Source organism: Oryzias latipes, chromosome 24 (genome assembly GCF_002234675.1).
Source record: "Oryzias latipes chromosome 24, ASM223467v1".
In the NCBI taxonomy this organism is placed as follows: Eukaryota; Metazoa; Chordata; class Actinopteri; order Beloniformes; family Adrianichthyidae; genus Oryzias; species Oryzias latipes.
In genome coordinates, this window is record NC_019882.2 from 19649244 (window position 1) to 19788822 (window position 139579).

Here is a 139579-nt window from a genome sequence, read left to right on the forward strand (position 1 = left end):
AGCACTCTAAATTGTGAACTTTAATTTAGTTTAGTCCAGGTCTGTTTAAATATTGTGCAAATGTAGGTCAGTTCAAGTATGTTTCGTTCCGTTTCGCTTCGTTCCGTTTCGTTCCGTTCCGTTTCATTTCGCTTCGCTTCGTTCCGTTTCGCTTCGTTCCGTTTCGTTTCGTTTTTCTTTCAAAGTCCAAAATCCACTTTCACAGAATTGTGTGCAGCTTCTCTGTGAGATGTTGTGGGATGACTGTGATGAATGCAGAGCTCAAATCAATGACATACATGTTCTATTGTTCTATACACGTGAGGCTATTCTGTCATACAGTGGAGTCAGCCTCTTCAGTAGATCTGTCTGCAGCTCGATAATTCCATTTTTTACTGTATGATTATCTCCAAATGTTGTGAGTGATCTCCAGACGAGCCTCAAGAAGGTTTATGCTGACATCCTGAATGTAGGCTGCTCACACCTGGCAGACCTGCTGCTGCTCTGGACCAGTTCCAGCTCAGACGACCTGGCATTCACAGTTCCCATCCTCTGCTGTTTTTGTCCACAGGGTAAACTTCTGTTAGTGTGAAAGCTTCAGGCAGGATAATCAGGTCAGATCTCCAGTGCACTATTAGTGCAAAAAAAGACTCAATAGAAAACTCTGTTTCTCCCACTCAAGTCTACTGGATAAACATCCAGATTCATTCACAAATTGCTGGTTCAAGTGCAGTTCTTTTTCTTGCAAAAACTATTTTCAAAGAGAAACAGAAAATATTACAATTAACCTGAAAAACTGGAAACCTAAAACAGTAAAATTCTGACTCTCCAGTTTCAACGTGAATCTAGTTTAAAATCTTTTTATTTGATTTCAACAACTCAAATAACCATCAAATTAATCTTTATGGGAAGAAAAAAACATTTAATATTTTTTAGCTGCATCAACTGAAGATTGACATCAACAAGAGTTACTGAAAAGATCAACATTTCTTTCAATCTGAGACAAATCAGTTTGACTGTCGGGGTTTTTGGAAAGCACAAAGCTCCCTGAACACTATCATAAATTAAATTTACAACTATTAAGGTTAACATGCAGCTGTCTTTAGTAATGTTTCAGACACTTGTCAATCCTGAAACTTTGCTTCCAGCATTCCTAACATTGTTTTCTATCGTAGACTCTACTTTTAAATTATAGGTCTGTCCTGCATCAGTCCTGGACTGAAGAACCAGGTTGTCCTCGCAATTCTTCTTTCATTAGGCGCCTTTGAATGCAAAATTCAACTCTGCCACATGATCCAAAACTCACCAAAATTTGGGCACACCTAGTACCATGTAAAAATGAATTTTGGCCATGGTGAACAACCCACCTAACCAACCCCCCCACCCAACATGATGACATCACAGGGGCAGAAAATGATTTTCCTACAGGGCTAAAAAAAAAAAAAAAGTCGTTCTAAATCCACTGATGAAACCAAAACACTTTTATCAGGATATCCAAAGGAACTTTTGAAATTATTATGGGATGGCCACACAACCTACTTGGCAGCCATTTTGTGGCAAAGTGGGAAATTAGGTCATTTTCAAATTTTCCCACAATATAGCAAAAGAGAACTTTGGGCATTTTTCGTGAACATACACCACCAGGTTAAGTCTACTGTCATAGAAAACAGGCAGGCTGCATCCAAGTGCAGCAGGTTTATTAGCTCAGCTAAAAGTCCACAAAGCTAAATCAGGGTCAGGCAGGCAGGAGTCGATAATAGGCATGAGATCATCAGAGGAGAGACAGGATGGTCAAAATCAAGGCGAGGGTCGGAGCAGGCGGCAGGCAAACAGAGACAGGGTACAAGACAGAAGATCAGGTCCAGATATAACGCTCAGTAATGAAGGCAGAATGGCACAAACAATACTTCACATTGAGTTCAGCTTGGTGCAGAGGTCGCCCTCTTGGATCCTTACTGACCATGTTCAAATGCCTCACACATGGGGTCTGTAGGTGATATGTAAGTACCTGTAGGATGTCCACACAAACTACACTCTGATTGTCTAATTTCTCTAATTCAAACAGTCAGGCTGCACCCAAGAAACATGGAAGGAGTTCAACTTGCTCTAATGGACCCCTTGTACTGTGCGGAGGATCTGCATGTCCTGCACAGGTTTGCCCGCAGACAGCCAGTATCAACTCATGAGGACAATTGTGACTAATGATGGAGTCAGAATTTGGTTTTCACTCCAACTGCTGATCACCTCATTAGCATGTCATGGGCCAAAGCTGAGACCCTGATTGGTTGAAGTGCCATGAAGTCTTGGCCAAACTTCAGATATTTGAACTTGTCCGGCATGGCGAAATATTCACAGCGTGTCTGAATTTTCACCACACCACCCAAAACGTGTTGATGATGTGATCAGCGGGTGGAGTCCAGCAGTCAAATAGCACTGGAAGACCTCTAATCGCATCTGTACACTGACCAAGCATTGAAACTGTACACCCCTGATGCGCAAATCTCAGCTGTGTGAACACAGTTTTAGCCTTTAGTTAGTCTTTATGTGGTTCAATCACTTAATGGAAATAAAGTTTGGCTTCTTAAAAACAAAATAAAATAGAAGACTAAGATTTATACCTGTGTAAAACCACCCCAAAGTTCACAGATTTGCCTAATAATAAATAAGTAAACTGCATAAAGAAACCCACCAGTTTCCTGTAAAGTTGAGCAGCACAGAGGATGCAGCTAAAAACAGCACCTTACAAACTTGTCTCTGATTAACCTGATGAGCTTAAAGTCTTAGATATAAATGCCCCTGTGTGCTTGTGACTGTGTGTTAATGCACTTACTGTGACCATCTGCCACTCTGCCTCCCACTCACTTAACCGTCTTATCCACTGCTCTCCTTCACCAACGCTGTCAGTTGTTTTGCTCCTCGGGTCTGTTGGTTTTCTGCTGAACTGCTGGGCATAATCTGGATGAAAACGAACTAGATCTGAGCTGGGAGCTGTGCATGGAGACTGGACTGCAGACGAAACATTGGAGGATTATAGAGGGAGTTTTTAGCACGCCAACTTTCACTATTTTTTTAGAACATATTTTTGAAGAACTTTTAAAGTAGAAACATGGGCTGCTCTCCTTCAAAGGGCAAGTTGTTTTCAAAAACAGACAAGCAGGGACCCCAGGAAGATCTGCCAATTGATGCGCCACAGGATCTGTTGGAATCTAGGCCTGCAGAGGAACAGGAACCTTGTTTGATAAAGACTGAAGAGACAGAAAAGGAACTTCCCGTTCTTGATGAAGATGCTCACTCCCGAGAGATGACCACTAACACAGCTGTGGAAAACACAGGGGATGTTAGTGACGCACAGGTGGATCTAAAGCCTCAGGAAACCCCAGCTGAGGTCATACAGGCCGATAACATCAGGAACATCGAGAAACAAAAGAAGAAAAAAAGCAAACGATTTTCTGAGAAGCAAAGGAAGTCTTCTGCTCTCCACAGAAAGGTGGATTTCCCATCCCATATGGTGAGGGCTCACCAGGCTGCTTACTCTTTTCTGAACCCTAACATCTCCAAATATGAAACCCTTCTTGGCCTGTTGGACCAAGCTGCCCAGACACAACTGTCCCTGCAGCCCATGATGTCTGCCTTGGTGTTACGCTTTGAGGAGATAAACCAGGCCCTGGAGGAGATGGCTGAGGAAGGGGAGCTGATGATAAAAGAGCATGGAGACTGCATGGCTTTGCCCTCTGGGATGAAGGGCCAAGCTGTAAGTTTAGCTGGCTCTGACTCAACAATACCCCTTGATCTACATCCAGATCTTTTACAACAGATGCTCCACCAGTCGGCAGAAAAGATGAGGCTGGTTGGCGGCTCCGTCCAGGCACTGGGTGATACAACACTGGAGGAGGCTGTGGAGTATTTTTCTTCCCTCTCCAAACTCCTTCTTCAAAAGCTGTTGGCCAAGCAAACGGCAGAGCGTAGGTTGGCTCAAGTACTTGCACGAGTGGAAGGGGCTGCCTTGAGAAAGTCCAACCCAGAAGATTGTGCCCTGCAAAGCGAGGACAGTGGGATTGGGGGAGAAAACGAGAGCTTGACTGGGTCAGAAAGACACCGCCGCCACCGTGGAAGCTGTGGATCTGGAAGCTGTGGATCTGGAAGCAACATTCGGAGTGTCCTTGACAATATCTCATGTAGTTTATCCAACCAAGGGGGCAACATTGATGATGAAGATGAGGATGATGAGGATGAGTTTGAAGATGATGAAAATGATAGGCCTGAGAGGAAAAGATCCAACTCCTCCCCACCAGATCCCTGTCAAGCTCTTCGCTATGTGTATGCCAACTCCATGAGAGATCTTCAGCCAGCAGGTACAAGTTCTCTGACTGCAGCCAAGTCTGAACAGTCTTCATCCACCAGCTCTGAAAATGCTACACCAGAGCTACAAACAAGCCTGGGAGACTCGGATGAGAAAATAAAAGAGACATCTGGAACACAAGTGAGGAAAATCTCAGCAGGGCCTTCCTGTAACTTGACTAGATCCAGATTTAGGCGACATTCCATAAATGGACCAGGTGGAAAAAGCCCAGTGAAAAGCTCACACTGCTCCTTGGCAGTACTGGGAACCCAACCTCCAAGACGCCCATGTGTCCGAAGACTAATAAACACTTTTAGTCAAGGGGTTGATGGGAGACCAGGACAGAGTTTGGCTAACATTCCTCCTCACATACGAAGGCCCAATAAAAGTCGCTTTCTTCAATTGTCTGATGCACTCAACAGTAACGAGGGTGGGGTAAACACCAACAGCAGCAGCTGGCCTGACAGCAGGGATGATCTAGACGTGGACAATCTTCCTCCTCCTCCTCCAGAGGTTCTTATGGACAACTCCTTCCAGAGCACCACAGGCCGACCGAGAAATGAGCAGGCACAAGAAAGTTCAGTCCGGATTCTACCGGTGATAAACCAGAAGTCTGGAACATCCCAACGCCTGAAGATACATATGCAGAATGTGGAGGTGTTGCCAAACAAAGTAAATGTCAGGTCAGAATCAGAACCAGGAAATTCAAAGATTGTGTGTGATTCCCCAGAGACTCCTGAAAAGATGGCTGAACCAAACTGCATGGAGCCTTCAACTCTTCAGGCTCGATTGGACCTGAAACGTGAAAGCAACGAGTCCACAGAATCTGATCTGTCTTCTTCCAATTTGCCTGTGAGAGCACCCCCAGTCTCCAGGGTCCGCCTACCCCCATCATGTCCTTCAGTGCCGCACAGGTTTCCAAGTCCACCTGTGTACAGATCACAGTCCAGCTCCAGGGCTTCATCTCGGCCTGCTTCCCCCCGAACAGTGATCCGGGCAGTCGATAAAACCACTGAGGATATCATACCTTCAGTATCTTTTCGAGATGCTCGCTTGGTTTTCTGCCGAAATGAGCAGCTGAACTCACAGCCATGCGTCCCCTTTGGGAGTTCTGTTCTTCCCAGACAATGGGGGGAGTCCTCTCGAGGCAGAATACCAACCAGAGGGGCACCAGACACTCCAACCCGTCGCACTCAGTCCGAACAGCGGCCAAGATGGTAATTTGATCTCAAGAGGAATGAACCTCTTATCACAAAAGGGTAGGTACGTACACTATAAACATTTTGTGAAGGTTTATAAAAGAATTGTGCTTATTTAGTTCTGTCTTTGAGGACAAAATTCTAATAAGAAAAGCTTATGCTTGTGTTTTCCACACAGGGTGAGAAGAACCACCTGAAAAAGTAGGTTAAAAAACTGGTAAATAAGTGGAAAAAAACTAAAAGTCTGCAGATCCATCATATAGATCATTTTGATTTGTTTAGACAGGGTTTGTATTTTTGCTTTGATTTGGTGGCTACTTCGCAAAGTTTCTCTGAAGTTCACCCGAGATCACCAGTTCACTAGAGTGTTTCAAGAGGTGGCACACACCTCAAACCAGCAATCACACAAAGCCACAGTCAGTGACTCCGCCCCTCAATTTCCGGCTGTGTTAACTGTACAAACTGTCCGTACAGCAACCAGAAAATGTGGGTTCACTTAAAATCATGAAAGTTCATCATCCTAGTAAAGTGAAAGGACATCTATGAGGAAATCATTATCTTTGGGACCCACTCTGGTCATCTTTTAAACTATTTTCAATGCGTACCCTGTGGTTTTTAATTTTAACACTGTTTTTAGCCAAGATCAAAAGACCTGTGTCATTTTCCAGGACATAGTTTCTGCAGAACGGCAGGAGTTCACTAGAAAATTTGCATCTGAGTTGTGGGCGAGACAGTTTTAACCGAGCAACCCTCCTCCCCTTCCTGTTGCTGAGCCTTTGGAGCAGGTAGCTTGTGGCCTGCCAATTATCTCTTCTGTCACAAATACAATCTTTTTCAAACTGCATGATTTTTGCCTACACGGAAAAGGCTGAACAGCTCAATTGATTCCATAAGCATGGTTGAGAAAATAAAGTGATGTTTATATCCAACATTGCTAAATGTAGGCGAACTGATACAAACAGATCAGGTCCCTGAACTATGCTTGAACAGGTGTTTACAAAAAAAACAGCAAAAAAGACTTTCCAATTCTTTCTAGAAGCATTTAAGTGTGATAATGCAGCATGCCGGGGTGAAGGACAGCGCTTGATTGTGGCTTAGAGGCTATATTTCATTCTTTCTGACTGTTTCTGGCTGCATCTCCTTTTCCACACACGCCGAAGTAAACACATAATTCACCGCTCATCGCCACAACAGTCCTATTTCGTTGTACGTTCACTCTTATCCATCAGGTCAGTGAATTGGAATATTTTGCCGTGAAGTACAGCAGAACATTGGCCGCTTCATCTTCAGCATTTTGGCTGAAGCTCCACGCAGTGTGCACATCTTCACAGCCTCACTTATTCTTGTCCCAGAGCACCAAAATCTGTGTTTTTCTGCGCTACCAGTGGTTCTGTTTGCAGCTGTATCTACCTGTACAGAGTTTAGGTACTCATCCAAAGTTAAAACTGCGTTGTATATGTGTCAATAAGCTCTGTAACCACACCTGCAGTACTGACAAGTGAACATCTACAAGATGGTTCTCAAAAGATCTTGTTGTTTTGGTGCAGAGTTGCTCGAAGCGGCTCAGTGTGGTGTGCTGCCACCTAGGGGTCTGGGGTTAAAATGGAAAATAAAAGTAGTAAAAGATGCTAAAGTAAATGTTTGCTTATAAATAATTAAATAAATAAATAATAATTTTAATTATAATTGATTAAAAAAGTTTTAAATTGAAATGAGTTTCGCCATGAATCACAAAATTTCACAAAATGCATTTTTCCTACACCCCTCATAGTAAGTTTCCAAAAACAAATAAAAAAAAACAACAAAAAATTTATAAGAAAGAATAAAAACATTACATTTTACAACTCAAAGTAAAATTCCAGACACCACAACACAATTCCAAAAAAATTAAAATCACATAAAAGGAAACGTTTTGGAAAACAAAAGTGATTTCCAGAAATCCAAATAAAAAGTAAAAAAATGGAACAAAATAAGAAACCAGAAGAGGTAGGTCCTATGGGACATTCCTGATTGGATGATGATGTGTATTTACCAGGTAAAGCCACAGCCAATGCAAGAGTTTTGCGTCTAAATCAAACCACAGTTCAGGCTAAACATCCTTCTGCTTTCCCTCTTCTCCAAAACTCAAACGTCATCAACCAATCAGTGATGTCCCATAATACCTACCTTGCCTGGTTTCTTATTTTGTTTCGTTTTTTTAATTTTTATTTTGATCTCTGGAAATTACATTTGTTTTCCAAACCCTTTTTTCTGGGAATTTGTTTTGATTTCTAAAATGTAATGTAGCTTTTTTTATTCTTTGTTTTTAAAGCTTTTGTGTTGACTGATTTTTCCTCTCAGATGCAGAAATGTTCTGTTTTTATTGTCACACAGCAAATCCCTGAATCTTGACATTTGGAACATAACAAAGTCCCGTCATTCTCTTCAAGTAAAAGGGATCCTCTGATTCCCTTCATCAAAGCCGTGTGAGGCTATGTACACTGTATGGCAAGCAAAAGATATCATATATCCCTGTTCTTAACTACTGTATGTTTTTCTTGACGATTTTTGATACCTTTCAACGTGCTGAAACCGGGTTCTTAAGCACCCTTTTAACCCTTGTGCTAGATGACCCCATTCTTGCATTGACGTGTTCTTCCTACCATGACAAAGGTGGATAAAGGTGGAAAGATTTCATGTAATCCATGGACACCAGTGAAGATCACAAATCATTGAAGAAAAAAGGTTCAGAGCACTGTCTAGTGGGTCTAGATGACCCAACTCCTAATGGTAAAGTGCCTAGGATAGCACAAGGGTTACAATACCATGTTCACACTGGCCTGTCCCCACCCACTACTGGTGCATGTACCTACAGTTGGAAGTGGTGCAAAGCTTGTGAATCATGCTTCAGGCTTAATATTTGACAGCTCCATTCCGATATGAAAGACTTGGTCTCATCTCATTCTGGCCGGGCACAAACCACAGTTATTGATTTCTCCTCCATGATCAACTTTCAAATGGTTGGCACTTCTGTGAATTAAATAGGATGCTAACTTTACCTCACCACCAAATCGGAGTCCCCGATTGGTCAAAGTTCAACTGGTTTAACCTTAAACACACGTTCACTTGCAGTTCATTTTTGTACGTAGAGCCTGAAAACAGGCTGAGAGCGAGAGTATTGAATACAGAAGCCCAAAAAAACGCGTAATGCGTGTGTTTACATAGACTTTTCATTGGAAGTGATCACGTTGAAGGTGATGAACGCAGTGAACACACCTTGCCGAGCCCTGTGTAAACGTAGCATGAAAAGTGTTGTGCTTCCAAAACGTCATGTTTGGACACCTGCAGTACAAATATTTCTAATACAGAGTTTATATAACGCCTCCATATCGGCTTCGGAAAGCCACCTGCATTAATCCCGAGTGGATTAGCCCTCCTCTCCCAGTCCTCACCCCTGCCCCTCAACATGCTGCCCCACATAATCTGTGCTAACCCCGCCCCCCTCCTCTGCTGCTCTCTTATAGGCCAGGCGGCCCTCCGACTGCAGAAGAAAGCAACCGGTTGGATGGAAGTTCTGCTATGAGGACATCCACCGGGCTGGTATTGGCTGTGGCTGAAAGAGAAGCGTGAGGGAAAGGAGTAAGAAAGAGGATTAGAGGTTTATCCACTTTCCCCTTTAAGATAAAAGTCTTTCATCCAAGGCCGTGTGTCTTAGTTTTGTTTTTTGTCGTGATAATACAGTAAAATTGATGAAAGTGATTTCATTTTAATGCTACAATCTGTTTAAACTTTGATTACAGCTAACAAATCATCTAATTTTCTTGTACAATGAATGTTAAACCCAAAGATCTGGGAATGTCTTCTGCTTAAAATTGTTTGTGATCAATGTTTGTGAGTCTTTTTGCTTGCTTTGTTTTGAATGTCTTTCTGTTTTTTATGTCACTGTGGAATTAAATGAAAAAGGAAAATTGAACCAACCATCTATGTTTTTTTTTTGTAATCAAAATTACCAATTTTTTAAAATGTTTTTTAAACACCCTATACTTATTTAAAGTGACGCCTGCAAATAAATATAAATAAATTTAGCCTCCATTCAGACATTACAGCTATTTCATAATTTTACACTCAACATGTTTTTTTTGGAAAATGGTTTTCTAATATTTCAAAGTAGGGCACAAACATATTATGTTTGCGTATTTGAGCATACACACTATATTGCCTGGTGAAAAGCCCCTCCCTTAGACTCTTGTTGTCATCTTATTTAACAAAAGCAGTTGTTTTTTGGGTTTATGCATATGTGTGAGTATATGAGAACCATCAACAGGCTGAGGCGCTCCTGTAAAGCCTGTACAACTGTTATGCTACAAACACGTCGGGCCTGTGATACGATACACGTTCAAGAATGTTCACACTGGACCATTGACCGTAAAAGATAACTGGACTGAGCAACCCCTCCCCCCTCGCGATCCAAACAGGAAGTACCTATTGGCCCGAAAAAGCCAAAATCCCATAGTGGTCTACTGAGAAATAAACTGGTATTACTCAGTCACATTGATCAAAATAGCCCTTCTTGCACTACTTACTTTTCTAAGCATCTTCTTGGTGATCCTAATTTTCTTCAGGATAATTTTTTATTTAGCGCTAGTTGTGCACATTATTACCTGACCAATCAGATGCCTCAATAAAAGTAGGTGGCCTCGCATTGAAAGCTTGAAGCACTTGATTGACAGATTCTCCCAAGGCTGCTTTCAGTGGAAGGGGTGTGGCTTTCTAACATGCTCACTCCTGGTTGAAGAGAGCGGTTGCCATAGAAATGTAGACGGACCAATCGCAGCTTACTGAGGACGCCTGGTTCCAACAAGGCGATGGAAATATTGTGGAAAAATGGTGACTGAATCAAGTTCATTTGGTTGGAACTGCAAGGAATTCATTTTCTATGGATGATGTCCCACACAATCCGTCCATTCATATATTATACAGACAATGCACTGGACAAGCAGGGAGGCTCTTCTTCTTCTTCCTTTTCCTTTTCTACTGTTCACTCTTCTAGCACATATCAGCCCACTACAGTTGGAGGAGGCTAAGTGGGAAATGTCAAAGCGGTGCAAATCTTGAGAATCTTGCTTCCGGCTTTTTCTTTACAGCTCTCTTCCGATACACAGTATATAGACTTAGTGTCATTAAATTCTAGCTTGGTACAAACTGCAATTATTTATTTATCCTCCACAATCAAATTTCAACCAGTTGGGACTTTAGTGAATCCAAAAGGACGCCATCCATGCGTCACTACCAAATCTGAGTCCCTGATTGGTCAAAGTTTGACCTGGTTTAACTTTCAACATGCGATCAATGGCCAGAAGTTTTAAGCCCAAAAAACAAGTGTTAACATGGAGTTTTCATTGAAAGTGGTCGCTTGAACAGGCATTGCTGAAGTCAGAAGAATATCCAGCTCTTGCATGTGATAACAGTAAGTCTGTCATGATCAAAGGAGGAGAGACTGCTGAGTGATACGACAGTTCATTCAATTCCAGAAGATCAGACAGCAGAATGAGATGTTAATAAGGAGTTTATTCATGGAAAAGACTAGAAATAAAAAAAAAGGAAAACAGGATAAAAAAAACATGAAGACAGTCCAGAACATGTCAAACTAAATGTTGGTTCAATACCGCAGAGCTTTAGTCGGGGTGGCTGTGGTGCAGTGGTAGGGCAGTCGACCTCTGATCAGAAGATTGCAGGTCCAATTCTCTGCTTTGCCTGCCCATATGGGTGGTGGGTAGTTATGAAATGAACAGGATTTAAATACTCTATGGATCAGTGAAGATAAATTCCAGGTGCACCAGGAATCTTCACCCATAACCCTGTGCACTTGTGGAGGAGAGAAAAAAAAACAGCAGCATGCTTGCAACTGAAGAAAACTGGTAGAGGCCAGCAGAGGGGCAGAAAAAATTGAACAAGAAAAATATCAAAGAAATTTACCAGCACAGTTTTAGTTTATTCATGCATTTAGAATACAAAATAGCATTTTTAAACAGTCTACTGAGAAACACAGTAGACTTGTGGGATTTGTCTGTTGAAAAATGATTTATAAATGTTGTGATTCTCTAAAACCCATTTGCAAATATGTGTACCCTGTAGGGGTTGTTGCGGTCACCCATGTTCGGATGGTTAAAGGCCTCAAAAACCTGATGTGCAAATGAAAAAGAGAAAAATCCAAACCTTTTGCAAAAGGGAGAGTCAGGGGCATCTACAGGAAAGGAGTGCTTCAACGATGTGCTTTGCTCTGAGTTTCCCCCCTCACGGCAAGCTGGTTTTATTGGCCAACATGTGTAAATCAAGTCATGGCATACAATGTCTCTGTTTCTATCAGTACAAACAAGAGATTAAGAGAACTGATGAAGAGTTCCTGATGCGAAGGACAGTTAGGTCTGCATCCCTTTAGCACAGACAAAAACAGATAAAGGTTTCAGCACTTCCATGTCCTTATATGGCCCTTCATGCCGGTTCCGCTCGTTCAGTTTGCAGCAAGCGAGCACAGTCATTATTACAACACACACAATGTTCATGTGTATAAAGAATCAAGTAAATGCATAATCAAAAAGTAAAAAAGTGTAATAAATTATGTAATCATTCTACAGGGTGTAAAGATCCATTTTAAAAATGATTCGATTCGTATCATAACACGAGTTTGAAGATACGATTCATAGCCGTTATAGGTTCATTTTGAACGATCTGATTCTCTGACCTAAAGTGGATCCAGGACATCTTTATCCAAAACTTCCAGCAGTGAGACTCAGACAGAAATTCCTGCTACTGAACAGTGAAGTTTTCCAGATTCATGGATTTCTTCCAGATCATCAAGTGTAAATGAAATATGTGTCCAAACAAACTAGTAAACTAGAATGAATGTCAAATCCATTCACATGTTAGTTTCCTAAAGTTCAACACTGTTGTTAATACATCCAAAGAATCCAAAGGGAACATTCTTAGAACATTCTAGACACTGGATGGTCACATGACTTCATTCAAAGTCTATCCACACATTGGACTGGAATGATATTAAGGTAATCTTTGTTGTATTAGGACAATAGGTTCATGATTAGTAATACAACAAAGATTATGTCATAAATTCCCTTTTTTTTTCAAAGAATTTTTTAAAATTTAAATATGGATTATTTTTGCTCAAAAATGCTCAAAAAAAGATACAGAAGCTAACAAAGTAATTTTCTGACATAATCTTTGCTATAGTAAGACAATAGGGTCATGATTAATCAGTAAAGAAAGTTTGGTGACAATAGCTTCAGTATCTATGAGCAGTATCTATTTATTATAATTTATATCTCTTAAAATGTGAAAAATGTATAAAATATATCAAAGATGGACTTTCTCACAAAATATTGATTGTAGCATGAATATGCTGACAAGTCTGCATTACCAGCTCATATAAATGTAGACATTTATTCATTTTTGAGAAGGACTTTTACAAAGTGATGTTTTAACGGAGGTTAAACTTTGTTGACAAGCCGCTTCGCTGCTGTGTCTGCATTTACAACTGGAAAAGAAGCATTCTAATTAAAGTGCTGAAAAAAAAACTTTTTTTTTTTAGAAATGCATTTGTAGTTCACTCTCTGTGTTAATACAAAAGGATTGAGATACTTTTGTCACATTTGAAAGTTTATCAGAAGAGTTATTGAAGCAGGAAGTCCGAATCTAACTTTATCACATTCTCTGAGTGCTGCACTCTGATTGGTTGACTCCCCCTCCTCTACCCCTCCCCCCCCTAGTTCCATTATCGGACACAGATCAGTTTTGACACAAGTTTCTCACAAGGAATGTGTCAGAAGTCAGTGCGCAGTTGTAGCGCTCTTTTGATTTGCACCATCAGATTTACGCAGAAGCACATTTGAGCAGTTGTAATCCCAGATTTGAAGTTGTATCTCTAAATGAACACATGCAAATGGAAATTTGTCAGTTCACAGCAGAAGATTTTTACACACAGATGCAGATTTTTGGTGCATACGTTTTCACATTCTAAATTACAAGTTCTCAAATTAAATCTACAAGCTCGTCCATTTAGACACATTTTCACCTTCATAGAATGATGGTTGATCAGTTTTTGCCGACATCACACATGTGTTGTCTGCTATGATGCACTTGGTCATTTTTAAGTTATAGTAAAATAAATCTATCAATCCAATATCGATTATCAGTTGATCTAATTTTGAAACGATTTTATAATGGTAGAAATCAATTTAATCAACAACTTGCCTCAGACAGATCAGTCTGGTTGGATTGTAGAAATAGAAATTGATGAATTGATTAATCATTCCACCCCCCAGTGCCCTGATAATTAGTTCAGAGGGTGATAAATGATGTCCTCGCTTTGTTTTTGTAAAATTGCACAAAGAATTTTGTTTGCTTGTGTAGATTTTACCATACTTTTTTCTATTTCTGAGGTTACTTTACTTTATCAATTTGAGAAAGTGAACTTTATTTGATTTGAGGTGACAAAAGTCGTTGTGTCCGTTTGAAACTATTCAAATCCCCCTCACTTTGGTTCTTCTCGACCGGTTGTTTCTCAAATTAAAAAAGAAGTGCCAAGCCTCACGCGACGCCTACGTCATCACGTCGCGTGGGGGTTGGTGTTGTGCGTCGTAGTCCTACGCGCCGGAGCTGGGTGTGAAGATGGCGGACGAAGAGGCCGAGCAGGACCGCAGCACTGCGGACGGAATGACTGAAACGATCGGGGAGCTCCGACAGCGGCTGGGAAAAGTTGAAGAACTCCTGGCCGGAGGAAGCACCGAGTCCCCGGTGCAGTCTTCCTCTGAGTATTGTCAAGAGTTTTGTCGGGTGAGTTGTTTTTCTAACACACACATGCAGCAAACAAGCTAGCAGTGCTGGTGCCACTAGCTGCCCATAATTTAGTTATTAAAAGGTTGTTTTTTCAAAAGTTAAATGTAAACTAATTAGTCGTGTGGATGTTTTTACAGTTTTTCTTTTCAAATATTAAAATTCTGCTTTTTCTTTTGTCTTTATATTTGGCAAAAAATAGGAAAATTAGCCCCAGACATGCTGTTATTAGCTTTGCTAACCAAACGTCATCTAGGCAGGGGGCTATTCATTGTTTCTCTTTTGAACTTTAGCTTTTAGCTCGTTGTCCACTGAGCAGAAATTCACACAAACTTATTTAAAGTGCGTGCATTGAGTTGAGTGCGGTTTATGATGACCTACCATCTATATTATCTGTCTGCACCGCAGCGTGTTGGTGTGTGTAGCTAGCGTGGTGCGTCCGAACACCATTGGCTTTTTTTTGTTGGCGTCGTTTCGGACTCGCGTTGGCTTTCTGCTATGTTCGCTGTTCTAGTGGCCCGCATTTTAAACATCACCTAACTGGAGTGTTGGCCTTTCTTAATGGAATCGGTGGCCATCGGTGACTTTCAGTTAGTGGCGGCGTGTCTTCGGTGTGTACGTGCCGAATGAAACGTACGTTTCCATCGCAGCCGCGTCCTCCTGACGGACGGGGCCGCATCAGCTCTTCTTTCTGCTGTGTGCCCTTTATGCCGCCCATCTGCGAGCCATCTGTTTATGTTTACCAACGAAAAAAGGGCAGATCTATACCTGCCATGCCGAAGATCTCTTTCAGTGACCCGTCTCCCTAAGTGAACAACAAACACATGCGTCCTGCTGGCTCCAACACATCCATCCAAACTAACAGATTTGACCTTTACAGAGAAATTCTGTTGACTGTAAATATTAAAATCCATGAAATAAATATAGTTAACCACACTGGCACATTTATGTTAATGAATCAAAGTATTTTGACCACAAGGAGAAATTACTACATGGGGTCAAAGCGGCGTGTCTGAACCTTTTTAGTCTTTCTGCTGTTTAAAGTGGCTCATCTTCTGAACTGTTGGCCTTTCTGTCTGGTGGAACTGGTGTGTTGTTGTAAAAAAACTCTAACCACACATGCATATATGCTGATATATCACAGTTTTTAAGTACTCATTCATTCATCTTCTTCCGTTTTGTCCCTTTTGGGGGTCACTGGGCTGCTGGAGCCTATCACGGCCACATGCGGGCGAATGCAGGTGACATCATGGACAGGTCGCTAGTCTGTCGCAGGGTCACGCATATCACACACCCATTTACACTCACATTCACACCTATGGACAATTTAGAGTTACCAATTAACCTAAGAAGCATGTTTTTGGACGGTGGGAGGAACCCGGTGAAAACCCACCCATTAATGTTCTGGTTCAGGTCCCCCAGCCGGGACTTGAACCAGGGGCCCTCTTGCTGTGAGTGCTAACCACTTCGCCTGTCAAAGAAAATATTTTATTCACGTATAATTATCCTCTAGTGTTTATAACAGTTTTTGTGTTAAAAGCTTTGAGGGCATTAAAACAAAGTTTTATTGTCGTATTTGTAACATAATTTTAATTATTCATCTTCATGTGGTTTGGAAGGAAAAGACTTAAACATTCGATTTTTTTGTATCTACGAAGTTGATATACCAGTAAAAATGTCTTTTTTTCTTTTTAAAGCAAAGTTTCCTCCATAAATAGTTCAGGTCTACTAAGCAGATAAATATTCACATGTCTGATGACCTGCAACTGTTGTTACTGTTTGCTTTATCAGATTTGTCTGAAGCCAGCTGTTAGGATGTTCGTGTGGGAAGTTAGCTGATAATTTGTCTGTTTTCCGTGTTATCGTGGAGGGAAAAAGCTCCGTGTGGGAACGCTGGTTGTTTTGCTTTAGGAGCGTCTCACTCCCTGCTCCTTCAGACCGTCTGCTGTGTGGTCGCTCTTCTCTAATGCTGCGACGGCTCATAAAAGGATCTTAATGTAAAAACATTTAGAGCCTTGTTGTTGTTTTTTAGAAGAGCCAGCCAAATACTATAAAAACCTGTCAAATTAAGTGGCTAAAGATAAAAAAAGAAACTATTTGGTTGTTGTGTGTTACACTTTCATTTGTGGACTGGTTCCCCATTCAGGCTGTATCCAGCCGTTGCCCTGTGATGTGCAGGGGTAGGCTTCATTGACCCCTGTGACCTGATGCCCTGTTGCAGTGTCATTTTCTGGAAGAATCGCTGCAGAAGCTGCTTGCAATGGTTCGCTCCCTTCGCTCTGCTTGCTTTGCTTTTGTTTAGTTTTATAATCAAGCTCTTCACCTGTTCTTTGGGGTTTGCAGAAGCTGGATTATGACCCGTGCATTAGAATCAGATCTAATGAAGCATTGAAACATGTGAAACACGTCGGCCAGGAGATGTGTAGCTGAAAGAAACTGTCAGGGTGTAACGTGGGAAATTAAAAGTAGATCTTACTCTTTTTCCGGTTTTTTTTATTAACATTTTTTATTGTTATTTTGAGAAAAACAAACATAAACAGTAGAAGAAAATAACATAAAAATAAATAACTAAATAAAATAAAAAACAAGAACATTTCCAGCACAACAAAGTCACAGCACGGAGGCAACCGGAAGATGATCAAGCAGAGGCCTCCATAATTTATAAAAAGCATCAGAGTTGCCTTTTAAGAGGGCACTGAGGCGTTGCATAGGACGAACTTTGAATGCCTCTCTGTACCACTGTGTGACAGAAGGTTTTTCCCGCTTTTGTTTCAGAAACCTTCAGAAAAAGTTTCTTCCCTTTTTTTGGTCAGTCTTTGCTGTCCAGACTCCCAAAAATGACCAATAATAAAAACAGAAAAAGTCCTGTTTCATGAAAGAATATCCTGAACCCTGAATGTTTGAGAACTGGGCTGAGTGACGTCCGGCTCCAAAAAGCCCAAATCCCATAAACTTCTATAGAGAAATAAAGAAGAAGAAAGTCCCACTTTCTGTCACACACCTAGGTGTGCAAAATTGATTCTCCGCATTTGAGCCATCCCCTGGGGGAGCGGTGGGCTGCAGACGCGTGCAGGAGGCAGCAGCGTTTAGGGTCTTGGGTGATGTTAATTGCTCGCCATTGATATAGTAATTACCCCATTACTAGGGCTGCACGATATGAGGAAAACTTGCGATATGCGATATTAGTGATCAATACTGCGATAACGATAAATTTGCGGTAAATAAACAAATAGAAAAATAAACAAAAACATCATTCCCATTTCATTGCAACAGTTTAAAAATTATACTCCAAATGACCCTCATCGACATGGGGGACAAACGTCAGGGTGGCTAACCCTGGTCCTCAAGAGCCTCAACCCTGTCTGTTTTCCAATTCTCCCTAGACTGCTCGATAATTATAACCAAAATCAGGTGTGTTCAGTCAATCAGGATGTGAAATCACTTGAGTCAGCCAATCAACAGCAAGCTGGTTAAGGAGAGCTGGAAAACAGGCAGGGTTGAGGCTCTTCAGGACCAGGGTTAACATAATAGGCCTCCATCTGATTGGTCAACAATGGGAAGGCGTCCATCTGATTGGTCAAAGCATAAAGGGATTTATTTGATTCGTTAAATGCTTCAAGCTGCTAGAAGATTGTTTTAACACATTTTGGGTTTGCGATTTATTGCGATATTCGCCGTCTTTTGCGATATGCATATTGCAGAGCTGGATATTGCGATAACGATAAATTTGCGGTATATTGTGCAGGCCTACCCATTACCATTGTTCATTTCATCGAACCCTGGATTCCTGCGTGGTAGCCTTCTACCTTACCAACCGAGCTACATGGCCGGATAAACAGAATCTGGACTTCTAACATGCCCACCGTTTGGTAAGAGTTGTTGCCATAGAAACAATGACTCAGAGCAACTCGAACCTGCTAGTGGACAATTTCTGGTTCTAACATAGCGACATTCATATCGCGAAAAATTGTCTTCTGCGTTGATTTCATCTTGTTGGAGTCACAAGTAAACCATCTTCTATGGGTGGCATTTCACACAGTCAATGGTTGTAACTGTGCAGTCTCTTCTGACGATTAACTGTCTTCAGTTTTATTTTAAGTGCCTGATGTGGGGGAAAAACAAATGTATATGTATTTCCTGTCTATTTTAACATGAATCTATCCTGGAATGAAAGCACCCTAAGAGTACAGCAGCTGTGAGATCCTCGTTCAGATGTTCCAAGCATGTCCAGTCTGAAGGTGGCGCTGTGGCGGGCCCAGGACATTTCTAAGAAGCTAAAGCAGGACTCCCCAAATCCAGACCTCGAGGGCCGGTGTCCTATTGGTTTTCCAGAAATCCTGCCTTAGTTGCTGCCGATTACCTGGATCAGGTGTGTTTAGCCAATAAGGAGCTTTAATGGCAGGTTGGTTGGAAAACAGATAGGACACCGGCCCTCCAGGTCTGGATTTGGGGACCCCTTGATGCAGCTGCTCCCTCCCTCAGTCTGCTTTTCCTGGCGACACTTTTTATTATTGTCCACCAAAATGATGAAACTGTCTCCAGTTTTCAATTGTTCTGGGTTCTGTTGTGGGATGGGGGCTCATTTCTGTGGCTTCCTGCCAGACGCTGCTGGAGTTTGCCGGGCGATGGAGGATAGAGGAGGAGCCCCTTCCTCTGCTGCAGGTGTACATGGTGGGCCTGCTGAGTTATGCCCAGGCGTCCCCCTTCCTATGTCTGGACTGTGAAAATGTTCCCCTGGTGGTGGAGAGGCTCTCGCTGTAAGTAACACGTTACAAAGTAGGATCTGTGCGGCGTGTGACGTAGAGCTGACGTTTGCTCGTTTGCAGGAGCTTCCTGGAGCTTCTGCTCTCCCTCAAGAACTTTCCAGATGACTTGTGGAGGCAAATAACTTCATGTGTTCAGGTAAAAATCAAATTCACCTTTATACAGAGGTTTGAGTGTAAAGACCCACTCCAATTGTCATTTGAGCTACTTTATCAGCGTTCTCAGTGGTCTTTTATCACTGGAGATGTCATCAAGGACACTAAAAACACACGTTCTTTTCACATACCCTAATTCTTCCATCGTTTATGAGATCATCGTGAATCAGCTGATTCTGACGCGGAAAACGCCATTTCATATTAGCTTTGCGCCGCAATGCAACCCCTTTGACGTTGGTGTTTTGCAGCTTTTATCTGAACATTACTACTGTGCAGTGTTGCATATTAGCACCAAGCTGCTATGAACCCCTTCAGAGTCCCCTGACATTTCTTTGATTGCTCAAAGGGTTAAAGAGTTACAAAAAAAAGAACCACACTGAAACTAAAGCTCCAGTGCAAAAGGGTAATTATTCAGTTTTTAGACAAAAAAAAAGGACATAGTTTCTGCAGAGCGGCAGGAGTTAATTATAAATTCACCTCTTTGCTGAAAGCTCTCTGTTTACATGCTGTCCTGTTAGGCCTTCAACCGAACATTAGTGAGCGATATTGGAACTATTCAGGCGAACAGTTTAGATCCAGATTCCAGCTCAGACCAGGAAAACAGACATTCATGGGCTGTTTGTCTGAGCCCGTGGCATGCGGCCCCCCAGCACATTTTCTGCTTCACAAATAAGAACATTTTTTTCTTTCACTGCAATGTAAATAAAAAACTCAGAAACGCGCTTTTTTTTGTTATTATAATTTATAATTTTTTTAAGAAAGGAACACAACACCAACCACCACAGCATAGCAGATATCTAACTACCGTAGTTAAAGGTGCAAAAAAAATCCAGGTTAGAGTAACATGTTGAGGACATTTTCCAATTACATCCAAATACAAAATGCGAGCCTCATTTACAAAGTATATCGGCTAATTCTCGAGGAAGGTGATCCAGATGAGACTGCCACGTCTTGTAGAAATGTGGGAGTTACTCTTTAACAGGGCAGAAATGCACTTTTAAGCTTAATTTTCTTATAAACGCCCTCCATCGTGAGAAAAAGGCTACAAGAACACGTTAAAAACACATCTTCTGTAGAGTTTTTCAGTCACTCAGGGAAAATTCGAAGTTCCCCTAATATTCAATTAATAGTTTCACTGTCAGCCTTTTTTTCCTAGCATTTAACCTCAAGTCAATTGAAGTGTAACTGTCTTCTGCTTGTGTCCAGTTCGCACACAATCAGCTCCATGAGAACGGGATCTCCCAGCTGTCCCTGCTGTCCGCGGTGGGCCAGTATGAAGGCATTTGGACACACGGTGTTCTGCAAGGCCTTCTGTCCAACCAGGACCTGCAGAAAGATCAAGGTGACGTTTGTTTTCACTCTTTCTTTTCTGTTTATTCGAGCACAAAAACATTCAAGGTTTCTAAACCAGAAGAGAGAAAAAGAAAATTGTTAAGAAAAGATTGGAGACACTCTGGCGCCCTTGAATGTTGAGCTGTCTGTGATAAACTGCAGAAACATTTAATGCTTAATGCCAAGTTTGCTAAAAAAAAAAAAAAAAAAAGGAATAAACCTGAAAAGTTTAAACTTCTTTCATGCTTTTAATTTCCTAAAACTCTGGACTAAAAAAGAATTCAGTAACATAATTAATCCAAATCTTAATCATGCATTAAAATCATAAATTCTTGTAAATTGCTGTTGGATGAAAGCTTTTTGCTTGGGTTCACGTGGCTCTGTAGGTTTACTCTGTCCGTTTCTTTCTATATTCTGAATTTACTTCAGGACTTCTTCTGCCCTGTGTTGATGTTTGGTTCACCAGAACAACAGAGCCACATTTGTCCTCTTCTTTTTGCTTTGGAAAGCTATTTTTCTGTTAGAGACATCAGATGACAGACTGAAAAGAATAAAAACGGAGCAGATAGGATCAAAATCTACAAATAGCTTGTATTAACTGAAGAAAGTTACCGATCTGCCCTAAGTGGGATAAAAACACGTCAGTCTGTCCTGATAGAGGCATCACATTCAATCTCTTCACGCTCTGGTTTCAGTGGAGGAGTTTCTCCTTCAGGAGGGCTCGGTTCTGCTGCAGATGAGGGTGAAGCAGCTGATGAAGGACAAGGAGCTGGCAAAGGCGGGGCAGCTGGCAAAGACCTGCTCCGAGTCATCGGCCTTTCAGGGGAACACGGCTTTTAAGCAGATGTACCTGGTGTGTCTGTGCTCCACCGCAGAGCAGAGCCAGCTCATGGAGGAGGTGAGACTGCACCGTCCTTTAGGCTCAAAACGTTGGAGATTCAAGGAAGAGAAACGAAAAAAATGATGGATGGGTGGAAAATGATCATTTGAGCTGCAGCAATTTTATGGAAGAATTCATAGACGACATAAAAAATGTACTATTTGAAGTAAAGATCAGTTCTGGGTGAGTTTAAAATGAAATATCTTGTTTTTCACTCATCTCTATGGAAATATATGTCTACTGTTTAAATAAACCAGTTTCTTCAATCTTCAGTTTCAGCCTGTCAACCACATCAGTGACAGGAAGTAGGTGTTTTCATTTCAGGCTTGGATAAATAACATGTTTTCTGTTGTCCAGCTATCAAAGGAGGACTGCAGCGACGCTTTAGAAATGATCTGCAACCTGGAGTCCGACGGCGACGACAGCGCAGCTTTCAGTTTATGTTCCGCCTTTCTGACCCGGCAGCTCCTGCAGGGAGACACCTACTGTGCTTGGTAAGATGAACGCAAGGAGGATGTTTCTGGTGTTCCTGTCCATTCTGATGCCAGGGATCTTTTTAAAGAGACTCATGAACTTCTTCTTAGGGAGCTCACGCTGTTTTGGAGCAAACTGCTGAAGCGCCTGGAGCCGTCGGATCAGGCCTTCCTGGACCGGTGTCGGCAGATGTCCCTCCTGTCCAAAACGGCGTACCACATCCTGTTCTTCATCAAGGTCATCCAGTCTGAGGTCAGCACTCGAATGCACTGCGTCCAACTCCAATCTTCAGTTTTTCTACTTTCCTGCTTTTATGTCCCTCAGCAGTCCTGGACTGTAAGGACCATGTCGTACAGTTGTGCTCATAAGTTTACACATCCTGGAAGAATTGATGATTTTTTTGTCATTTTTAAGAGAATAAGAATGAAAACCCCAAAAACTTTTTTCACTCATATTTAGTGAATGTATGACGCCGTTCATTGTCCAAAATATTCTGTTTACCCTTTAAAATCATAACGACAACATAAACTGACCCCAACTGACCCTGTTCAAACGTTGACATTCTCCAGGTCCTAATACCTCGGATTGCTTCCTTTTGCATCAATAACAGCTTGAAGTCTCTTGTGGTCGTTGTGGACGAGTTTCTTGATTTTTCTCTAATGGTAAAGCAGCACATTCTTCCGTGGCGAGTAGCCCTCCAACTTACTCGCAATTGAACCCTGACAGAATTTTGTGAAAATCCGAATCATTGGCTCGAGATGAATACAATGAAATATCTTATGGTGTGAACTCATTAGGAACGTGGGCGCGGTTATAAAAAAAACGCAATTGCCAAGGAGAACTAACTAAACTTGTTGATTCTATTATCTATTACATAGACCTGTTTTTCAGCCCCAGGCGACCAAAACATTAAAAATGGTTGCTATGGAGGTGAAGAAAACAGAAAAGTCGCCATGTATTTGTCACGTATAGCTCTGATCAGGATGCCAGGGGCAGAGGGGGGATTGTGAGGGGCGGGTAGTCAGTGGTGTGGGTAAAACGGGGGCAGGTATCGCCTGCGGTTGTGAGTTCTGCTGAGAGGACTCGATCTAATTGAGATAAAACTGAGAATGAAGAGTTTTTACATCAGTTTTCTAAAGTTTGCTGTAAAAGTAATACTTCAATGAAGCAGGAGTGTGAATGTTTCCATTCTTTCTGTCTCCTGCAGATCGGCAGCTCTGGACTCTCTGCGTCTATCGAGTTGTGCATCAGAGCTCTGAGGATCAAATCAGACGACGCCAAACTGAAAGCAACCGTGTGCAAAACCATTTCCTGTTTGCTCTCTGATGACCTGGAAGCCAAACGCGCCTGTCAGCTGACGGAGTTCCTCCTGGAGCCCACCGTGGACGCATACTATGCGGTGGAAACTCTTTACAATGAACCAGATCAGAAACTGGAGGAGGAGAGCATGCCCGTCCCCAACTCTCTGCGCTGTGAGCTCCTGCTGGTCCTGAAAATCCAATGGCCCTTTGACCCGGAGTTCTGGGACTGGAAAACACTGAAACGGCATTGCCTGGCTCTAATGGGGGAGGAGGCTTCCATTGTGTCTTCGATTGATTCTCTGAATGACCCGGAAGAAACGGAAGAAGAAAAGGAGTTGATGAGTTTCATGGACCACAACAACATCCCGGAGCACATCATGGGCGGGATGTCCGAGCTGGAAAATATGGAAGGCAGGAAGCAGAAAAACCGAGAAATAAAGAAGCTGAAGGACAAGGGTTACATGTCGGCCCGCTTTCGGAACTGGCAGGTGTACATGCAGTACTGCGTGCTCTGTGACAAAGAGTTCCTCGGCCACAGGATTGTTCGTCACGCTCAGACTCACCTGAGCAACGGAACGTACAGCTGCCCCATCTGCGCTCAACCCTTCTCCTCAAAAGACGCTCTGATTCCGCACGTAACCACGCACGTCAAACAGTCGTGCAAGGAGAGGCTGACAGCCATAAAAACCAACAAAAACCTGAACTCCCGCAAGGTCGGGTTATCCTCCCTTTCAGCCCTGAAGGCCAAAACACAGAACAATCTCCACAAGAGCAGCCATTCCTCAGTCAGAAGTGTTGTAGTGAAGAACGTTGCGCCCAGTGCTGTTCGAATGGATGTTGACACCAATGAGAGCAACATGTGCCCCGTGGGGAACTGCAGGAGGAGCTTCAAGTTCTTCAAGAACCTCATCTCGCACGTCAGACTCCACGGCGACGATGAGGAAGCCAAGACCTTCCTGGAACTGCAGAGCAAGAAGGTGGTTTGCCAGTACTGCCGGCGCCACTTCCTCAGCGTCAACCACCTGAGCGATCATCTGCAGGCGCACTGCGGTGTCAACCCTTACATCTGCATTCAGCTGAACTGCAAGGCCAGCTTCGAGTCCTACTCTGAGCTCCTGGCTCACAGAAGAACACACACCGTTTTCAAGGCCAAGTGCATGTTTCCAACATGTGGCAAAGTCTTCACCGCTGCCTTCCGGCTGTACGACCACGAGGCGTTGCATTACAAAACCTTCACATGCAAATTTGCCGGCTGTGGAAAGGTGTTTCATTCCCAGCAGCAGCTGGACATCCACAGACATGCCACCCAAGTGGAAGAAGGTAAACCCGAGCAGAGTACAGAAGACGTTACCCGAGAGCCGGCGATCGCCAAACACAAGAGCGCCATCAAAGAAGAGCCTTCACAAAGGACCCTTAACACTAAAACTGCTGTCGATTCCAATCCGAGGAGCCTCTCAGCGTGTAAGGAGTCGTCACAGAAACCATCCCAAGAGCCCGCAAAAGTCTGTAAGCTTGAAACTGAAACCACCGCTGTTCCAGTCAGTCAGCCGTCCGTTCTGAAGAGTTCTGTGATCCAGTCTATGGATTCCCGCTCGGCAGAAGCAGACAGACACAGAACTGATCTGAGCGCTCATTCCTTCGCCTGTGGGGCTCACCAGAGAAAGCTCCCGGTGGTCTCTCTTGACAGCAACGCCGTGAGTCTCTTTCAAAAGCAGTCTCAGGCGTTACCCAGCAACGTCAACACTAAAGCCACTAGTTACCCCTCCAAATCACCTTTACCCGTACAAAACCGACCGCCGCTTGGTCGGAATCCAACCCCCATGTTGCTGCCTCAGGCTGCCGCAAAGCCCGCCATGTCCCAACCGCTCCCACCATCAGCAACCCTTCAGCAGGAGTCTGCAAACGAGCCTTCATCCTCCTCGGAGAGCTCAGCCCCTCCCAGCCTCAAAGAGAGGTTCCACTGTGCGTTTGGAGCGTGCACGCGACACTACTGCTCCTACAGGAGCGTCGTCAAGCACATGAAGACCACTCACTCCGATTTCTATGAACAGTGGAAAGTTTCCAAGTCCAACATTAGGGTAACTTACGTTCCAGCCTCCACCACGCCCTCTGCTGGGCATTTGGGTCCGGCCCCCCTACTGCAGAAGCAACAGAGCGGCAAGATTCCAGCTCAGGGTGTCCAGAGGGAGAATGTTATCCAATCACTGCCTTTCAAGAGCACCAACTTCATGAACTTGCTTGCCTCACTTTCCCACAACCAAAGCAGCTCAGCGCTCATGGAAAATGTTTTGAATCCCATCGTTCTGTCTCAGTTAAACAACAAAAACACAGCCGAAAATCAGTCAGCTGGTCAGAACTGGACGCCTTCTGCAGGAAGTGAGCATGTTCGCAGTTCCTCCCAGCCTTTCTCATCAAATATTCAAGAGGAACCACGGGTCCCTTCTGCTGGAGCTGCTCCTCTGCCGTGCTCCCTGATGGGGCAGCTCATAAACAACCCCCAGTCCATCATCACTTCATACATAAATCATGTAAAGCAGGTCTCCCAACAAGCCAAAGCTCTTCCAGCATTCGCAGCACAGGTGTCCAGCAGCTTGGACGCCACTGCCAGGTCACCAGACGCGATGAAGAGCAGGGCAAACCGCAATCACTTCAACATTCCTCTCCGTAACGAAGCAACCAACTCTAGCAAAGTCAGCCTTCCTCAGAACGGTCGAGTCGTGTCTGAAAATCGTCCAGAAATGAAAAATGAAAAGCAGGTCAGAAAGTCCAGGTGGCCCGCCATAATTAAGGATGGCAAATTTTTGTGCCGCCGATGTTTCAGACCGTTTGATAGTCCCAAATCCCTCGGAGGCCATTTGTCAAAGCGAGCATTGTGTACACCTCATCCCAACTCTGAGGCACACACAGAACCTTCAGAGCAAACTGTCAACCCCTCACAGCCGACTTACAGCGGAACCCCAGCGAACCAGAAACCTCGCGAGACAACTCGCGTGGCTAAAGACTTCTCTGCCCCTGAAAACAGGGTTTCCAGCGACGATATTCTGAAGCAAATTATGGCTGAGTCCAACTTGTCTGACCTTTTCGTGCCCACATCCTCCCCTCAGCCGTTCATCCAAAACCCGTGTGCTGCGTACGGTAGCGGTGAGCGCCCACAGGGTGGCTCGGTCATCCAGCACACGGAAAATGTTCAGCTGAAGCAGGAAACTGACCTGTACAGTAAAGTGTTTTATCCCCAGCAGAGTGTTGGTCTGCTGCCCGAAACACGGACTCTAAACCCACAGCTTTCACAAGTCCTCCCCGAAAACCCCTCCACTGCAGGAACTGGCAGAAATGTCAGCGCTGATGAGAGGCGTCGCCCTGAGACCAGCATTCAGACACTGAAAGCAGACGCAACTTCTGTCATTCAAGCACTCACACCTGATGGTGGGATGGCTCAGGGGTCAAGCACTCATCAGACTGAAAAACCAAACCTGCCTGCTGAGAACGACATCAAAAAGAAGTTGCGTGACCAGATTTTAGCTGGCGAGTTTCAGCGCAGAAACAGCGTGCCTCATTTCAGCAGCACGGACCTGAAACCCCAGGCCTACAGTCCTTCCAGCAACTTTGTGTTCCACCGCACATCCTTTGAGATGAGCAAAGATTTGAGTCATCGAGGGCCGATCCTGAAGGAAAGTGCCAGAACTTTCCCTGGATCTGCTGTGGAGGTGGAGCAGCTCCTGAACAAACAAAGCTTCACCCACTTCAGGGAGAGTGGTGTGTCCAAGACGGAGCCATGGAGCCCAGGTGGCTTCTCTCCTATCGATCCGGATCCAGAACCTGGCGAGTTGTCAGCCAGTCATGTGCAGTGTGTTAGCGAAATCCAGCACAAGTTTGAGAGACTCGACTTGGTCAGAGACATGTCGAATCAGATGGTGACTCACAGGTCTCAAAACTGTCCGTATCCCAGCAGCCAGACCTCATTCCCAAAAGCGAAAACCCAGAGCCCGGTCCTGCCGACTGCGGCCAAGCCGTTTGCATGTGACGCTGGTAGCTGCAACTTTAGTTCCCTGTCCAGTGAGGCTCTGTGGAAACACCTCTCCAAAACGCACAACTACACATGCGAGATGGTCAACATGGTCAAGAAGAGGTACGGGAAGTACGCCCCGTTCAAGTGTCAGAAATGCAACAAGTCTTTCACTCGGAACTCAAACCTGCGGGCTCACTACCTGTCTTGTCACAAATTGTCTGTCAAAGAGATTTCCGACCTGGATGAGAAGCGGAGACTGGCTAAAGCCACCGAAGCTTTGGCTTTTCAGAGCCAGATCCGAGCTCATCAGTCGACAGAAACGCCTCACCTGCCCGTTAATGATCCGATTCCAGAACAGGCTGTAGTTCAGCACAAGACTCCCGCTGTTCCAAATCCAGACCACACACTCCAGGGCCGCGGCCACTCCTTGGTTCTCCACCCAGCTGTTCCGATGCAGAGTAAAGGCCCACCACCTGCACAGACCTCTGGAGCGCCGTTCCCATCAGAAGCAATGCCACAACTGCAAAGCACTTTGCTGAAGGGGCTGAGTCCGGAGGCGGCAAGCAAGCAAACGTACAACCCAGCAGCTCCTGTAATCACAAACGTAGCTGCTGCCCCTCACGCCAAACCAGCCAATGAGAGAGAACCTGTCAATAAACCAACTGCAGACAAAACGAAGAAGTCCAAAGCCAGGAAACCCAAACAAGCAGACATGATTCCCTACAAACCATATTCCTGTGTCCACCACGGCTGTACAGCCGCCTTCACCATCCAGCAAAACCTGATCCTCCACTACAGAGCTGTGCACCATTCTGCACTCTCGGCTCTGGAGATCAACCAAGCCTTAGACAAGACTGACGACATGGATGAGGTGACAGACGTGGACGAGGAAGAGGCCGAGGCAGAGTTCCCTGAGATTTCTGAGTTCAGGTGTCAGCTTAAAGACTGCTGTTGTGTTTTCCAAGAAGTCTCCACCCTATTCCAGCATTACCTTCGGCTCCACAAGCTCAGCCTGGGGAAAATCTGCAGCCTTCTGTCCGCCATCAAACTTGGCAGGTTCGTCTGCAGCCACCAAGGATGTTCGGAGTCCTTCCTCACCTCCCAGAAGTTCATAAGCCACATGAAAGAGGCGCACAAAGACGTAAACCTCGGTAGAACCGAACACTTTAACGCAACTTTCAAGTGTACGTTTGAAGGCTGCGATCGAGCTTATGCTACAAAGTCAAACATGCTCAGACACGCCATGAAAAAGCACGGAAGGCTGCCCAGTCCCGAACCGAAACAGCCACAGGTGAAGGGCAAACCAATCAAACCTAGCTCCAAAACCTTACGCTACCCAATCAGCAAGGCAAGCAATGGCAAGGAGAACATAGAAAGCAACAAAAAAGTCCTTCTGAGAACTCGTGACGTTAAAAGAACCGTCCGATCAAAGTCGAGCCATTGGACAACTTACGGAAAACCATCTTTAAAGACCAAAGTGGAGGCGGCCGCGATGTGCACCAAGAAATTTCCCCTCCAGTATCCCTGCATGATCAAAGGCTGCGAGTTTGTCACCAAAGCTGAGCGCAGCATTTTAAAGCATTACTTGGTACACGGACTGTCAGAGAAATACCTGGAGCTGCACAGGAGTCACTTCATCTTTTGCAAGAAGTTTCCCAAGTTAAGGAATCGCTTCATCAGGAGCGAAGACTCCAAATCAGACAAGAACTCTGACGGTTCAGACAATGAGGTGGCTGCAGAACCCATGCTGGAGGAGGGTCAACAGGACGACTCCAAGCCCATCCTACGCAGGAGGACCCCTGTAGCCATTACTGTCCCGTTATTTGACAAGATGCCGACCAAGAGGAGATCAGAGAGGTCTCTCCTACTAAAACGCAAAAGAGGCCGCCCCCGGAAATACATGGAGAAAATGGTCAAATCCAAAAAGATCCTGCGTACAGCTAAGACCGAGCCTGTTTCCAAGCATGAAGAACCGCCGGTGGTCCAGGAAATGAGCGAGCGGAGCGCTCCACTGGCCTCCTTTACGCCCATGGGCTTTGAGATGTCTTTCCTGAAGTTCCTGGAACAGTCCAACAAGTCCGAGCAGACGGAACAGTCCAAGAACCGAGCCAAAGACATTTCTGTGCGCTTCAGCAACCCGCAGAAGCTGAAGTCGCTGGGCAAGGTTCGAATCAGCCTGGATGCGGCCTTCTCAGGCGTCACCAACCCCATGTTGACGCAGCTGCAGAACATGCGGCCCGCTGTTGTCCTAGAGAAATGTAACTGAAGTCTGAACGTTTGAGCAGAATCTCAGGACTGTGATGAGTGAACTGCTGCAGAACACTGTCCCACTCAAAACCTTAACCACACACCGGCTTATTTAAAAACCAAACCATCTCTGGAGGTCCTGCAGTGGTTCCAGGACACATTCGTCTTTCTTTTCTGTTTTTTTTTTACATCGTAGACTGTAAAGCATGTATTAACTGATCACTAATGGAAGAAAAGCTCATCCCTGTGGGACCTGAAGATTGACTGAAGCTTATTGTGTAGTTTGTGAAGGTCTTTGTGCATTGTGTATATATTTGGAAACATTCCACTGCCACCAGCAGTCGGATTCAGTTTTGTTTTGTTGATTCCTCTAGCTCTTTTTTTTTTTTTATTGAGGAGAAAAAAGAATTCAGGAATTTCTTTTACAGTTCTAATGTGAAGCTGTTGCATGTCAATTTGAGTTCTTCAATGATTTTAGAGCTGATCAATGACTTGATCTCCCATTAAAAGTTCCTCAATATTTTGTAAATTAGAACTTTCTCCTGTGTCTTTGTGTGTTGATCTCAACTGAATGAGGATGATGGTCATTTTCTAGGACATAGTTTCTGCAGAACAGCAGGAGTTTATCAGAAAGTCGCCTCTGAGTTGTGGGCGGGACTTGACACAGAAGAAGCCCCACCCTCTCCAGGGAGCTTGTGCATTTTTTACATCACAAATACAATCTTTTTCCACCCGGATTTTCTTTTTCTGTGCTGCAACAATTTGAATACAGAAATACTGGGAAGTGCAGCTTTAAGCTGAATTTTCATCAGGCAAAAGGTCTCTAAAGGTCAACAGTGCTGTTCTTCGCGTTCTTCCTTTGACTGCTCCAACTCCCTGAAATTAATTTTACAGAAGCTTTTCTCAGAAATCAAAAGGGAAAAAACATTTTGTGGTCATAAAATAGGGTGAAAGGCTAGATGTTTCCATAGTGGTGGAGAAAGTGGAACAGAACAGTTTTTGATGACAAAAATAAGCAATTAAATAACTATAACCAGTGGAGACCCAAACATGTACCGATTGAAAAGTCGTTTAAGAAGCAACTTCATTGTTGGACAGACGTTTTGGTAAAAGAAGTAGAAAGAAATCAGGTGTGTGGCCGTCGTCTGTCCACTAAATTGAAGGAGTAGTTTATTTATATAATTTGCTACGTAGAAACTCAATTATTTGCCTAAAGGTAATATCTGTGTTTAAAGACATCTAGCTACTGTACAGCTAGTTATTCTAACGATGTGTTTATGCTTTTATTTGTCTTTTTTTCCTTTGTTTTAACCTCTTGCATTTGGTTTCATTTTAGTTTTTTGTTTATATATTTGGACATTTCTAAAGCAGGAAATGCAGGTACTTGTGGTTAAAACATTTTATGGCACATAATCGGTCAGCGTGTCTCAGGTTAATAAAACATCGAACATCGCATAAAGAAGAAACAGAAAAAGTTATAGGACATAAAAATTAAATTAACCAGAGTGACTGTAACTTACAGAAAGATGTAAGAAATGTTGGCTTTAGGATGAGAGCTTCTGCAAAAAGCCGAAACACAAAACTCAATTTCTTCCATCAAAACGGGGAAAAAGGTTTACAGTGCATGACTTAAGACCTAGGAATGTAACATTTTGCAATGAGAATGACTGTTTATTAGATCAAAGGAATTACTGTGTACTTTACCAAAAAGGACATGTTACCATTTTAGGGTTTATATGATCACAGGCTTCTGTGTGGATAAAGTTGGTCAGCTTTGCCATAATTATTCTGGGGCCTGTTTCAGAAAGGAGGTTAAGTGTAAACTCTGAGTGCGTTAACCCTGAAATCAGGGAAACCCTGGGTTTTCCGTTTCAGAATGGGAGGTTTGTTAAACCAGAGAAAGCAGAGTAAGTCAAACCCGTTTCTGAAAGAGAGGTAACTTATACTCGGAGTCAGTGTCCATGGTTACTTATGCTGTGTTTTATCCTCTAAACTCAAAGTTTCTGCCGGTCCCCTCCCCTTTTTAAAGACGAAGCGGTATTTGTCGCTTTAACCTTCATTGCCCAAATTTCCGTCACACAGAGACGGTCTAAGTGACAAGAATGGCTTGTCCTTTTTTGGAGGACCCAATAGACGAGGAGGCTGCATTAATTCGTAGAGAATTACATTTACAAGGATTTTGAGAAGACTCTTTTTTTTCACTTTTAGCTGCTGCCATGTTCTTTTAATTCCTGCAGGATTGCATCTACATGAAAATGAAATCAGGGACATTGAATTAGATTAATGTAACAATTAGTTTTTGGAAACACAATTTGCTAGCACTGCTTACTTTCTTAATCCCATATAAACCTATACCACTTGATCAATACAAGGGTAGTGTTGCAGTGTGTGTGTGCTGAGCGGGGTGCGAGCCACGAGAGAGAAGGGTGGGGGGGCGATTGCAGGTGCAGATTGGGGGGGGGGGGGGTGAGCACGGAGCGGAGGTGTGGGCGTGGTATATATTGTGTGTTCGGAGGACGGACCACTGAGTTTAATAAAGAGAAGGTGTCATTCCCAGAATAACTGTTTTGGAGTCATTCTTTATCCGCTCTGGAGGTTGAGGGTTTCCAACGGGAAGTGAACCCCGAAGGAGAATTCCCTTCTGCCCTGAAGGAAATCTCCCCTGCGCTTCTGACCACGGTCGGAAAGACGAGAGAAAAGAAAGGAGAAGTCTTCGCGCAGCGAAAGGTTCAACAGTAGACAAAAGTTCACTTTGAAAAACACAATTGCATGTATTAATATTAAAATGACCAACGTTTGCAAGAGGGGAAGGTTAACAAAAAAGTCCTCTAAACATTACCGACGTTAAATGCATTTCCCCCCAGATTGGTTCTGTACACTATGCAGCATTTCATGCATTTACACCAGGAATAACACTTCAAAAGTACACCTAAATATCCCCATTTTTTATTTCACACCGTACGCTATTTAAAAAATTATTGCAGTCAATATTTTCTGACAATTATTTAAATGCAAACTTGCGCATTAACTTGAGCAGCTATGTTTTCCCACGCTAACTGTCTCTGTTTTGCAGATGCAGCAGTGTTGCTTTTCTTCTGGAATATGTGCTCATATTCACTGTAACTCTGCAGCAGCACGTCAAGTTCAGCTGGCAAAAAATACGCAGACCTCTTTTTTTCACGGTTGCCATGGTGACTCGTGATATCTGCGCTCCATTGATAATGGCTTCTTATAGTCGCGGTGCGGACGCTCACCTCCGAATCAGTCCACTCAGAGTTGATTGACCTAACTCGGATCAGCTTCTCTGAAACAGAAAACTCAGAGTTGTTAATCTCCCGATTGACCAACTCGGAGTTCAAGTTCAACCTCAGAGTTGGTTGAACCTCCTTTCTGAAACAGGCCCCTGAAGAACCACAGTTCCAAAACAGATGAGTGAGAATAACAGAATTTTACACACTGGAGTGTCGTCTTTATTCAGCAAAGGAGGAACACGAATGTCTTCCATGCCGTTTTGAGAGAGTACACATTTATCGAGGAACAGCGTCAGAAACAACAGTGTTGTTTTGGGGAGGCGGCTAAATACATTTTCTGTAATTTTCTTTTTCCCCCTATTTCAGTTATTGCTTTTTTTTCCTTTGGTCAATTTGTTCAAAATTGATACTCTGTATTGATTGTCAGTTTTGTTAATTTTTTTTAATGCTTGGTCACAATCATAATAGACAATGGAAAAATAAATAATTAAATCAATTAAATAGACATAAAGGAACTGACGTAAGATTTGCGCATGCGTGTTACCGATCATGTTTCCGGTACAAACCTAACAGCGACGGTCGGGTTTAGGGTTGGGCGAAAATGTCGGAAAAAGCGGCCAGTCAGGGACAGGAGAATCCCCAGGAGAAAGGTTTCCGGACCCCGGGGCTGAGGGGCGCCACGACCACCACGCTGTTCCGCGCCGTTAACCCCGAACTCTTCATAAAACCAGTGAGAAGCTCTTCATGCTGCTTTCAGTTTAGGCCTTTAGTTTGGTCGATCACGCCTTTCGGACTTTAGGGACGCACGAAGGACCAAAGAATCGGTAGTTTCAATGGAAACATACTTCTCACCAAAGAGCAGTAACTTATTGTGGAGGAAAAGGAAAAGTTACATCTTGTAACAGACAGACAAACCTGAAAAATCCGCTTTTATTGACCCTGTCACAAGTGAATGCTGTCATTTACGAGTGTTCCTAAACGTATCGTGACCGAGCTTGGAAGGCCTGTTTTGAAGCATCATGGCCGCAGTCTTTTTTAGATACATTTGGGTTTATCTAAACAGACTAAACGGTTTCATTCTTAGGTAACAATTAGGGGAAGTTTTTACTAACAAGTGGGATTTGTTGAAACTGAGCCCTAATTTTTACTTTTTTAAAACGATTTTAGTCTTTTCTGTAAAGTCTTTTAACATTAGAAAGTAGTAAAATTATAAACTCTTGTCTGTTTTCATAAAATAATTTTTTTATTACTTAGTTTTATTACTTTTGGTCTTTCTTTTTGGGTGTTAATGATTTGGATCCCACTTGTTCGTTGTTCCAGTTTTGTACTTTTGTGAGGTTGGAACTGCCAGATAGTTTGGGGTTTTAAGTGACTACATGTTCGAAGACTTAACTTTAATGCTTAATAAATAATATTAAGCGGAGGTGCAGGAATCCAAAATCTCCAGTTATTAGAAGAAAAGATCAATCAAAACGTCATACTTATTCGGCTCTGATAAAGCCTAAACTTACACACAATAAATGTTTTTGTGCAACTGAGTCTGGAGTAAATGTATCTGAGATAAATTACAATTTCAAGACAAAAGTCCTCCTGGTAAGTGGGCTTCAAGGAGCTTTTGTGCAAAAGGGTCATGCAGAAACTCCAGGAAAATCCCTCCTAGATTTAAGCCGACGCTGGCGTGAAGCCTCCTCTCCCACCTCTAAACTGCTGCTGTTGTCTACAGAACAAACCAGTGATGGTGATGGGACTGGTGGCCATAACTCTGTGTGTGGGTTACCTGGGCTACATGCACGCAACCAGAGAGAACGAGCAGCTCTACGAGGCCGTGGACAGCCAGGGAGAGAGATACATGAGGAGGAAGACCTCCAAGTGGGACTGAGGAAGACGGTTTCTGTGACGGCTGGACTGAAATAAAGAAAACATGACTGAGTTTTTTAGTTTCAATATTTCAGCTCAATGAGAGACAGAAAAAAAAACAATCAGCTTTTTAAACGAGCAGATGAGGGGATTTAAGACCTGTAACCCTCGTGCTATCCTATGGGGTCAAGATGACCATTGACGTGTTCTCCTTACCACGACAAAGGTGGAAGATTTCATGTAATCCATGGACACCAATGAAGATCACAAATCATTGAAGAAAAAAGGTTCAGAGCACTGTCTAGTGGGTCTAGATGACCCAAATCCCAATGTTAAAGTGCCTAGGATAGCACAAGGGTCACAGCTGATTTGAAGAGCAGGACCCTGTGATGACGATGAAAAATCTTTAGCCACTGCTCTGTCTGGTGTCAAACAAAAACTGAGACTTGCAGGAATCTCACCTCCTGCCCCGACCCTTCATGGAGGTCATCATAGCCCCCCCACTGTTTGGCCATCTCCAGCTGACTGCCACCATAAAGACTCGTTACGCTTCTCTTATTCAAAAAGCAGTGACTGAGAAAAACTGGACAGACAGTCAGAAATGTGTGGAACTCAGATGTAGTGTTTGGATGCTACAGTAAAAACGTAAAATTTTATGAATAGTTTTTTAAGGTTGGATTTATTTTGATATTTAAATTAAGATCTTGTAAATCTAAAGACTAAAGTATCCAAGGTAATACACTTCACATGATGTAGTTCTTTACATGGACTTTAGGTACCATTAAATACCTAGAAAACCCTGATGGCTTCAGTCTTAGACAATAATTATGTGATTTTGTTTAGAGCTAAATTGTTCTTTTTTATCTTTATTTTTCTCTGAGTTCACCCAGTTAGTAACTTCATAAAATTAATCTATGGACCAGTCTCTGTGCTCTCCTTCAGAATAAAGTAAATATGAAAAACAGAACAGGCTCCAGTAAGGAGCCTTGAGGAATGCCAAATGTAATTTTATTCTTAGATTCGCACAAGTCCTTTTCTACAAATCCAAGTCTGTGGTCTTTGTATTTAACTTCAAATCCCGCTTCAAGTCTTTGGTGACAAACCCAAGTCAAGTTATAACAACTATTTTGTTGTCATGACAAGAGTTGGCGTGTTTGTTTGAACAATGGTTTGAACTGCCCAGGAGATAGAACAGTAGAACAAAACCGTGTTATTCACAAGTCTCAAACTCCTAGTCCTTAAAGTTGAGTCTCAAGTCTCTGCTTGTCAGACTCAAGTCAGTATTGAGCACACATTCCCATTTTTATTTTTCAGCAGTTACAAACCAGAGGTAGCTCACAGCTCAGAAGTTCACAGGCTTTCAATTGAGATTAAATGCAACGTCACTGATCGGCTTCAAGTTTGTTTTTTTAATATTAACATGAGAAAACTGTAGAAACAAGTTGGTGGGATCGGGTCTAAGAAAAAGATCAAAGGGAATGTAATAATTTCTAAATATAGTTTAAAACTTCAGAAATGATGGAAAATGTAAAAAAAAAAAAAAGACCCAGATTAAATGCATCTTTATTAAAAATAAAACGTATTTTGGGTTGAATGATGTCATCTGGTCTTCTCTTTCTGTAAAAGACAGAAAATAAAACCATTTTTTAACCACATTACATTTGTTGACAAGCACACGGGGAGGCCGACGGTCACCTTGACGACACCAGCCAGCTCCTGCAGAGTTCCTTCGTAGCGCTCCTCCATGCTCTTCAGACTCTCCGGCTTCACTATCTGCTTCTGCAGTCCAGGACTTCCAGCCTCCTGCACCATCTGGAGAAACCTCTTCTCCTGAGAGAACAGGAAGAGAATGTGGCTTTAGCTCCCCGTCTTCAGAGTCCGTGTACCTTCAGTCTCCGTCACATACCTGCACTCTCAGCAGGAAAGTGAAGGCCAGGCCAGATTTCCCGGCTCTTGCTGTTCTTCCAACCCTGAATACGAACGACATGTAGACGTTTAGGCGTGACAACAGCAGCGGCGGCGGCGGCGGCGAAACGGGCTGAATGTACCTGTGAATGTACATCCTGATGAACTGTGGAGCGTCATAGTTCACCACACACTTGACCCCTGGGATGTCGATTCCTCTAGCAGCTGCATCTGTGCTGATGAGGCTTTGGAAGGGCAGAACACAGAGAAAGGATCAAAATCCAAGAAGCTGACCTTTAACCTTTTCTGTTCAAGTGAACGCTGCTATTATTAAACACCTTTGTTGCTTTTTAGCTTCAGATTTCAACATGAGTTCGCCTTTTTAGTGAAACTATTTAGAAATGATGTCTTATCCATCAGAATGTACTATTCTTTCAATCACCCCATTCGGACAGTGAGGACTAATGAACTCCAGAAAAGTTTGGAAAAAACAAAACTTTCTTTGACTCACGTTATTCATCTCATCTGAACTTCACATTTATCTTCTGGCGCCACCCAAAGTGACTTTTGCCTGATCTGGTTTGGTTTGCTGCTGATCAATTATTGAATTCCTTGATTTTCTTTGATTTGTTTGAGGCCTTCATGTAAACTCATTTTCAATGCAGAACAAGCCCTCATCATGAGATCTCCTACACCGTGCTGGACAGGTCTTTGACCAGAGCCCATTGGTGGGTTGAGGTTTGAAGACATTGTCTTCTTGTTGATATGTCTGATCATTTAAACATAAATGGGGGGAGGGGGAGCCATTAGACCCGCAGAAAATGGGAATTATGGGAATTAACACGTGGTTTTAAACTATTTTTCCTCTGCTGCTACACCAGAGAACCATTTCTTTCTTGCATTAATTGGATGGATTAATGGACACTATCTGTGTTGGGAATTTACTTTGTAGTACTTAAGGTGGACTGATTCAGTTTGTGTTTGTGTAAAAAAGAATTAAATAAATAGGTTTCAATCATTTAATCCATGTAACGTACAGTTTGTTGAGAGGCCGTTGTTTGAAGCAGGACTGTAAAAGAAACCAGCAGTAAATACTCACAGCTGGATCTTTCCCTGATCAAATTCCTTCAGCGTCCTCTTCCTCTCATTTGGGGAGAGCCGGGAGGAGAACTCAGCTGCCTGAACTCCACCGAAGAGCTGCACCAACAGATAAAGCCTGAGGAGAACACAGACATGAAGAACAGCTGCAGGAACCCCCAAGAAGACCTTCATTTGAGCTTCCTCCGACCTGTGGGCGGTCTCTCTAGAGTTGGTGAAGCACAGGATGGGATGAAGCTTCATTCGCAGGATGAAGTGGAGGATGAGAAGTGGCTTCTTGCTGAGGGTGCATGGCACATAGTACTCCTAAAAGCCGAAATCATCATAAAAAACAGATCCAAGCTCCTGACAGTCAGAGGTCTGGTCTTACCGTGAGCCCCTGAGGGAAGTCGAAGCGCTCCGGTTTGAGGGCGGTGGCGTCTGCCGGAGGGTCATTGCTGTGGGCGGAGCTGAAGAGTCGCGGCTGATGGAGTCCCAGCTGCTGCAGCTTCTCTGGGTTCTGAGTGAGCGTGGCGGAGAACAGCAGCTTCTGCAGCGGCATCTGAGGTGGAGAAAGACTGAGAGAGGAAGAAGCGTTCCAGACGCGGTCAACTCTCACACTGAAACACAAACGTCGATGCAAACACTTCACAGATTCAAGCTTCAATGTCGTTAAAGCAGAAATTTCCACTTTTATTCCTTGTTTATGCGCCTTGTAGTCTAGATACGCTGATGACACCCTGCTTCTCATATGTATTGTATGTGAAGGTCTCTGACACATCCCTCTTAGAATAAAGACCTTCAGAGTTTGGCTTTCTAACATACCTATACATAAAAACGAAATGTAGCCAGCTCCTCCCAGATAAACTGAGAGACGGGCGTTTTGATTCCTTTGTGTTGATGCCTCGATAACAGTTGGTCAACACTTTCTAATACTGCTGCTTATAATAATAAAAAAAGGATTATTTATATCAGGCTATAAATGAAACCTTTCTAGATAATGAAACTGATGTTTCATCTGGAATAAAACATGGGAAATGAACAAAAAGTACCAGAAATGAATGAGATTGCATTGACAGTATGAGTGTTGCAGGCATGTGTTTTTTTATTTAACTCTAGTAAACTGATCAGGTTTAACTTTATGTCACTGCAGAGACTGAAGTCTGTTCCGTTTATGTTTTTTGGGAATTCTTAAAGCTTCAAGTTTATAAATATGTTCAGAAGTTCTTTACACCATTCTACCTTTTTTTTGTTTGGACCATTGACTGTAAATGGGAACTGGACGGAGGGACCCCTCCTCTTGGCGATCCAAACAGGAAGTACTTGCTGAGTCCAAGACGCCAAAGCCCCATAGACTAGAAAGCTGTTACTCTGTCACTCCAATAGTCAGAATCATTATTCTTGATTACATCTTTTTAGTGAACCTAAACATTTCCAATCAGATGCCTCAACAAAAGTAGGTGGTCTCACAACCAACGTTCAACTGGTGGGGGTGTGGCTTTCCAAACGCTCACTCCTGATTGGAAAGTGTGGTTACCATAGAAATTGACCGGCTGGGACCAGTCACTGCTTAGTGCCATTGTCTTACTCCAGCATGGTGGTGTCCGTATCGTGAAAAAATGGCGACTGAATTGATTTGGTTGGTAGCCGGACGTGAACCATTTTCTATGGGTGACATCACACTCACCGGCTCCAGTTCTTAAGAAGAACCAGTGCTTTGGACGGTCAGGGCTCTGTGATGCTGTGACCCACCTCGCTGCTGTGATACATGCTGGTTCCGTCCTCCCCAGGAGCTTGGTGGTTTCTGGTCCGTAGACGGCCCTCGTCACCAGACTGAGCCAGGACTGGTGCATACTGTCGATCATCCTGTCCGCCTCGTCAATGATCTCACAGGGAAACCAGAAACCTTTCATTTCCCGCCTGCAGAAACTCTGTAACTTCACCCACAGGAACTTACAAGGAACCTGAGCTGCTGCAGACACAAGCCTGAGTTTTTGTTGATGTGATCGACCAGCCGACCCGGAGTGGCCACGATGATGTCTGCCGTGCTGCGCCGCACGCCGCCTCTGAAAGACCAGACATGGAAAGGTTTTCGTTGGAGGCGCTTTCCTCTGCAGAGAAGGTCAGGGGGTAGCAGTAAGGAGTCGAGGTACTGCATCATTAACCCTCCACCACCGTGCTAAATAGTTGGTTTTAAGCTAAGAGTTTGCTTTTGACAAAAACTGGGGATTTTTGTTCAAAAGAAATACATTCAAAGATAACAGATGTTTCCATGTGTAAAGGGAACATGCACGTGTGGAGTGAGCAGCAGAGTTTAACCACCAGAGTTTAAACAGCTCCTGCTGTCATTAACCCGTTTATAGAGATTCTGGATCTTTCAGGTGCAGAAAATCAAGCGGTGGATCGACAGAAGCATGAAGAGGAGGAGCCAGCCGCTATGAGGCTGTTCCGTGGGTACATTTACTTCAAACGAGCATCAATGGCAGCAAAAGCAGAGAAAGATCTTTAGCTAGGATATTCCTGAGCTCTTCAGCCAACAACAGAGATGGACCCCGTCACAGAGTCAAACCCCCTTTGGTTCAGTGTCCTGACCTGATCTCTGAGAGAGACGCCTGCTCTGCGGCGAAGGACTTCTGTCCGGCCAGCATCAACACTCTCAGAGGGGTTCCCTCAGCGTACGTCCCGAACACTTTGTAGACCTAAACACAACGCGGTCAGTTTAGCAGTGAACCTTCGGGTCTTCGTGGAGGGTTTCTGAGGCTCGGACCTGCTGGGCGAGTTCTTTGGTCGGCAACACGGCTAAAGCCCGGACTTCACACACCATCCGGGTCATCAGAACCTGACAGGAAACAAACATTCATAAAATTTCAACTTTATTTCACCCCCAAATAACCATTGTGGTTTATTTTGATTTTTCTCTCTATATGTCCAACTTTTTGTTGGTTCTGTACCTTCCACCCCTTCCTCTAAACACGTTTACTCTCTTTTTTCCTTCTGGTTCAGAACCGAGGAAGAAACTTCTTTTTAAGTCCCATTCCCATCATCTTGTAATCTATTTTCAAAGCGTTCTCAGGGCTCTTTTAAGTTCTGATTAGGATGATCGGCAGTAGTGCATTGGAAATTCCCCTCTGAGTGGTGGCCAGGACCATTGGGGCAGAGTAAGCCTGCCCACACTTCCCATCATCAACCCGCTAGCTTACAGCCCCTCACCACAACAAAAATGATGGTGAGTATTGGAGCAATCCGGCCGTACAGTTTAGATCCAGATTCCAGCTCAGATGAGGAAAACAAAGACGTTCATGGATCTATTGGTCTACTCGACACAAATTTCAATTACCAGAGCAGCATACCAAAATATGAGTTTTTATAGCAGATTTTTAAGATTTAATTTGGTTCTTAAAAGACCAGGACATTGCAACTTATCCCAGACAAATTCTACTACAGTTGGCAGATATTTTTTTCTCTTAACATGGAAAAAAACATCTTTTATTCTATATTTTCTAATAGGTTTGAGAAAGATTTTTTTCCCATGTTATCTGTTTGCTCAGCTACTCTACACCAAAAAATAAAGACTTAGTTGTTAATCTGTAATGATTTCTCTTTCAGTGGATGTTAAAGAGTTTTCCTGTTCGTTTATCGTTCACCTGTTACTCCACGCCAACTCCTGCTGCTCTGCAGAAACTATGTCCTAGAAAACCTCACAGGTATTTGGATTTTGGCTCAAATGTGCATAATGACAGCTAAAAGACCACAGGGAACGCTTTGACAATAGATCAATGGAAAATGAAATAGAAGCAGAACTACAAAGTGGAGGGTTCTCTTGTTCACTTCAAAATCAAACAGGTGAACTAAAAACACATGTTAACATTTATCTTTTTGTCTCTGACAGTCAGTGATTTAGAAAAAAAGAGGCTGCTTAACTGTAAAAAAAAGGTGACTTTTTTTGCTGCAGAGGAACAGAATTCTGATTTATTAAAGTTTTTTTTTAGTTAAAGTGAAGGAGGAGCTGGCAGCTCACCTGTATGACAGGTAGGACAAACGCCAGCGTTTTGCCGCTGCCTGTTGGCGCAGACACACAGATGTCTCTGGGCCTGAAGCCGCCTCTTCCCAGCAGGGATCCGTGCTGCGCGGCGTCCAGGATAGCCGGGATCACCTCTGCCTGCACTGATTCAGAACCGGAAGTGATTGGATGACCTGACAGGAACTTGACTGGATTGGGTCAAAGTCTACCCGCACCTGGAAAGAAGTGATGAACTCCGTTATCCTGCAGCTTTTTCTGGAGTTGAGGACAGAGTGGTGATTCAACACAAACAGGAAGTAAGTTGTTTTTGATGTCCCGGCAGATAGCATCAGGTTGGGCAAGCCACTGCGGCAGCACTCGGTGAACCTGTGAGCAGGAGGAAGAGTTAGAGCTGAAAGGAGCTCAACCCTCCCCAAAAAACTCCCCTGAAGACTAGAACCTTTGAAGAAGGTTTGTGCTCAAAGTCTCCCAGGACGGTGAACCCAGTGTGGGCGGGAGAGGACTCTTCTGGCTCTGCCGGCTTGTCCTCTGAGTCTGCAGCATCTTTGATGGGATCCTCTAAAATGTAAAGTAAGGAATGTTTGACAGTTCAAACTTGTTCATTCGTCTGTCCTTTTATGCAGGAGAAGTACAGGAGAAGTTGGGTTTTGCAGCAATTATTGCTAACTCTTTCTTTTACAGTACTTACAGTGTACTTAAGTGGTATTTACATGGTAGTTATTGTGTAACTACTGGGTACTTTCAAGGTATTTACATGGTACTTTTTATGGAATTTACTGGGTACTTGCAGGTTTTTTACATGGTACTTTTTTATGGGACTTACTGGGTACTTACATGGTACTTTTTGTGTCTACTCTGTACTTACATGGTACTTGCTGTGTATTTATGTGGTACTATTTGGTTCATACTTATGTGGTACACACTGGGTTTTTTTAATATACTTACTGGGTATTTACATGTTGTGCACTGAAAGTACCATGTACTAGAGTGGAAATAGGGCTGACTTTCTTTTACAGTCCAGTTTCAGTGTACTTAAGGGGTAGTTTCTGTGGTAAATTCACGGTAAATACCATGAAACATACGAGTGCAGACTTAAATTCAAGGTACTTTATTTGTACTTACCTTGTTCTTACATGTGGTAAGTACCACAAAAGACACCTTTGCACAACATGTAAATACCCAGTAAGTATATTATAAATAGACACAGACAACAAACCTGAGCTTCAGGGAAGCCAGTCTGCTCGCTCTTATCTTTTGATCAGTTCTGATTTATATGGAGACATGAGGAACAGAAGAATGTAAAGATACCTGCAGGGACCTCCTACTTATTTCATAACGTCTGGAGCTTTATACTGGGAAGAGTGCGGGGAAAACAAAGAGAAGCGTACCTGAAACATCTCTCTTCGTCCGTTTTTCTCCACCTTCCTTCCTCCTCAGTTCTACAGCCTCATTATGGTTTTCAGAATCATCTTCGTTAAACCCAACATCCTTAGATTTCCTCTTTTTAGGCTTCTTCTGCTCCGTCTGGTCTTCACGTTGGTGTTCTTCTCGCTCCTTCAGAGTCTGTCTCTGCTTCCATTCTGCTTTCTGCTGCAGCTTCTGCAGCAAAGCCTCAGACTGAGATTTGGAGGCTGGACGCTCATTGTCGCCGAGGTACCTGAAAACAGAACAATATAAATCGCATTATAAGATACGATGATAAAGAAATATTGTAGGGTAGAGTTTAAATGAAGGTTTCTAACAATATTAAGTCCTTTAGACATTTAAAGTGTTAGTATCCGTTGCTTAGTGGTGACTCTACATCATACAGGAGGTGGGAGATTATCTCCATCCTTCCTCCCACCTCCTCCTCTGAGTCAAGAGGAGTGGACTTTCCTGACCAGCTTCTCCAAATTCTTCCCACCTGCTGCCATAAAAGATGGCTGAGTCCTAACCGGTCTTTAGAAGAGGTCCCTGCACTCCAAAAGACCTCAGTCTCCTCAGCAGAAACAATCTGCTCTGTCCTTATTGATCCAGGTCATCAACAACCAGATGACTGACAGGAGATGTTTCACAGGAATCTCTGTGGATCATCATGTTTGCAATGAAAAAAACATGCCAGAAATTGCTACAGTATCAGGAGTGGCTAAATCAACAGTGTGGTCCATCCTGAGAAAGAAAGAAAGCACTGGTGAACTCAGCAACGCAAAAAGACCTGGACGTCCACGGAAGACAACAGTGGTGGATGATGGCAGAATCATTTCCACGATGAAGAGGAACCCGTTCACTACAGCCAACCAAGTGAACAACACTCTGCAGGAGGTAGGCGTATCAATATCCAAGCCTACCATCAAAAGAAGACTGCATGAAAGTAGATCCAGAGGCTACACTGCAAGATGCAAGCCACTCATAAGCCTCAAGAATAGGAAGGCTAGATTGGACTTTGCTAAAAAGCATCTAAAAAAGCCAGCACAGTTCTGGAAAAACATTCTTTGGACAGATGAAACCAAAATAAACTTCTACCAGAATGATGGCAAGAGAAAAGTATGGAGAAGGCGTGGAGAAGCTCCTGATCCAAAGCACACTACATCATCAGTAAAACACGGTGGAGGCAGTGTGATGGTCTGGGCGTGCATGGCTGCTAGTGGCACTGGGACACTAGTGTTATTGATGACGTGACACAGGACAGAAGCAGCCCAATGAATTCTGAGGTGTTCAGAGACAGACGGTCTGCACAGATGCAGGTGAATGCAGCCAAACTGATTGGACGGCATTTCATAATACAGATGGACAACGACCATCTGACTACGGAGGTAGCAGAGATGAAGATGTTGAGGTTCTCTTTGGACAAGGATGCAGAGGATCAGGAATGAATCCATCAGAGGAACAAAAAAAATTCTCATTTACTTAACAGAATTGACACTACGCAGCAAACTCTGACTTTGAATAAAACCAATTCTCCAATTTCTAGATCAGGGGTGGAAAAACTAGGGCCCTGTGGGCATATGTGGCCCGTCAAACTGGAATAATTATATTGATAATCCTTATTGTTTTATTTTCCCTGTAATTCAGGTGTGTCCCCGTGGTGTTGGAAGATTTGTTTTTCTGACATGCATGTATGTTTTCCTGGTCAGACAGTCATTTTATTGATGATTCCAACAGCCCATGAACGCAGCATTTCTCTAAATTTGCGTTTATTCCTGATGGACGTCAACCATCGGAGCAATAACAAAAGCCACAGTTTGAAAATAGAAACTCCAGAATTTTGTGTTTTAAAATTATATATATACATTTTCAATCAAAACTAAAGCATGTTTATATCCAGATTCCATGTTATTTCTTCCTCTAATGAGGTGGATTAAACACTCCACGATGAATCTGCTCGTGGGGACCTTTTTGGTAAATTTTGGAACGCTGTGGGGCCCACAATCAAAAAGTTTTCCACCCCTCTAGATCATAGTACTACCTGCTAAGTGCATAAAGTACATCTACACAACGTATCAACTCGTTTTAAAGAATAATTTCCGAGTAATCCGGTACTATAAACATAATCTTTGAACAAAACTTTGTCGACAAATTAAAATGAATCTGGTATTGGTGAGAAACGTGTTAGCGGCTAACAGAGGTGAGTAACCACCACGCGACAACGACACATACCTGTTAATGATAAAGAGAGACATTAATCACGACGTCACGAACGGGAGAAGCTTTGCAGTTTCCAGGTAGCCTTATTTATTATTTTTTTCTCTTTTATTGGCTGAATTTGTTAGTTTGTCCGTAAAGGCTACACTCTGCGGATGTGGATTTTTACGTCACTTCCGCTACAGAGGTTTACGGTCAGGGTATGTTTTCGAATATCAAAAAGCAACAATAACAAAATATTTATATTCATAAAAAAAAATTAACAATGAAAAATTTTACTTTAATTTCGAAAAAAAAGAAACGTTAAGGCTCAGGGCCGCGTAAACCAGCTAAGACTACAAATGGGCTACAAATGTTTTCTTCTTCTTCTGTTTTGTTTAATGGCAGTTCCCAAGATAAGAGGAAACAGCGCCACTTACTGACACTTTATTTACCCCACTAACAAAGCGGCTGTAAGGCAAGTCCTGAGAAGCCAGGTCAATGGGAAGAGCAAGAAACAGTTATGCACTTTAAGTTATCAGGGATACCCTGCAGGAATAATAGGATGGCCAAAGGAAGAGATACAGACCAAGGATGTTAAGACACGAAATCTCCTCACCATGCATGGAGGGTTCCATCCCAAATCCAGCATCCTGAGTTTTTATGCTAACCACAAGGATGGAGGCTGAGGACAAGTCTCTGGAAGTCTCTAAGGGTCTTTGGTCTCTCATTTTCTACCACTTTCGGAGGAGTTTCCCATTTTGACTTTGGGTTTCCAGTTCATATTCTGAACACATGTTCCTGGATATTATTCCAGCCATTTGATTTTGGCGCTCCATGAATGCTTTCCCTGCCAGCTTCTTACACCCTGCAGTTATGTGCTGGATTGTTTCAGGCGCTTCTTTGCACAGCCTACACCTTGGGTCTTGTCTGGTGTGGTAGATCTGAGCCTCTATCGCTCTGGTGCTCAGGGCTTGTTCCTGAGCTGCCAGGATGAGCGCTTCAGTGCTGTCCTGTAGGCCAGCCCTTTCTAGCCATTGATAGGTCTTCTTGATATCAGCCACTAGGGTTGTGCCGATGGACGATACCATCGTCCATCGTGATGGGTGACTGACCTCACGATGGAGAGGCACCATTGTGATGCCACGCCCCCGCCACGCTGCAAGTCGACACCATAAGACGTGATTACATGTGCAAAACATCTTGAGCGGATCAATGGTCGGATTAGAATTCAACCGTGTAAATGGGCCCAGAAAAATGTTTTCAGAATATAACAAACGTTCACATGGGGTCCACTTTTGGTCGGAATAAATCATTCACACATGCGCAGTAGTGTTTGAAATACCGGAAGAGGATGTGAGTTCCGCCGAGCGGCTATATACATAGATATGTCAGCTCGGTAATATACGAGACAATCTTCTAAACGTGCTTTTATTAATGTTATGTTAATTATGACGCGCCTGTTCGCTCATCATTTTCGTTTTAATCCCTGTGGTCAGTGCTTTTTCTGTTGAAGAACGGAGCTGGAAAGAAGCCCGTGTTAGCAGTATAATAACACGGGCTAACAATATGTAGCCTTTGATGAACATAAAATCCATGCGGGAAATTCTGCAATCTGCATCTCGGCTGCACGTAAATATGTGGGAAAAACGTCAGCCTTTATTTGTCAGGACACGACTGGAAGCACAAATCCACTTGATTTTTGGAACGGTTTCTAAGGACTGAGTGACATTTCTGCTTTGAAAAGCTCACACACCGCCCCAAAGCCGCTGTGTGTGCCGACGGTCCGAGCTCTGCTCGGACACACACTTTTAGACCCGGTTCTGAGTTCGGTAGCTCATTCACCTAGAGCTGCGGGACGGATCGCAGTCCCAAGTCTCCCACACATATCGCACATGTAACAAAGCATCCCCCCTTCCCCTCAAACACAAAGCTGTAAGTCCGCGCTCCACCTGTCCACTTGACTAGTTAAGTGCGGGAGCGGACTACTTTTTTTCTATTTTGTTTGTTGCTTTTTTTGTTAAAATCACTTCCCTCAGTTTATACTGGATCATCGCGGATGAGTCATTAGTTGGGAAATAAAATAAATAAAGTAATAAAGTAAAATAACGAATAATAATTATATAATAACGAAAACTTAAAAGTAGCCCCCCCCGACGATGTCATCGTCCATCCCGATGGTTTACTGCAAACATCGTCAACTGCCAATTTAAGGGACATCGCCCACACCTATCAGCCACTTCAGTTATGGTCCGGTGGTACATCCCATGCAGGGGTTTGTCCTCCCGTGAGGATCTGTCCTCCAGCACTGTATCCTCTGCTCTCCATTGCCTTAGACATTCACTAAGCACACTGTCAGTTGTGGCCTTAAGCTTCATGTATTCATGCATCTTAGATGGTTTACTCTGGATAGTGGCTTCTACGCTCACTAGTCCTCGGCCTCCTTCCTTGTGGCCGGCATACGGTCTCAGGGTGCTGGATTTGCATGGTGAGGAGCTTCTTGTCTTAACATCCATGGTCTGTATCTCCTCCTTTGGCCATCTTATTATTAATGCAGGGTATCTGATAACTGGAAGTTTGTAATTGTTTATTGCCCAGGTCTTGTTCTTGCCATTGAGCTGGCTTCTCAGGACATCCCTTACTTGTTGGAGGTATTTGGCTGTTGCAGCTTTCCTTGTTGCCTGTTCCAGGTTGTTAAATGCCTCTGGGATTCCAAGGTACTTGTAACTGTCCTCGATGTCTGCTATTGCTCCTTCTGGGAGAGAGCCCCCTCCTGTGTGGACTACCTTGCCTCTCTTTGTCACCATCCGGTTGCATTTCTTGGACCCAAATGACATCCCAATGTCAGTATTATAGATCCTGGTGGTGTGGATCAGGGAGTCAATGTCACGCTCACTCTTAGCATGTAACTTGATGTCATCCATGTAAAGGAGGTGACTGATGGTGGCCCCATTTGTGAGACGGTATCCATAGTCTTGTACTTTTGATTATTAAGTTAAGGGGGTTAAGACATATGCAGAACAGAAGTGGTGACAGAGCATCACCTTGGTATATCTCACATTTGATGGACACTTGTGCAAGTGGCTTACCATTGGCTTCAAGGGTGGTTTTTCCACAGCTTCATCAAGTTTCCTATGAAGCCTCTTAGAGTCCTGTTGATGTTGTACAGCTCCAAGCATTCAGTGATCCGTGTGTGTGGCATTGATTTTGATTTTTGATTTGAATTTTGATTTGAAATGGTTTATTTCAAGCAAATTAAGTAGAAATAATACACAACAGCAATATAAACATCAGTTATACATTCATACAGTAACTAATCAAACTTAGGATAATTAGACATATTAATAAATATTGCTTGAAAGGGAGTGGGAGGAAGCGAACTTATATAATCCCACCCCGATTATACTGTAACCATTTTATTACATGATTTATCAATATCCGGTTCCCAGTTTTTATCAGACAGAATTAAAAATCATAAGATATCGATAAAGCACATGACAAAGATGAATTACTTAAGTATTACGTCAAAAATAACTATTTTAGAAATCAACATGGCAAATGCAGATCAGTCATCTGCATTTGATTGAGTCAGATTGAGTCATAGGCTTTCTTGTAATCAATCCAGGCTGCACATAGGTTGGTGTGTCATCACCTGCAGTCGACCTGAGCGACTGTTCCGTCAACCAGGAGTTGGTGTTTGGCTCCTCTAGAATCTCTACCAATCCTCTTCTGTGCATTGCTCATGTATTGATCCATGTGCCTATTTATCTTGGTTGCAATGATGCCTGACATGGGCTTCCATGTTGTGGAGAGACAGGTTATTGGCTGGTAGTTGGATGGGACTGCACCCTTTGAGGGATCCTTCTGGATCAGGATCGTTCGCCCTTCCGTTAGCCAATCGGGGTGAGTCCCATCTCTAAGCAGCTGGTTCATTGTGCTGCCAGGCGCTCGTGGAGTGCAGTGAGTTTCTCTAGCCAGCAGGCAAGATCCGCCATTAGACATTGCTGTTATGTGCTGTCTCTTTCCTCCATATACTTTTCCAGTATTGTTCAGTTTTCAGCCTTACTTTTTTTACCTGCCACTGAGCGTACACTTTCGCAGGTTGAGTTGCGAAGAGCCTGTTTATTCGTCTGGCTTCATTGTCTCTTGTGTACCTCTTTAGGCAGCTGCTCAAGGCTAGGAGCCTTTGTTTGGCAGTTTCCAGTGCTTCAGGTATGGGCATCTGGCTGTATCTCTTAGGTACTTGCTCTCTCATTGTACCTCTTTGGGCCTCTGTCAGCTTAATTCAATTAAATTCAATTCAATTTTATTTGTATAGCCCAAAATCACAACAACAGTCGTCTCGATGGGCTTCGAAGTAAAACATGAAATCAAAAGGATCACGAATACAAAGAGTTCAATAGAAAAATACTAAAATGAACTAACAAACTGACTAAGCTATACTGGCTTACTCACATCCTTCCGAGTTGCCTTGATTTTGGCCTCTAACCGTTGCTTCCATGGTGGGTACTGTTTTCTTCCATGGTTGCTCTTATAGCCAAGCATTTCAAGGATCACCACTGTTGAAGTGTGAACCAGTCATTGGTTTCTGTGTTAGTTGTGGTAGGGATTGCCCTTAAAACTTTTTCACAGCTTCCAGGAGACTTTCAGGCAGTACATCACTTAACCGTTGTAGCTGGTGTCGGGGTTGCCTAGTGTTTATTCTAGACATGATCTTGTCTTTCAGGTCAGTTGCTGCCTCACTCTGCATAACAGTAGTTATAGGGGCTGTGTTCCCAAGTTCAGGTTGGGAATTTGGTATAGACTCCTCTCTGGCCTGGTGATCTGGCTCTCCCATTGTGTTGCAATTGTGTTGTATCGCTTCAATTTCAAGTAGTGATAGGAGTTGCCATTTGTGGATGTTAGAACATTGAGCTACTAGTTTTTTTGGCAGTTAGCCTTGATTGTGGGTTTCGAAGCATCCATTCATTCCACATTCTCTGCATGTATCCCCTCTGGGTGGGATTACTTGAGTAGTAGCATTCCTACAGAACCTTGTTCTCACATCTAGTCCATTTCCGTCTTGTTCCAGTGGCCCACTTTCCATCAGGGTGCTCTGGTCCCTCAGCACCTGACGCAGACCTTGTTTGGCCGGGCGACGTCTGAGCACGCATGACATGTGGTTCATTGTCTCATCGGTTATGAGGTAGGCAGTAGCGTAGAGGGTCTTGCCCAAGGACCCTAACTGGAGTCAGTCAGTCAGTCAGTCAGTCAGTCAGTCAGTCAGTCAGTCTGTCACAAATATTTTTTGCAGTTCTTTCACTGGTCATTTACCTGCCTTTTGTTTGTTGCAATGATGGATTGTATGCCTTTCACAAAGGATCTTCAATAGATTTTGTTTGTTCCCCTAGAACCTCTACTTTTGTGCATTGTTGATAGTGTGGCAGTACCTCCGCAGGTCCAAGCCACGACGGCAGAAACGAGAGTGAAGACAAGTGGACAAGCTCACGTGCTTTTATTGTTTGTTCAGCCAAACCAAAGCAGCGGGTCTGCAACCAAAAGAAGATTACAGACACAATACTGTCACACACAAATATACACGATGACATAATAATAATAATACATTTTATTTAAAAGTAAAACACAGTAAAGTCACAACGTGTTAAAAACAATCAATAAGTTGAAATCATTAATAAAATCAGATGGCAGAGGATGTAAAATTGTGATCTGGAAAAGTAAATTTTAACCGATAAGTTTTGAGTCTGGATTTTAAAAATGTTACGTAGGTCTGAAGGGAGAGAATACCAGAGTTGGGGAGCCGAGCGGCTGAAGGCATGGCTCCCCATGGTGACCATACGAGACGGAAACCTGAAGGAGAGAAGAAAACCGGAGACAGCGAGTGTTAATATGAGGGAGCTTATAAAGATAAGAAGGAACCAGGTTATGGATGGAAAATGATCTGGAATCTGCCAGCAAAATAAAGTGAAAGAAATCTTCTTTAAATTAATCTATAAATTCTTTCCATCCAGACTAACCTGCAAAGATTCAAAAAAGACATTGATGTAACCTTTTCTTTTTGTCAAGAACAACCTGAAGATGCTGTACATTTATTTTGGTCATGCCCCTTTTCCACCAAGCTCAGGAATAATGTTTGTAATTTCATTTTCGCCCACATAGACTCAGACTTCCACCTTTCCTTAAAACATGTACTGTTTGGCCTCACACACTGTGCATGTAAAAAATGAACAATTATACATAATTAATCTCACATTATTTTTGTGCAAATGGAACATTTATAAATCCAAATTTACAAATCATACCCCTCATTTCACTATCTTCGTCAATGAGATTAAACACACATAAACAATAAAAATAAAAAAGAATTCTGTGCCATTCCATCTATAATTCTGACAATAATAAAGCGAGGAAAACTCTCAATCTGCGTCAGTTTCAATGTAATCATAACCCCTTGGCATGTTCGTTTTTAGATATAGTTTATTCCAGACTCATGGTCCAATCAATAAAAAGGACTACTAAGACCCATTACATTAAAAAGGCGTATTGTCAAGAATACACAAGTTGAGGTACAGTATATGAAAAATTACAACAGCTAATAAAAAAATAAATTAATTAAAAAGGATAGGAATAAAATAACAAGACAAAAACATTACTCATACATTCCACACCATAAAACATTAGTTACAATGACAAATAAAAAAACAGTCTCTCCAGTGCTTCCATAAGTTTGACTGGAAGTGTTTGGCACTAAATCTAATGTTACTTATAGCCAAGATGAGAGTATTCTCTAAAGCATTTAGTCTGCAGATAAACTTGGACATGAGTGAGCGCATGCAAGTCCAGAGAGTGTTAATTCTAAGTGAAACGAACAGCTCACTAGCACTCGTCCTCCTTGGATTATTTAAAACCACTCTTAGCGCATCATTCTACGCCACCAACACCTTCCTCATACTGGCAGCTTAAATAGATTGCATTTTGTTTCGAAAAACTTTAATAATTTTTAAGCTGCTTTTAACCTTAAAAAGTAACCATTGGGAACAGCCGAATGAATTTACTGATTTACTGATTAGTGAAGTAGAACAGAAAGATATAAAATATGCAGAAAATAATCTACAATACTAGGTAGTCACACAACATGTGATCTTTAATTAAAATGGACAGTTTTATGGCATTTTTGTTTTTCATAAATTTCACATATTTAAAATATAAACAGATCAATTTATTCAATTTATTAAATAATGGTTTTATTTAAAAAAATCTGCTCTCATGAATGAAACATTTTCCAGATATTAATAGTGTTAAATGCCAAAACAAATAAATCATTACCATAAACTACTCCAAATAATACGGTGTGTTTTAGTAACTTAATACAATAGAAATAGGAAAAGTAAACTTTGAACAGCACTAACAAAAAAATCTACCCAAAAACTGTTAACATATATACATTAAAAAAACAGATAATCAAGTGTTTCTATATTTATATCGCATAAAGAACAATTATTTTCTTGAAAACCAAAATGTATGTAGTAGTTCCTTGCATGGATCCCCTGGCATGTTCTTTTCCTGTAATGGTCTTGCACTGTATTGTATTAGATGGTTGTGAACAATAAAGTTGTTGTTAAAAAAAGAGTTTTATGTTTCCGGGTTTGATTCCACTTGGAGATTGGAAAGTCGTTGCTTGTTGTGGGAGATTTCTCTCGAACAACAAAGTTGTATATTTTTAACGTATAAAGAGTCTGAAAAATAAAACAGTTTAGTTTAATTGAAAACATTAAGAAAATTAATTACATTTAAAAAAACATTTTTTCTATGACCACACACCCCTCTCCAAATCGTAAATGGATCCTTCCATCGATGACGCTATCCAGTCAGATTGAAGGAAGCAACATTCAAAAAGAACGGCATCGTTTCAGCAGCTGTTGTCATTTTAAGCAGCGTTTTAGGGAACTAGTGTTAAAGTTTTTGCTGTGTTTAACCCTCAGCTTTTAGAAAGATGACGGAGGAGTCTGCGGTGAAGGTTTGCGTTCGGGTTCGTCCGCTTGTCGAGAGGTGAGACTTTAGCTAATAGCTAAAATTAGCCAACCGTTACGTCTCCAAGCACAACAACAAGCCAAGCAAATGGCTTTGTTTTGTTATATTTTCGTCTGTGAAGTACAATATCAAAGTATGGATGTTACTTATTTGATAATCATGGTGTACATCTACAATCCTGGACTTTGTGTCATTTGGATCAAATGTCATCAGGGAGGAGAACGCCGCCGCAGCGACGGGAGAACCCGTCCAGCTCTTCTGGAGAGCTGACTCCAAGTCCATCCATCCCATCGACGACGCCGGAAACACCGGGAAAAGCTTCAGCTTCGGTATGTTATACCCCTCAGAAATGCCCCGGGGGTCTTCAGGTTGTGTTCACCGTCATCATCATGTGCTGCTCTTCTTTGCAGACCGGGTGTTCACCGCGGAGGAGCGAACCGATCAGCTGTACCGGGACATCGCCAAGCCCCTGGTCGTGTCCACCGTGGGGGGATACAATGGTTTGTTCTTGGCGGGGCAGTTGTCTTTCCGACTAAATCCGAGTTTACATGGTTCAATGTTCGTGTCCCCCCCCCCCCCCCCCCCCCCCTGCAGGAACCATATTCGCATACGGTCAGACCTGTTCCGGTAAGACCTTCACCATGATGGGCAGCGACCATGCTCCAGGAGTCATTCCTCTGGCCATGGAGGATGTTTTCCAGACCATCACGACCGTAAGTCTGCTGGCTGCCCCACAAAATGAACTGGAAGAAACCAAAACAAACATGCAACATGTAAATTACATGGACTCCAAACAGTGTAACAGAAGAAAATGTGTAAAAATCAAAGTGTTTAAAACCTGGATTATAGCGTTTTTTATTTTATTTTGACTGTTAATTAAAAAAAAACGGTTTAAACTACAAGCAGCACATTAAATAAAGCTGGTACCTGTCAAACTGGAGATACTATAGTTATAGTCTTTATGGCGCTCTTTGCCTGTGAAGAAAAATACAAAATTATCGTTTGTTTAGATTTAACATATGATTATAAAGTTTAACCGACTGTCAGAAAAATGTATTATTAGAAAAAGCTTCAAGCGCATATTGTTTTCTGCTGGACGACAGGGTCTAGTTACTGTTCAGAGACAAAGTTCCTTAAGACCCACCCCCATGAAAATTGTATTTTAAAAATGTCCTTATGCATTTTTGTTGGGAATATGTATTAAGGAAATGAGCTAAAAGATGCATTTCTTTATTTAAATTGCTGTGAATCAGGATCAGAGGGGGAAAAGAAGCCTTTTGAAAAAGATCGTGTGATGTAGGACCTCCAACTGCAAGCCACAAACTTCCTGCTCTGCTCCATTCTGATCATCCACTGTCAGACAAATAGATCAATCTTTGTTTTCCTCGTCTGAGCTGGAATCTGGATCTAAACTACGGCTGGATAGATCTGATGTTGCTCACCTTTTTGTTTCACCGCTAAGGTTATGTTGGGGGTGTGAGGGGCTGTAGGCTCCTGGATCAAAGGGATGACGGTGGTGAATTTCTGATCAACTCCTGCAGAAACTGTCCTAGAAAACGACAAAAGGCTTTTTGATTTTTTTGTCTTAAAACTGCATAAAAACTAAAAAGACCACAAGGAACACTTTAACAATAGATCCAAAGATGATCAGAGTGAAACTTTAAAGTATAGAACTGGATTTACATGTATAAATGAAAAAAAAATAACTGGACCAATATTGTAATTTTATATCTAATAATTGAAGTAACACAATACACTTTTTCTTTTTGGTCAAAGGAAAACTTTCCAGATTACACTTTTACACATTTTGACAGAACTGGGTTTAAATAATTTATTAATCAAAATCAAATCAATCTCTTCTTGAAAATGAATGTCCTTTATTTCCCTCAAAGTTTATAAATCCCCTTAAAACATCACAATGTTTTTCTCTGAGGAGAAATTTGGAATCTCAGTGAATGGAGACTGATTTCTTTTTTCTCTCTCTTTTTTTTTTCAAGTTTCCAAACAAAGAGTTTCTTCTCAGGGTGTCCTACATGGAAATCTACAACGAGACGGTCACCGATCTGCTGGTGGACCGTTGGAAAAGGAAACCCCTGGAAGTGAGAGAAGGCATGAACGTGAGTTCTCCACAGAATCTAATCATTTGCTGCATCATGCTTGTCTGTAGCGCTGCTCTGAAAAGCAAATCTTTGTTCATCTCCACAGAAAAGCGTGTATGTGGCGGACCTGACTGAGGAGGTGGTTACGTCTTCTGCACAGGTCCTGGCCTGGATCCGGAAGGGAGAGAGTGAGTGTCAACGCCTTTCACCGGACGCATTCATGTGGCCATTCTGCCTCTGACTGCTTACGTTTGTTTTGTTTTCTAAAAACTCCTTAGAAAACCGTCGATATGGGAAGACGAAGATGAACCAGAGGAGCAGCCGCTCGCACACCATATTTCGGATGGTGAGAGCTGTCAGTTTATGGGCTCGGGCCAGTAAACTTCCATCATTAAGCTGTTTTTACTCATCTGTTCAGATTCTGGAGAGCCGTGAACGGAGCGACCCGGCATCGAGTGAAGGCGCCGACGGAGCCATCATTGTGTCGAACTTGGTGAGTTCATCGTCTTTCTCTCGTCTGTTGGGCAGTCCTGGGTTTACATTGAAGTTTTCCTGCAGAATCTGGTGGATCTAGCTGGATCTGAGAGGGCCAGCCAAACCGGGGCTGAAGGTTTGTGGATTTCAATTCCAGCCACAGCCAACCGCTGAGACTCCGAGTCATGGTTTCTGCTTCCGCTGTCTTTTCCAGGTGAACGGCTGAAAGAAGGCTGCAACATCAACCGCAGCTTGTTCACACTCAGCCAGGTGATCAAGAAGCTGACCGATGAAAGCCAAACGTGAGTAACTGAAGCCCAGATTGGGTCTGAATTCCATCATTGCTCTGCACTTGGTGCTCCACATAGTGCGTTTGCCATTTGTAGTGCTGTTCAAATCTACAATTCCAAAATCGAGTGGCCAGCAAATTTCCCAGAATTGTCTGGGTAAACCCAGTGTGCATCAATGCTCACTAGATTGGTGAATATAGACCTCATTCATCTTCTTCTGCCGTTTTATCCCTTACGGGGTCACAGGGCTGCTGGAGCCTATCCTGACCACTTGTGGGCGAAGGAAGGGAACACCCTGGACAGTTCGCCAGTCTGTCACAGTGTAGACCACAATGCATTGCATTTGAAAGATTTTTCATGTAAAATTATTTTTTCTAAAAGAATAATCCAAGTTGTTCTAATCAGAACACAGTGGATTCATGATTTGTTGGTCACCCTTTGTGGAGATGATTTGGTTCATTCATTCAGTGAAAAAAACAGGAAAACAATTTATTTTCTTACCTTATTTGGTTCAAAGATTCAAGATGACTTTTTTTGTTTTAATGCTACAAGGATGCTGCTAATAAAGTTTTTCAAACGGTGGATTCATGTTTATTATATTTAATATTCAGAAAACACCAGTTTTAGCGACTGTTTTTAAAAAAAAAACATTTTTGCTTTTTTTTTTTGTTGCACCTTAAAAGCCAGATGAGGCCGAAGGCTGGTACATCCCATTTGAATGATTCCTACGTGAAATCCAGAGTACAAATTAAGTTTAAAGCATCTGTAGACATTTTAGGAGGAAAATAAACTTTACCCTCAAGTTAAGGGAAAGCATAGATTAAAAAAAATTCTGCGCCCACTTCAGCGTCGTACAGGCCCAGCGGTGAAAATGTAAACCGGTCGGAGGCCTGCAGGCCTGGGAGCACTGCTGCAGGTAATCAGAGCAGCTGCTTGATGACATCGGTGTGTTTGTCTTTTCAGTGGTTACATAAACTACAGAGACAGCAAGCTGACCCGCATCCTACAAAACTCCTTAGGAGGAAATGCCAAAACCGTGATCGTCTGCACAGTCACACCTGCCAGTCTGGATGAGACTCTTAGCACGCTGCAGGTGTGAAGAAAGACGACTCCTGCAAAGTTTCTCTTGGGCTTCAGTGTAACTTTGATGTTCTCTCTTTACCTTCACTCTGTCTGTTAGTTTGCCTGCACAGCAAAAAAGATGAAGAACGACCCTCATGTGACTGAGGTGTCGGATGACGGCGCTCTGCTCAAACGCTATCGCAATGAGATCGTGGACCTAAAGCGACGACTCCACGAGGCAGGCCTTCCCTCCTCTTCCTCATGCCCCGCCTCCTCCTCTGCAGCTGCTCTCTGACTGACCTCCAACCATCTCCTGCAGGTTTCTTCAGTCACGCAGACCACTGCCACTGAGAAGGAGGTGCTCTCTCAGCTGCTCCAAGAGAAGGATCAGCTGCAGAGGGAGCAGGAAGACCGCATCCGGAACCTGACCAAGCTGCTGGTCACCGGCCCCAACCTGGTTCCTGTTCACAAGGTGATGTGATGTTGCCGGGGAGAGGCGGGGGAGGCTCCTCTGGGCGCTGCTGACCGGGTCCGTTCTGTTCAGATCCCCAAGCGCAGGGTCACATGGGGGGGGAAGATGCTCCGGCTCAGCCAGCCTTCTGCCTCAGAGAGCGCCATGTCAGACCAGAGCTTGGCAGAACCCTTCAGCCACAGGAGGAAAAGAAAGCAACAACTTCTGAACGACGTGAACGAAGGTAAACGAGGATGGAGGCACCTCCACTGCTCCACCATCCTTTTGAAACCACACACACAAACTGCTCCTCCAAATGTCTGCACCTCCATTCTGAGGCAGGAAGAAGCATGTAGACGTCCCACATTTATCAAATAAATGCTCACTAAATTTGAAAGCTCACTGTCTCTCCGTCCCGTGGGGCGTTCACAGAGCTCTGTGCTTTTGTTCTGAACAGATGAGGAGTTCTTTGACCCTAACTGGGGGATTCCTGAGGAGCCGTCTGACGACATGGAGTACAGTCAGACCTCCATGTCCGTCTGGAGCTTTGGTGACAGGTGAGCGGTCGTCCGTTTGATTCAGATTCACCAGCTGCTTGTTCGATTTCCCGAGATGCACAACATCTAAGACATTTCTGAAGTTTTTTCATGAATATTTGTCTCCTTCAAACCAAATCATAATGTACGTTTGTTTCTGTTGCTCATTCTATACGTTGTAATGGTTCATGTCAGCCGCCTACGATGAGTGCACTTTCTGAAACGATCCAGATGAGTTTCTGTCTTCAGTGTTCCGATGACTCCTCTCTTCTCAGTCCCAAGGAGCATGTGTCTCCTGGTCGGATATGTGAGCTTTCAGAAGAGGTGTCCAGCCTAAAGCAGCAGCTGGAGGCAGAGAGTCGGCAGAGAGGGGAGGACATGAAGACGGTGGAAGTTTCAAAGAGCAGGGTGGCAGATCTGGAGCTGCAGCTGCAGACAGAAGCTCAGCAGAAGACAGAAGCTCTGGAGAAGATGCAGACGGCTGAACAGAAGGTTTCAGATCTGGAGCTGCAGCTGCAGACTGAAGCTCAGCAGAAGATGGAAGCTCTGCAGAAGATGCAGACGGCTGAACAGAAGGTTTCAGATCTGGAGCTGCAGCTGCAGACTGAAGCTCAGCAGAAGATGGAAGCTCTGCAGAAGATGCAGACGGCTGAACAGAAGGTTTCAGATCTGGAGCTGCAGCTGCAGACTGAAGCTCAGCAGAAGATGGAAGCTCTGCAGAAGATGCAGACGGCTGAACAGAAGGTTTCAGATCTGGAGCTGCAGCTGCAGACTGAAGCTCAGCAGAAGATGGAAGCTCTGCAGAAGATGCAGACGGCTGAACAGAAGGTTTCAGATCTGGAGCTGCAGCTGCAGACTGAAGCTCAGCAGAAGATGGAAGCTCTGGAAAAGATGCAGACGGCTGAACAGAAGGTTTCAGATCTGGAGCTGCAGCTGCAGACTGACGCTCAGCAGAAGATGGAAGCTCTGGAAAAGATGCAGACGGCTGAACAGAAGGTTTCAGATCTGGAGCTGCAGCTGCAGACTGAAGCTCAGCAGAAGATGGAAAGCACGGAACGGCTGCAGTTGAGAGTTGCAGAGCTGGAGCTGCAGCTGGAGGAGCAGAGCAGCTCTGATGCTTATGATCATGTAAGAAGCTTCACTTCAGCTTCAAATTGTGGACTTTTCTGCCACAAATCAGCTGTCTTTTATTTATTTTTTCAGATGAAAAGAGAGTTTGCAGAAGCCATCCAGCTTTGTGACACTCTAACCTCAGATAAGGTAGCCATCCACAGTCCTTAATCTACCATAACCCTGCTCCTGCTGAGAATTTGTGTTTGAATGTCACTAAATAGAAAAAAGTCTGATTTGAGAGCAAAGTAGAATGAAAGTTGGAGGTCATTAAAGGTTCTTCTGCAGCTCCAAGCACTGAAACTTTGTTTCTGTAGGACCTGATAGCTGCTGAGAGAGACTCCCTGAAGCAGGAGCTGAGCATGTTCATGGATCAGATGAAACATCTGGAGCGAGAAAAGGCTGCTTTGTCCAAAGAACTGAAGGAGATGAGAGACTTGGAAGAGTTCAATACTCTGGAGGATGGCTTCAGGAAGGAGCAGGAGGTAACTGACAGGAGCAGAATGAACCTTTCAGACAGTGACGTTTGTCTGGAAGAGAGGATCTCCTCTGTCTGAACAAACGTGGAGCTGAGGTCTTCAAATGAGCCAGCTGTGCGATGTCTTGAATCATTCTAACTATCAAACACAGGGGTGGAAAGACCATAATGTGGGCTTATTTGAGATGACTCGTACTGCATTAGGAGTCATGCGTAACCTGGAAAAACAAACCCTTCAGCTACACAGCTTTTTTGCATTCAAACCTACAGTAGTTTTTATTTACTAAACCCTTTTTTTTGTTTTTGTTTAACAAAACTGCTCCAAAACCAAGTTTCTTTAAAGTAAAACTGCTTTGCTCTTCTTCCTTGTTCATTCTTTTCCGTTTTCTTCTGCAGAACGAGTTCAGAAATCAAATTTCTGTCCTTGAAAAGGCCTTGGAATCTGCTGAACTTCAGCGTGTAGAGCTTCAGGTGAGCTGAAAGGGGGCGGGGCTACTACCACGAACCAGTTCACTAATGCTACACTTTACAAGTGAAAGTTTATTGTAAAGAAGCGGGTTTTTTTTGCCCCACCGATGACTTAAATCATCAAATATTGAGCGAGTATTTAAATGCCGTAGAGCAAAATCAAAGCTGACCAATCGGATGCCTCAAAAGTAGGCGGTGCCTGCTGGCCCCCACATCAACGTTTGAACATTTTTGACAGATTTTATGTAAGTGGTGGTGGGGGGGGGTGGACATCCAACAAGCTCACTTCTGATTGGCAATAGCGATTACCATAGAAACGGTGATTTGACCAATCGCTGCTTACTGATGTCGGCTGGCTCCAACGTGGCGGCGTCCGTGTTGCAATGAAGGGTGAATTGACTTCATTCAAATGATTTTCTGTGAGGAACGTCCCACTCGCTCCATTCCTCATAGATGGTCAATGGATAAAACTCAAAGGTTTACTTTGAAACTCCGCTTGAAGTAGAGCTACTTTTTGTTCTTTCAAAATAAAACTCATTTTTGTGAACATGTTCGTTTTAAATGTTGTTTATTTGCATCGGTTTGAGAAATGTCATACTGCTGAGTTTTTGCTGTATTTATCAACTGGTTGGAAGTAAAGAAGGTCTGACCTGTTGTTGTTTTATTTTTTCCCCCCCAAGAACAAACTTCAAACTGTTTCTGAAGAGCTCAGAAGGAAAAGTGAATATGCAGAAGAGCTCCAGAATCTGGTTTGTTTACTTCTTTATTGTCTTACTTTGTGTGTATCATCATGGCTGATGCCTGTTGGCTCGTGTGTTTATGAACACAAAGGTTCCTGTTGTGTGTCACAATACGCTGAGTGACGTGACTGGCGAGGAATATCAGAGCTATCCAGATGTTCAGTTTGGATCCAGATTCCAGCTCAGACCAGGAAAACAAGACGAACATGAATCTGTCTGACAGTGGATGATCAGAGTAGAGAGGAGCTGGAAGCTCGCGGATTGTAGTTTGTTCGTAGAAACTAAAAGCTTTTTCAAAGGGCAGCTTTTTTCATCTGCTCCTGATTCACAATGATTTGAATGAATAAATATTGAGAGAATGAGCAGAAAAGTTGGATGTTGCAGTTTTGTTCAGTGAATTATTTCCATGTAAGAAGCTCTTTTCCATGTTTTGAACACGGCTGAAGACCCGATTCAAAACCACATTTAGAAATGTCTGCTGGCCGTCCACATACCACACAGAATTTAAGCACGACTGCAGTGAAATGCTGTTTATGATCTTTCTTTTGAATGATTCGTTTAATGTTTTTATAGAAAATGCTTTGAATTGTCTGTGTACACAAAATGCGCCGCACAAATGAACTTGCCATGCTGAACTCTTCCTCCTCCGTCCTCGCAGAGCGGCAAAAGTCTGGTTCAGGAGGTGGCGGAGCTCCGGCGCTCTCTGGACGACGCCGAGGGGCTCAGCAGAGACACCAAGAAGGAGTGGGCTGTCCTCCGCAGTCAGAACATCTCTCTGCTGGAGCTGAATGTGAGCAAGCCTAATCTATTTGGGTGTTCTGCTCTGCGGCAATAATGTTTATGCAAAGCTACAGTGAAGTGAAGCATTTAAGGGAATAAACAGCAGAATGCTCGCCGAACATGCTGAGAAATGTCATAACAAATGAGTGTAATAGTGAGATTTCTCTCTTCTCTGCAGGCGAGTCTGTCCAGCAGCCAGGAGAAGATGGAAGCTGAGCTGAGGACTCTGCGTCTGCAGCTGGAGAAGGAGAAGTCGCGGAACAGGAAGATGCAGAGCGACCTCCAGAAAGAGCTGAACGTGGCCTTTGATGAAAATACCAAGCTCACCTCTCTGCTGGATGGCAAAGTCCCCAAAGGTGACCTAGAATTGGAGTTTAAATCAGAAGCCAGGAGAAGGGCTCGTCTTAAACCTGCTGTGTTTCAGATCTCATTGACAGCCTGGAGCTGGAGAGAAGATCGGCTGCCACCATAAAGGAGCTGATGGCGGCTCGCCAAGTAGAGGAGGCTCTGAAGGCTCAGCTGGAGGAACTCCAGGCTCTTCCAGATAAAGTGGACAGCTTGATGAAGCAGGTGAGCCCCACAAACCATAAAACCAAGGACCTGAGATCCGTTTCCTGAAGATGTTTTTTTTTTTTTTTTCTTTCTGTTAGCTGGAGGGTTTGTCGGAGAAGCTTCGAGGCGTCCAAGCCGAGCGGGACGGCCTGCAGTCGGCCCAAGCTCAGAGTCAGCTGGAGGAGCAGCAGCTCAGAGAAGCTCTGCAGAGCCGTGAGGAGGAGCTGCAGAGGATCCAGGCGTCCCTGAGCTCCCACCAGCAGAACTGGGAGGCTGAGAGGATTCAGCTCCTGGCTTCTCTGGAGGACTTGGAAGAAAAGGTAAAGTGTAGCTCTGGATCTGTTGTGTGGTGATGAGGTGAGTGTCCGGTCTGTGAGGCCCTCAAACAAAAATACAGATCAAATATTAAAGGCCAAAATCTGTGAAAGTTGGGTTTCCAGTTTCAGTAAATGTAGTTGTTTTCACCCACGTGTCAATCAATTAAAATCAATGCACATATTTATTTACATCCATGCATGTAAATGTAAAGCATTGACCATCAAGAGTGAGAAACCAGACTATAAACACGTTTATTTGTGTCACTTTGACTCTTTAACAAAGATCTGTAGAATAAATGTCCAGTGGTTATTTGAGACCCTTTGCATTACAAAATAAACTGATAGAAAATGTAAATTAATACTATTTTCAATTAAAAAAAAGACAGAAAAACATGCGTCTCATAAAATGGTTAGGGCTGTAGATCTGAATCAATTCAGGATTGAACCTCGACTTTTACGATTTGATAGATCTGATCTGAATGTGTGTATTTTCTTTTGGATCAATAGACATTTAAATATGGATTTAATCACCATCACTATTATCTTTTTTTATTTAGAACAGGATGTCAGAATCGAGAACAATGGATGAACCACAAAGATTTAGAAAGAAATGACATTTAACATTTTAAACTGTAACCTGGAAGTATTAGTGACTTTAGTTCCAGTAGATAAAGGAAATGCCAAAAAACTTCCAGACTTTAGAACAATTTCCAGACGCGTTCTAGTGCGGCGTCTCCACCATGCCAGCAGACGTGATGTCACATAATTATTCATGAGATTTGGAGACATTTATAGCCTCATATTGATTATATTATTTATGCTCTAATATAGTTATGATGATTGCAAAAATACAAATATCAGAAAAATATAATATAAGGCATGCCGAATATCCAGGTATTCTGATACTTTTTCAGGTATTCTGATACAGCGCTAGAAATGCAAACCCACCCGTAAGGACCACATGATCGGAACTTTTTTCATCCATTTATTTTCCAACCTTTGCATCTCAAAGGTGGTGTCGTCTGCACAGGTCTGGTTCACTTCCTGTTTGAAGACTTGGTGGTTTTTGTCTTTCCAGGCCGCTGAGACTCAGGTTCTCCTGGAGTCTCTTGAAAACCAGCTTCAGGATGAGAAGCAGAGGAACTGGGATCTGCAGGAGGAGGTGGGTGAAGCATAGATGCCCGTCTCCACGTCCAGCTTCTCTCTGTTGCTTGACGGCTTCTCGCCGTGTGAGCAGATGCTGAGGGTGTCTCAGGAGCTCCAGGTGGGCGGCGCTCAGAGCACGGCGTTGGAGGTGGAGCGGCTGCTCTCAGACGTCGCCGCTGTGACGGAGGAGAGGGACCAGCTGAAGGAGGACATGAAGGAGAACGTGGATATGGTCTGTGGGCGTGTCTTCTGGGGTTCTCCACGCCGACGTCTTGCATTCACTAACGACACTGTGACAACAGATGATCGAGACTCAGGCGGAGCTCAGGGCGGCGCTGGAGAACAACCGCGAGCAGAAAAAGAAGATCAAACTCCTGGAAGCTGCTCAGGCAGCAAAGGTGGAGAGTTCCCAGCTGGAGGAGCTTCAGACTAAGGTCAGGAGAGAAGCCCCTCTTGAAAAGCAAACAAAACTTCAGACCGGATGGTCCAGCACAGCTGAGGGGAGATGTTCTATGGCAGGTGAGCAGCCTGAGCCAGGAGCTCACCAGCCTGCAGCTGGAGAGGGACCGTCTGCAGTCCGAGCAGACGTCCTCGTCTGCGCAGGAGGAGCAGCTGCTGCGTAGTGTGACGGCGCTCACAGAGGAAAGGGATCAGCTGCAGGAGATCCTGGAGGGAGTCAGAGAGGAGAAGAGGCGGCTGAGGGAAGAGCTGGAGGAACAGATGGAGATGGTCAGTCAGAAACTTTGTTTAAACCTCCACATGCTGCAGGTTCAAATTCTGGTATTTAGGCTTGTGTTCATTTATTGCAGAGATGAAACAAATGCCTTTCTATTTCAAAAAATGATTTTTATAAATTATATCTAGAAACTAACTAACTTTGGTGTGGGGTTTAATCTCCTCATAGACCTGTTGAAGTTCCTCCTTGTGTGTCAGAATTGCCTCACATGAGCCGACAAACCTTTAATCCAGTTCTGTTGATCCGGTTTCTCTGCTCTTTCATTTAAAAAAGGAATATAAATGGGAGGCCATCTGCTATTTAATTCGAGTAGCTGTTCATTTCTAATCTGTTGGAATAATTTGAAATAAGAAAAGCTGAAAGGCTGAGATTTTGTGGATCAGTTGATTTCCAGCTGTTGGCTGAATGTCGTCAGCATAGAAACGTCTCCACATCTGTACTCTTGTGGGAATGACGTGTTCAGAGGATCTAAGAGTTTTGTCCTCATCGGTTTGCGGTTCTCAGGCAGTTGAGGCTCAAGGCCTCCTCCATTCGGTTCAGCAGCAGCTGCAGGAGCAGATGCAGAGTCTCCATGTCCTTCACACCACCAGAGAAGAGGAGCAGAGTCTCTTGAAGCAGCAGGTTTGCTCATTTGCCGAAGGTTTCAGCTCTGCTTCTGTTTTCACGGAAATTCTAGCAATTGTTCTGCTTTTGTAGCTTTCAGAGACAACGGCTCTCCTTCAGTCTGTTCAGGAGGAGCTGAAGGAGCAGCAGCAAACAAAATTGAAACAAATGAGAGAGTTTGAGCAGAGAGAGTCAGATTTGAAACATCAGGTGATGCATTTCTCCTTTTACTGCATGTTTCAGCCGTAAACATCAGTTTGTTCACCTCCTCTTCCGTTTTTTTTCAAACAGCTCCTGTTTCTGACAGAGGAGCTTGAAAAAGCAGAGAAAAATAATCTAACCCAACAAGGGGAAGATGGAGATCAGAGATCCTCAAAGGAGGAGGAGGAGCTGCTGCTCAGAGTGACGGTGCTCAGGGAGGAAAGGGATCAGCTTCAGCAGGAGCTCAGAGAGGAGAAACGGCTAAAAGGAGAGCTGGAGGGAAGGATGGAAATGCTGCAGGCAGAGGTTTGTCTTTGAAGGAGGACAGCTTATCAAAATGATCCAACATTTAAAAGCTTTGCTCCTCTGGACAGATTTCGGGGTTGAAAGAGAGTTTGCAGACTATTGGGGAGCAGAGGAGGCAGCTGGAGGAGGATCTGCAGCACAGCATGGATTTGGTGAGGAGAACCGTCACTGATTGTTTTCTTTCCATTCCTGATGAGAAGCTGAGTTTGGGTTTCTCTTTTCAAGGTATCTTCAGGTGAAGCTCTCCTTCAGTCTGTTCAGGAGGAGCTGAAGGAGCAGCAGCAAACAAAAGTGGACCAAATGAGAGAGTTTGAGCAGAGAGAGTCAGATTTGAAACTTCAGGTGATGCATACTGTTGTTGTTTTTCTCCTTTTACTGCATGTTTCAGCCGTAAACATCAGTTTGTTCACTTCCTCTTCTGTTTTTTCAAACAGCTCATGCTTCTGACAGAGGAGCTTGAAAAAGCAGAGAAAATCAATCTGAGCTATCAAGGGGAAGATGGAGATCAGAGATCCTCAAAGGAGGAGGAGGAGCTGCTGCTCAGAGTGACGGTGCTCAGGGAGGAAAGGGATCAGCTTCAGCAGGAGCTCAGAGAGGAGAAACGGCTAAAAGGAGAGCTGGAGGGAAGGATGGAAATGCTGCAGGCAGAGGTTTGTCTTTGAAGAAGGACAGCTTATGAAAATGATCCAACATCTGAAGGCTTTGCTCCTCTGGACAGATTTCGGGGTTGAAAGAGAGTTTGCAGACTATTGGGGAGCAGAGGAGGCAGCTGGAGGAGGATCTGCAGCACAGCATGGATTTGGTGAGGAGAACCGTCACTGATTGTTATTCTTTCCATTCCTGATGAGAAGCTGAGTTTGGGTTTCTCTTTTCAAGGTATCTTCAGGTGAAGCTCTCCTTCAGTCTGTTCAGGAGGAGCTGAAGGAGCAGAAGAACATCTACTCTGATCTGCAGGAACTGCTCCAGGAGAAGGAGAGCTCCTTCATGCACCAGGTTAAAGACCAGTCTGCCCAGCAGCACTGATGTCCAGAGCTGCATGCAGCGTAACGTGTCCCGTCACGCACAGATGCTGGAGCTGTCAGGACGGCTGGAGAGTGCTGAAGCTGAGTGGAGGTCCCTGCTGTGTGGGAGCCAGAAGCTCACGGAGGAGAAGGAGGAGCTGCTGCGCAGCGTGACGTCTCTGAAGGAGGACAATCAGCGGCTGGGAGCTCAGGTTACCGCTGACTTTGAACATGCAGAACCGTGGCGTGGAAAGCTGCTTTGGTTCTCCAGGACCGACCGTCTCTGTGTTCATGCAGATGAGGGATCTGCAGCAAGAACTGATCCAACAGGAGCAGCTGGAGATGCAGCGGACCTCCGAGCGAGAGGAGGACAGCCGGCAGCACCGAGAGGTGGGTCCAAACCGCTGAGGGGTTCTGAGAAAGGTTTGGACTCCAAACCAGAACTTCATCTGTTGCTGCTCAAGTGATCTAAACTCAACCTTTTTCTGATTCCACTGAGGATATTTGAATGTTTGGGAGGCTTGAAATGACAGAAAAATGAAAATGTTTTGATGAATTTGGATTCTTTGGAGACTGATCACTCCGTCAGAACATGAAGACTTTATAAAAGTTAATGTTTAATATAAACTGTTAGTAATGAATGAACACTTGGGTTTGCTAGAAACCCTTTTTTCTTTGATTTTAAAAGGTTCAATTGTTGTGCTCATTAGAGGAACTTTAACCTTTTTATTTTAATGTGTTTCTTTTTTTTAAAGAATTAATGCATATCTGTTGAATCTTTTTAGACTTTTACAAGTAATTACAGGGTCTGAAAACATAACTATTCATAAGAAATAAAGGAAAAATTATCATTTTTGTTTTGTACTATTTTATTTAAAATGTTTGTTAATTTTGATCTTTTGACATTTGGCTTCATTTATCCCCCCCCCATTCTAATCTTCTTCGGTCCAGCTGCTGATTGAAGCGAACAGAAACCTCTCCGCCCTCAAACAGCAGCTGCTCACTCTGGAACAGAAGAGCAGAGAAAAGGAGGAGGAGAAGCAGGAGGTGTTGCCGTCTCGTCTGCAGGAGTCCAACCGTCTCCTTCAGGTGAGGCTGGATCAGGTTGAGGTGAATATTTATGACCTCACGTTTAAATGCAGCGGCTGAGTAGGATTTGGGGTTTCGCTGCAGGAGTCTTTTGGGAAACTGCAGGAGCTTATTGACTCCTGCAGAGAGCACTTCTCCGTCCCTCTGGACCCGGCTCTCGGGGCTCAGTGTTCCCTCATCCACCCCTACATGGACTCTCTTCCAAAAGCCAGTGTGGACGTGTACAGGTCCGTGCAGTGGCAGGGGCGGCAGACCGTTCTGAGGTTGCAGAGCGTTCAGGTAAGGACCTCCTCTCAGATGCTCCTGCTGAGGTCCAGAACGGCTGGGAAAACTCCCGTCTCTCCTCTCAGAGGCAGCTCCAAGCGCGCGCGATCTCCAGCAAGAGACTGCTGGAGGTGCTGGTGAAGAAGGAGGAAGCCGTGTTTGAGGAGCGGCGCCTGCAGGACCTGCTGCTGTGCAGAACGCAGGCTCCTGACTGCGACCTGCAGGCTCTGTGGGAGCGCAGACGTGGCGAGCTGCTGGACAGACGGCAGCTTCACCAGCAGGTGAGCCACGGCTAAAGGCATCAGAGAGGGAGGAGGCAAAATGAAAACGGAGAATTAACTTTTTTTGTTTTGGATCAAACATTTAAACGAGCGACGCGTTCATCTGTCATTTCAGAAAGGCTAAGGGTAGAAAATTAAAAACATTTGTATTACGGGTGTCAAATTATTGCTTTAATAGCAGCTGAAAATAATTTTCTTATCATATTAATCTCATTTTTGATCTATAACTATTATTTATTATATGGGGGATACTTCCCGACGAGGAGTCCCTTATGATAAATGAACGGACACTGATGGTGTAAGACGGTGGACTCCTGTAAATTCATTTCTGATCATGGAGACCTCGAAGGGTTTTGTCCTGCTTACGCAATGTACACTAATCAAAGAAATGCATATTAAATCAATTGCTACCTCTTTTTTTAATTTTATTTTTAGGTTTAAATTGTTTTTCCCAAAAGCAGGATACTTAAAACGCAGCGCACCGTGTTGTCATGGTAACGGCTACAGCACCAATCCCGTTCTGCCACTGTTCTGAACATCATGTTTAGTGAAACTAGGCGTCATGTCAAAATCACCAGGGGGGCCCCCTGGTGATTCATCACCGCGGTGATCATCGCGGTGATCAAAAATCTGACACAGTCACAGCTCTATTTGCAAGTTTCTTTGTGTCACATTTTGTGTGGAGAGACGATTCACAGTGCTTCATATACAAAAGTTGAAATGGGAAAGGTGTGATCATTAACATTAAAATTCAAGAAAGGGAATTATTTTGAATACAAAGTCATCAAATGCAGGCGAGAACAGGTGGGTATTTGAGTGTATTTGAGGCTTTCTGGAAGTCTGTTCCAGATCTGTGGAGCATAGAAGCTGAATGTAGCTTCTCCATGTTTGAGTTGCTGTTGGAACTGACAGATGACCAGAGAGGACTAGTTGGTACAAACTGTATTTTGGAGCTAAACCATTCAATGCTTTATAAACCAGTAACAGACCCTTGAGGTCTATCCTCTGACAGGCAGCCAGTGCAAAGACCTCAGAACTGGACTGATATCGTTTACTGGTTTGGTCCTTGTGAGAACCTAAGCAGTTTCCTGACTGGTGTTTTGGGGTTTTTTTCTTGTAAAAACACTTTTAATGTTTTTGTTAGCTGAAGTAAATTGTGACACATCCAGTCATTAATGTCCTCTGTGCATTATTAATATAAATCCCCTCTTGGTGGTGTAAAAGAAAAGGTTGGAAGTCTGTCATAAAAAAAAAACTCCTAACGTCCTACATTTTAGTCATTTTATTTCATTTTGCATTTTGATCTTTTACTGTGCCGTGATGTCATGAATGCCTCTGAGTTTTTTTTTCTTTTTCTTTTTTACAGCAATCAGGTTAGAGTTAATGTTAATCAGGGTATTTACCGGTCACCATAAACTAATCGCACAAAAACTTAATCGGAGCACTATTTTCTGTATTGATGAAGGTTGAGATGGAACAACAGTTTTCTAAAATTATTAACAAAGCAGGGGGAGGAGCCTATCCTTCAGAGCTGGGCTAAACTTCACCCGTTTTCAGGAAATGGAGAACATCTTGGAGAGGTTCTGGGCCCACATGGAATCCCACATGTTGGAGCTGAGAGCTGAGATTGCAGCGAGGGAGAAGTTCAGGGAGCAGCTGCAGGCCGCCGTCACCAGGCAGCCCATCGTGCTCAGCGAGCTGGACGGCGGCCTGCAGTGCGAGTTGGAACGTCGGTCTGCTGCAGCAACATACAGCGCTGCAGCTCTGGAGGTGAGCGTCGGACCAGATCCTCTGGGTTTCCGGGTTTGAGAGAAATCTCATGTTTTCTTCTGGTGTGTCCGTCAGTTCGTGGAAGGGGAGAAGGTTCGGTTCGATGAACTGAAGCGGCAGGCCGCCCAAACAGAATCTCTCCTCAGAGAGGAGAAGAGCAAGACGTGCACTCTGCTGCAGGCTCTAGAGGGCGCTCCTCTGAAGACAGAAGTCTCTCTTCTCAAAGACAACCAGGAGCTCTATCTGCAGCTCCAAGAGGCCCAAGAAAACATCAAAGTCAGTTTGGGATAGTTCCTGAAAACCAACTTATCTTCTCAGTTTGTCTGATCTGTTTTCATGTTTGAGCAAAATCATAAAGAGCACCCATTTTGAATGAAAACGTTTCCTCTAAAAATCCTGCCTCTTGTTCCAGGCTCTGCGGGTACAGATGGAGCAGCTACAGGAGGCGCAGGCGTGCGCCCACAGCCGCTTATCCAGCCACAAAGAGGCCACCCAGCTGCTGCAGACGGAGCTGCAGGACAGCCGCGCGCTCGTCCAGGAGAAGGAGGGCGCCATCCAGACACTCAGGAGCAAACTGCGCGAGTCAGAGGTGCATTGCAGTTTAACATAAGTGACGTCAGTAGAATCATGTTGAAGAGACGGAGAGAAATACCGTATTTTCACGACCATGGGGCGCACCGGGTCATTGGGCGCGGTCTCGGTTACGGGGGATTTTTCAATCTTTGACACATACAAAAGGCGCACCGGGTGTTGAGGCGCGGGCACGTTAACGCCCTGTTCGGACCCTTAGAGCCTCCAGAGTGGGTTAATAAAAGAACCAGTCTCGGTTCTTTTAGGGGAAACCTTTTTTTTTTTTTTTTTTTTCTTTTTTACTGTTCTCCCTATCTAACACAAACTGAATGCACAATACCAGACGCACTTGCGCTCAGCGCCTGACCCCCCTGCTTTCCTCCTTTCTACACATGCGCTGGCGAAGAGACACGCTGAGTGCAGGAGGAGCAAAAACTCCCAAATCTGAGTTAGTTTTTTTATTTTTTCAGTCACAAAACAGCATCTAAAAATCCATCAACCCGCGTAGCTGATAGCTGCAGTTCAAACAGGGCTTCAGCCATTTTGTAAACAATGTGTGGGGACCCGGGAATTAGCCCCGCCCATGGCCACTAAGACTCATGGGAAGTGTTGATTCCCACGCCATGAATTAGGGAGCTGTGAGGAGAAGTGGGGGTCACGTTACAGTTTTAGAGTATGGTCAAAGCAAATAGGTTGTCTTTCTGTACAATGTGGATAAACAGTGACTCTGCTCACCCACATCTTAATGAACTTGTTAAGATTTGGGACATATGTGGAGCACTGGCAGTAGGTGCACTACCTCATAGGGTGCCCCCTGGTGTCTGGAAAGAATTAAGACTTGAGTGCGCCTTATAATCGTGAAAATACGATAAACAGAAACCTGTTTGGACTGAAAGTCATTTTTAGTCTTTTGAAGTTTTTCCAGCACTTTGTCCTTTAGAAACCTCAGTGCAGACGCACTGCAGTGAACAGAGACCGTGTTTAAAGTTCCACATTGTGGTTATGCTAGTCAAACTGAGTTGGTGCATGTTGCTTTTGTTTTCAAACTGGCTTCAAACAGGAAGTTGAAGTGTTTCTTTTTGGTTACAGCATCACGTTACCATTTTCAATTTTTTTTATTCCTGTTTTCCTAGGAGTTTTCAGTCTCAGATTGACATCAAACTCATTGTTGATTAGGAAAAAGTTTTTTTTTTTTGTGTATGTGCCAGTGGCTACAGGGCAGCAGCTGCATCATCTGTGCTCGCTTCACTGTCGGGGTGTGAAAAACAATTGTTGTACAAAAGGGGTTTTAATTTGACTGAAGATCAGAAGCAAATCTAATCAAGTTTTGGATGAAATGAAGTAAAGTAGCTTTTAAATGTAAAGATCTGTTCTGCTGATGCTTTCAAAGAACCCGCATTGCTCTTCTCGTTTGTTTGTTGAGACTTTGTTTTTAAGAGTGTTGATTTCTGTGGTTCTGCTGACAGAAGAGAGCTTCTCCTGCTGCAGAAGATCTGGAGAATCTGAAAAAGAAGCTGTTCCAAATGGAGGTGAAGTTCACTTCAATGTCAGAAGAACACAAACAAGAGTAAGACTCGCCGTGACCCTGATATGGATTTTGCTTTAGTCTGCTGGAGCCGAGATGTTTTCTTTCTTTTTTTCTTTAGGATCCAGAAAATGAGCTCAATGTTGAGCATTAAGGAGGACTCACTGAGGAGGCTGAAGGAGGATCTGAGGAGGGCCCAGCAGCGGGGGGAGGAATCATGTAAGACAGCAAGATCTCCTACTTGTTATATGGAGATCATCTGACCTCTAACCCTAGAACGTCTGGACTGTGGTTGTGTCGTCAGTTCTGCAGGGTGAGGATCTTCATGCAAAGCTGACGAACCCCAAAGGTCTGGTGGTCCGGAGCAGCATTCTGCTGGAAAAGACCAAGCTGGAAGAGGAAGTCAAACAACTTCAGCTGAAAATCACTGAGCTGGAAAGGTAACGGAGTGGATTTGAACGTTGTTTTGAGGAGCAGGAGATGAGACAGAAGAAGTAACGCGTGTTTCTCGTCAGCTTGGTGTCCAGTCAGCAGGCAGAGGTCGCCAAGTGGAAGAACAGAGCCATCAAACTGAAGAACAAAACTGAGATGGACGAGCCCCCGTTGCCTAGCACCACCAGCAAGAGGCCTCCCCCCATGACTGCAGATTTCAACACCCTCTTGTGCTCGCCCAAGAAGATCCTGCTGACTTCCAACAAGATGCTGGCCTCGCCTCTGAAGGGTCCCGAGTCTCCCAGCAAACCTCTGGACTCGCCCAAGTCCTCGCTCTTCAGATCGCCCAAGAGCAGGTTCTTTGACGCGGGCGGGGCCTCCGAGGTGCTCTCCAGAAACCGTCCCAAGCAGTTCTTTGACAACTCTGCCCTGGGAACCACTCCAGGTACTTCGTCCTGACGTCCTCCTCACACGCTGCCGTTGGAATCCTGCAGCAGCGCTGCTCTTATTGTGAAAGGCTGTTTTCTTGTCTGTGATGTTTGCGTTTGTTTAACAGAGGTTTCACTCGTTCCTGACTCGGCCTACAGCGAAATCGGTAATTTTTGTCCTGTTTGGCAGTGTGAACGCTCACTGGGTGTCTACTGATGGAAGCAGGGGCTGATGGGAGGTCACTGGTCTTTCAAAAGACTTGAACTGTTTGCACTGAGCTCAGATCTGAACAGTTTGGAAGCATTAATCTTCTGCACTTTGTGTCAGCTTAAACTATAAAGCGACTGATCCTGAAATCAAAGCAGTTTACAATTTTTATTATCAAAGAAAGACAAAACATGTTCAAAAAATATTTTTCTCTTATCTGAGAAGTGGAGTTGCTGGAAAAAAGCTGAAACCAAAGTGCAGTTCTTTATTTCCACAGTGTGCTGGTTTTATTGTGAAGGTGCTCCGTGGAAATGGGAGTCTTTCCATTCCAGAGGAAGGCGTTTCAGCAGATTAATAGGCAGGCATATCTGTGGACAGCTGTTTAATTCTGGGAGGACCCTTGACTCTCTCCTTTCTTTAAAAGCAGGCTCTTAATTTGTGAAAAGATCCAGAGGTTTCTTGAGTCACCGTGAAGTTGTTGATTCAAAAGCTACTTCTGGAATTTTCCTGCTTACTAATGTTTTTAACGGTTACTGAAAAGTTTTCTGAAGATGCAAACTAACCTTTGATCTGTTCTGAAGTCTGAAAAAACATAAAGCTGAGCAGATTCATTTTAGTAAAGACAGTAAATTCTGTTAACAAATTCAGGTTTTTTCTTCTTATTTACTTTTTAAATATATATTTATCTGTGTGCATTTGTTCTAACCCCAGTCTTTTTCTTTAAATCCAGGGTAAAGGATTCTGTCATGTTGATGATTAAAGCACAGAAAAAATGTTTTTAAATCTTTTATTTTTCAGATGCTGCAGCTGGAGCCAGTGGGACAGACCCGTGGTGGCCACAGTCTCCCAAAAAAGAAGATTTCTGCAAAACCCAATGAACATTAAAAGAATCCTTTTAAAAATGAATATTTCACTTTTCTTTTAAAGCCAAAAAATAAATCCTGTGTTTTAGTCTGACTTTTTTGTATTTCAGTATAAGAGTGATTCTCCTCTGAGTTGAAAACACTTCATGTGCAATTTTGTTATAATTGTAATAAATGGAAAATGAAATGTGAGGTTTATTCTTTTATTGTTTTAAGGTTACGCTTGGTTGGAAAAAAAAAATTCACTTGAATTTTGTTGCAGTTATGTACGAAAAATGTCAAATTAGTAGGTCACAGCTGTTTTAAATTTGAATTTGCATTTATTGGCCCATGACTTGGATGTTTGTTTTTGAGGAACTAGTTTAAAATCAAACGCATATTTAAGCATGCGGAGGTCATGTTTAAATCCTTTTATGGTGGGGATTTTATTTTCCTATTGAAAGTAAAATAAAGGCTTCAAATTTAAACAAGATGCCAATGATGCCTGAAAGTGCTTTTACAATTCAGTGAAATCTTTGCTCTATCAAAATAAAGGTTTATTTCAATGTTTACTGAAAACCTTATTAGTCACGGATGAATAAATGAATCTAAATACCACTTTTGAAGACTTTTTTTGTTAAAATAATCACAAAAACGTGTCTGACAGACATTTTATTTGGTAAAGACATTACTTATAAACATGAAATTGAGGGGAAAATGCGTTTAAACAGATCTTCCTAATGAGAAATTTTGGATTTTTAACGGATCCCTGTTCTTTGTAGCTTTTCACATTATGAGCAAGCCTCTTTTTTTAAGATTTAAGTATACATATTTTATGTTTTTGTGGAAAACAATTTCAAACTAATATCCATTTACGAAGCTAAAACCGAAAATGTTTAGTTCTTTATTTTTTACTTGATAAAAAAAATGTTCCTTTTCCGGTTTCCTGTTTTGTCAAGGCATGGGAACACATGTGACGTCATCGCGTTCGACAGGAATCTCGTGCGCGGGAGTTTTGTTTGTAGGATCAGCAAACAGAACAAAGCAGCAGGTATTTCATCGAAACCGTGGTCTTTAGTAGAAAAATGTCACTGCTTCTAGGGGGTTCGAACCATGACACTTGGCTCTTTGCTCTTAAACCCAGAGCAGCTTTACGGAAGATCAAACTTTTTGTACGAAATTACGCAAATTAGCGCTAAAGCTAAGTTAGCGGGCGACTTCAATTTAGCCAAAAAATGCTTTGAAAGATACAAATAAGCCTTTTGAAAATATGAACAGCTGCTGTTGTTATTGGAAAACTTTGATTTATAGGAGTCAGTTTGTAGTCGTTTGGTTAAACACTGGTTTCCCCATAAGTGTTACGTCAACTTATCAATAAAGTTTTTGAATTTGAACAACGGGGTGTAACTTCAACAGGCAATGTTAACTTTAGAAAACATTTGTCTCTTCTAATCATTTATTATAAAATGCGGATTAAAAAAAGCTTTGAACACCTGCTGAGACGCTGCAGTTAACATTTTATTTTATCAACTACAACTAAGAACTACAAATCCCTGCTGCATAACAGGCTGCAAATTGGTTTGATAATGCCACTTTATTCCCTGAATTATGTAGAGGAAAGAAAAGTAATTTAAACGTATATATTTAAAATTATTTGACTAATAAAAATTCGTTAGTATTCAGTATATTGCTTAAAAACCTCTAAAGAGGATTGATGGATAATTGCATGCTGGGAAATCATGTTTCACGTGTTTAAGTTTTAAGTTACTGTTAATATTCTTATTCTGTGCTTAGGTGTTTTGGGTCGTTTAAAACGCTCCTATTTTAGTTTAAGAAAATATCCTCAAGTCTTTTATGTTTTGAAGAAAAACTAGTATTAAATCAGTAGGATTTAGTTAAATGAAAGCATTAGACCTCCTTAAACTTTCTGTCCTGTTTTGTTTTGTATCGTGGTGTTTGCTGCTCTGACACTCCTTTTTGACTCTGTGCAGTGAGGACCCTGCCTGAGGAGAATTCAGCTTTTCATTCAAGAGTCATGGCCATGAGGAGCGAGGCTCGGGTGGAGGCAGAAGTGGCGGTGGAGGAGGAGGAGAACTTTGGGCCGCAGCCTCTTAGCAGACTGGAGGTTTGAACCCTGATAGTTCTATTGTGTCTTTTGCAGAAGCTTTGTTGTCTTAAACATTTTGGTTTCTGCTTGCAGCAGTGTGGAATCAGCTCCAGCGACATCAAGAAACTGGAGGACGCAGGCTTCCACACCATTGAGGCCGTGGCGTACGCTCCCAAGAAGGAGCTGCTCAACATCAAAGGCATCAGCGAGGCCAAAGCCGACAAGATCCTAGTGAGGAACAGCAGCTTCTGGCTTCAGGGATTCTGCTGCTCCTACCTAACGGTTCTGTTATCTCTCTCAGACTGAAGCTGCCAAGCTAGTACCGATGGGTTTCACTACAGCCACAGAGTTCCACCAGAGAAGGTCGGAGATCATCCAGATCTCCACAGGATCCAAAGAGCTGGACAAACTCCTGCAGGGTGAGTTTGCTGGAGCTCCTTCACCATCCCTGAGGATTTGAAGAATGTTGACCTTTTCCTTCCTGAGTTCAGGTGGTATTGAGACAGGCTCCATCACAGAGATGTTTGGGGAGTTTCGCACGGGGAAGACGCAGCTGTGCCACACCCTCGCTGTCACGTGTCAGGTAAGATCAGCGCGGAATGGCCAAACTTCCATCTGTCTGATCACGTGAAGCTTTCAGTCCTCTGTTCTGTTTGCAGCTGCCCATCGATCAAGGGGGAGGAGAAGGGAAAGCGATGTACATCGACACAGAGGGGACCTTCAGACCAGAGAGGCTCCTCGCTGTGGCAGAGAGGCGAGTTTCCACCGTGAGCGTCAAACTCCTCATCTTACTTTGAGAAAATGTTAAAACTCTGGGCTCTTCAGGTACGGTCTGGTGGGCAGTGACGTCCTGGACAACGTGGCGTACGCCCGCGCCTTCAACACCGACCATCAGACCCAACTGCTGTACCAAGCTTCAGCCATGATGGCAGAGTCCAGGTGAGTCCTTCACACCTTCTGCTGTCCTCCAGTCCACTTCCTGAGATCAGACAGTTTGCAGGTTTCCGAACACATTCAGTCAAAGGTCACATACCCAAGTGTTTGAGCTTTAAAGTCCGATCATCTTTTTTTAAAATCTATTTTCAAATCATTCCCAGTAATCTTTTTATCATGAATATGCTGATTTTGGCCAAACTAGCATAACTGGTTGCCTCTAGTTGAATGTTTATCCTTCTTTTACAATGCAGCAAATAGGTTCATTTGAAGAATGAGAGATAAAAAATCAATACATTTAAATATATATATATGTTTATTGACATGTTATTGAGGGAAACAGTATGTCAGGAGGGGGCGGCAATGAAATAGAGGATTATGTCATCAGCATGGAGGTGGATGGAGGAGTCAGATGTTCTTAATGTTGATAACTGATGAGATCCATCAGGATAAACCTCAGACAGAACTGCCCCCTGCTGGTGGCTCTGTTAGTGCACAGACAGCGAGGACTTTTCAGGTGCCTCACTGGTCATCATATTTGGTGGACTTTGTGAGGAAGCCGCAGAGAAAACCCACACATGCAGCCAAATGTAATATTCTACCGAAGGAGGTTGACAAATGGAACTGCTGTTAAAAAAAAAGTTGTCAGTTCATCTGTATTGTAAAAAAAGCATCAGAACATCAGCTTTAGATTACTTTAGATGGTGCGTTTGTGTCTCAGGTATGCCCTGCTGATCGTGGATAGCGCCACTGCTCTGTACAGAACCGACTACTCGGGTCGAGGAGAGCTGTCGGCCCGGCAGGGGCACCTGGGCCGGTTCCTGCGCATGCTGCTGCGACTGGCAGACGAGGTACGGGCCCACCTCTGATCCCTGCAGATTCTCACCTCTAGATTACAAATATGATCCAGATTCAGATGTGGTGGTTTTTATGAACAAAATCCAGAATTATCTATTTTTATTTATTTACCAACATTTTGGGGGTTTGATTTGTAGACAAAAACTATCAGCACAGCGTACAAAGTTTTAGGTTCAAATAGAAACTGTAACCCTTGTGCTATCCTAGGTACTTTAACGTTGGGAGTTGGGTCATCTAGACCCACTAGACAGTGCTCTGAACCTTTTTCTTCAATGATTTGTGATCTTCACTGGTGTCCATGGATTACATGAAATCTTTCCACCTTTATCCACCTTTGTCATGGTAGGGAGAACACGTCAATGTAAGGACAAGATAGCACAAGGGTTAAAAAAATATATATGTATTTTATTTTATTTTTTGCCACAAAGGCTGAAAGGAAAATTCCTGTTGAGTCTTTGTTTGAAACTAAATAGTTGTTAATTTGGGGGAACCGGATCACCGGATCCAACTTTCCCATTCTGACTTCTGTTGTTGCAGTTTGGCGTTGCCGTGGTGATAACCAACCAGGTGGTTGCGCAAGTGGACGGGGCAGCCATGTTTTCTGCGGATCCTAAGAAACCCATCGGAGGGAACATCCTGGCGCACGCCTCCACCACACGGTGAGTTTCCCTCCGACCCAGTTCTGTGCCGCCGCGCCTCCATCTAAAGCCCTGCTGCTTCGCTCAGGTTGTATCTGAGGAAAGGTCGAGGGGAAACCCGGATCTGCAAGATCTACGACTCGCCTTGCCTGCCTGAGGCCGAGGCCATGTTCGCCATCAACGCCGACGGCGTGGGCGACGCCAAGGACTGAGCAGCAGGAGGAACGCCATCAGCATTTAGGGACCGTTTTCTGATAAATAGTTCTTCACTCAAAAGAATTGTCTATTAAAACACTTCATCCATCTGTACATATTCTTTAAATTAAATTTATTTTATAATTAAAAAGCAAACTTTAATGTTTTTTTTTGTTGAGGAAACTTCAAACTCAACGCTCAAAACAGAACATTTATTGTTTTCATAAATTATGTGATGGTCAGACAAAAGGACCTTTTCCGGCTCAAAATAGGCTTCATGCTCAAAGGTCACACGCTCCGCTTCCTTCAATCACACCTAAACCTCGTTAGTTTGGGACTGATCCAGAACCGATTCAATCTCTGGCTCCATAGTCCCAGATTTCCTCAAAAACAACCCTGGATGGAAACTCCACATCACCGAAAACAAAGGAATGACTCCAAGAAAAAGAAAGGACAGGTCAAAGTTCACTTTGCTGAGTCTCTCTGAGTTATGGGTATTTCTGTTCAAACCTCCTTCAAAATAATTTTCTCCTTTTGGTCTCTGAGATAAAAAAGACAAAAACGTTAAAGATTCAATAAGTTAAAACAGTTAAATCAGGACTCCACACACACACACGAGCACTCCAGGTCTGAAATCAGAGTTTCACAGTGATGCTTCACACCAACAGATCTTCCAGGAACCGTCACTTGTTCCCATCTGTTAAGACGCGCAGCTCAGCCTCCAGTTTCCTCGCCTCTGCAGCCTGAAAATGGGGAAAGCGTGATCTTTCGGGTATGCAGCCCTGTAGCCCGTGTTTGAGGGGGCGGGTCTTACGTTGGTCGGCGCTTCGTCGCAGCTGGAGGCCGTGTTCAGCGCCAGCTCCGCCCAGTTTGTGGCCTCGGAGATGTTCCCGAGCTTTTTGTGACACTGAACAAACACAGGAGCGCACGGTGAGCCACTGCCAGAAGCACATCGCACATCCACAGAGTAGAGCGGGTTGTTACCATGGCGATGTAAAGTCTCACCATCCTGGAAAAACCTGGACTGAGCTCCTCTGCCTGAAAAAGTTGAAGGAAAGTCAGTGAAATGTTCTAAAGCAGTTTGAGACCTAAAGAAGGAAACATGACAGAAAAAAAGGGTTCAACGCTCTCTGCAGAAAAAACCTCAACCGAAGGGTAGGGCCTGTTTGGACCGTTAAAAGGTCCAATTCCATCAATTTAAGTGAGGAAGATGGCTCTTCTATTAAGAAGTGACGAACATGAACATCTTTAAACTTCCATTTCTGTGGGATCATTAACTCTTATTTTGAAATTTGGTTTTGGAGAGTTTAGGGGGTTATAAAAAATTTTTTTTAAAACACAAAATACTCTAGATGACTCTAGATTAAATAAAACTCCTCCAATAGGGGGCGGGGCCACTTTACATGAAAAGGTTTTGCTTTTCATAAGTGATGTGGATCTGCTGCATCTAGATCCAACAATCCGAGCGTGAAGCTGCAGAAGGGAGCCGCACCTTCAGAAAGTTCTCCAGTGCATCATGCAGTGAGGAGGTGGGGGCGCTCCGATAAAGAGCAGCCGCCGCCTTCTTCTCCAACCAGTCCAGCGACGCCACCTGCAACCCCAGAAACCAGTTTGAGTGGTCCGCAGAGTTACGGCCCGAGCACAAGAGTCCGGCTTTCACCTCAAAGCACCATCGGCCTAGCAGGAAGTAGCAGACGGGGTCGTCGTCTCGCAGGCGGAGCGCTCGGTCCAGATGCTCCTGAGGGTCACAGGAAACCGTTTTTACCAAAATCTGAGTGTCTAGACCCAGAAACAAACGTCTCATTAGACGTTTCCTCCTCTGAGCGGGAAGTGTTTTTTTTTCATTGAAAGTAGTTCATGATGTTTGAATCCAGACTACAGACTGTGACGTCACCCATAGAAAATGCTTAACCTCCGGCCAAATCCCTCGCCATTGCTTCCTGATACGGGCGCCGCCATGTTGAAACCAGTCGATAGAGCGACTCGGACCAATCAATCGACTGGTTTCAACATGGCAGCGCCCGTATCAGGAAGCAATGATACTTCCTATTTACAACAGGAAGGGGAGGGGAAGAGTTTTTACAGTAAATGGTACAGTCTCACCTCTGACTACAAAAAAGAAGAAGACCTTTGATCCCAGCTTCTGTTTTACTATAAATCACCTGATTCCCCCAAAAGGGGAAGCACTGAAAGATAAAAGCATCTGAGAAAACCCCTTTGTTTTCATTCCCAGAGGTGCTGCCTTCACTGCCCTCAATCTGCCAAGGATTTCCCAGAGTTCTGAAACCTGTTTAAGTATTTTAGATTAAAAAAACGATTTCATGAAGCAGCTGGAGAGGTTTTCCCGTGTGAGAACGTAGCAGATGTGAGGTGGGTTGTGTGTGTGCCTCACCTTCAGGAGGAAGCCGCTCTTCAGTTTGCTGTGTGTGCTGTCGTGCTCCGCGCTCAGGCTGCTCAGCACTGCCAACCTGAACACAGCAGAGGAGTCCAGACGCACCGCAGAGCTCAAACCACGCAAATGCCCTTTTCCCACCTCAGTAACGCACACACACTCTTACGTTTAAAACGACACACACTTCAAACTGGCGTTACCATTTGTGACACTCTGCGTTTAGGCCGTTCCTCTTCAGAGCCGCTTCGGCTTCGTCACGACCTTCAACAGAGAAAACACACACGGGCTTCCGTCAGTCCCGGCGGAGTAAAGGATCATGGGAAAGCGATTCTGAGAGTCCCACCTTTCTGTGCATAGCTCATCCTCTCCTGTTTGTCCTGAGCAGCAAAGTACACGTCCACGTACGCTCGAGCCAGTCGCCATAGAAACTCCCTGCTGTGTCCGTGCTGCAGGAGGAGCAGATCATCAACATGACCATCTCAGACGTCTGCATTCATGCTGAGCCTCCTTCATGCAGGCAAGCGGTGAACTTATGAAACTGAGCTGTAACGAAGTGAAAGGCGGCGGCGACTCACCTCCGCTCGGTTGTCCAGCAGCAGCCGGAAGCCTTCGGCCTTCAGGCTGGCGTCTCCCGTGTGCAGGATGTCGCTCTGAGCCAGGAGGAGAGCCAGCTCTCCGCTCGGCACCTCGTTAGGCTGCTGCAGACTTCCCTCATTTTCCTCTTCATCGTCATCCTCTTCCTCATCCACCCCGTCCTCCTCCTCTGGTGAGTCCTCCTGGCGGAGGGTGAGAACTGTCGCGCAGCTCTGGTCCTCCTCTTCCTCAGACTCGGGCTGCTTGTCTGCCTCCTCTCTGTCCGTGAAGTCGGAGTCTGCGTACGCCGTGGAGTACCTGAGCAGACACCAACACGTCCAGATTCCTACACTTTACTATGCAGTAAGAATTTTATTATCGACCTCCATTTAACCGGGATATTCCCAGTGAGAAACAGAGGCTTCTGCTTATGCTCATCACTCTCTCACTGTTGCTATAGCAACACTTTGATGTAGTCAGGGGAAGCCAGACGGAGTGTTTATTGTGTGTAAACTAAGTGGACGCTTGTTCCTGTGGTTTTACTTTTACAACGCAGGCCAGCTAGATTTTAGAGGTTGTCATGGCAACCGCTTCACAGAGCGCACAGTGGACTGGGTGAAGGTGAAGCAGATGTTGAGGCCGATCTTCATGCAAAAAAACATGGAAATGTTCTGGACTGAGAGGATGGAGAACGCCACGATTGTTGCCATGGTAACAAGTCCACTCTCTTATCACCATGAAGCTGCTTGAATCCTAATGTGCAGGAGCTTATCATGTGACACTCCCCATCTGGGGACACATTTCCATGTTCGGATGTTCCACCACACAGTCGGAGTTCTGAACTCACCCCCCCTCGCTGGTCTCCTCACACGTGCTGCTCATTCCCTGGCTGGCGGTGAAGTAGATGGAGCTGGAGCTGGCGGAGTCGGTGCGGTCTCTGTGGACTTGCCGCCGCCGGCGGATGCGCTGATTGTCCTCAACGCCCTTCCTAAAAGCGGAGGGAGAGCGTTGGGTTTTCTGTCCCGCGCGAGCGGGCCGGGACAGACTCGTCACTCACTTGATGTCCTGAATGATCTGCAGGGCAATGTCCTGCAGGCCCCCCCTCAGCTCTGCCACCTCGGAGCGCAGCGAAGCCACACTGCCCAGGACCTGGTCCAGCTGCTTCCTGAGCTCCAGCTCCTGCTGGGGGGACAAGCTCTGAACCACGGCCTCCACCGCCGCCAGCGCCTGCTGCTGCGCCTCCATCTCTGCAGGGGGACACGCCCACACAGAACTTCAAAAGCTTTACAGAGGAAAATCTAAACCGAGCAGGAGCTGCAGGAGAAAAACAAAAGTCATCTGATGTAAACAAAGATCCACCAAAAGAAAAGTTACTGTCAACAGTGTAAAACTCATGGAAGCTGCAGCTCTTTGCAGCTATAACAATCAGAAACTGTCCTTTAGGCAAAGACAGAGATGCAAAGCTTTCGCTTTTATTTTGAAAAGAGGTCCTTTCCGCTTCCTTTCTTCGATGTTTCAGCCTAGACTAGTTTCAGGAAAGCTTTAACAATTGTAGAAAAACAAACTAAATTGTAAAGACTGAATATTAATACACATTAATATTCATTACATGTGCAGCATCCTACTTTAGTGAAACCTTTCAATGTCCGTGTAAAAAACAAGAATAAGAAAAAAAACACAAATGTAAGCTGACATTTACGGAAAAATACACAATCCCTTTGATTTCAATTCACAGCATTTTTGACTCAACTATGCAATATACTGTGTGTATTCAATACAGTTCTAATAACTATGGATTTGCTTTTGGAGTTTCCATTTTAAACTAAATCTAAAGAATTTGGAAAGCCTAAATTTCGTATAACCTGCTCTATGACATCAACTATGTACTTTTTGGTTTTATTACATTATAGATTATTACATTACCAAAGACTGGAAGCATTTCTTGTCATGAAATGCAAAAAAATGCAAATGTAATTTAAAAAAATAAACTATAGTAAAAAAGTCAACCATGATAAAAGCATATAAAAATAAATATAAACCCAAATGTTAATGAATTAAAAACAGAAAGTTGTTGTAAATAAACATTTATCAAAGCACAAATTCTTGTCTGTAATAGTGTAATAACAAAAGTAGATCCCAGTGAAAAAAAAAGATAGAAAAATGTATTTTTCAATAGTTTAAAGTTAGCAACCTTTATTGACATCTGTCAACTAAACCATTAAGTTAAAGTGACATAATTTTAAATCTGCACACAAATTCTAGTTGTGCTTCCATTTAAATATATTTGTAACTTATCTCAATCCTAAAAAGTTGCATTAACAGAAAGTTTGAATAATTAATGGTAATGCATTCTTCTGTGTAATCAAATAATGAATGGCACGTGCTTTAATAATAAATTATGGAGGTTTCCTTTGGTCTATTTAACCTAACCTGTCGTAAGTTTAGTTACTCCAGCAGCAGCTGCTGCATTTAACTGAACGTATTTATCTTATTACTATTATTGCTGTTGTTATCTGGAGCAGCATCTGTCCATCACCCACCCTGCGCATCCAGCGGTTCCTGCGGGCTGGCCCCTCCACCCGCGCGGCCCAGCGGCTGCGGTGCCGCGCGGCTCCTGGAGAGCGGCTCGAGCGGAGTCCTGGTCCTGCGGATCTCCTTGTAGATGATGAAGGCGATCAGCCCCAGGCCGGCGGTGGCTCCCGCCGCGAGCCCGATCCAGCCGTTCCTGCCCAGCGGGATGCTCATCATGGCTCCGGTCGACTCACACTGGTCCGATCTCACTTACGGACGGCGTCAGGCGCGCGGACATAACCGGTAGAGATGACTGTCAGGATAACATGACAGCGCACACCTGACCTCATTTATCGTTCCTAAGCAAATGACTGCTTGCACGATGGCTAATGTTCCTAGCTATGAGCCAATAAAGCTTTGATGATTAAAAAAAAGCACTTCCGGTTTATTTGTTAATTTACTATTACGTAATTAGGCATAAAACATTTATTTAACAAAAATACAAATCTAACAAAAACATTTTGTTTGAAGCCAAAACGACGCGCCAAGCACCAATTTGCGAAGTGAAAGACCAGGCTAAAAACATTTGCAGCTAGAATGCGTTTCCGGTTGAAGATTTCAAATTAAAAAACTGGCAAGCACGAAAACAGCAACTGCGCGCATGCGTACTTGAAAAGCACGTTTCTAAATAAAAGTCTGTAATTTTTATTAAGAAGTTCAAAGCTGAATTATAAAATGATTAGATCAAACTTTAACTAAAATTGGTTTTAAAAAAAGTAATATAACAAATAAGCATATATTTAGATTTTTTAAGTATGTTTAGCAAAAACAGTTTGTAGCGACAGTGAATATATATTTATGGGAAGATGTTGAGGTTGGAGCTGCCAGGAAGTTTAAAGAAAACCAGAGGAGGTTGATATTGTATGGAAAGATAATAGTAGGATGGTTCACAAGGCGCATAAATTAAGAGGATAGAGATAATTGGGTTGGGTGGAGGCAGACGATAAGATGTGTTTTATTGTTTTGTAAGAATTTGTCCATCCTAGCAATTAGCAGTTGTCAAAGAATATATTTTAAATAAAGATAGAAAACATTTTGTTATTAGTAGTTCTCCATCCAATATGTTCTACAAAAAAGATGAATGTAGAACCTGACTTGCCTTTTTGAGATTTTATCTAAAGGTATAGTTAATGTAACACATTTATTTAGTTCTTTTGGAAAATCTTTTGAGTTGGTAGACATTTTAATAAACGTTAAAACTTTTTTTAAAGGAATAGTAAAATGAGTGTTTAATAACCCTGTGTAACATCAAAAGACACAAACAAATGACTGAATAAAAGTCAAGTTAAAAAGGGTCTTAAGCCTTTCCCTAAAAACATCTACAGTATCTGCAGCCCTCAGGTCCTGACTGTTCCAAAGAATCGAGAGTCATACCGCTGAAAAGACATTTTGGCTTGGCTTTTGGTTGAAATGATCAGAAGACAAGAAGCGGGGGATCTCAGGCCCTGCTTTAGTTATCAGTTTGATTATAGAATTTATTATTTTTCAACGCTATTAAAGATGAACAAAAATCTACCTCACTTCCAGGTACGCTAGGTTGTTCCTTCACTCTACACTCCTTCATCAATCAGGCCTTCTCCTTGAGCCAATATATAATGGCCTGTCTTTTCTCTCAACCAACCATAATCAATCTTTTGACATTAAAGTTCATGGAAGTTGTCTTTTTCTCTTCATTCTATGATCCTCTGGCCTCCTTCTCCGCCTGGAATGATGCTTTGACATGTTCGAACTATTAGCCACCATCAGTGTCTAGACTCTAGACTCTGTGGTTCATACATTTTTATGGTTCGAATTCATCCCAGGCATGCAAGACTTGTTTTCTGTAAATCTAATAAATAGTTACTTGCATTCCGGAGATCTCTCCTTGCTGTGTTTTTTGATTGTCTGTTGATCTTTTCTGTCTTTTTACTAAAACACAAAGTATAATCAGTCTTTGAAAGATCCTGCGTAAATACAGTTAGTGTTAATATTTTTCAAGGTAATTACAGTGAAAATTAAAGCTGTCTTTTGTCTTCACTGTTTCACTGACTTCAGGTATTCTGATCATTCAGGTTTGAAAAAGTAACTTGATGTGGAAACATTTGGGTCGTGATTCCTGCTGAAGGTTCACAGAAGACGACAAGCAGCCTCAGCAGGTATGCAGTCAGACAGGTTCAGTGAGCCGATGGGAAGGTGAGACTGGGCCATTGAAACAAAGGGGACTTAAACGGCTGCTTTCAGAAGTCAGTTCAGAAATGTGAAACATTTATCCTGAGAGTTAAATAACCAGACCGGATTTGAACTGAAACACTGCAGCTGTTTCAGTTCAAACCCAAACCCATCAAGAGATACAAACCTTTCCATTAAGATATAACCTGCAAAAGAGTTTCATTTATCAACAGGAAAAGACTTGAGACATGAATAGTGACGTGCAAGTTTTTAACTATTCTTGTCAGCTGTGCGTGACACCCCAGCACGGAATTGTTTCACTTTTATAGAATGCAGTTATTGTTCCTGTTGTGGTTCTGCTTATGACATTCCTGTCAACTCGTCAAAATGTCTGATGGGAAAAAAACCAAATACTTAAAAAAAAAGACCAACTTCAATAGAGCAACAAGTAGTCAGTAATATTTTCTTTTTTTGGCAGAAGCCATGTCTGCTTATAAAAAGATAACATGTTTGAAAAATAAATCAGTTATTGAAAAAAGTTTATTTTTATATTTAACTGATGTGCTTTTTTAAACGTTTTCATTCATTCATTCATCTTCTAAACCCATTTTTGCCCCTTTCGGTGTCACAGAGCCCATCCCAGCCACATGTGGGAGAAGGCAGGGGACATCCTGGACAGGTCGCCAGTCTGTCATAGGGCCACAGTCACTCACCCGTGCACACTCACATTCACACCAAGGCACAATTTAGAGTAACCAATTGACCTATGAAGCATGTTTTTGGACGGTGGGAGGAAGCCGGAGTCCCTGGAAAAAACCCACACATGCACGGGGAGAACATGCAAACTCCACACAGAAAGGCCCCCCAAAGGTGTTCTGGTTCAGGTCCCCCAGCTTGGACTTGTACCGGGGGCCTTTTTGCTGTGAGGCAAATGTTCTAACCACTGCGCCCCTTTATTTTATAATGTTGTATTTAAATATTCAGAGTTGATTTAAAGTATAATCACCAAAGCTTCCTTAATCCCACTGACTCTGCTTGAACCATCCAGTTCCTATCGAAACCAGGTTGGGTCTCATGTATGGCAAGCCAACATAATATTAAAAAGCTAACCTTTACATGTAAAGCTATGGACACCCCACGCTAAATGCACATTTTTCAAACGATTGCTTCTTTCATGAATTGAAAGGAATGTCATTCATCGGTCACTACCAAAACTCAGTCCTTGACTGGTCAAAGTTCGACTTGGTTTAACTTGGAATGTGCATTAAATGGCCACGTGTTTTGTACATAGAGCATGAAAACTGTCTTAAAAATGCGCCTATGCATGTATGAATGCTAGGGTTTTTAATGTGGAAGCCCAAAAAGCTAGTTTACACGTTTATGCATGTTTACATATACTTTTCATCGAAAGTAACTGCTTAAACGTGTCACCAAGGGTGGTCTGAGCGTAGCTTCAGACTAAGACTATGTTTTTCTTTTTAAGGAAGTTAGACAGCTCTTGTATTAGGTGGAACATGGACGGTTTTCTCCTAGTTTGTGCATAAGAGCAGCCATTTGTAGGGTTTAACCCTTTAACACCAGAGATGTTGCTGGCGTGACCTAAATAATACATGTTGTCTAAGATACCGTAACCTTTCGACTAATCATGCGATCAGTGTAAGTCAGCTCATTCTGATACAAAGAATAGCGGCATTACGGACCAAAACTACTTTTCTCAATGTCAGAATCGGCTGATTAATGTTTGTGTAAACGCTTCCCTACTGTGAAATATCACCCTAAAGCCCCTTTTCTTTGGTTCTGAAGCCTATGGAACTACGTTAATTGAGTAAAGGGTTAAAGAGTTATGGTAGTTGAAAACACAGGAGCTAAAGCTCTGCTGTTTAAGGGTTAAGTAAAGCAACCCACAAACACTCACTCACATACATGTGATAAACACAGCTCCTACTGATGTAATGTAACTGTAAATAAAATTTATAACAAGTGAATATTAATTTAGGTCATCTCGTAGCTTGTAGTTAAAGCATTTTAGGATCGTGTCCTATTCTGAAATGTTGCCGTACGACAGTGAAAAACGTCTTTATTGTTTATGACTTTAAATATTAAATCAAACCATCTGTAAGTTTGTCCTTTAAAAAATAATTTTAAAGGACAAAAAGTGATTTAATAACCTATTTTTTTAAAACAATTTTTAATAGAGCTTTAAATAAGAAAATTGAAAATATATATTAGGTTTTCAAAATAAGACTTAAACTTTATGTTTTCTTCGTTTTTTTTTGCTTACTTAAATACAGAATAAAACAAAAATAATCATGAAAAAACGGAAGTAGTTGGGCTGGATAATGGACCTAACAGCTTGCCATACACCGCCTTGTTCCTCCGCCCTCCTGGTTGATGAAGCCGCTGACCGTCCCGCAAACTGAGGACTTCTTATTAGTGTGGAGGCGCTGGAGTATGGCGGAGGGACGCGGTCCACCTGGTCTTCTGCTGCATCTTCAGACTCTGTTCTGTATTTTCTAGTTCCATCCAGACTAGGAACCTCTAGTTATTTTCCCACTCAGCCGACAAACAAACGCGCGGAACCAAGCGGCGGGGCTGGAGCCTGAAGATGAACCGCAGCGCAACAGGTGGGAGAAGAAGAAGCCAGGAGGAGCGCCTTCTCCTGCGGATTCCTCCGTGGAGACGGAGGTCACAGTCAGTGATAACCGTCTTTGGGTTCAACTTTCAGGGGCCCAGGAGCCGCAGGACGGAGCGCCGTGCCCGCCGCTGCCCGCGGATCACGTGCTCTCCTCCGGAGCGGTTCTTTTCCCCGGTAAGTAAGTCAGGTGGTAATCCTCTTTCTGCTGTTTGTTTCCACCTGGGTGATCCTCCTAATCTGTGTTTGTGCTACAGCACTGAGCGCAGAAACCCTCTTTTCTTTTCTTCTCTTTTTTTTTAGACTGACACCAATGAAAGGTTTTTGTAATCCTAAGAAAATCTCCAAAGATGAATTTTATTGCAATACCGACTTTAAATAAAGTGATGAGGTTTTAAACAAGGAGGGTGATATCTGATGGTAATTGGGAGACAGAAGGTGTCTAACCTGAAGGTAAACGCTCGGCATGGAGTCAGCATTTCCAGGTCAAAAGGTAAAGTCAGGTGGGTTACACCTGAAAATGTGAAATTTGTTCCAAATTTGACCCATCATGCCCTGGAGGGGGGCAGTGGGCTGCAGGGACAGTAGAGGTCAGGAACCATTTAGTGGTTTAACCCCCCCAGTTCAGCCCTATAACGAAGTAGAGGGATTGATTGAGTCCTGTGTTTATAAATGTATTTGGCATGACCTCATCATGGATTTGACCTTTTGACCTCCCGGTCGGAACCACTGCGCCATTAGGCCACTGAGCTGGTCTTTCTGGTTCTTACATTTAAAAAAAAAATCCCTTAAATATTTGTCATCACAAGAATATTTTTTTTTTCATTTTTCTGTTTTAGGCCAATGAAACACAGAAATGTTGTTTGCTGATTTAAAGTGAGCTCTGGAATACAATAGACCCACTCCAATGAAAATGGGGTTTTTGGTGTTTTTAACATGTTCTTGTAGCATTGGAGGACAAATATATAAAATAATTTTATATTAAAATTACATTTCTGACTATTTCTTTATTCAAATCATCGCGAATTGAGGGGGAGTTTTTGACGTATTAAATATGCTGCTCTCTGCTCTGCTCCATTCTGATCATCCACTGTCAGACACTCAGACCCATGAACGTCTTAGTTTTCCTGGTCTGAGCTGGAATCTGGATTTAAACTGTACGGCTGGATAAATCTGATGTTGGTCACCTTTTTTGTTGCACCGGTAATGTTAGCTTGATGGTCTGAGGGTCTGTAAGCTAGCGGTTGAGCATGTAAACAGATGGGTGATGGGAAGTGGGGGTGGGCTTAACCCACACCTCAACTCAGATTTTTGTTTTTTGTTGCTAAAAACTTCAATGAAAAGATTACTGGGAACCCTGAAAAGATATTTTAAAATGATTGGAGCGGCTCTTTAAAAAACATACAAATGAGTTTCTGACTTTTATTAATTTTTTCTTTCTAATGCCCACTTTTGAAAAAAGAGTTTAAATCAAACATCTAATGTCCAATAATTCATACTTGTTTCCTTTTAAAGTTGTTTCTTGTATAAATGAGGTAAAAAAAACACAAAGAAAAACTTTGTTTTTTGTTTTTAACTTTTTTTTTTTAATTCAATGTTAGTTTTTATTTCGATAAAGGAAGTTACTTTTTCAAACAATCAGGAAATAGTGGATTTTGGGAGTAGACATGCAAAAAGCACTGAAATGGGTCCATTTGGAACCGTCCTATAGTGTGGCGTTCCTGGTTGTTCTCATGGTTTCTCCCTCAGTTCAAAACAGCAGTAATGTTGACAGAAAACCCAAACTGCATCCTTGTTTGCCAAAGGTGGAGTTCCGGTGAAGCGCTCATACGGAGCAGGCGTCTCTTGAGCTGATCAAGACGCATTTGTGTCTTGAAATGTCAGAATGTCGGCTGACAGACTGAGCAGCTCCTATGGACTTCATCAACGTAACTTTTTATTTACAAAAATCCCACTGTACATTTTGAAATAGACATGTTTGGTAAAAGATCAACATTTGTAGTTAAAATGATTTATTTTTACTTTAGTCATTAAGCTCCGTCTGGTTAAGATCTGAGGTTTGAGCTTAACGTTTTACTGAAAAGTGGATTTATTCCATTATTTCAAAAAAACAAAGCAGATTTTTACAGCTGTTAACTTAATTCATTCCCCTGTAAATTCCTTTCAGATTAACCCAATAAAACAATAATTTTTTCCCTCTTTTTAGGGACTGGTTACTATATTTTTGTTCAGTGTCCTGAGTCTGGAAGGTCACAGGTTCAAATCCTTGGCAGAGGTTCTAAAAGTGGCACTCAGCATTAGGGGTTGGATTGGGGGGTCAAACCACCAAATGGTCACCAAGCGCGTCTGTGTGCGACTCCCCCAGGAGACAACTTTTAACATACCTGTGCTTTGCATTACTCAAAAAGGTGGAAACCTTTTCTGTACTTCAGTTACAGTCTGATATAAATTTAAAACTTTATTCACATCAAAGTGATGTCAAACTACATTCTGCAGGGACTATTCTGTTTAAAACCTAGTACTAATTAACTGTATAAGAGAACTGGACTGAGTGACCCCTCCCCCCGGCGTTCCAAAAAAGGAAGTACCCGCTGGTTCCGAGAAGCCAAAATCCCATAGACTAGAAATAAAGGGCTGCTACTCATTCTTGTTCTTGCTAATCCTCATTTTTTTCTTTCAAGTGGTGGGGGTGTGGCCTTCCTACAAGCTCACTCCTGATTAGTGATCGGTTGCCATAGAAACATTGACTCAGACTGACTCAAACCAATCGCTTACTAAGGACGTCTGGCTCTAGGGCGGCGACATCCGCGCCGTGAAAAATGGTGACTGGTTTGGTTGGAGCCAGAAGTAAACCATTTTCTATGGGGGGTGTCACACTCGCTCGCTCCAGGTCTCCGATACGGTCAATGTTTACACTAAAGTGACAGAAGCAGATTATCGTCTGAAATAACCATTTTTATTCTTTTTTGAAAAACCTTTTCCCTAGTGTATTTCTTTATTGTACATGGGTTGATGACAGCTGTGTTTTTTGTCCTTCCAGGTGTTTTTGATCAGCATGGCTGCCCTCTCTTCATGTTCCCGGCAGACGGTCAGGCCAGACTGCAGGAGCTCAGCGCAGCAGAAGTTGTGGATTTCATCACCTATTTCCGGTGTCTGCATAAGTGCGTGTGCTGCCTGCTGCTTGGCTCTGTCTGTATGCGGCAGAGACGCCCGGTGGAGCTGATGGTTTGTTTCTCTGCACAGTAAGAAGCAGGAGAAGCGGAGCTCGCCGTCGGTGGTCGCAGACCTGAGACACGCCTCGCTGCCCGCTGCCAGGTTCATTGCAGAGACTCTGCTGCAGCTGGAGGTGGGTCGGACTGTGTGCGGACGCTGGCCCGCAGCCTGGCTCCGGTGTTTGCTCTGAAACCAGAGATGGGTCACATGCAGAGGAGTGTGCTGCGGCCTGATCGCGGGTGTGTCAGGACAAACGGAGGCCAGGGGGCTCTTCTTTCTGCTTTGTAAAAACAGAAAAGAGCTCAAATTTAAAGGGTATTCCTCTGAAAAAAAATCTCTGTTCACAATTATCTAGTATTTTCCTTCCATCCATTTTTTTATACTTGCTTATACCATGGTCCTGGTGAATGCTGCTGGGTGTGCATTAAAAAACGATAATCCACAGTGATAACACACCTAAAAAAGAAGTTCCGGTCACATAGCTGAAATGTTTTACGTCACTGAGCTGGTCTTCTTTAAAACCAACTTGGCTTAGCTTCATCAAAACAAGCGGTAAAAGGTGAACTTTCTCTCTGAACTGATTCTTTACTTATGACCATCAGCATATGTATCGCTGTCCTTCGCTGCTGCACCCGGTGCCAGTTCAGCCGGCCTAGTGGCGCGTTGTTACGGTAACAGCACCACACAACAAATGGTCCACTCTTTGTGAAAACAACGATCCAAACCCAAGAAATAAAAAAGAATAAGGTACAAAAAACGGAATATTTCTTTCTTTTCTAAGTCACCATGGTACGGTTAAGCGGGATAATGGCCTTTGAAGTGTGCAGTGTCAGAATTAACGCACTTTGCAGAAGCAACCGCTTCACGTCAGGTGGTTCAGGCTTCCACGGCGTGCGTTAATTTCGGATATTGCACACTTCGGCCATTAGCCCTTACTTCTCCCGGGTCAGGGTCATGGGTTGGCTGGAGATCACTGCTGTGAAGGCGGCCTGGACAATCTGATGGTCCATCACCAGGCCACACAGACTCAATATAGTCATTTATGCAAGCAGGCGGTCTTGGTTTTATTTATTTGTAATTCTCTGTGCAGAATAGTAAATTCAGACACATTAAAGGTTTTCAAGCATTAGCAAAGGTCATAAAAATCAGAATGAAGTTCAGACTTTGAGTAGAGCTCTCCTTGGTCCACTCAGAGACGGACCTATCCGGTTCAGAGGATGCTTTTGAGCTTGGTTTCCTAACTGATGGTTTGACTCTCTATTATATTGGAGTATTTAGGCTTTTGCAAAGCAGGCCCATACCATCTAACTACAACCACCGTGGTTTGACTAAGCTTTTTTTTTCATCTTTAAAAAGAAAAAGGAAACTCCTAAAGACCCAAACACTGAGCACCACTGCAGAACTTTGAGTAAACAGAACTCCTTGGACTCACAGCAGACCCTGGTGACCTCTCAGTCGTCCCTAAACAGTCTGTGTTCCCACGGCTCCACGGTGTGAGCTAACAGAGATATGGTTGAGCACTCAGGAGGATTCCAACGAGGTAAACGCTGAAGGCACTAAGCCTGGTTTATTTCCATTCAAATGAAAGGGCTTCATGCTGCGTTAAGTGCAGAAGCAGAAGCAACTGTGTTTGTGTGACTTGTTAACAGGCAAAACATCAACTGCTACTCCTTCCACTCTCCACAGGCAGTGTTGGCCTTTAGTTTGAGTCCAGGTCCAACAGTAAACACACCTTCCAGAAAGTTCTTTTGTCTCATTAAACCACTGATCTTGTCCAAATTTTTTTTTCTGTTTTGTTTTTTCAAATGTGAGTCGAGTTTTTGTGTTCTTTCTCAAACTTGAACTCTGGATCCATTTGTCCAGAGTCTCCTGACTGTTGAACTCTGACCTTAACAGTTTTCCTTCCCCCGTGTTGCTCTTCTTTTCCTGACGTCCTGTTTGAGTCGTTTGGGGTGTTGCTCCTGGAGGGTTCTGTTGCTTGTGTAACGGCCACAGTCGGTCTGTCTTTCCTGAACGCTGGGATGTTTCTTTTCCTGCCGACGTCGGCTCACATGCCTCTCACCATGCTGCGTCTTCAGGGCTTTCAGCCCGAGCGCTCTGGTCTGGTGACGATCACACAGGATTTTTAAGGGGCAGCACAGAAGAAGTTCACAAAAAACGCAGATAAAGGAGGAATAAAGTCATTTTTTGCTGAATTATAGATTTAGCTGAACTGACTTGAGTTGAAATGTATTTTTTTTTCAATTTTTAATCTCATATTTTACTTTAAAGCAAAAAACTGATCAGTTGTTATACATTTATAAAAGTTTACTAGAGGTCAAGTTTCAAGTGTAATTAGTCAAATGTCTAAAGCTACGCTCACACCGGCGGTGGCAACTCGTGTTCAAGTGGCCACTTTCAGTTTTTAAGTCCGTTCCAGGGCTCTAGGTACAAGCCAGCCGTTTACTGAATGTTCTGCTGAACTTTCAACTGCCTGAACGTCAAACAGCTGAGCTGTGACCAATCAGGGACTCAGATTTGGTAGCGACCTGTGGATGATGGAGTCCTTTTCAAAACACGGACGTGCCAAACTGTTGTAAACACAATCATGAAGGAGAACTGGATGATTGTGGTTCCTCTGCCTGGATGAAATGACCAAGTCTTTAATATATCAGAATAGAGCTGTCAAAGGAAAAAAGATCGAGATGTGCACCGCTTTGACATTTCGCACTAAGCCTCTTCCAGCTGTGGGTGGCAAACAAGCGCTAGTAAACAGCAGAAAAAGAAGAAGAAGCCCCACCCTGCACCTGCTTGTCTGGTGCTGGCCCGGTGTGAACACCACGCGCTGAATAAGTGGATTTGTTAGACTGTATTGGCGTGCGCGTAGGTGTTTATGGTAAGCATTTATCGCCGCTTATGCGTTATGCATATTCCACAGGCTGATGTAACGTTGTGACGGTAACGTTGCGATATACTGTGCAGGCCCAACGCTCAGTCCTATATGACAGGTTACCCTTCACCACAGTTCTGTTTGGTTGAAAGCTGCCTTGTTGGATAATTGGTTGCATTTCTTTAAGCTAGGAGACAGTTTCAGCTCTCACAGCTGATTGGGATCAGCTGAGTCTAAAACTCATCCCTGTATGATATGAGAGGCGGGGGGGCTGAACTGTGTGCAACCCACACTCTTTACACTCACACAGACACTGGTACTGATTGTTTCACGGAGGCTCAGAATGCAGCCATCCATCATCTGGTTGAGTCTTAAATGTGTTGGACAGGATGTGGAGAAACTCTCCCATCAGCACCGCTCTCTGCTCTCGATGCCACATCAGCGCTCTTCCTTAACTGGAAAGACGTTGAAGTTGAAAGGTGGGACTCTGCAGCTGCATGTGAAACCACGCCGTTGGTCTCTGTAGAGAGCAGGTCCTTTCCGGAACTGCAGCTTTCAATAATGCATGTTCGCCACTCTTGAGTGGGTCCCTGGCCAGAGCAGGCTTTGTTTTCCCGCCTGCAGCATCCAGTTGTGTAATGTCTTTATCCGTTTAGAGTCGCTGAAATGTACAGTTTAAAACTCGCTGAGAAATTCCTGTGTGTTTGGTGGGGAAGGGGTGGGGGGGTCACATGCATAGTTGGTCACATGGAAAGCCTCAGTGTATTTTCAGTAAATGAACATAATTATGAGTGAGAATGTAAAAAATCTAGAGCCTCTGTGGTCTGAATTTGTCAGATTGCGTTCTGAGCTTTTATTGTGTTTTCTTATGGTATCAGCCAAAAACTCATTCACATTTTTTCTAAAGCACCTTTCATGAAAAAAGGACTTATTTTCCATAAAAACCCGTTCAAAAATCTAATGTAAATGTTTTTACAAGCTGATAAAATTTGTAAGCATTATCAAATGGTCCTGGCTATTGTGGCCCCACCCACCCAAACCCATAATATTCATTTCCATGATTCCATAAATTTTTTTTATACAATTTTCAACCGTCTGGGCAGGAGCCAGGTCCTGCTGGAAGAAGAGAATCCTGAAGTATTCTAGAACATTCTACTAGACTGTTGCAGTGATTTTGGATTGAAGAAAGCCGAGTTTACCAACACCAGAGCCGGACATTCCAGCCCGTATCATGACTGACTGATTTCAGCTTGGGTTCTGCTCCTCACCAGTCTTCCTTTTTAGACCTTGATTCCCAAATGAAAGTCACACTTTCCTTTCGTCAGAAAACGGGACCTTGGACCTCTTGTCAACAGTCCAGACCTTCTTCTTGGCCCAGTTGATACGTCTCCACCGTTGGTCCTGGCTCAGAATTTTCTTGACCCGAGAAACCCGACAGTCGTATCCCGTCTCCAGAATTTATCTGAATTTGCTGGTTTTGGAAGCTGTTCCTCCACCTCATTCCACTCTTAACCCTTGTGCTATCCTAGGCACTTTAACATTGGGAGTTGGGTCATCTAGACCCACTAGACCAGTGTTTTTCAACCTTTTCTGTGCCACGGCACACTTTAACCTTAAAAAAAATCCCGCGGCACACCAGCATCCAAAAATTAAAAAAAAAGGAGAAACTCATAGTCTGTATTGATCCACAGCCCCTCCACAATCTCACATGCATTTTTGAGATAATTGTTACAGAAAAAGCTGGAAACTGCAGCTGTTTTTTTCTAAAAGAGGCAATAAAAGTTAAGTTAGAAGATTTAAAAACAGTTTGTGTGTTCGTTAGTTTCAAGACGTTTAACAACAGATCTCCTTTTGCGCTGTCACTCTCACAACCCAATGCATCATGGGAAATGTAGTGCATAAAACAGCCGAAGATCGGTTTTCGGAGCTTCATTGTTTTGTTCACTTGTTCCACGGTCTGATACCGGATTCTGTGCAAAGCTGCACCGCTAAAGACGAGCTTTAGCTGGTATTTTTGTTAGAACTGAGCGACTTTACGAGCTAAATCGGGACAAGGAAGTGAAGACTTTAGGCACTTCTGATTGGTCAGACCGATGACATGTGATTAACCCCCCCCAACACGGGACTTTTCCAAAATACAGCCGAAGGTGCAGCTGAATCGCGGTACGTCATTCTTATCAAAATGTCTTTAATAAAATAAAATAAACGCAAAGAAAAGGTATTTTACGATCTTTTATATTCCTAACTCCTCAGTGTTTTATCAGGATGTTTGGATGAACAGAGAGCTAAAATCCTGGAGATGGGAAATGTTTTTAGATCAGTTAATGAGGGCAATTTCCCACGGCACACTGGTTGAAAAACACTGCACTAGACAGTGCTCTGAACCTTTTTTCTTCAATGATTTGTGATCTCCACTGGTGTCCATGGATTACATGAAATCTTTCCACCTTTATCCACCTTTGTCATGGTAGGGAGAACACGTCAATGGAAGGGGGGGTCATAGGATAGCACAAGGGTTAAAGGACGTCTGCAGGTTCTTGAATCTTGTTCTTTTGATAATCCACTGAAGTACGTGGTCGTCTCCTTAGCTGGTGCATCTTCTCCTTCCATTAGATTTTCCATTGATCTGCTTGGACACAACCCACATTCTCCTCAACTAGGAACGTCTTGCCCATATCAAACTGAACTCAGACGATTCGAGACAATTTCTTGAATTTTCTTTTCACATTTCTTTGTTAATGCGGCCTCTTTCCTTTCTGCAGCTGTCCAAGCAAAAGCTTCACAGCGTTTACATAATTCAGCCCACAAAGAAGGAGGTGCAGAAGCTGTTTCTGAAACTCCTGACTCCATCCAAGTCCCAGTCTCCGTCTTTTAAGGTAAGTTGAGAAGGAAAAAGGACGAGGCTTCATTTACATTCAGTTCTTCTGTAAAAGTCTCTCACTTTTGTAGAAAATCCTCCTGAAAGAAATCCAGGAACTCTCCAACTACATCGATCGCAGCCAGCTGCCGGTGTCGCTGGGCGGGTATTTGAGATACAGTCACCAGAGCTGGGTCAGCTTCATCAAGGTAAATGCTTCCTCTCTTCAGTTCACTGGAAATATCATGGGTTGTCTGAATTCACTCACTACTCATTATCAGCTGTCCATATAGGTCATTCGCCATTTTTTTCAGGGTGTGCCAATCCACATTTCCAAAATACAGTTCCCTGGAACTTTTTGCCAGAAGCCTTTGCACAAAAACTGTGCTTAGATGGATGGTCAGTAGATTGGTGAATATAGACACACAAAAAAAGGACTATATTGATTATAAATCATTCAAGTTCTTACCATCAGAACCGTATCAATAATCTTCATAAAATGTTCATTAATAGGTTTTTACTTCTGCAAATAGGTGATGTCATATTTGGCATTTAAAAAAATGTATTTGTTTGAAATATAGACTGTAAAAACGGGGGACAGCTCAACCCCTCCCTTCTCGTATTCCCAAACAGGAAGTACCATTGCTTCTTGATACGGGCACTGCCATAATGATCCAGGCAACAGTGATTGGTCCGAGTCGCTCTGAGTCATCGGCCATAGATACGATGACTCAGAACAACACGGACCAATTGACTGGTTTCAACATGGCGGCGCCCGTATCGGGAAGCGATGGGGAGGGGTTTGGGCTAATTTCGCGAGAGCCGGAGGTTAAGCCTTTTCCATGGCTGACGTCACGCCACAAGTCGTCCTTTGTTTTCCCAGTCTGTGGTCTGGATTGGGTTAAAATCCAGGGCACTGTAAGTATTGTAAGTATTGTAAGCTGTATTTTTGGACTACAAGTCAACAATTCTGCCAAACCCCGTCAGAAGACTGAGTGACGGTTCAGCGGCGGTTGGCATTGGTCACAACCCTGACTAAACTATGCAGAAAAATACGGTGGTCTTTTAGTGGGTGGGGAGTGGTGAGGGTCTTATTATTTTTTTATTTTAACGCCACTAACCATATAAAAAGTGTTGATTCCTGCTGGTGAAAGCACTAAAGTGCTTTTTAGTGCAAAAGGGCTTTTATTGTGAAAGATTTGTCAGAGAGGGTACTTTGTGCTAATTGACACAGAATCACTGAACCGGAGTACTGGTGCCATATATTTCAGTAGATTAATAGAATCAACAATAGAAGTGTGAAGGTTATGTACTTTTATTTATATTGATGGACTTTTTATTTATCTGTTGCATTTGTACAAACGTAGTGGACAGTGGAGTAAATTTAGCTCCAAAAATAGTCCTCCTCATCATGACGTTGATGAAGAGTGAGCCTCACTCCTTCAGTTTTCGTTTGTGAATCCATTCATGAGATCCATTCTGGCGGCTCTTTTGTCCGTTGGTTACCATGGTGAAGCTTGTGCAAATGGCGTCATCAGCTGACCTCATTAACAAGTGAAAGGAGTCCTCTTTCTCGAGTTCGTACATTCAGCTGGACCTGCTCATCACCATCTAGAAGAGACCACCTCAGGATTAAAAGATCTCCACCTGACGTTCAACTGAAGATTTGGGCGTTCTCTCAATAAAATTTAAATATCCTCTTTGAAATCATCGATTGGTTTTTGATCATCCATTTAGAAACAGTACAGTGTTCCCTCGCTTTCAAAAAAAATATCCCTACGATTGGTGAAATCTGGGAAGTAGGATTCCAGCGGTTTTAAGGCTGAACACACTTTCTACACTTTTGTCAGACATGAACATTTTCACACTCTTCTCTTGTTTAAACTCTTAAAGTTCAAACCTACATTGAAAAAACTGTTTAATAGAATGAAAACAAAGACCTGATCGTGATCAAAGGGGCTATGTAGATTTTGCAAATCAAACACAGTCTGTGCAGGACAAACGGCACAGATTAGATCTAGTGACAGGTCCTTCAGCCAATCAGAAATCAGAAAACAATACACAGAAAAATTGCACTAAAAGAGGAGAGACTGTGAAAGGTTAGTAGTGATAGAGCGAGGGAACACTGTACTTGATGTTTTCTTAAAAGCAATAAAAAATCTACTTCAAACTAAGACTACGCTTGTTAAAATCTCATTTATTGCAGATAAGTTTATATCCCAATCATTGAAATAAGGCCTATCTAGCTTAAATCCATTTTTATAATGACCTACATTAGTAACCGGCAGATCTGCTGGGATTATTTGGTATCAGACAAACCTGGAACATGTGCTTTCAGACCAACTCAGTGACACTAGTAAAGACACTTGATGGTTGTTCATGCTCCTTCCTGCAGGAGATTGACTCATTTGTCCAGGAGTTCCTGTCTGTGGTGCAGCGTCTGCCCTCGTGCATCTCCTCCCTGCAGGCTATGTCCAGGCTGCAGCCCCCCTCCACCCTCAAGGATCTCCAGCACTTCTGCTACACCAACGAAGCAAAGTTCCTGCAGCTCAGGAGGTGACATTGATGCTCACCCTGGAACTCTATCCTTCCCTTTACTGGAACGTCTCACATTCCTCTAAATAGGTTTAAATCTCACCTTTCTAGCTGCTCTGATTCATTTGGTTTAGATCCCTGGAGCTTCTGGTGTTCCCCAGGGTTCTGTCCCGGGGCCTTTGCTCTTAGTTACTTTACGTCCGTGCCTGTATCAGTATTTTAAAATAAAATGTTTATTTAAGAAAGGGACATTGCACGTTAAAGAGCATTTAAAATGTAAAGATGCCAGAAGCTAATTTCCATCTGTTGTCTCCTGGCTGGTCAATCTTATTGAAGAAATAAAACAGATTTTAAGAAGAATAAACCACACATGAGAATAGAAAACACAATACAAAGACGGAGGTAAAAAGACAATATGCAAATAACAAAAAGAAATGCAGTACGAAACTAAACCATATATTTTAAAATCTGTTTCAGTTTTCTCAAAGTAAATACCAGTTTGGTTTGCAGATGACGCCTAGCTCCACTTATCCTGCAAACCTCCCTCCACATTTCCCTCATTACTTGAACTCAAACCCTGGGTCTCCTTAAATTTCCTGAATTCATCATTCTATCCAAATGAGATTTTTTTTCTCTGACTGTCTCCATATCTCTACTTGCCTTGGCACTTCCTCCTCCACCCGTCTCACTGTTTTCTCCTCTCTCACAACCTTGGCGCTGGGGTTGTGACCTCTGTACAATGTTCTAGCTGCTTTGTTGATTCTGTTCTGGTTGTAAAAAAAATCCTGAATGGTTCTGAATCCTCCTGGTGACCCGAGCCCGTCTGCTCAGACTCTGACCTTCATGTTTGTGCTGAGGCTGCAGGGAGTTGGGTCTGGACGAGCTGCTGAGGCACTGTGAGGCTGTGGTGGAGAAGCTGCACTTCCCTGACTTGGACCCATGCTACCAAGACATGGTGGGCACCACCCTCTTCACCCAAACCGCCTTCGACATGCTTCAGAACCACAGCAGGTACTGCAGGCTGCAGCTCCGGGTTCCTGGCTCTAATTTCCCCTTCTCACATGCCTAAATCCTGCTGTTCAGCCGGGTTGCACTGATGATGTTCTGCAAAGCTTGAGCAGACGACTGACCGGTTTAGAACAGATTCGGTGAGTGTTAAGCCAATGTCTGCTTTGACGGGTTTCTATATGTTCTCCAGAATCACTGCTGCTGTGGAGAAGGTGGAGCTGCTGTGGCAGCAGGCCTTTTCTAAGGCCCATCTACAGCTTCAGGTGGTTCAGCTGCGCAGTGATGCTCTACAGGTGAGGCGAAGGGGATTCACAGCTGATATTTATGAGGAGCTTTAAAGGTGGAAACTGACGTGCTTCCTACAAATCTAAAATAAATTAGGTTGGTATGGACTCAAATCAGCTTACAGTGAATGAAAAACCAGATTGTAAATTGGTAAAAAAAAAAAAAGAAAATCTGAAAACAGTGTAAAACTCGAAAGAAATGTTGAAAACTTTATTTAAAAACAAAATGTTTTAGACATACTTTAATGATATTCTTAGTTTCTGTAAGTTATTTTCTACTGAATTGAAACTAATCCCAAACCAATTTAAAGCTCTTTTTTTCCTCTCTCTTCCTAACATTCTGGTTGGAAAGACAGTTGCTTCTGAACTTGCGGCTCATCTGTGAATTTGCGTTGGAACAACCTCTTTGACCTGCGCTCTGATCATGTGTTCTTCCGCCTTTTCATTGGTGTGACTGATTCTGGTTCCCTTCCATGTGTTCAATCCTCTGAATCTTATCTGAACAGATCACTGAGAAGATTGAAAGCCTTCAAGAGAAGCTCCAGTTTTACAAAAAGGAGATTGCCAATGACGGTGTGAAAGCTGAAAGGTTGCTGTCTGAGTTTAAAGACTCCGTTCACACTCCTGCTGTGGTGAGATCCTGTTTCTGCTTGGTACCAGGTGAAAAAGCTTTACGTTGCCCTTTACCTGCGTGTGTGTGTCACTTCTCGGCCAGGCTCTGGTCCGGTGCGCTGAAGACTTGATCCACACATTGGCGGAGGTTCTGCCTTTAGAGGCTCGGAGCCGGGAGGGCTGGGTTCTGGACCTGGAGAGGCTGAAGGACAATCTCCACTCATCCGTGCATTACACCCATCAGACCCTCAAAGCCGTTCACAGCTACCACCGCCACCACAGCAAGGCAAGTTTTCCTCGCCTGATCAGAAGAATAAGCAGGAATGCAAAGCTGTAAGGTATCCAGATGTTTGAAAATGTTCTCCAGGTGACAAATGAATTAGTTTTCTGTGTCTGTCCTCTAGCTGGTGTTATGACCATCAGCAGAAACCAGCACACGGAACCTTCACATGTAGGATGTAGGCACTAAAGCTCGGCAAACAAACTGAATGGAACCAAAAAATGCTGATGTATACAGTCAAGTTATCAAGCTGGTTCTTTAAGAGGAGTGTCCAGAAATGGGAAATAATTTAAAAATGTCTATAGGCCACGAGCCAAATAATGTAAGGACACGTGCTTTTGCCTCCTCTGATTATCAGTTAAATCAATTAAATGTGTGTTGTACATGTGCATTGGACCCCCTAAATGTTTCGTTATTATAATTATTGTATAATTATTATTAGTTATTTTACTTTAGGGAAGTGACGTTAACAAAAAAATAACAAAAAAAAGAAGTAGTCCGCTCCCAAACTTAAATCAGTCAAGTGGACCCGTGGAGCGCGGACTTACAGCTTTGTGTTTGAGGGGAAGGGGGGATGCTTTGTTACATGCGCGATATGTGTGGGAGACTCGGGATTTATTTTTGTTTATTTTATGAGTTTTTTCCTCTCAATGGAGAAAGCCGTCCTCTTATCTTTTTCTATGGCAGCAGTGTAGCTACAAAGCAGCTATCAGCTCACGTTTGCCCCCAGCTGGTGAGGCCTGCCTCACCTAAAGCCTTTTCTGAGGGCCTAAAGCAGCGTCTTCAGCGCACGTCTCTGTTAACATTGAGTCCTGCCGTCAGACATGAAGGACAGCGCTCCAGAGCCTCACTCCGTCTGTGATCGCACAACACTCAAATTAGGCGATTTTAACCCCAGAAACTGTGGAAAACGTGTTGAGTTGACTGAAAATGTATATTTAACACAGATCAGTGGAAAATATTATTTATTTAATTTACTTTTTTCTATTTTATCACGATTATGGCAGGTGAGGCTGTGCCTCACTTGCCTCACCTGACCGCACGTCACTGGTCCAGCGTTGGAAACGTTTTATAGATTCTCCTGAGCGCAGTTTCAAGTGGTAGGTGTGTGGACTTCCAACAAGCTCACTCCTGATTGGTGAGAGTGGCTGCTACAGAAACGTTTGACTCGGACCAATCACTGACGTCTGGCTCCAACATGGCAGCGTCTGTACTACGGAAAGATGGCGACTGAATTGACTTTATTTGGTTGGAGTCAAAGTAAACCGTTCTCTATGGCTGACATCACACTCACTCGGTCTGGTTCTCGTATACGGTCCAACTTTAAATGTCAGATTCTCACAACCTCTACATTTTCATCAGCACTATGTATCTGCCTAACAGCAGATTCTGTTGCCCTCATAGGTCAGCAGCTGGTACCATCTGGTCCTCTGTGAGAACTTCCTTCAGGAGCTGCTGTCTGGAGTCTATAAAGATCCAGCTTCTTCTCAGAGGGCTTCCACTCCTGGGTGGCGGCAGAGGCTGGCGCGTTTCCTGAAGAAGAATCCGCCTCCAGACATGGAAGAGCTGACTTATCTGGCTCATCTGTCCGATGGCATCCCAGACCAGGAGATCCAACGGGCAGGAAGGCAGATTTCTCAGCGGTGAGACATTTTACTGGTTCTGGTGATTTTTAATGATAAATGAAGAGGTAAACCTTATAAAACAGTTTTCAAAGCTGGACATTCCAGTTTTGAAGCAGCCATTTACATTTGTAAAGACAGATGTGTCTAAAAGCTGAAATGAATCCTTTTGCTGCTGTGGGCGACTGCTGTGGACCTGAAAGTTTCCCCTTCTGTGAAGGGTTTGTGAAGCTGAAGCTCTTGTCCTCCTCAGGTGCATGACCCTCAGGAAGCTCCTGATTTCCTCTCAGCCGGTGTCGGTGGAGCAGCTTCAGCTGGCCTTGCAGTGGCAGTACGATCTGCTGCGGAACAGTCGGGTTGACCAGTCCTCCAGCGATCTCCACAATGACACCATGGAGGATCTGCAGCACAGCTCTTCAGAGCCAGAGCTCATGGGAAGTGGGGATGTGCCACCGTCCGAGAGCAAACTCCCTTCTCTCGGCTCCTTCGACTCTGGTTTTGGGCAGCTGGAGGCGCATGTGGGGAGGGGGGGCATGGATGACATTGGGGACCCCATGAGCCCAGGCCCGAGGCAGCCTCAGATCCAGGAGGAGATGGTCTGCAGTGTGTCGGACTGTGGCCCAAAGGAGTCCGACTTTGGTTCTGTGGGAAACTCCTCGAGGGCGAGCGTGCAGGCCCCCCCCAAAGGGCAGGTGAATTCCATGAACTTAGAGATCAAAGAAAACTGCTCTGCTGCCTCCACCACTAACAGGTGGTTGAGCCCACCTGCAGATGATGGAGAGAACTCTTACACCGTCACCATCACGCCAAGCCCAACGCCCCAAAGGAGAGGCTCCCATGATGCATCAGACCTCAATGCTGCTTCCACACCATCTCGACATCAGCCCTCACAGACAGAGTCCCAGAGCAGCTTGGAGGATCCAAAACTCAGTCTCTTTGAGAACCTTCTGTCCGGCACAATCACTGAAGGAGACAAGCGCTCCACAGAGGAGGCCCCCACCCTGCTGCGGGACATCCATGACCTCCACAGGCAGAAGCCAGATGCTGCCAGCAGGTAGCTCCCCGTCTCAGACCGTCCCACAGTAACCAATGATCTCTGGGAACTTTGTTATTTATGGTCCTGACTGTGTGTGTGTGTGTGTGTGTGTGTGTGTGTGTGTGTGTGTGTGTGTGTGTATATATATATATGTATTCATATACATGTATACATATATGCATACAAACACTCACAGTCAGGACCATAAATATTCGGACAGACACATTCTTTCTAATTTAGTTTTTGTACATTACTGGAACGCTGCACTAAAGTAACAAACAGGAAGCGTTAGAGGGAAGAGCCCAACTGTTCAGAGAATTGCTTTGATTTTCAAAATAAAAGACCAGGTACTCCTTCAGGTAAACTCCTGATCTCACATGGTCTGCTGAGTGAACAGCTCTCAAGTTCACTGCTCATCTTGAACAGGTTGAAGTGATTGAAAAAATGTTTTGTGCTCCTCTAAATGCTCCTTGAGAGCATTTTTGTGGCTCTTGTCCTCAGTCGTAAAGATCCATCTCCTCCATCTTGTAGTGGCCATTTAAAAGCAGCTGGGTAGCTTCTGTGAGAGCGTTGTGAGTTTGCTGTAGAGTTTTATGATGTTTGCGGATCTCAAATGTCTCTTCTTCCAGCATGATGGAGGTCTCTCCGGACTGGGATTTGAAGGAGCAGGAGGATCTCCAGGAGGTGGAGAAAATGCTGGAGGAGACCAATAAAATCCTGGAGGTGAAAACCTTCGATTCTGAATCTCACATTTTCTCAAATCGATGAAATGCTGCTGGAGAACACAGGCTCTCCTTTTAAAGTTTCATTGTCGTGCAGGAGGAGGAAAATGTTTTGGCTCAAGAAGCTGTTCTGGATTCTCTGCTGGAGAGGGAGAGGGCTGTGTGGCCACTGCTGGACAGAGAAGACCAGCTCTCTGAGGTACGTTCCTCTTCCTCCTCTTCCTCCTCTTCCTCAGAGAAACCCACAGAAATAATCAAAAGTTTAACAGTCAGGCATGTTGCTGCTTATTTTGGGCTGAAAAAGATCTGCATTAACACATTGACGGAAAAGGTTAAACATAGAAGAGTGTGAAAAGTCTCACTGATGTGGGGGGCTGAGGCTTATTGTTTGCAAATTTAGCCCCCCACCCCCCCACCCCAAAAAACAAAAAACCATCAGCTTTACGGCGCCGGAGGTTTCAATTGGTTTGTCTGAATTGATGCAGAACTACTCTAGTCTGACAAGTTTATCACCATCCAATATTTGTCTGTTTCAAAGATAAAACAATATTATTTTAATCTTTTTATCCAATGGCTCCATTTCCTCCACCACTGAAGCTAGATTCTTGTCTGGTTTTATTTAAAAAGTTTTAAGAAAAAGTTGAATTCTGAAGAACATATTGGTTTATTCACCTGAACGGGACAAGAGTCAGAAATGAATCTACTGCATCCTGACGAACTGCTGCTGCGTTAAACCTGTTTCTCAGATCTGACCCTGTTATCCATTTTTTTAATGTGTGGGGTCGTCTTCAAGTTGATAGTGAAGTATTACCGTCTTTCTTTTGAACCAGAAACTGCATCAAGCAAAACAAAACATAGTGTGGTATGACAGTGCTACCCAGGATGCCTAGAGACAGCTAGTGATTGGTCAGACAGGTTGACTCTTCTTCATATTTGTCTCTTTAATCTGCAATATTCAGACTTTGCAGAAAGAACAACGCAACACATAAAACTTCACTGACAAACTCAACATTGTTCCATTGTAACACATCAAATACAAAAGTATACTTTTATGTTTTTACCTCATATTGAAGGATTCGGCTCTCCTGACTACAGTACCCATAATGCTCCATGTTCATAGTTTACCAAAGTTGTAGTAAAACATTTAGACCGATTTTTGATAGCCACACTAAATCTGTTCCAAGTCGGTGAGAATTACTGGGATTTATGCATGAGGCACAATGTTTTTGACTGATTTGATGGCCTATTGGTCCAAAATAACATATCGTTCACTGGAGTCTGATTGCTTTGTCTTCATTTGTTACAGATCTCCTCCTCCGAGCAACATGAAGACTCTGACAGTTCTCCTGAGCCTGAATCAGAAGAGTCAGGAGAAGAAAGCTCAGAGGCTGAAGCTGCAGAAGAGACCAACGAGCCGATTATGGAGGAGGACACGAAGATCCACTGTGAAGAAGGCCTCAACCATCATCCCTCAGAACCTTCAGTCCCTGATCAAAACTGTGCTGCTAGAAAGAGGGAGGCGTTTCGCTTACAGCTGGAAAAGGAGAGAGAAGAGGTGGAGAGGCTGGAGGAGAGTTTGGACAAAGAACAAGGAGTCTGTGAAGAAGCTGCTGATGTTCTGGCAGGTTCTACTCCTCAGGATGAGGTCGAGAACTTGTGTTTAGATCTAAAGGATTTTCAGGACCCAAATTCTCAAACAACAGGCCTCACTGAGCCCAAAGAAGACTCTCCGTATCAGAACCCTGGGGGTTCTGAAGCCGATCCATCAGTCGGCGGTGGACCAGATGATGGAGCGTTTGATCCTGGTGGACGTCCCACCAGCGCTGCAGCAGAACAGGAAACCCCTGAAGTGTTGGATCCAGCCGCATGCTCAGCAGCTGAGGAAGCCGGCCCTTCGGAGAGTAGAGATGGAGGTCCAGACGTCAGCGATGAGCTTCTTGTCCCGAAAGAATATCCTAATAAAAACAACAATAACAACTTGATCTTGGAGAACAGTGGACCTTCGGAGAACTCCCCCCAAACTATGTGTCAAGATGAAGATGACCCATCAGGGAGACCTGCCCGTTTGCTTCATGTGGAGCAGCGGCCCGTGGAGAAGGTCCAGTCGACTCCAGAACCACGTCCAGCACAGCTGCTGGAGGGTGTTCCGGGTGGAAGACGTGAGCAGACGGAAGCGTCCGGACTTCAGAGCTCAGAGAGAATGAGGACGTCTTCTTGTGGGTCAGAAGAGATGCAGGTCCAGCATCTCCATAGCAACGTGAGAGACGCATGTTCCTTCACTTCTGCTTCCTAATGGTTACTGATGCAGAAAATGTAAAGACCGATTAAGTTTGTCCTGGTTTCACAAGCACAGCTGACTTCAATGAATCCAGTTTTAAAACACTCAGATGTCAGAGGGGAAGTTTTCTTCTCAGTTGAGGCTGTTGCAGATCGTCCCAGAGATCGTAAATGCTCTGCAACGTGAGCAACCTGCACCTCTGAGATGCGGACTAGTTGGAATAAAACAACTTCTCTGTCTGAACTCCAGATGATTACACAAAGGATGTATAAATGTGATCATGGGGCAGGATTTCAAAGAATCCTCACAGATAATGAAGTTTGATCTTTATTGTTCAGTTTAAAAGGAAATCATGTCATCCCAAAATGTTGTGCACACATTTTTTCATTTTTGGCCTGGGAAATTTAAAAAAAAGATGAGCTACTGGTTGGATGGCACAAACCATCTTGTAAGTTTTCTTAACCACAAGTGATACCTGAAGGGAAATAATCCTGTCAGGAAGGAAAAATAAATGTTGGGTTTCCTGTTCTTGTCAGTCATTTAAAAGTATTTCAAGAAACATTTCTGGAGTTGTTTTTAGAGAATCACTAAAGAACTTTTTTTATTTATTTTATTTCTGCTTTAAGAATCAATGTTAACCAGCTCTCCGTTTAGAATCTCGTGATGAAGCGGAACTTACTTTGGTCCAAACCACAAAGTGATTACCTCCGAAAAACCATTAACACTAGAACCGTCCTGCATAACCTAAGCTCAGGAGAGCACTTCTATTTATAGAAAGTAGCATTTGAAAAACCTTAAATAAAAAAAAAAACCCTTGTTTATTTTTTCTTTTTTTTCCAGATGGCAAATTTCGAAACTCCCATCGTTCTGGATACTGGATCTGGTTTGATGAAAGCTGGATTTGCTGATCAAGATCTCCCAAGTGTCACATTCTCAACGATAATTGGAATTCCAAAATACGAGGTAAAAGCTGAAGGAACTTATTATTTATTTATTTTTTTGGTCCATTCTGTCCGGCAGCAGTCCTGGACTGCAAGACCAGATTGTTTTCACAGATCTTCTTTCTACGTGAACCTTTAAAAAAAATGTATAAGTGGGAGGAACAGTAAATGAAACTTATGTGTTTATTTATTTTATTTTTTGGGCCAATTTTTTTCCAAGCGCAGCACTCACTGTTTTGAGTGTAAAACTGAATATTTTGTGTACCTAAAAATAATTTTCTTCTTGAAACTCAAAAATACGTGCCAAAGCATTTTCGCTCTGGAGAAATTCTCTCTCCTGTATTTGAAACAAAGCAGAACGCCGCGGTATAAATGTGCCGCAAAAGCCAGTCAATCACATACATGGACATGAAGGTCGCTGCTGCTTGGTCAGAAATTCTTCCATTCAGCACGTAGACTGGATCAGTTTTGTGCGCGATTGGAACTGCAGGATCTTTCAAGTTTTACGCTAAAAACGGCGAAATTCACAAAAAACGCTCAATCGCACAAAATCTCTTATGGAGCTCAGACATATTTTTCAAAAACCATTAGTGAAATGAAAAGAGGACTCTTGGATATCCAAAAGAGATTTTTGAAATTATTTTGAGATGGCCGCACGACCTACAGCTTGGAAGCCATGTTGCAGGAATAGTGAGATTTGCCCGTTTGATACAACCATTTTGGAAATAAAGTTTGTAGATTTTGAACAGCGTCAGCGTGGCGAGCTTGCAATAGTGTCGTTCCCCTGTTGATTCCCCTGATTTTTTTTTTTTACTGGAATATTGTGAAAATGTTATACATGAAACGTTAGCTCAAGGTGAATGAAACAGTATCAACATATTAGGAATGTGGGCGTGGTTAAAAATAACCCTGAAATGCCAAGTAAATCTAAAAGTTCACCGTTGCAGATCCTTCTAAAAATTCCATTGACCTGGCGTGGCCGAAAAATACAATGGTTGCTATGGAGATAAAACCAACATAAAAGCCCTCAATTTGAGAAAAAAAAGCCCCCGTTCTCACAGATTTAATAATAAAATGGAACCACACTTAGGACACTGATGAATGTGTTTGTGGTGACCTCTGATTAAAGATGGGCCTTTGGAACGGCAGCACCGGCGTTTACACATCAAGCTGTTCCAGCAGAGGACTGGCAATCAGAGTCCCAGCAGCGGCACTTTGCTGAAAGTTTTTTGTGTTTCAGCTGCTTAAACACTGTCATCTACCCTTACCCAACTACAAATCAACCACTTTCATTTTTTTTCTTCTGCTCTGTAGGAAGTCATGAATGGTAACCTTCAGAGAGAGACCTACATCGGTCAGGAAGCTCAGAACATGAGGGGGGTTCTGGCTCTGAAACGCCCCATTCAAAACGGGACCATTCAAAACTGGGACGACATGGAAAAGGTGGGGGGAGGGCTGAAAGGTTTTTGATACTTCTGCTACCAGAACCCAAGAGTTTGAGGGCCAAATGGATCACAGTGACGGCGCTGAGACCGCGATGTAATGAACAGTTGAATATTGGAGCTGTGACGTCCTTTCAGACCACATTTGAATTCAAACTGTTTACAATTTTTTTTTTTTTTTGGTAAAGATCACAGCCTTAAAGTTCAACTGGTTCAAGCTGATAACCGTTGCATGATGGGAACGGGAGCTGAAACTTTTCCAGCCTTCTTTCAGATCTGGGCTCACACCTTCCTGGAGCTGCGGGTGGATCCTGAGAATCACCCCGTTCTGCTGACGGAGGCGGCCATGAACCCTCTGGAGAACCGGCAGCGCATGGTGCAGATCATGTTCGAGGTCTTCAGCGTTCCCTTCACTTACGTGGCCCTGCAGGCGGTTCTGGGGCTCTATGCAGCAGGGAGAACCACTGGTACTGTGCTCTCGCCTTCTGTGTTGACCTGATTTTCTATTAAAAACAGGCTTTTTCAAACAGCATTTTTTCATCTGCTCCTGATTCACAATGATTTCAAGGAAGAAATACTCAAAAATGCAATTTGAATCTTAAATTTCCTTATATATATATATACATGTCCTCAATGATCAGAAAAAATGTCCCAAGAACATGTTGAAGATGCCAAAAAACCCTTTTTTAATCGGAGTGGGTCTGGAATACTTGAGAGAGTTTGGGTTTTCTGCTGAAGAGCGTCCTCAGAGCTGTGGGATGATGTGTTTGCAGGTGTGGTGTTTGACTCTGGACATGGAGTGAGCCACAGTGTTCCCGTGTTCGAGGGCTACTGTCTGCCTCATGCAGTGCAGCGCTTCCCGCTGGCTGGTCTGGATGTTACCATGCACCTGAAAAAGGTGAGTCTGGATGGAGGAGAGGACAGCAAATGTCTCTGTGGTTAAAAAATAGATGATCTGTAGAATTCATCTTTAAGTCTTTCTAAAATGCAGATAAAAGGATTGAAGTGCAGACATTACGGTATGTTTTAAATCAATTCATCTATACACAACTCTTTTAATATAGCTGCATGATCACCAATGACCATGCAATCCTACAACAATTTTTTTATTTCTCAGTGAGATTCCACAAGACATTAGAAAATATTCAGGTGCCACGGCTGTTCGAAACACAGAAATCAATTGTAGTTGGCAATCGTCATATGATTGCTATAGCATTTTCCTAGTCTGAGCATCCAATCATAAGCAAACCTTGCAAGGCAGAGAAAGAAAGACGTTTGGAAAAAGTGTGGGTTGATCATTGTTTGGGCCATAGATACTAACCAAATGTAACTTGTGTCAATATGTTATCTTGAACATAATCTATCTATCGCTTTTATTAGGAATTGTATTTGCAATTTGATAAGGTCATGTATAACAACCACCTGGCATGCTTAGTATAGGGAGCACATAGAACCTCAACAAGCCATCTTTTTTTTCATTTCTGTTTCCGCTGTCCTTAAATGTATCTCCTGCAGAAACAGATTTTGGGATTTGAGTCGTTTGATTCTATTAAGAACTTGATTTCGTCCCCAGTATCGCGATATTCCAAGAGAGTTTATGGCCCTGCTGCTGGAGAAGAGCAGAGAAGGTCAGAAGGAGCTGCATTGACTTTTTGTAGATCTAGATAGTCTGACAGGATCCAGAGAGATGAGGAAGTCTGGAGTGACAGAAGAACGACTGAGTTCTTCAGAACATGGATGAGAGCTGGAAGACAGTGGTGAGATGTTGTGTAGGTGTGACAGAGGAGGTCACGGTGGAGGTTGGCCTACACCCAGGATCAGCTTTGAGCTCCTTTTTGCTCTGGTGGTGATGGATCATCGTGTTTGCAGATGACATAATGATATGTAGTGAGAGCAGAGATCTGGGGGAGGAACATCTACAAAGGTGGAGAGGAATGAAGATCCACTGCAGCAAGACAGAATCTGAGTGTGAATGAGAGGAACTGAAGAGGAACGGTGAGGTCACAGCGAGCAGAGGTGGAGAAGGTGGAGGACTTTAAGGGTCAATGCGGTCCAGAAGAACAGAGTTTTGAGGAGTGTGCAAGCAGGTTGGAATGAGTGGAGGAAGATTCCAGGTGTGACTAAAGAGTGTCATCAAGAATGAAAGGAAAGCAGCCATGTTGTTGAACTCTGATGCAGAGACAGGAGGCAGAGCTGGAAGTAGAAGAGTTGATTATTGAGGTTCTCTTTGGGAGAGACCAGGATGGATCAGGAATGACTCCATCAGAGGATCAGATGATGGTAGATGTTCTGCAGATAAATGGAGGGAAGCAGATGGTTTGGACACTTTCAGAGGAGGAACAGTCATGCTGTTGGTAAAAGGATGCCGAGGTTGAAGCTAGCAGGAGAGAGACCAAAGAGGTTCATGGATGTAGACAAAGGGGCCATGAGGGTGGCTGGTTTGAGCTAGGAGGATGAAGAGGAGAAGCTTGGATAGAGGTGGATAATTCTTTGTGGGTCCCCCTAAAGGGAGCAGGAGAAAGACAACAAAGACCCAGATCATGGCTTCTTTATAGGTAATTAAATATAATTTGTAATTATTGGTTTCATCCAGTTGAAACTACCACAGCATCTGAACTTCTCCAGAGTTGTGAATAGATGTTTGAATTATTGTTCAGTCTGTGTTTCAGTCTGGTTCCTGCGGTTTAGTGCAAAGGTGGACCTACCTGTGTCTGTACTCGCAGCTCCTGCAGGAGAAGGGCGTGTGCATGCACACCTCAGCAGAGGAGGAGATCGTCAGGGAGATGAAGGAGAAGTGCTGTTGTGTGGCTCTCAACTATGAAGCTGAGCTGAGTGGGAGGGACCAGACCTGCAAGGAAATGAAGTTCACCCTGCCGGATGGGCGGGAGGTCACTGTCGGCTCAGAGCGGTTCAGGTAACATATGCAGATGGAGACCTGTGTTAGGAATAATACATAATTCATGCAATGTCCCTCGTTGTTTGGTATTCAGAGCCCCTGAGATCCTCTTCAAACCTGAACTGATTGGACGGGATCATTATGGGATGCACGAGAGCATCTTCAAGTCAATCATGAGGTCAGACATCGACTTGCGGCGGAGCTTCCTGGAAAACATCGTCCTGTCAGGTAACTGGAAGATTCTGTAAGAATCCTGGGTTCCTTTCCTTTTTGCATACCTTGTGTGGTTCTGTCATGTGGTTCTTCTGTGAAGGTGGGAACACTCTCCTACCGGGCCTCCCTGAGCGGCTGCAGGCTGAGGTCAGAGGCCTGGTGCCCTCAGACATGGCGGTGAACGTTCGGGTCACTAGCCCCAAAGCCAGAGACTTCCTGGTGTGGAGCGGAGGAGCGGTGCTGGCCAACTCGCCGTCCTTCAGCTCCGCATGGATCAGTCAGGAGGAATATGAGGAGTACGGACCACAGATCGTCTTCAGGAAGTGCTTCTGAGGCAGAGGGTTTGGGGGTTTTTGGATCAAAGTGCAATATTTGGAGCTCCTGCAGGGGGCGTGAGCTGCCTCTTTTAAAACATTCTGTGTCTCCTGTGGAGACTATTCTCCTCTGGTCTTGTGTGGATCTTGATGCCGGCGGGTTTTCAGGTCTAAGACTCAACACCCAAAGATTCAAACCAGGAGAAATGTGCTTGTCAATGTTGTTTGTTCTTATTTCCTGATTTTTGGAGATGGCTTTGTGTTTCTCTAAAACTTTCATTTATAGATGTTAATGAACAAGGATTGAAGCTGGCCTTTGATTGAGGTTTGCCAAGTACTTTTGGTTTTTTTTTGGGGTGGGGGGGTGGTTGAAGAAAACTAATAATTTCAGCTGCTTTTTGTACAATTGTTTAAAGCTAAATGAATTGTGAGATGTGGTGAAAAATCACGGAATATTTTTTGTCTGGAAAAAAAATCTCTTTAACTCTTAAAGACCAATTTATTATTATTTTTTTTTAAGTGTTTGTTCTGAACTCTGAAGTGTGTCTGGACACAGAATTAATTCTGAGTATAAGCTGAATGTTCATAAAAGACTTTTCCGGAAGGTGAAGACTCGGGAATTCATCTCCTCTGGTTTCCATGGATCAGTTGGGTTTGTGAAATCGATGCGGAGGGGTTCCTGTTCCCTCATGGGCATCTTTGAACTTTTGTTGAATTATCAGTTTGTACTTCAAGCATGTTTTACTGCATGTTTGTGTCATGAACTGCCTCATGGGGGCGCCGTTTGCCCAGCAGCTCAGCTCCTGAAAACCACTGTAGTGTTGGTGCAGAAACTGAGCTTCCGTCTCCTTTTGGTTTCCTGGTGAACTTGAAGAAAATGGTTATTTTTCTGGAGATCAACAGAGTTCAGCATTTTGGCTCTCAAACCCTACAATCTTTTTTTTTTTTTAAATAAATTTTTTAATGATTCTCTAGTTGTCTTCTGTTTTTTTTCCGTCCTCCACTTTCATTTTTCTGTCCAGCTTTTTAAAGAAATCTGGCTCAATTTATATAAAATATCTGACTTTTTGTCCTTAAGATCTAAGGACCTTCTCTACAGAGGATATCTTTGAATAAAAAAGCTCACTTTATCAGTCTAACATTTAACTTATGTTTTCTTGTATATTTTTTTTTATTTTGTGCATTGATTCTTGATTTATATATTCCAAATAGTTTAAATCCTTTGTTTATGGTTCTATCTCAATTATGATGGTATTTTTGAATAATCACAATTATTTTTATAATTCTTTTATAATTAGCTGTTGTTTTTTGAATGTTTTCATTAATTCATTCTTTAAATTATTTCCTCCTACAGTTGTTTTACTGCTTTTTAAGTAATGCGTGTGATTTTTGAAGGAAGGTAAATTTGTGAAGCAAAATTGTCGGAGAAGTTTGAATTAAATAGAAGCTGATTCACAGTTTGCAGAATCCAAAAATGCTGAAATGTTATTTTACTCAGTCTGGATTCTTCCCCTGCAACATCGGTGAATCATGAAGACATCTGTGGTTCGTGCTCATATGACATTTCTGTGGAAGATGATTACAAAGTTTACAAAGAGATGGTAACATCTACACAACCTTTTTCAGGATCAGGTTTTATGGATGACCATGAGCTTGTCAGGCCGTGTTTCAGGTAGAAGACGTTTAATGTTGGATCATCCATCCATCCATCCATCTTCCTCCGCTTATCCGGGACCGGGTCAACGGGGCAGCAGTCTAAGCAAAGATGCCCAGACTTCCCTCGCCCCAGCCACTTCCTCCAGCTCCTCTGGGGGGACCCCGAGGTGTTCCCAGGCCAGCCGAGAGACGTAGTCTCTCCAGCGTGTCCTGGGTCTTCCCCGGGGCCTCTGCGCAGTGGGATATGCCCAGAACACCTCACTAGGGAGGCGTCCAGGAGACATCTGGACTCCTCAACTGGCTCCTTTCGATGTGGAGGAAAAGCGGTTCTACTCTGAGCTCTACTCACCTCTACTCCGAGGTGACCAAGCTTCTCACCCTATCTCTAAGGGAGCGCCCAGCCACCCTTCGGAGGAAGCTAATTTCAGCCGCTTGTATTCGGGACCTCGTTCTTTCAATCATGACCCATAGCTCATGACTATAGGTGAGTATTGGAACGAAGGACGACCAGTAAATTGAGAGCTTTGCTTTTTGGCTCAGCTCTCTCTTCACCACGACGGACCGATACAGCGACCGCATAACTATGGATGCCGCTCCGATCCGCCTGTCAGTCTCACGCTCCGGTCTTCCCTCACTCATGAACAAGACCCCAAGGTATTTAAACTTCTCCACCTGGGGCAGGGAGAGTCCACCCACCGAGAGATGGCAAACTACCTTTCTCCGGCCGAGAACCATGGCCTCAGATTTAGCGGTGCCCACCATCATCCCAGCTGCTTCACACTCGGCCGCAAACCGCTCCAATGCACGCTGGAGGTCCCGGCTTCATGAAACCAACAGGACAACATCATCTGCTAAGAGCAGAGAGGAAAACCTGTGGTCCCCAAACCAGACCCTCTCCGGCCCCTGGCTGTGCCTACAAATTCTTCCATAAAAACTATGAACAGAACCAGGGATAAAGGGCAGCCCTGCTGGAGTCCAACGTGGACCAGGAACAGGTCTGATTTACTGCTGGCTATGCAAACCAAGCTCCCACTCCGGTCATACAGAGACCGGACAGCCCTCAGTAATGCTCCCTGGACCCTATGCTCCCAGAGCACCCTCCACAGGATACCACGGGGGACGCGATCGAACGCCTTCTCCACATCCACAAAACACTTATGGATAAGCGAACTCCCACAATCCCTCCAGCACCCTAAATAGGGTGTAAAGCTGGTCCACTGCTCCACGACCAGGACGGAAACCGCGCTGTTGTTCCTGAATCCGAGGTTCCACTATCGGACGGACTCTCCTCTCCAGTGCCCTGAAATAGACTTTCCCAGGGAGGCTGAAGAGTGTAATTCCCCGATTGTTGGAACACACCCTCCGGTTCCCCTTCTTAACCCTCGTGCTATCTTAGATGACCCCACCCTTACATTGTCATGTTTATCCTACCTTTTGGAGACCACAGCACCTTAAACCTCAATGTGGTCCCAGACACTGAAGTGGATGATGGACTTAAACATCACCAGCTGAGCTGACCCAGGACTTTTGTTGGGTCTAATCGTTGACATCTGTGGATGTAATAGATGTTAAGTATGAAAATACAACAGGTAGTGTGCGTAACCCTTGTGCTATCTCAGATGACCCCACCCTTACATTGACGTGTTCTCCCAACCATGACAAAGGTGGATAAAGGTGGAAAGATTTCATGTAATCCATGAACACCAGTGAAGATCACAAATCATTGAAGAAAAAAGGTTCAAAGCACTGTCTAGTGGGTCTAGATGACCCAACTCCCAATGTTAAAGTGCCTAGGATAGCACAAGGGTTACAGAGGGGAACCACCACCCCTGTCTGCCAGTCCAGTGGTACAGTTCCCGACTGCCCCGCGATGCTGCAGAGACGTGTCAGCCAAGACACTCCCACATTATCCAGAGACTTGAGGTACTCAACACGACTTGGGTTCAGATCAGGGGGGGCATTCCTACCAATCACGCCCCTCTTGGTGCCACTGTCATTGCCCACATGGGCATTGAAGTCCCCCAGGAGGACAATGGAGTCCCCCGTTGGGGCACTTTCCAGTACCCCCTCGAGAGACACCAAGAAGGTCTGGTACTCCAAACTGCTGTTCGGCCCGTAAGCCGAAACCACAGTTAGAGACCTATCCCCCACACAAAGGCGGTGAGGGACCGGGTTAACTCTTGGGGGCTGAGCTGAGGGCTCACATCAGCTTGCTGCCTCTCACTTTGAGCAACTCTAGAATGGTAGAGAGTCCAACCCCTCACTAAGGACTGAGTTTCAGAGCCCAGGCTATGTGTGGAGGTGAGCCCGACTATATCTCTAGACGGTATCTCTCACATCTCGCACAATCTCAGGCTCCTTCCCTTCTAGAGATGTGACATTCCATGTCCCAAAAGCAAAGTTCCATGACCTGGGTTTAGGCCGCAGAGGAACCCGCCCTCGATTGCCACCCAAACCACATTGCACCGGCCCCTTTTGAGGTCTCCTACGGCTGGTGGGCCCATGGGAGAGTGGTCCCACGTCGGTCCTTCAGGCTGTGCCCGAACCCGGTCACCAGGCGCTCGCCTGCGAGCCCCAACCCCGGACTGGCTCCAGAGTGGGGCCCCGGTGATGCCAATCCGGGCGACGTAATCGGGTCCTTGTTGTTTCCTTTCATCAGGGGTTCTGAACCGCTCTTTGTCTGGCTCGTCATCCAGGAACTGTCTGCCATGGGAGACCCTACCAGGGGCTCAAGCCCCAGACAGCTTAGTTCCTGGGATCACTCGAGCTCTCAAACTCCCCCACCACGTTGGGGAGGGTGGCGGTTCCTCATGGAGAAGTACGTGACTTGATTGATGTGTAGAACAGCCAATCAAACATCCTCTGATACATACATTACTGCACATGCGTGTTTAAATCACAACGTCACTACCTGCCCCACGGCACGTCAAGTCCCCGGAAGATGACCACTCCGGCACACTGGGGTGTTTATTGAGGCCCGGATTGCCCCACGTGCCTCCACAGTTCCCGCCCGATGGATCCGAGCTCACTGAGGCAGCAGTGAATTCCTGTAGCACGCGCTTCTGGAGCACCACCCACTGAGCCAGCAGCACTTTAGAAATGCCACGCTGCCCCCATTGGACGGTTTACAGCAGAGAATGAAATACGACAGTCACTGCTTTCTGATTTGTAATAAAACGCCTCATCTGTTAATACTTAAGTATCTCCTCACATAGAGGTGTGTACTCTTACTGTGTAGTTTTTGATTTATCAGTACATGAACAATGTTGTGTACTCATAGTTCATAATATTTTTATAAAACAGTATTTTAGTCTCAAAATACTATATACACTAGTTCACACATATATTTATATATATATATATATATATATATATTTGATCTGGCTTAACCACAGGGGTTGCAAGCCAGTTGCCTCTGTGCCGGTCCCAAGCCCGGATAAATAGAGAGGGTTGCGTCAGGAAGGGCATCCGGCGTAAAAATTGCCAAAATAACTATGCGAATCATCCACACCACTTTAGACATACCGGATCGGTCGAGGCCCGGGTTAACAACGACCGCCACCGATGCTGTTAACCTACAGGGTGTCGGTGGAAATTTGACTACTGTTGGTCGAAGAAAGAGGGGAGGCAGAAGGGTCCGTGACCAGAGAGAGAAGGGAAAAGGCAGGAACATAGGTTTGAGAATAGGGACTCTTAACGTTGGCACAATGACAGGGAAAGGCAGAGAGCTGGCAGACATGATGGAGAGAAGGAAGGTAGATGTACTGTGTGTGCAGGAGACAAGGTGGAAGGGCAGCAAGGCACGTACTATTGGAGGAGGATACAAACTGTTCTATCATGGTGTTGATAGGAAGAGAAACGGGGTAGGAGTGATTCTGAAGGGGGAGTTTGTAAACAGGGTTCTAGAGGTGAAAAGAGTCTCAGACAGGATGATGAGCCTAAAGTTGGAAATTGAAGGGGTGATGGTGAATGTAGTCAGTGGGTATGCGCCACAGGTTGGCTGTGAGTTAGAAGTGAAGGAGAGATTCTGGAGTGAGTTGGATGAGGTCATAGAGAGTATCCCCAGAGGAGAGAGAGTTGTTATTGGAGCAGACTTTAATGGGCATGTTGGTGAGGGCAACAGAGGTGATGAGGAGGTGATGGGCAGGTTTGGTGTGAAGGAAAGGAATCTGGAAGGACAGATGGCGGTGGACTTTGCGAAGAGGATGGAAATGGCTGTAGTCAACACTTACTTCCAGAAGAGAGAGGAACATAGAGTGACATACAGAAGTGGAGGTAGGAGTACTCAGGTGGACTACATCCTATGTAGACGAGGTCATTTGAGAGAGGTTAATGACTGCAAAGTGGTAGTAGGAGAGAGTGTAGCCAGACAGCACCGCATGGTGGTGTGTAAGATGACTCTGGAGGTCAGGAAGAAGAAGAGAGGGAAAACAGAAAAGAAGACCAAGTGGTGGAAGCTACAGAATGAAGAAACTTGTGAGGAATTTAGGCAGAAGTTGAGACAGGTCCTGGGTGGTCAGGATGAGCTTCCAGATGACTGGGAAACTACAGCAGAAATTATCAGGGAAACAGGTAGGAAGGTGCTCGGTGGGTCACCTGGAAAGAGGAAAGACGGTAAAGAGACTTGGTGGTGGAATGAGGAAGTACAGGAATGCGTCCAGAGGAAGAGGTTGGCTAAAAGGAAGTGGGACGTAGAAAGGACTGAGGAAGGTAGACAGGAGTACAAGGAAGCGCAGCGTAGAGTGAAGAGAGAGGTGGCAAAGGCCAAACAGAAAGCTTATGATGAGCTATATGACAGGTTAGACACAAAGGAAGGAGAGAAGGACTTGTACAGACTAGCCAGACAGAGAGACAGAGATGGGAAGGACGTGCAACAGGTAAGAGTGATAAAGGACAGAGATGGAAAGGTGCTAACAACCCAGGAGAGTGTACAGAAAAGATGGAAGGAGTATTTTGAGGAGCTGATGAACGTGGAAAATGACAGGGAAAGAAGGGAGGAAGATGTGGTTGTTGTGGAGCAGGAAGTAGCAGAGATTGGAAAGGATGAGGTTAGGAAGGCTCTGAAAAGGATGAAGAGCGGAAAGGCCGTTGGTCCTGATGACGTACCTGTGGAGGTATGGAAGTGCTTAGGAGAGACAGCAGTGGAATTTCTAACGAGGTTGTTCAATAGGATTTTAGAGAGTGAGAAGATGCCCGAGGAATGGAGGAGAAGCGTTCTGGTTCCGATCTTAAAGAACAAGGGTGACACGCAGAACTGCAGCAACTATAGAGGAATAAAGTTGATGAGCCACACAATGAAGCTGTGGGAAAGAGTAGTGGAAGCCAGGCTTAGGAAGAAGGTGGAGATTTGTGAGCAGCAGTATGGTTTCATGCCCCGTAAGAGCACCACTGATGCCATTTTTGCTTTGAGAATGTTGATGGAAAAGTACAGAGATGGTCAGAAGGAGCTGCATTGTGTGTTCGTAGATTTAGAGAAGGCGTATGACAGGGTGCCGAGGGAGGAGCTGTGGTACTGTATGAGATTGTCTGGAGTGGCAGAGAAGTATGTCAGAGTAGTTCAGGACATGTATGAGAGAAGTATGACGGTGGTGAGATGTGCTGTAGGTCAGACAGAGGAGTTCAAGGTGGAGGTGGGACTACACCAAGGATCAGCTTTGAGTCCTTTTTTGTTTGCTATGCTGATGGACAGGCTGACAGACGAGGTAAGACAGGAATCTCCCTGGACAATGATGTTTGCGGATGACATTGTAATTTGCAGTGAGAGTAGAGAGCAGGTGGAGGAACAGCTAGAGAGGTGGAGGTTTGCTCTGGAAAGAAGAGGCATGAAGGTCAGTCATAGTAAGACAGAATACATGTGTCTGAACGAGAGGGATCAAGGTAGAAGCGTTAGGTTACAGGGGGCTGAGGTGAAGAAGGTGCAGGAGTTTAAGTACTTGGGGTCAACAGTTCAGTGTGATGGGGAGTGTGGAAAAGAGGTGAAGAGGCGAGTGCAGGCAGGTTGGAGCGGGTGGAGGAAAGTGTCAGGAGTGTTGTGTGACAGAAGAGTGTCAGCAAGACTCAAAGGAAAGGTGTACAAGACAGTGGTGAGACCAGCTCTGCTCTATGGGTTAGAGACGGTAGCAGTGAGACAGAGACAAGAGGCTGAGATGGAGGTAGCGGAGATGAAGATGTTGAGGTTCTCCTTAGGAGTGACCAGGTTAGACAGGATAAGGAACGAGTACATCAGAGGGACGGCTCATGTTGCCTGTGTTAGGGACAAAGTCAGAGAAGCCAGACTGAGATGGTTTGGACATGTTCAGAGGAGGGATAGTGGATATATTGGTAGAAGGATGTTGGAGATGGAGCTGCCTGGCAGGAGGGCAAGAGGACGGCCAAAGAGGAGATATATGGATGTCTTAACAGAGGACATGAAGTTGGCTGGTGTTAGGGTAGAAGATGTCCATGATAGAGTGAGGTGGAGGACGATGATTCGCTGTGGCGACCCCTGATGGGAAAAGCCGAAAGAGAAAGAAGAAGATTTGATCTGGCTTAACATATATATATATATATATATATGTTAAGCCAGATCAATGGCAAAAATAAGACCCGGGCAATAAACAGCTACTCACTGCCAGTTATCAGGTACCCTGCAGGAATAATAAGATAGCCAAAGGAAGAGATACAGACCACGGATGTTAAAAGACGAAAGCTCCTCACCATGCATGGAGGGTTCCATCCCAAATCCAGCACCTTGAGACTGTATGCTAGCCGAAAGCCATGAGGCCGAGGATTAGTGAGCGTGGAAGCCACTATCCAGGATGAAACATCCAAGATGCATGAATACATCAAGCTCAAGGCCCCAACTGATAGTGTGCTTAGTGAATGTCTCAGACAATGGAGAGCAGAGGATACAGTGCTGGAGGACAGATCCTCATGGGAGGACAAACCCCTGCATGGGATGTACCACCGGACCATAACTGAAGTGGCTGATATCAAGAATTCCTACCAATGGCTAGAAAGGGCTGGCCTGAACGACAGCACTGAAGCGCTCATCCTGGCAGCTCAGGAACAAGCCCTGAGCACCAGAGCGATAGAAGCTCAGATCTACCACACCAGACAAGACCCAAGGTGTGGGCTGGGCAAAGAGGCGCCTGAAACAATCCAGCACATAACTGCAGGATGTAAGATGCTGGCAGGTAAAGCATACATGGAGCGCCACAATCAAGTGGCTGGAATCATATCCAGGAACATGTGTGCAGAATATGAACTGGAAACCCCAAGGTCACAATGGGAAACACCTCTGAAGATAGTAGAAAATGAGAAGGCAAAGATCCTGTGGGACTTCCAGATCCAGACTGATAGGATGGTAATGGCGAACCAACCAGACATTGTAGTGGTGGATAAAGAACAGAGGAAAGCTGTTGTGGTGGATGTGGCAGTGCCAAGCAATGGGAACATCAGGAAGAAGAAACATGAGGAACTGGAGAAATACCAGGGACTCAGAAGAACTGGAGAAAGCCTGGAAAGTGAAGGTGACAGTGGTGCCTGTGGTCATTGGAGCACTCGGGTCAGTAACCCCCAAGCTGGAGGAATGGCTACAACAGATACCTGGAAAGACCTCAGACCTCTCAGTCCAGAAAGCTCCCAGGCCTCTGGTAGAGGACCCGAGCTTGGAAGAGAAACCACCTGCGGAGGGTGAGAGGGGCGTTTTTTTTAATGTATACATATACATATATATATAGATATATATATCTATATATCTATATATATATATATATATAGATATATATGTAGATCTTTATGATATTGTCGTCTCAAAAGTAGCTCACATGCCAAAAAAGTGTGGACATACCTGATTTAGAGTCATTAATTAACCTATGAAGCATGTCTTTGGACTCCAGAGTGCCCGGAGAAAACCTGCACATGAGAAAAACATGCAAACTCCACACATAAAGATTTTAGCCAGGATTGGAACCAGGACTTTGCTGTGAAGCGAGAGTGCTAACCACTACACCACCGGACAGCCCTCATCTCCAGCCTCATTATTTAATGGGATCAGGTCTGCGTCCCCACAGCAGATATCTGATCTAGAGTCCTCTAACCTGAGATCAGAGAATTCATCTGATCTTGATGCTGACTAAAATCTCTGGTTCAGCTTTCCTGGCAGGATCTGTTCGCACCATCAGACTGCTTGCTGTCAAAAAACTTCAAGTCATCCTCTTGTGTTCTGGATTTTGGAAACTTTTCTGTTTGGATTAAATTGGGTCCAAACAGGCATTTAGAAGTGAGAAATTACTGAGGGTCTGTGTGTTGAGCAGGTTCATCCCGCAGCGCCGGTTCTGCTTACCAAAAGTGGCCCGCTAGGCGGCTCGCATTCATCATCAGTTACCTGCAGCCATTTTTGCTCAAATAATTCCATCAACATCTTTCCATTGTCCTGCTTTATCCTGATTGCCTGAATCAGGTGATCATAGAGGTATTTGGACTCTTCTGACCTGCACAAAGATTCAGCTCGGTCAAATTAAGGGGGTTCCCAGATGAAGACTTGAAGTCCTGATGAGGACCTCGTGCAGTGGGCCATTTACCTGCAAAGGACACATGATGACCGGTCTGTCTTAAGGAAAGAACTGACGGGGTCATAGATGGTGAGACTCTGTGCAAAAACCTCCTTGTAAGAGTCTTTTGCCCCACAGTATCTGCTATGCAGTGTAACTACATCCATCAGCTTCTTAGTGAGTAAAACTTACTTAAGGACAAGTTTACTTGTTACTTCAGGGGGATTTCATGAAAAAAACAATTTAGTCTTTGATTTCTGTTTTTTTTTTTTTGCATTTCAAACAACAGAAATTTGTATTCAGACTAATGTTGACATCACAGTAAGGATTAAAATGACTTTTTACTTTACACAAGCCTGACTCTCTTTTCTTCTGCCCCTCCTGCAGGGGGCAAACATGCACCATAACTCAGGACTCAAATCCTATCTGAGGACAGCTGCTTGGACCTTATGGGTGTAAAATAAGAAATAATAGACATTTTTGGAAGATCTAAAGAAAAAACAATGTGGAAACCTGAATTTTAACAATTTAATCTGACTAAAACTTAAATTTGAAAACAATTATTTTTCTATTGATAAATAAAAGCTAATTTTTATACCTGTTTTTTGTCATAAATAATTTTTTACACGGGTTTAATCTCCAAACATGGTCAATCCGCAAACAGACCCTCCTGACAGACCCGGTCTATTTCTGTGTCAGTTGTCCTTGATGTCAGATTACTGTTGACTTTGGACATGATGTTAAAGTAAATATGCTCAGTGGCCTCATAGTAAAGCAGTGGTCTCCAGCCCTGTTCCTCTTCAGCTTCCGCCCTGCTTGTTTTGCAGCTTACCCTGCTTCAGTAAGTACTGGTCACCTGGATCAGGTGTGTTCAGTCAATCAGAAACTGGACAAGCTCAGTCCAGCCAATCAGCAAACAAGCAGGGCAGTAGCTCACGAGGAACAGGGCTGGAGATGTCTGTAGTACAGTGTCTGCCCTGAGACTGTGGGACCGTGGGTTTGAATCTGTGGCTGGTTTGCACCAAAGATCTGATGCTTCTCTGTTTTACACTCAGCAATGAGCGTTGGAAATTAGGCTGTCATTCACCAAACTGGTTCTTGAGTGCAGATGCACCTTCCTTTTGACTGAGGAGATGGACGAACAAATGTCATCACATTCAGTTCTATGTTCAGAAAAGCCTAAATTTTCAACCGCAAGAAAATGATTTTTTTTCACAAGTGAAAGAGAAATCCAGAAACCCCGTTTTTTTTAATCCTCTCACTAACTGGACTGAATGGTAGCTGTCAATCATTCCCAACATACCTGTATTGCCGACTATGTAACTATATTACTATGTTACCAACTGTGTGTCCAAAGACCTAATAATGCCAAAACATCATTATTCTTGCAGGTTTTTATAGACAATATTTGTTTTGAATCGTATAAGGGGTTTAATAAACACAGGAAATAGCTACAGGTGAAAAGTGACATTTTCATTCTCCTCACAAAAGGCTGTGGATTTAGCGTTTGGGCCTTCACCTAGTTCGCCTTGTAAGAAACTGACCTGTTCACATCATGTCCACCCCAAATATTCTGTTTTTCTCTGTATCATGTTTCAATTACGGCAGTTCAATATACCTGTGCTCATTTAAGCAAAAAGGTATTTAGTCAGCCACCAATTGTGCAAGTTCTCCCACTTGAAAAGATGAGAGAGGCCTGTAATTTTCATGATATGTATACCTCAACTATGACAAAATGAGAAAGAAAAATCCAGAAAATCACATTGTCTGATTTGTAAAGAATTCTTCTGTAAATTATGGTGGAAGATAAGTGTTTGGTCACCTACAAACAAGCAAGATTTCTGGCTCTCCCATATCTGTAACTTCTTCTGTAAGAGGATCCTCTGCCCTCTACTTGTTACTTGTATTAATGGCACCTATTGGAACTGGTTATATAGAAACAACACCTGTCCACAACCTCAAACAGTCGCACTCCAAACTCCACTATGGCCAAAACCAAAGAGCTGTCTAAGGACACCAGAAGAAAATGGCTGACCTGTACCAGACTGGTACTCCAACTTAGAAATCATGGAGAGGTCTGAGATTTTCATCCTAGCTGTGTGTCCAGACATGTATCTGTGTGAGAGACATAATCTAAACAAAATCTGGAAATCACTTTACATATTTTTCACACTTTTTTAAACAACTGATTTGTCTGCTACTGCTGCAAATAAGTATTTAAACAGCTGTCTATCAGCTGGAATTCTGACCCTCAAAGACGTGTTAGTCTATAATTTTTTGTCATTGAATTCCAGTGTGGATGCCTATTAAAGGTACTATGCTTTTGATGTAATAAGCTTTTGCTTGTGGTAAAGTGAAATGCCCTTCAGTAGCCTGACATGTTAATGAATTTAGTACATCAGTCCCAAATTCAAATTTACTGTAGATAACAGAGTTTTTGTCACAATTTTATCCAATATGAAAGGGTGTAAAGAATATTTTAGTCTGTTTTTGACCTGTAACCATTGTAATTTTATGAATAATATTGATATGCTTTCTGTATCCACACTCAAGTGCTACTTGTGCTGTTTGTAATTTTTGGTATTTTCCCTAACCTTGATGAAGTGGCACGGGATCATATTACTGGGCAGTAGTCAATTTTTGACAAAATCAAAGTTTGAAGAGTGATTGATACATTTTTCTCTTGCAGTGTTAAGAAGATGGCATTTCTACTAATTGTAAAGATTGCACTTCCTATTTTGGTTGTTCAATTATTTATATGCATCTCCCAGGTTAAATTGTCATCAATCATTATGTTTAAACATTTAATTTCATGAAGATGCTTAATTTTGGTTCCATTTACACTTAAAATTAGTTTTGGATTAGTACTCATAACAGTTTTCTATACTCTTTGTCTTACCTATGTCAAACACCAGTTAATGTGGCTCAACCCACTGCATTACAGACTGTAATTGTCTTTCCATAATTACATTAAGCTGATTTAGGGAACAGATATATGAATATAATGGTAAATCATCAGCAGACATAACAACTTTAGATGTACTGTAAAGCTAAAGGAGCATCATTTGAAAAGATGCCACAAAGAAGTGGTCCTAGAAAAGTCCCTTGTGGTACCCCACATATTACACTTCTTATTGTAATTTGATAAAGCAAATAATATTCACCCTTTTCCATTTCAGTGGACATATACAACATGACAGACTTTGATTAATTTTGTGACATAAAGCTGGAGGTGCAACCATTTCTGCATCCAGTTTAAGAAGCCTGCACTAAAGATTGTTGACACCTAGTGGTTTTATTTGACACAATTTAACTGCTTTCAACCTGTGTTGCATCAACCCTATTAAATTTGAATGAAGAATACATATCTGTAATTACAACTTCTTTTTTGTTAAAATAATCCACCTTTGGCAGAATTTCCCTTAATATCTGTAGCTTATCAATGAAGTACTTGTTAAAGTCACTTTTGATCTCTTTTGGACGAGTAATTAATTTTTCCTCATTTTCTCTAGAGGAAGGGGTGGAGCTATTATTTTTCCTGATAATTCTTTTGCAACATCCCACTTTTTTCCCTTTTCAAAAATAATTCTTATAAGCATCCATTTTATATTCATAGTTTATATTTTTTTATTTCTATCAAACATTACAACAAAATTGCCAAGTTTACGATATTCTTTCCAATCCAATTTTCCTTGCTGTTCTTATTCAATCTTTTTTGATTGATCTCTTTGTTTCATACATCCCTTTCTTAACCACAGTGTACTTTTTCTGACTACAAACGTCCTTCCTGGGGCGAGCTTATCCCAATTCATTATTTTACCATCTTCAATAAATCTCATTTGAAATAAAGAATTTAAATGTTCTTTTGTTAATCATTTTAGATCTCTGATAACTTTCTCATTTCTCACAGTTATAACATTAAGATCATTGCATCCCACTGGGAATGTGTTCCTCAAAGCATAGCTCTGGTCTGTTTGTAAAATTGTGATAAATACAAGTCGCACCGACCAGTATTTCTTCTTAAAAGATGTTCTAATGTTTGCTACTTGAGTAAATCCACCTATCGTTGAGGTAACCAATAGCTTTTTTTAATTAACCTTTTCTATGCTAGCCAGTCAATATTCAGATTACCCAAAGTTTCAAGACCATAACTACTGACATAAATGATCCAATATGTCGCAAATAGTGTCAAGGTATCCAATATTTGCACTAGGAGGTCTGTAAGAACAGCCATAGTACTTCTAGTTCATACTTTATCTGATCATTTCTCACTTTAACTGCTGTTATCTATAACCCTTGTGCTAGGCACTTTAACATTGGGAGTTGGGTCATCTAGACCCACTAGACAGTGCTCTGATCCTTTTTTTCTTCAATGATTTGTGATCTTCACTGGTGTCCATGGATTACAGGAAATCTTTCCACCTTTATCCACCTTTGTCTTGTCATGGTAGGCATAGCACGTCTATGTAAGGGGGGGGGTCATAGGATAGCACAAGGGTTAATATAGCAAGCAACCCCTCCACCAAATGTGTTTTTTTCCCTTCCAAAAAAAATTGTATCTCTGCATTTTCAATTCCTGATCTTCAAAAAATGATTTTATGACATGGTTAAATTATTAAAGTTATATCTATACAGTAAATCTAAAATATCATCAAGCTAAATTCTAATACTGTTTATATTACCATAGGCTATTTTTAATCACTTATTTGGATGCTGTTATGTCCACAAACATGTAGGTCTAGGACTGGATGGTGCCGTAACATAAAACACACAATGGTTGACTCTTAAAGTTTTTATTGGATAGAGGAAGGAGGGGAGGTAGGAACCAAGGTTGGGCCAAAAGAATGAAATCAATAGAACCAAACACGTCCTTGCTATCATCAGCCTATCATCAGCAGAAACAGAAACAAAAAAACAAAAGTCTCCCTGACTTATCTACAAAAAGGGAATGAAAACATAGAAGAGGTGGCACCAACCAATTTACCTATGAGCATAACAGAATATAAGTTAGATGAGGTGTACAGGGTACCATGTCTTACCTGTCCACAAACCTCCCACACTCTCCAGCATCAAGAGGATTGACATGAAAGTTGTGATCAAGAAAGAGCCCTCTCTCCCAGTGATCCACAAGAGTTCACATGCAGGACTAATGGCTGGCTCTGGTTGGACAGATTATCAGGTCTCTACCAGGGGTCTTCACTCAGCTCAGGAAACACATACAGAGGAAGGAAGAAGGAAAGGCAGTAAAAATACCTGCGTGTAACAGTAGCAAAGTACCTTGTCGTCTAACCTGTGCTTACGGTACTTTTGAGTGTAGTATTGTACGTTACCCCTTACTAAACATCTCTGGAGGGTTTTGGAGTACTACTCCTGGGATGCGTTATCAGTTTGTTGTGTCTTGGAAATGCGATCCCGCCCCTCTACTTTGCAGCTTTCCATTTGGATTTGAGTTCCTTGTGTTTTTGTCTAACAGTACCCTTATAATCTTCATTTGCAGTGTGTACTTGTTTGTTCCTCGATGACTTTCTTCACCCTTTGTCCTCTTGATTTATCTTTGAATCTGAGAAATCTGACCACGAATAGGCCTAGGATAACTATGATTGTGTTTAGTCCTCCCAGTGTGAAGTTTACCCTCGGTATACTCACTACTTTCTGCCACTGCAATTTATATTAGTTTATGTGGTACTGTAAAATGTTTACAACCTTTAAAAACTAAAATAATATTTTTTTTGAATAAGTAATAAATTGTGTAAAATGTTTTATTGCACATATAAAAAACCTTTACCGGTAAATATTTTTTATGAATGTACAAATAAAAAAATAAAAGAATGTGTCTGCCGTTTCAGCTAAAAATGTCTGTTGAACAAAATGTCTGAGATTGCTTGAGTTCTGCTAAAGACTGGTCATTGACAATGGTGAGAGTTAAACATTTAATAATCACATTTTATTGTAGTTAAATGGCTTTACCATTTATCAAAATGTATGACACATCTTTTCTGGAAGCCAGTGAAAGTTTCCAAATACACAGAGTGGAGCTTGTTGTTCTTGATCTCTCTAAATAAAGTAAAAGTGTTGTGCAATGTTGGACTTTTTAAACTGCTACCCTCATAAAAACCACAATATATGCTCCCAAGTTCCAAAAAGGTTTTATAATTTTCTTAAAATCTCCCTTTAATGTCATGATTCACATCCCCACTTCAGTATAGATCACACCTCATAAAAATTCAACTGTTATTGTGCATGGAAAGTAGAAATGTACCACAAACAAAAGCAGAAGAGGGCATGAACCATTCTTTCCTTGCTTGTGTGGGACGGTGGCAGTGCCAGGGAGCCGGTGTGTCTGAGCGGACCGGCTTTTAGGAAAAGAAAACTTTGAGCATGTGCAGAAACTCTTCCAGGTCAACAAGCTTGACAGAGAAAAGCTGCTGGAAGCTCGCTCTGCAGAAACTGTCAGGAGCCGGCTCGCTCCCAGAGGAGATATTTATACAACCCTCCCAAGGCTGTAATCGTGGTCTGTCAGCTCTGCCGTTAGGACTGCAGAGTGGAGGTGTTTATCCGGAGCCCACAGGGAAGCGACAGGAATAGCTGCGAGCAGAAAAACATGAAACAGCCTCTGCTGGCTAGCTAGAGTCAGACTTGGCTAACCTCTGCTCCTTTTAGAGCCTTCTCAGCATCTGTAATCACAGGATCAAAATGCTGTATTCTGGAAGTGGGCAATTATAGCAACCGGTCAGATAAAAATGGCATTGCAAACCTCAGCAGAATGTTGCGTCGGCGAGTTGATTAAGCTTCATTTTCAGCACAGAAAAACAAACGAACAAGATATTTTCTTCATTTCTACGTTTACTTGAGGCAATAATCACACGAATAAGAAACAACTGTAAAGAAATAGGAGTTAAACAAACATCCAAAACAGTTTCATCCAACGGATTTAGGTTTACTGGGGTATTTGGCCCAACACAGCCCACATTAGGCATTGATGATGGGCTTTACCTCATCTGAGTAAGGTCAAACCATGCTGTTTATAATCAAACAAAAAATTTGTATTTATGCAACGTTAAAGTATACCATTCAACTGTAATCTTTTAGGACCCACCATCCCCCAGTCAACACAGCGGTTTCTCCATCTTGCCCCATGACACTGGGTGGAACAAACACCAGTGATTTACCATATGCCATTGGAGATTTGATGACTTGAGTGTCATCTGTCAACAAAACATATGAACACCATCCATTAATGAATAGAAAAATGAATAAAAGGTGGGGTTGGAATCCTGGCTGGGACTTTTCTGTGTAGCGTTTGCACGTTCTCCTCGTGCATCCATGGGTTTTCTCCAGCTTCCTCTCACAGCCCCAAAACATGCTTCATGGTTGCTCTTAAGATGCCTCCTTAGGCCTTGGTCACATTCATCCATACTGGACGTTGACCCGTACAGGTGCTGTGAGTTTTTGGGTTATTTGGGTCCACGGAGGGTAATAGAGAGGAATGGCTGTATCTTAAAAGGTGAGGGAAGGCGAGTCTTGCAGGTTTCTTGAGGCTCGTATGGCCACCTAAAGGGACATCATGACAGTAGAACATAAGATATCTTGCCAGTGGTAAGTGTATCATGAAGTATTTGTTTTCATATCCACTCCTGAAGGCAGTTGTGACTAAGGCATTAGGTGTGAAAGTGATTGTGTGGTTGTGTGTCTTTGTGTTACCCTGTGATGGACGGATGAACTGTCCAGGGTTTACATTACCTTCACCTGAGAGTGACTGGGATAGGCTCCAGCAACCCTGTTACTCTGAAAGGGATTAAGTGGATTAGAAAGCAGATGGATGGAAGACTAAAGGGTGATGTCTAACAAGAATCTCTAACTAGCATCTCTTGTGGAGCGATGTTTGGTTTATTTTTGGATTTGTTCCCAGCTAAAAACACTGACATAAGACACTGGACGTCATTTAATTTAGGTCATGTTTTGGGACATTAAGCAACACTAGAATCCATACAGGGCCAGACTCCATGTCTGGAATCCAACCTCATGGTTCACTTAAATCAAGCCTGAGAACAGAAAGCAGTGAACATCCATCCATCCTTCCATCCATTCATGTAACCCTATATCCCTTTCGGGTTCACAAGGCCACCAGAGCCTGTCCCGGCTGCTGTTGGGTGAAGGCAGGGTACGGCCAAAAAGAAAAGAGTTTGGACTTAAATGCACGGTTCAGCTTGATAATTGACTGCAGAACACCCTTAAAAAGTGTCACCTTTCTATTTTCACATCAATTTCATTCAGTGGAATATATACCCATTCCTGATGCGTTCAATGTCATTTCTGGTTTGGAGAGTTGATGGTGGAGTGGTGTTGTTTACCCCTTGTGCAATCGTAGGCACTTTGACATTGGGAGTTGGGTCATCTAGACCCACTAGACAATGCGCTGAACCTTTTTTCTTCAATGATTTGTGATTTTCACTGGTGTCCATGGATTACATGAAATCCTCTCCACCATTATCCACCTTTGTCATGGTAGGGAGAACACGTCAATGGTCATCTTGACCCCATAGGATAGCACAAGGGTTACATGAAAATGGCTGAGTTTACTAGATGTCTTCTGGAGCTACCTAAAGTCACAATAAATTAAATCCGGCTCCAGATGGACATTGGATGGGCATAACGACATATTATTGCAGTGTTCACGTCAGCCAGTGGCGGTTCTACCCTGAATTACTCCCCGGGCGAGACCCATCTTCTTGCAGCCTTCAAACCCCCCCCCCCCCAATAGAGTCACTTTGTCCATTTATTGTAACCGAAAATACAGTTAGGAAATATTTAATCAAAAACAAATAATCTGAAATAAATATTATAAAATACAAATCACACTAATAATACACTAGAATAAATGTAACTGCAGCACTAAGAACAGAAAACACTAAAACCTAACCTTTGTGGCCTTCCTGATGCAAGCTTGTCAATAACATCATCATATGAAATCTGCTCCCCCCCTGAATGATTGATACTAACAACAGCAGGTTAGTGAGTTGCTCCTGAGACATTGGTGATCTCAGGTATGACTTGATCAACTGGAGTTTTGAAAAGCTAACAGCAGCAGCAGCAGCAGCTGCAGCAGCAGCAGCAGCAGCTGCAGCAGCAGCAGCAGCAGCTGCAGCAGCAGCAGCAGCAGCAGCAGCAGCAGCAGCAGCAGCAGCAGCAGCAGCAGCAGCAGCAGCAGCAGCAGCAGCACGCTACCATCACAGCTCATTTAACATTATGAACTAATATACAACAATAAAACACAACAAAAACTTTGTGTTACAGCAGAGCAGACAGACACACGAATCATAACTAATGTTACAAGTTAAGGCAGAGCAAACATTTAAGAATAAATATCTTAAAAATGACGTTATTTGCAATATTTGGGCCTACTTCAGTTTTGGTCATGATAGACCAAACAAGAGATTTTTCCTCTGCAACGTTGTTGTTGTTGTAGGGCAGGTAGCATTCGAATTTAGAAAACGTGCATCTAGCTATGCGATAATACCCTTTTCTTTGTCTCTTTTCTCCTCTTCTTCTCTTTTCTTTCTAAATTGGGCACCAGCTTTGACCTTTTTTCTCCATATTTCAGATGTTTCTGCATTTAGCATAAATGTCCTGACATAGGTATCAAGTCTGTCGACTAAACCAACTGTCATCTAAGTGAAGAATTTTTTCTGTTTTTCCATTTTTTATTTGGGCATTTGACACAAAAATAACCAAAAAAGCATGATTTTTTATACCTATTTTATACCCCCCCCCCGTTCGTCAAACATTTCCAGCAGGAGCGCGTGCAGCTGCACCCAGGGGCGCCAATTCGCTACATGGCGGCGCAATTTTTATTTTTATTTTTTCATCAAGCACTGAGCCGCGGCCCGCGACCGTTGCCCCCCTGGAAGAAGATCCAGCCAGGTTTGCGCATGCGTTTTGCGCTCCGTGCTCACCTCTCAGCCAGCACCCTTCACCCCGCGCCCCCTCCCTTCTCCTTCTTCACCCCGCGCCCCCTCCCTTCTCCTTCTCACACACATTTGCGTCTACTTCTCAAAGACAGGAGGGAGCGCAGCTGCGGGGCGGGGGCGCCGCCAGGTTTCAGGCTGTTACAAACTCTGTGATATAAGTAAACCAATAGTGGTGCATAAAGTATTTTACAAGAGCTGAGCCGCTGGCGCCGCCCCTCCGTCATTTTTCCGCCCCGGGCGATCGCCCGTATGGCCCGTGCCTAAAACCGCTACTGACGTCAGCCACAGTAATGTAAACACATGTGTCAAGACTCAAACAACCGACAGCAACTTAGCAAAAATGATCTGTCTTGAAAACCTCAAAGCCTCTGTAAAAACACAGAAAAACAAACAACACTGCAAATAACCTGATGTCCTTATCAGAGGAAGCAAACCACTCCAAAGGAATCTTGTTGCTGATGCCGTCTTCTCCATTTGTCTTCAGAGCAATGCTAGTTCAGCTCTTCATTTTTACTGAAGCTAAATCCAGGACAGCTAGCTCAGTAGCAGTGCAGAAGTCGTGCTTAGAACAGGCGACATCCATACATTCAACATCTAGAGTGAGCTCTTCCCAGTCATTACAGCCTGTGTTTGGTTCCGCTGTTTGTTCCCAGACACCAGGACTCATGACAGGAAGCCATAGTTGTTCCATTCCAAAAGAACAGGGACAGCTCCTATTTTCTTCAACACCAGCGTCCAAAAAGATTTGACAGCTAGGGCCATTAGGAATAAAATGAAAATGAGAGCAATGTCGCCAAATATTAATGACCCAATACTTCCATAACTTACCATCTTTTGGGAGACGATGGAAACTCGATAAGGATTTTAAGGATACATTTGGCTGATGCTGTACAGCAGTGGTAGCCTTATGTGTTGTCCTCTGGTTTTTGGAAGGCAAACGTTGTCTTTTAGATGTCATCGTGGAAGCACACGACAACAAACTAACATACCAAAAAACGAAACAAAGGAAAATCAATGAACACCCAGACTGTTTTCAGGACCCACCCACTCAGCTGTCTTAGTTTTTAACTAGAAATGCATCACACAGTTCTGTAGAACCTATTGCTGCCCTTTGATAAAAACTTACATTTCTCGTTTAGCACTATCTGCTGCTTGCTGGCGCGCAAATGAAGTCAGAAGAGAATGACATGTGGATCATCTGGATTTGTGTTCTGGGGAATTGGCAAACTGTGTGAACCCCTCTGAAAAGCTGTCAGTCAGTCATGAACTTGAATCTAAAGGCTGAAAGGACGAATTGTCGATCCAAGTAACGAATTCAGTTTAAGCCACGTGAATGTCTTTCAGCTGTCACCGTCGCCTCAAAACCGATAAAAGCTGCTCATTAATCAAACTGGTTACCTTGTTGTGATATTCAGCAGAATGACCACATTTGAGTCTTTGGCTGGATGACATTGTGCTGCGATATTTATCCCCCCACTTCACCCAAACACAGTCCACAGGGGGCCTGGCCCCACCCTGATACGTACTAATCTCAGTGACATGGCTGTCTAAGCAGGGCTCTGTGATTCCTCAAATCCCGGTTGCCAGGAGTGAACACCAGGAATGTTGCTGGGAGAAAAAAGACAATAAGTGGCCTGATTTCTCTGTCTGCTGACATCTGTGTGTTGTATGGGATTCTTGGTATTGAGTCTGCTTTAGATGCAACAAAAGCTCTTTATGGTTTTTTCTCTCAGACACCAAACACAAAGGAGTCTTGAGACAATCCAGGAATCTAGTTTTTATCTTCATCAGAACACTTGGGCAGAATATTTCAATAAACTTAAACTCAATTGTCTAAAAATGTACAAAAAGTTGTAATAAAAATAAAACCAATAAAACATATATGTAAAGATGCCAGCAAGGTTTGCTCAAAAATACTCAACTCATAACCCCTAACTTAAAGAACCAAAAAAAATGTTTGTAATAAATCAAAAGCTAAAAATACAATAAAAGAATTTAAAGTAGCTTGTTTAAACCTGCATAAAAATAATAGAGAAAAGTAGCTTCCATTAAATGTCAGTATGACAAATAAAAGAATAAATGAAAGTAATAATCTTGAAAAAATAAAAGAGAAGGCAAAACAGACTGAAAATGATTTTAAGTGATTGGAAAAAAATATTTAGCTTAGGAAATAAAAGTCAAGCAAAGACAATATTCATTGGCTTTTGAAACGGCAAGCTAAAAGATGACCTGTTAAAACTTAAAAAAATGAAAAGCAGGTTTTTTTTTACAAAGAAAAAAACTACAATTATTATTGTTATATTAAATTATCAAAAAGTGCTTCATAAAAGGATTCATTAGCCTAATAAATACATCAATACATGTTCTAAAAAGTTCTAAAAAAGTCACATTATTTTACCCACAAAAAAGCAGATTTAATACTGTAAAAATATGTATTTGCAAAGAATATCAAAAGAAACCTCTGTTTCTGCTAAATAAACAGTTATGAATCAAAGGAAAACAGAAATTAACCTGGAGAAGTTTGCGTAAATCAGCTACAGCTGGTCTAAATATCCTTAAACAGTACAAAAAAGTGTCAATCTTAAAAAACGCTGCAAAAAGCATATATACAAAAAAGAACAGTGTTTAAAAAGGAAAAAATAAAAATATTGAAATATTAGGGTTTTAACAATTTATCTTAATCAATGCGATCGATTTTCTATTTCTAAGATGGAAACAGATCGATCTGTCTGAGGCAAGTTGTTAATCATGAGCTAGAATGTTCTAATAATGTTGGATTCTTTGGATGTGGAAAAACAACAGTGGGCTGAACTTTAGGAAACTAACATGTGAATGGATTTGACATTCATTCTAGTTCACTTGTTTGTTTGGACACATATTTCATTTACACTTGATGATCTGGAAGAAATCCAAGGAATCTGGAAAACGTCACTGTTCAGTAGCAGGAATTTCAAAAGGTGCTATATAAATAAAATGTACTTACTTACTTTTGCACTAATAGTATGCGCCATGAATGATCTGCTTGTCACGTGTTTGTGTTCATATGTATGTAACAGTGAGCTATAGTTGTGTTGTGTACATCTTGACATGTGTGTGAAGATTCATGTACAATTTGTTAGTCAACAGGTATGTTAGGAATATTTGAGTGTGTGTAAACAGCCCCCCCTTTTACACCTGAAAGTAATTATGGAATAACCTCCAGCAACTTGTTTTGTGTTTCTACCCCTCCTACTTCTTTAATCATCCTCCAACTTTCTTTTTTCCTCCCCTTTTCTCTTTTCTCCATCCAGTCCAACAAGAAATGCATACTAACATAATTATTATAAATAAAAATGTTCCATACAAAAGGGGTTTCTATAAAAATGATTCATAGTCCCCTATTGTAACAGTAAAATCTGTCCAACAGAGGAGGCCTTCAAAACTGATTTGTTTACTCGGCTGCTGAACAGGACAAATAAAAAAAACAGTAAAAGATCTATAACAAATACACAACAGTGTATGAAAGTAAGAAAACTGTGTAACTTTTGAAAAATTTCTTATTGAGGTAAAAGTTTGACTGCTGGACCTTTTAATGGAACGCAGTAAAGAGAAGCAGGTGAAACAGAAAAAAGAGAAGCACATTATGGAATTCCTTTCCTCCCTAGCCATCTTCCTTCAGTGTGAAAGGTTCTGTTTACAATCCACTAAACGGTTGTGGATCTTGAATAATGAATGTGTTTTCTGCTGCAGGGAACAATCTGATTTTTCTTGTGTTTCCAAAGGAGCTAAGCGTTTTTTATCCCATAGTTAATCTCTGCAGGACGTCCGGATCTCCACAGGACCTCTGGCAGGGAAAACAGGCATTTAAGGACTTCCTTGCAAAGCAAAAATCACCGTACTGAGCTCTGAGTTTGGATAGTGAAGCAACAGAAACAAGCTGTTGATCTGATCCTCTGATTTGATATGGCCCAGGACAAGCAGACATTCATCTGAGGAGAAGAAAGTAGGAATTCAGACCAAAGTGTATTTTTGCAGGTTCATCCTAAAGCAATTACTTTACAGGCACTTTCTTAACGTTTGCAGCTTTGTTTAAATGTCATGCACACACATAAAACAGTATTCAAAAATGAAGTTGATCACACAAGGCTGTCAGAGCCTCACTAAGGATGCAGGATGAGAGGAGTGTTTGTGGAGATTAGAGTCATCAACGAATTCCCAACACTAAATAGTTTAACAAGAAAAACTTTTAATATTAACTTTTGTTTTGTTTTTTTTTTATTTAAGAAAGAGAAAAATGAAAAAAGAGACGCGTTGGTAAGAAATACATTTGACCCTCTAAGGAAAAATAACCCAACATATAGTCAAAAGAAGTACTAGTGCTGTCATGAGATTATTCTTTGTGTGTGATTTAATTAATCATGAGCTGTGATCAATTAATCTAATTAATATATTTTGAATCTAACCTAATAAATGCTGTGAAAAGGCTCGTTTTGAAGTATTCCCATTCCAATTCCTGACATTGTGACGCAGTAAAAGACGACTTTAAAAAAGTGACTTTCTGAAGTTTTCTTAGTTTACCACCAAAAGGGAAAAAAATCAGTCCAACTTGCCTCAGACAGTAGAAACACTTTTGTAAGCAATCCAAAAAATACTGATTTTGAAATTTAACATTTGTTGACAAACCTTATTTTACAGTTTACTGTCCAATGCGATCAGTCGTCCAGTTAAGCTATTAATTTATGATAATGAACACTGTCTGGGTTTATCCCTTACATTAGAGATAATATTTGTTTTGGGTTAATCCTGTTAGGAACTACAAAATTGCACATTGATGATGTCACAGCAGCAATGAATGTGCACTGTGTGCAGGTACATCCTTGGCACAGAGAGCTATAAGACACATTCTCAGCTGTGTTCAAAATGGAGCAGTCATGTATGTCAACAGCTGGATAGTCTGTTTTATATTTGAGAATACAACAATATGATTATAAAAAAGAGATTACGGGTGGGTTGGTGAACAGCACTGATTGGCTCTCAAACAGACAGTGTGAGATCAACTGCAAAGAAAAGCTATCAAATTCAGATCCTCTCAATGTGACCACATACAAACAGATCATGTGAATCTCCTTCACTTTGGTTGTGGTTCAGTAGTTGTGGGTCGGGTCATCGGTGTGTGATAAGTAGGACACGCCTACTAATTATCAGGCTGCATGCAACACACATGAGTTACTGTGGTAGCAGTGCTTCAAAAGCCCTCCTCCTTCCCTTTCTGA

General features: G+C 43.2%; 8 protein-coding genes across 14 annotated transcripts; 6 read left to right on the forward strand and 2 right to left on the reverse strand.

The window, feature by feature from the left end:
- Positions 1-2789: 2789 nt before the first annotated feature.
- Positions 2790-9453, forward strand: LOC105357236. Of its 2 annotated transcripts, XR_002872916.1 has the most exons (3): positions 2790-5577; positions 5696-5718; positions 9021-9453. XR_002872916.1 is itself a non-coding variant. In XM_011492036.3 (2 exons), the coding sequence occupies exon 1, from the start codon at positions 3086-3088 to the stop codon at positions 5537-5539; it is 2454 nt and encodes an 817-aa protein (XP_011490338.2). In that variant the 5' UTR covers positions 2790-3085; the 3' UTR covers positions 5540-5577; positions 9021-9453. The 2 variants fall into 2 exon arrangements, 1 of the variants encoding a protein (XP_011490338.2); XM_011492036.3 differs by lacking the exon at positions 5696-5718.
- A 4700-nt stretch (positions 9454-14153) lies between these two features.
- Positions 14154-30034, forward strand: LOC101158159 (zinc finger protein 292). Its single transcript, XM_023952785.1, has 8 exons — positions 14154-14343; positions 18946-19100; positions 19170-19245; positions 20469-20604; positions 21290-21492; positions 21832-21968; positions 22059-22200; positions 23156-30034. The coding sequence occupies exons 1-8, from the start codon at positions 14179-14181 to the stop codon at positions 29519-29521; spliced, it is 7380 nt and encodes a 2459-aa protein (XP_023808553.1). The 5' UTR covers positions 14154-14178; the 3' UTR covers positions 29522-30034.
- A 3247-nt stretch (positions 30035-33281) lies between these two features.
- Positions 33282-34729, forward strand: smim8 (small integral membrane protein 8). Its single transcript, XM_004083900.4, has 2 exons — positions 33282-33483; positions 34477-34729. The coding sequence occupies exons 1-2, from the start codon at positions 33355-33357 to the stop codon at positions 34630-34632; spliced, it is 285 nt and encodes a 94-aa protein (XP_004083948.1). The 5' UTR covers positions 33282-33354; the 3' UTR covers positions 34633-34729.
- A 1426-nt stretch (positions 34730-36155) lies between these two features.
- ddx51 (DEAD-box helicase 51) lies at positions 36156-45419 on the reverse strand. 2 transcript variants are annotated; one of them, XM_023953081.1, is made up of 16 exons: positions 45250-45419; positions 43002-43270; positions 42053-42171; positions 41829-41979; positions 41611-41751; positions 40360-40431; positions 40185-40291; positions 39550-39658; positions 39345-39478; positions 37984-38170; positions 37804-37919; positions 37615-37731; positions 36659-36760; positions 36517-36580; positions 36306-36440; positions 36156-36227 (listed from the first exon to the last, which is right to left on the reverse strand). In XM_023953081.1, exons 2-16 carry the CDS (start codon positions 43008-43010, stop codon positions 36210-36212), a joined length of 1581 nt encoding a protein of 526 aa, XP_023808849.1. In that variant the 5' UTR covers positions 43011-43270; positions 45250-45419; the 3' UTR covers positions 36156-36209. The 2 variants fall into 2 exon arrangements, with proteins under 2 accessions (XP_023808849.1, XP_023808848.1); XM_023953080.1 differs by having other exon boundaries at positions 41611-41756.
- Positions 45420-53071: 7652 nt separating this feature from the next.
- LOC101158657 (centromere-associated protein E) lies at positions 53072-74213 on the forward strand. Of its 4 annotated transcripts, none has more exons than XM_011492037.3 (50): positions 53074-53259; positions 53455-53570; positions 53652-53741; positions 53836-53954; positions 55239-55358; positions 55447-55528; positions 55619-55686; positions 55759-55833; positions 55899-55950; positions 56029-56116; positions 57068-57197; positions 57285-57404; positions 57486-57638; positions 57711-57861; positions 58075-58174; positions 58429-59281; positions 59357-59413; positions 59581-59748; positions 60138-60212; positions 60890-60958; positions 61608-61739; positions 61908-62085; positions 62154-62299; positions 62380-62601; positions 63677-63760; positions 63836-63976; positions 64047-64178; positions 64264-64473; positions 64985-65101; positions 65177-65293; positions 65375-65590; positions 65659-65742; positions 65816-65932; positions 66025-66240; positions 66309-66392; positions 66467-66583; positions 66657-66803; positions 66889-66981; positions 67543-67680; positions 67765-67959; positions 68031-68225; positions 69783-69995; positions 70071-70271; positions 70408-70584; positions 72032-72132; positions 72212-72309; positions 72395-72530; positions 72606-72967; positions 73079-73117; positions 73957-74213. In XM_011492037.3, exons 1-50 carry the CDS (start codon positions 53204-53206, stop codon positions 74034-74036), a joined length of 7230 nt encoding a protein of 2409 aa, XP_011490339.1. In that variant the 5' UTR covers positions 53074-53203; the 3' UTR covers positions 74037-74213. The 4 variants fall into 4 exon arrangements, with proteins under 4 accessions (XP_020570233.1, XP_011490339.1, XP_023808611.1 ...); XM_023952843.1 differs by having other exon boundaries at positions 72035-72132; XM_011492038.3 differs by lacking the exon at positions 73079-73117 and having other exon boundaries at positions 53075-53259.
- Positions 74214-74980: 767 nt separating this feature from the next.
- On the forward strand, positions 74981-78845 carry rad51 (RAD51 recombinase). 2 transcript variants are annotated; one of them, XM_004083901.4, is made up of 10 exons: positions 74981-75051; positions 75992-76125; positions 76201-76338; positions 76409-76526; positions 76599-76690; positions 76767-76861; positions 76933-77046; positions 77762-77891; positions 78436-78557; positions 78625-78845. In XM_004083901.4, the coding sequence occupies exons 2-10, from the start codon at positions 76036-76038 to the stop codon at positions 78746-78748; spliced, it is 1023 nt and encodes a 340-aa protein (XP_004083949.1). In that variant the 5' UTR covers positions 74981-75051; positions 75992-76035; the 3' UTR covers positions 78749-78845. The 2 variants fall into 2 exon arrangements, with proteins under 2 accessions (XP_004083949.1, XP_011490342.1); XM_011492040.3 differs by lacking the exon at positions 74981-75051 and adding an exon at positions 75088-75172.
- An 83-nt stretch (positions 78846-78928) lies between these two features.
- Positions 78929-85062, reverse strand: LOC101162569 (regulator of microtubule dynamics protein 3). Its single transcript, XM_004083902.4, has 12 exons — positions 84237-85062; positions 82754-82943; positions 82544-82684; positions 81699-82014; positions 81467-81569; positions 81324-81384; positions 81124-81199; positions 80392-80469; positions 80224-80322; positions 79716-79769; positions 79546-79638; positions 78929-79474 (listed from the first exon to the last, which is right to left on the reverse strand). Exons 1-12 carry the CDS (start codon positions 84442-84444, stop codon positions 79415-79417), a joined length of 1479 nt encoding a protein of 492 aa, XP_004083950.1. The 5' UTR covers positions 84445-85062; the 3' UTR covers positions 78929-79414.
- Positions 85063-88777: 3715 nt separating this feature from the next.
- LOC101162803 lies at positions 88778-115629 on the forward strand. The gene is made up of 23 exons (XM_011492041.3): positions 88778-89039; positions 89141-89224; positions 92088-92208; positions 92291-92393; positions 97892-98005; positions 98079-98195; positions 100382-100542; positions 101386-101532; positions 101720-101822; positions 102320-102445; positions 102529-102711; positions 104110-104348; positions 104581-105381; positions 105993-106086; positions 106183-106284; positions 107392-108342; positions 109204-109326; positions 110619-110747; positions 111021-111213; positions 111520-111644; positions 113470-113660; positions 113737-113870; positions 113956-115629. Exons 1-23 carry the CDS (start codon positions 89021-89023, stop codon positions 114186-114188), a joined length of 4593 nt encoding a protein of 1530 aa, XP_011490343.1. The 5' UTR covers positions 88778-89020; the 3' UTR covers positions 114189-115629.
- Positions 115630-139579: the final 23950 nt, after the last annotated feature.

Excerpts from the sequence above, each read along its gene's own strand:
- smim8 (XM_004083900.4), top strand. The coding sequence starts at position 33,355 with ATGTCGGAAAAAGCGGCCAGTCAGGGACAGGAGAATCCCCAGGAGAAA. Across the intron at positions 33,484-34,476 it reads CCGAACTCTTCATAAAACCA|AACAAACCAGTGATGGTGAT; the intron begins GTGAGAAGCTCT and ends TGTTGTCTACAG.
- ddx51 (XM_023953080.1), bottom strand. The coding sequence starts at position 45,272 with ATGTCTCTCTTTATCATTAACAG. Across the intron at positions 42,172-43,001 it reads GACGAAGAGAGATGTTTCAG|AGGATCCCATCAAAGATGCT; the intron begins GTACGCTTCTCT and ends TTTACATTTTAG. Across the intron at positions 39,659-40,184 it reads GCGTCTCTCTCAGAGATCAG|AGGCGGCGTGCGGCGCAGCA; the intron begins GTCAGGACACTG and ends CTGGTCTTTCAG.
- LOC101158159 (XM_023952785.1), top strand. The coding sequence starts at position 14,179 with ATGGCGGACGAAGAGGCCGAGCAGGACCGCAGCACTGCGGACGGAATG. Across the intron at positions 19,101-19,169 it reads GTGGTGGAGAGGCTCTCGCT|GAGCTTCCTGGAGCTTCTGC; the intron begins GTAAGTAACACG and ends GCTCGTTTGCAG. Across the intron at positions 22,201-23,155 it reads TCAAGGTCATCCAGTCTGAG|ATCGGCAGCTCTGGACTCTC; the intron begins GTCAGCACTCGA and ends TGTCTCCTGCAG.
- rad51 (XM_004083901.4), top strand. The coding sequence starts at position 76,036 with ATGGCCATGAGGAGCGAGGCTCGGGTGGAGGCAGAAGTGGCGGTGGAG. Across the intron at positions 76,339-76,408 it reads CCAAAGCCGACAAGATCCTA|ACTGAAGCTGCCAAGCTAGT; the intron begins GTGAGGAACAGC and ends TATCTCTCTCAG. Across the intron at positions 78,558-78,624 it reads GCGCACGCCTCCACCACACG|GTTGTATCTGAGGAAAGGTC; the intron begins GTGAGTTTCCCT and ends TGCTTCGCTCAG.
- LOC101162803 (XM_011492041.3), top strand. Across the intron at positions 98,196-100,381 it reads GCTGGGTCAGCTTCATCAAG|GAGATTGACTCATTTGTCCA; the intron begins GTAAATGCTTCC and ends TCCTTCCTGCAG. Across the intron at positions 102,712-104,109 it reads ACCACCGCCACCACAGCAAG|GTCAGCAGCTGGTACCATCT; the intron begins GCAAGTTTTCCT and ends TTGCCCTCATAG.
- LOC101158657 (XM_011492037.3), top strand. The coding sequence starts at position 53,204 with ATGACGGAGGAGTCTGCGGTGAAGGTTTGCGTTCGGGTTCGTCCGCTT. Across the intron at positions 64,179-64,263 it reads TGGAGGAGCTTCAGACTAAG|GTGAGCAGCCTGAGCCAGGA; the intron begins GTCAGGAGAGAA and ends GTTCTATGGCAG. Across the intron at positions 72,968-73,078 it reads TGCCCTGGGAACCACTCCAG|AGGTTTCACTCGTTCCTGAC; the intron begins GTACTTCGTCCT and ends TTTGTTTAACAG.
- LOC101162569 (XM_004083902.4), bottom strand. The coding sequence starts at position 84,444 with ATGATGAGCATCCCGCTGGGCAGGAACGGCTGGATCGGGCTCGCGGCG. Across the intron at positions 80,323-80,391 it reads TAGGCCGATGGTGCTTTGAG|GTGGCGTCGCTGGACTGGTT; the intron begins GTGAAAGCCGGA and ends CTGGGGTTGCAG. Across the intron at positions 79,770-80,223 it reads CACTGGAGAACTTTCTGAAG|GCAGAGGAGCTCAGTCCAGG; the intron begins GTGCGGCTCCCT and ends CAACTTTTTCAG.
- LOC105357236 (XM_011492036.3), top strand. The coding sequence starts at position 3,086 with ATGGGCTGCTCTCCTTCAAAGGGCAAGTTGTTTTCAAAAACAGACAAG.